The sequence below is a fragment of the Salvelinus namaycush genome, chromosome 14 (assembly GCF_016432855.1).
Source record: "Salvelinus namaycush isolate Seneca chromosome 14, SaNama_1.0, whole genome shotgun sequence".
NCBI lineage: Eukaryota > Metazoa > Chordata > Actinopteri > Salmoniformes > Salmonidae > Salvelinus > Salvelinus namaycush.
This window is the reverse complement of record NC_052320.1, coordinates 40,840,248-40,984,426: the sequence shown is the minus strand read 5'-3', so window position 1 is coordinate 40,984,426 and position 144,179 is coordinate 40,840,248. Positions and strand designations below refer to the sequence as shown.

At 42.8% G+C, this 144,179-nt stretch overlaps 1 protein-coding gene across 1 annotated transcript; it reads left to right on the top strand.

Annotated features, from left to right (window-relative positions):
* The first annotated feature begins 34,468 nt into the window (after positions 1-34,468).
* Positions 34,469-114,521, top strand: LOC120059519 (membrane-associated guanylate kinase, WW and PDZ domain-containing protein 1-like). Its single transcript, XM_039008642.1, has 21 exons — positions 34,469-34,582; positions 35,577-35,786; positions 36,991-37,213; positions 38,074-38,156; positions 39,838-39,876; positions 41,403-41,460; positions 41,912-42,021; positions 51,843-51,965; positions 54,608-54,793; positions 55,060-55,686; positions 72,351-72,385; positions 82,289-82,553; positions 94,980-95,071; positions 96,136-96,331; positions 96,572-96,874; positions 104,760-104,927; positions 106,575-106,662; positions 106,809-106,872; positions 107,480-107,623; positions 107,789-107,927; positions 110,078-114,521. The coding sequence occupies exons 1-21, from the start codon at positions 34,516-34,518 to the stop codon at positions 111,157-111,159; spliced, it is 4,302 nt and encodes a 1,433-aa protein (XP_038864570.1). The 5' UTR covers positions 34,469-34,515; the 3' UTR covers positions 111,160-114,521.
* Positions 114,522-144,179: the final 29,658 nt, after the last annotated feature.

Sequence of the window (144,179 nt, the reverse complement as noted above, 5' to 3'; positions counted from 1 at the left end):
CTAGGTAACCCTTGCTGCTATAAGCCTCCACGATCCAGTGAGAGAGACGCTGTTTAGAGAGCGCCCTGCCGCGAGCTGGATTAGCAAAACAGGCAAAAAGTTGGTCACATAACTGGATATCCCGGGTCTGTTTAATGTATGTGTGTAAAGCTCGCACCAGACACACGGCATGTAACCCGTTCAATTTCCTGGACCTCACTATTTTTAAGGTGGCAGTGATATGCTTGAAACTACTATTTTTTCGCAAACCTTTCAGTAAGAACACAGTTCTAAGGTATATTAGAAATCATCCTAAACCTTTCAAATGCAATATTCCTACTGGTCAATTCCTTAGAGTAAGGCGAAACTGCAGCAAATCAAATGATTTTGAGACTAAAGCTGAAATCTGAGTGTCTGTTTGGCCATGCGCTAAAATAGAACTTGGTTCTATTTGTGACTCTTGACGTGCTGCAAATTCCACCTCTCCCATCCCCTCATTGGTTTTTAGGAGCATATACCCACGTGGGTGATTGAAAGATGAACTGAGGTCCACACTCCATTCCAGTCCTTAGTGGTAATGCACCTTAAAGTTGGTTGCCAACCACCATATAAAGTCCAAAGAAGAAGAAGAAGCCTGAAGGAGAAGAGATTACAAATAACGAACTCGGTTTACCCTTTTATCTGTGGATTAATTGTCGGAGTAGAGGACCGTGTGCATTTGAGGTAAAATAACAACACAATGTTTATATCCCAGGACAAATTAGCTAGCAACAGCAAGCTAGCTAGCTAAATTGCCATACATTTTTTTATATTTTTTGACCTGTCCCCAAATGAATAAGGTTGGTTCAGAGTTCGTTTTGATATTTCAACCTGCGTGTCCTTATCACTTCTGGTGTGGGTAGACAAAATCAACATGCGCTCGGACGTACGGGCATGAGCGGTCTGGTCAGCATGTAACCCTCCCCTGATCACAGGCAGTCGGTGGCACCTTAATTGGGGAGGATGGGCTTGTGGTAATGGCTGGAGCGGAATCAGTGGAATGGTATTAAATACATCAAACACATGGTTTCCATGTGTTCGATGCCATTCCATTCGCTCTGTTCCAGACATTATTATGAGCTATCCTCCCCTCAGCAGCCTCCATTGCCTGATATGCTTTAGGAGGGGTTGCAACATCATGCACAGTGTACTCCCGAATATTGCACCTGGTTCCCCTTATGGTTTCTACGGCTGCGGTCATTGTACACATTTTTCCAACTCAAGTGACACAAAAGTATTCTATCACCCATGTTTGGGTAAAGAATACCAGATAAAAAAACATGATGAATTGTAGTACAACACGTTGTTGACATGCTCAAATGCCCTTGTGGGCTTCTTTACATTGGTCAGAGGAAACGCTCACTCAAATTAAGAACAGCCGAACACAAAAAACCTAACACGAAAAACCTATCCGCACCAAAAATATGTACAGTGGCTTGCAAAATTATTCACCCCCTTGGCATTTTTCCTATTTCTTGCCTTAAAACCTGGAATTCCCCCCCCAAAATTTGGGGGGTTGTATCATTTGTTTTACACAACATGCCTACCACTTTGAAGATGCAAAATATTTCTGGGGGTGAAACAAACAAGAAATAAGACAAAAAAGCAGAAAACTTGAGTGTACATCCACCCAAAGTCAATACTTTGTAGAGCCACCTTTAGCAGCAATTATAGCTGCAAGTCTCTTGGCGTATGTCTCTATAAGCCTGGCACATCTAGCCACTGGGACTTCATTCTTCAGTGCAAAACTGCTCCAGCTCCTTCAAGTTGGATGGGTTCCACTGGTGTACAGCAATCTTTAAGTCATACCACAGATTCTCAATTGGATTGAGGTCTGGGCTTTGACTAGGCCATTCCAAGACATTTAAATGTTTCCCCTTAAACCACTGGAGTGTTGCTTTGGCAGTATGCTTAGGGTCATTGTCCTGATGGAAGGTGAACCTCTGTCCCAGTCTCAAATCTCTGGAAGACTGAAACAGGTTTCCCTCAATAATTTCCCTGTATAAGGCGCAATCCATCATTCCTTTCATTCTGACCAGTTTCTTAGTCCCTGCCGATGAAAAACATCCCCAGAGCATGATGCTACCACCAGCATCCTTTCACTGTCGGGATGGTGTTCTCGAGGTGATGAGAGGTGTTGGTTTGCGCCAGACAGCGTTTTCCTTGATGGCCAAAAAGCAACATTTTAGTCTTATCTGACCAGAGTACCTTCTTCCATATGTTTGGGGAGTCTCCCACATGCATTTTGGCGAACAACAAACGTGTTTGCTTATTTTTTTCTTTAACCTCTAACACCATCCAAACCCGGATCCGGGAGCACCCCCATCAGTAGAAAAGCTACTAGCATAGCCTAGCATAGCGTCACAAGTAAATACTAGCATCTAAATATCATTAAATCACAAGTCCAAGACACCAGATGAAAGATACACTTCTTGTGAATCCAGCCACCATTTCTGATTTTTAAAATGTTTTACAGGGAAGACACAATATGTAAATCTATTAGCTAACCACGTTAGCAAAAGACACCGTTTTTCTTACTCCACCATTTTTTCACTCCATCAGTAGCTATCACCAATTCGACCAAATAAAGATATAAATAGCCACTAACCAAGAAAAAACTTCATCAGATGACAGTCTGATAACATATTTATTGTATAGCATATGTTTTGTTAGAAAAATGTGCATATTTCAGGTATAAATCATAGTTTACCATTGCAGCCACCATCACAACTCGACTAGAATAACTACAGAGAGCAACGTGTATTACCTAATTACTCATCATAAAACATTTCTTAAAAATACACAGCGTACAGCAATTGAAAGACACAGATCTTGTGAATCCAGACAATATTTCAGATTTTCTAAGTGTTTTACAGCGAAAACACAATATATCGTTATATTAGCATACCACATGTGCAAACATCACCCCAGCATTGATTCAAGGCAAAAAGAGCGATAACGTTATCACCACCAAAATATATTAATTTTTTCACTAACCTTCTCAGAATTCTTCAGATGACAGTCCTGTAACATCATATTACACAATACATATAGAGTTTGTTCGAAAATGTGCATATTTAGCGGCACAAATCGTGCTTATACAATGAAAATAGTGTCCAACTACTCAAGCAATCTGTCCGGCGCCATCTTGGAAAGACACCTATTTTTATCGAAAACTATTCATAAACTTGACTAAAAAAATACAGGTTGGACAGCAATTGAAAGACAAATTAGTTCTTAATGCAATCGCTGAATTACATTTTTAAAATTAACCTTACTGCGCAATACAGGGTGCGCTAAAGCGAAGCTACCCAAAAATTAATGGCGGCTTATGCATTTAACATTTTTCAACAGAACAACGATTTATCAGCATAAATAGTTCTTACTTTTAGAAGAACTCCCATCAGAATCTTGGGAAAGGTGTCCTTTGTCCAGAACCATCGTCTTTTGGTCGAAAGATGTCCTCTTGTCCTGTCGAAATGGCCACTAACGTTCGGCATGTACCGGAAAAGTGTCCAACTCTTGAAAGTGCGTCACAAAGAAATGCCAGAAAATCGCAATAAACTGCTATAAACTGCTATAAGTCGGTTTAAATTAACTACCTTATGATGTCTTTAACAACTATAACGAATAAAAACATGACCGGAGATATAGAACTGGCTAAACCAAAGCTTGGAAGGAGGCCAGTCCGACGTCCATTGTGCGTCAGGCGCACGGTTGAAAAGAAAGGTACTTCCGCTCCAGGATCTTATATAAGGTCCCAGATTGCGCAATCGACTCCATTTAAATTGTCACCACTTACTGACATCTAGAGGAAGGCGTATGCAGTGTTTGTAGCCCCACAGCGTTCACAGGGACTTATAAACTGACCTGGGAACAGGGACCACGATTTCAGAAATCTCACTCCCTGGCAGGAAAAGTGCTGCAGAATGAGTTCTGTTTCACTCAGAGACATAATTCAAACGGTTTTAGAAACTAGAGAGTGTTTTCTATCCAATAGTAATAATAATATGCATATTGTACGAGCAAGAATTGAGTACGAGGCAGTTTAATTTGGGGACCAATTTTTCCAAGATCGAAATAGCACCCCCCATAGGCTCAATAAGTTTTTAAGCAATGGCTTTTTTTCTGGCCAGTCTTCAGTAAAGCCTAGCTCTGTGGAGTGTATGGCTTAAAGTAGTTCTATGGACAGCTACTCCAATCTCCGCTGTGGAGCTTTTCAGCTCCTTCAGGGTTTTCTTTGGTCTCTTTGTTGCCTCTCTGATTAATGCCCTCCTTGCCTGGTCCGTGAGTGTTGGTGGGCGGCCCTCTCTGGCAGGTTTATTGTGGTGCCATATTCTTTCCATTTTTTAATAATGGATTTAATGGTGCTCCGGGGATGTTCAAAGTTTTGGTTATTTTCTTAAAGTCCAACCCTGATCTGTACTTCTCCACAACTTTGTCCCTGACCTGTCCCTGACCTTTTTGGAGAGCTTGGACCTTGGTCTTCATGGTACCGCTTGCTTGGTGGTGGCCCTTGCTTAGTGGTGTTGCAGACACTGGGGTCTTTCAGAACAGGTGTATATATACTGAGATCATGTGACAGATCATGTGACACCTAGATTGCATACAGGTGATTATTTTTTTCATTTCACTTCACCAATGTTGACTATTTTGTGTATGTCCATTACATGGAATCCAAATAAAAATCAATTTAAATTACAGGTGGTAATGAAACCAAATAGGAAAAACACCAAGAGGGATGAATACTTTTGCAAGGCACTGTACTATTGCAATTTCACGGCATTACGTGAATGCCAATCAGGGCTCAGCCTCTACCTTGAAATTCTTTCCTCTAGAACTGGCAATATAGTGAGGAAATTGCTAGAGACAGGCACTTTGGATCGACTGCTTAGATCGCTTGAGCCAAAAGGGTCTGAATGAATATTGAGTGATGATCATGCTCTTGCTTGAATAACCTGTGTAGTTGCTACTACCAGTGTTGTAGTACTCGGCCTCTGAGTGTCTCGGCCTTGTGTTGTAATACATTTGTACCTGTTCTTGACTCGGTCTCTGACAGTGAGGACAAGTAATTTATTCCCTAGACCAGCCGAGACAAGCTGAGTAAAAAAATTATAATTACCAGCTTTCATTCAGTCAGCGCAGAAAACCGCTTCCCCAGGCCAAATACACTGCTCAAAAAAATAAAGGGAACACTTAAACAACACAATGTAACTCCAAGTCAATCACACTTCTGTGAAATCAAACTGTCCACTTAGGAAGCAACACTGATTGACAATAAATTTCACATGCTGTTGTGCAAATGGAATAGACAACAGGTGGAAATTATAGGCAATTAGCAAGACACCCCCAATAAAGGAGTGGTTCTGCAGGTGGTGACCACAGACCACTTCTCAGTTCCTATGCTTCCTGGCTGATGTTTTGGTCACTTTTGAATGCTGGCGGTGCTTTCACTCTAGTGTTAGCATGAGATGGAGTCTACAACCCACACAAGTGGCTCAGGTAGTGCAGCTCATCCAGGATGGCACATCAATGCAAGCTGTGGCAAGAAGGCTTGCTGTGTCTGTCAGTGTAGTGTCCAGAGCATGGAGGCGCTACCAGGAGACAGGCCAGTACATCAGGAGACGTGGAGGAGGCTGTAGGAGGGCAACAACCCAGCAGCAGGACCGCTACCTCCGCCTTTGAGCAGGAGGAGCACTGCCGGAGCCCTGCAAAATGACCTCCAGCAGGCCACAAATGTGCATGTGTCTGCTCAAACGGTCAGAAACAGACTCCATGAGGGTGGTATGAGGGCCCGACGTCCACAGGTGGGGGTTGTGCTTACAGCCCAACACCGTGCAGGACGTTTGGCATTTGCCAGAGAACACCAAGATTGGCAAATTCGCCACTGGCGCCCTGTGCTCTTCACAGATGAAAGCAGGTTCACACTGAGCACGTGACAGACGTGACAGAGTCTGGAGACGCCGTGGAGAACGTTCTGCTGCCTGCAACATCCTCCAGCATGACCGGTTTGGTGGTGGGTCAGTCATGGTGTGGGGTGGCATTTCTTTGGGGGGCCGCACAGCCCTCCATGTGCTCGCCAGAGGTAGCCTGACTGCCATTAGGTACCGAGATGAGATCCTCAGACCCCTTGTGAGACCATATGCTGGTGCGGTTGGCCCTGGGTTCCTCCTAATGCAAGACAATGCTAGACCTCATGTGGCTGGAGTGTGTCAGCAGTTCCTGCAAGAGGAAGGCATTGATGCTATGGACTGGCCCGCCCGTTCCCCAGACCTGAATCCAATTGAGCACATCTGGGACATCATGTCTCGCTCCATCCACCAACGCCACGTTGCACCACAGACTGTCCAGGAGTTGGCGGATGCTTTAGTCCAGGTCTGGGAGGAGATGCCTCAGGAGACCATCCGCCACCTCATCAGGAGCATGCCCAGGCGTTGTAGGGAGGTCATACAGGCACGTGGAGGCCACACACACTACTGAGCCTCATTTTGACTTGTTTTAAGGACATTACATCAAAGTTGGATCAGCCTGTAGTGTGGTTTTCCACTTTAATTATGAGTGTGACTCCAAATCCAGACCTCCATGGGTTGATAAATTTGATTTCCATTGATAATTTTTGTGTGATTTTGTTGTCAGCACATTCAACTATTTAAAGAAAAAAGTATTTAATAAGAATATTTCATTCATTCAGATCTAGGATGTGTTATTTTAGTGTTCCCTTTATTTTTTGGAGCAGTGTATATTCACTTATTTCTTGAAACATTAATAAAGTATCTTAACAGTCTTTATTTCTATGATAGATAGACATGTTTGTGCAGTGGCGAACCTATAGGCCTTCAGTGTGTGACAGGTTCATGATTCTGAAAGAACAGCAACCGTATTACCAGTGCACTCATATCGGAGAGTGCACTTTTTGTATAACACAAAGGGCCAGTGGTGGTTTATATGCAGTTATACGCCGGATACCCACTTTATTTTTCAGTGGGCACTGCGTATGCTCACTTTTTAAATCCTACGGATGATTATCATAGTAGAGTAGTGGAGGTAAACGTTTGATCAATTATGCAGTACAATAGAGAAATCATGCACCAAGTATACTCACATGCGTGCCCCACACAGCCTAGTTTCAGCGGAATATAATCTGCAGGCAGAAAAAGTGTGCAGCTCTCAACTGGTTTTGTCATGGCGTAGCTCACAGATGAATGACATCAGTAGCCGATAGGGTAATTCTAACTAAGCCAACAATGGGTATGCAAACCAGGCATTTAAAAAGTTTAGTCCTAAGTGTTGATTAGTAGGCTATTTGTGATGTGCAATTGTCATCATGCGCTGTGCTTGGTTGAGACAAGCATGCATTGGCAGGCAAACTGCAGAAGGACGAGGAGGCTACAATTCCCCACCGTTTCTCAGTGGAATTTTGACGGCCAAATAACTGAAAAAGTTTGAGAGGGTTTTTCTAATATTCCTTTGTTAGAATTTAGCTCATCTTGCTCTGGCAAGCATTAGTTGTTGATGTTGTTGTTGTTGATGTGCAAAACTGAGGGAGAGAGAGACTACCTTTTCATGGTTGTTTGATCAACAGGACTGTAAAGTTCCCAAATGTAAGAGGACTCCCGTGGTGTTTACATATTTGCAGAAATCTATTCAGGGGTATTTTGTGGCTTTTGGTGAATGTGTTTTAATGATCTAAAGTTGCATAGTTGTAACTGCCTATAAACACATAGTTCAGTTCAAAGTTAAAGATGGCAGGCCTGTGTGGCAAATGGCCTGTTTGTACGAAGGAATACTGTAGCTCTGATTGGCTATAGAGCACCGGTCTGTGTATACTGGTCGTGGACAAGACAGATATTTTTATTCGGTTTTATTTACTGCAGTGTCTATTAATTGTCCATACGCAAAGACACTTTCCGCCTCTATATTGCTATAGAATTTTCACAAATTCACGTTAGTATACGTAAATACCAAACATTAAAAGAATTTATGAAAATGTAAGAATTACCATATGTAAGTAGTCGCTTGTCAGAAAATGTTTAAAAAGTGTGATTCTTCCTGAGGGTGTATATGAACAGATATTAATACGATTTCATCTTGCTAAAATGCTGTCAGTTCCTGTCACGACTTCTGCCGAAGTCGGCTCCTCTCCTTGTTCGGGCGGCGATCGACGTCGCCGGCTTTCTAGCCATCGCCGCTCCATTTTTCATATATCCATTTGTCTTGTCTTGTTTCCATACACACCTGGTTTTCATTTCCCAATCAAGCTACTTGTATTTAACCCTCTGTTTCCCAGCATGTTTTGTGTGTAATTGTTTTTATGTTATGTGGTGTTAGTTTAGGCGCTTTACTTTTATGTTCCGGTTCATTGAGCGTGTTTGTTTTATGTATGCTCTCATGTTTGGAACTAGAATAAAAGTGCCCCTGTTTATTATACTCTGCTCTCCTGCACCTGACTTCACCTCCAATACACCTATTGACAGTTCCACTTTAAATGCAACAATGTTTCACACACAAGTTTTTTTCAAATAGTTGGCTAACAGCAGCAATTGCGCTGCTCACCAGATGATGATGATTTGAAACGTAGCTTCTTGTTGAAAGCTATTCTTGAAAAGAGAGAAGCTAACAAATTAGCAAAAACATCCTCTTTGATAACACCTGCTGCAGCCTCTGCAAACTAGCTGGCAACAAACGCTACCTTCCTCTTCAGTGTTAACCCTTTCCTTTCCAACAAAAACTGAAAAAATGTAATCAGAACATCATTGACAATAATTATATAATTATCATTATTATCATAATTTTATAACTCATAAACTCTTCCCTGACGGCATAGAAGTCACATTGTTCCCCACTGTAAAAATAATAATAATAATAGAGTGGCTGTATTTCACTATTTTGAATGTCTAAAGAATCCAAATGTTCTTCTGAAATATGAACGCAGAAATACTGGACATTTTGAACTCTTATTATGATGGTGATTTAACAAAATTTCAATCATGGTCTTGAATTGGACTAGCATTTTTCTGGTTTCGGTCTTAACTTGGTCTCGCCCCCCTCCAGTCTTGGTCTCGATATGGACTCAATTTGCTACGGTCTTGGTCTTGAATCAGTCTCGCTTTTGGTGGTCTTGAACACAACACTGGCTACTACTGACAGTATTGATATTATTGACATGTTTGATTGACATGATGAGTGGGACACTCCCCTGCGAGGGTATATAGTTGCCACCCATATTTTATCCTACTCAAGGCTATGATGAAGGCGATTCATGCCAAAACGTGAGCCGATTGTTTACTTGCCCCATCAATAAATCTATCAGATTTATGCAGTAACAGAGTGCTTCTTTTTCTTCATTCTCCCAGATAGTCACCAGGTGAAGTATCCTGGGGTAAGAAATGTTTTTGTGATTTCAAGCACCGGATTACCCCTTTTCTGTTTAAGCTGGGCTGAAGCGCATTTGGGTATACCTTCTTGGCATGTAACCTCTGTTGCTCTTCAGAAGTAAAATGAGGATGTGGAAAGGGAAATAAAAACTTGTAGGACATAGCCATGACTTTCAGGGCGAAGGCCGCATTTGGAATCAACTTCACCTTAGAGTTGCCCGGGTCGAACTGAGTACAGGAAAGCTGTGCGGATAACGCATGGAGGTCTTCCACACATTTAGCCGACGCCAAGCCATGAGCAGGGATGTTTTGTAGGAGAAGATTTTCAGATCCATCGACTCCAGAGGCTCAAACTGGGCCACACACAGTGCCTCCAAAACCAGTGCCAAGTCTCATTTGGGCGCGATAGGTTTAGAGACCGGTCTGAGACAACTTACACCTTTCAAGAACCGCACCAGCCTCCGTTGAGGTTCCGTCAATTCCCACATGACACACTGAGACAGTGGCCATGTACACTTATAAAGTGGAGAATACTTGAAAAGCTCCTGTAGGAACATAAGGATGATCCTCACAGAGCACTGAAAAGGAAGATGACCCGGGGCAGGCATTCCTCTCCCCTTACTCGCACCACAGAGTTGATGAGTACCCGGAGAGATTTCGACTGGTTCCCCCACAGCAAAATGGCATGAAAAGGGGTGTGAGTAAGGGGAGAGGAAAAGTTCTCTGTATGGTCCACCAGAGTACTCGCTCCTACCGGTGAGCTTGGTCTTTTAGTGGAGACGAAGTGACCAGTAGTCCCGCAATACAGGCAACTCTTAGTGTGAAGCCTGTATAGCCATTCAGCTGGAGACAGCCTAGCTCTACCTAGTTGCATCAGCTCGGGAAGTGGTGAATCAACCGACTTCAGAGACTCTCTGGGGAACTTGGGTAGCCTCGGGTTCTCTCGGCAACGGAGCTGTCAGGGACTTCCGAGATGCCTCGGAGGCGAGGTGGAATCCTTGGGAGGACGAATGAAATCGAATCTCCTCTCCTTCCTTCATTCCCATAGTCGCCCATCGATCCGAATGGTCAAGGCGATGAGCGAGTCAAGATCCGTCTGTTCCTAGGCTGCAAGCTCATCCTTTACTTCCTCTGAGACTCCGTGCAGGAACATGTCGAACAGCGCTTCCAGGTTCCAGGCACTCTCAGCTGCCAAGGTGCGGAAATCCACCGCATAGTCTGCCGCACTGCGCGAGTCTTGCCGAAGCTGGAGTAACTTCCAGGCAGCCTCTCTCCCGGACAATGGAGCATCAAAAGCGTTCTTTACCTCCGTCACAAACTCCTCCAGACTGAAGCATATGTCCGACTGTTGTTCCCATACTGCCGTAGCCCAGGCGAGATCCCTCCCAGACATCAGCGTGATGAGATACGCTATCTTAGAGCGGTCCGAGGGGAAGGAGGAGTTAATGAGTTCCGAGAGCCAATCTGTTATCCAACAATTAGTTTAATAGCCCGGCTACTGTAGGTGTGAAAATCCCCCCAACTTAAGTACTCTAAAGTTTTACACAGTATCTGTTTATCAACATCTTTATGCTTCCGTTAATGAAATAACGATAAAAAATACTTTCAAAATGCAGATGTTTATTTCAACTACTGTACAGTACATATCAGCTACATTTTAGTTGCACTTCCCCCCAGCTCACAGCATCATATTTTCCTAACGGAATTTCTAAACTCTATCTAAATTTCTTTAAATCAATCCCATATACCTTGTTCTTACAAAAAAAGGTTTTAAATTCTCGAGTACAGCCAATATTAAAAACTGTCAAATGCTTATCAAAGATGCCCTCTGGTGGTCAAACTAGCACTAACTAGCATTAATGGCAACAATGGCTGACAATTAAATAACGTGTCATAGAATTCTGCAGCAGCCCGCAAGGTGTGATGCAGTATGACACAACTTTTAAAGGTAGAACAACTCTATGTATGTATGTATGGAGCATAATGTATTTACACTTTTATTCACATGTTTTCAAGTACTGGTGACAAATAGTGTCTTCCGATTATTGCATAGATTGTAATGGACACCTATGATGTGGGTAAAATACTTTTTTGAAGGTTGTACTGATTATAATGAGCTAATGCTAAGCTATGTGTATTCGTGGCGCCATGTTTGTTGACATTATACTAATCATTCTGGGTGTCACGTAAACATCTGTCAGACCAAATATGTTATAATGAGGTTAATTATAAATAGTAATTGCTATTAGCTAATTCATATTGCAGTTTCTGTCAGCCGAAAGTTATAAAAATATGACCGCTTGTGTTAGGTCAATTACTCAGTTAGCGCTAGGACAAATATAGCCTAGATTTTCCGGTTTGGATGATTGTGTTATGCTGTAGCTACTTCTGTGTATGTCTGAACATTGTATCCAAAAATAAACTGGTCACATTCTGGACATAACTTTGTAAGGACAGTGTTTGTGCAAAATGTTTCTGTGAAAAAACAGTGTGGCCAACTCAAATGCTGATTGTTGCGTCAATTGAAACTGGACGTTCCAAATAAGCGTTCTAATCACACCAGTTTGAGTATATGCTGCAGGGACCACTGTAGAATGATCACACCCATTTGTTGGTACGTGTAAAAACATAAAAAATGTGCTGGGGTCACTCATGTTAAACAGGTTTTAGTGTCCCAATAGTATGTCCCTATAGAATGGCAATAAATTTAAATAATGGTAGCTAATAAACATCAATTGTATATTCCAGGGTCAGCTATTTGTTCCATGTTCTTTTTCTTTATAAAGATGCACTCCAGCAATTTTTTAAAAACTTTTCCTGTTGAAAAACAATGTCTTCTGTATAAATACAGTAATATACACTCACCCCCCAATTGTGCCATGTCATGAGGACACCTGGACCACCTATTGAGATATGGCTTTTGTTAAGTAAATCAGGTGTTAAATGAGGTGAAAAGGAGACTGGAGTGCGACTTTAACCTGTCTACTGCACTAGCATCTATTCTGTCTTTGCTGCAGTGATGCTCAGTAATTTACATAGAAAATATCCACTGTTTTATGCTGCTAATGTTCTCCTCAGGTCAGTTGTACTAAGCTGATAAATATATCTGGTACAAGACACATACAATCTCCCCCCACGCATACACACTCCAAACCAGCAGGGGTTAAGAGTGGCAGATGGTTGGCTGGGTGTGTGTGTGTATGTATGTGTGTGTTTGCGCGCGTGTGTGTGTGTATCAGACAATGAGTGGAAGCTCCCCAGACTATAAACAGGAAGAAGTCGATTCAAGGTATCAGATGTCACCAGACATAGAGTAAATATTTCACCTGTCTTTGTCTCTTGGTGTGTGAGTGTCTGCCTACATTCTACATGTTGCAACTGCTATACATTCTGAGGGAAATATATTGTCTGTGAGTGCTTGATTATGGAGAACCAATGCTGCTGCCGTTGTGGTGTACAATCAAAGCAAATCAGGGGTTATTTTCTGATTTTAAAAACAAGCTATTAATTAAATCTGGATAATCATGTAACTAGGATGAGCAATATCCAGTTCTTAATCATTTAAAACATGTAAATACACAGTATAGACTGTATAGAAATACACATAGACCCTTCAAAAAATACCAAAGACACTAGAAGGTCACTGTATGGAAAGTTGTGCCAAGTTAGCATTTCCTCAGCTCCTGGTAACCAGCTCTACAGGTCACAGCAGGCCTATGGGAGGGAGATCACTGTGTGAAAGGAACTTGAGGTGCTTCTACATACTTTGGGGAAATGTAAGATACTTGCTTCCATACTCTAAGAATACATCCATTTGATTGGTTTGCAAGGTAAGCGCCACACACAGCAGGTGTCTTCATTGCCTCTTCTGTTGAAGGCAGAGTTCTTGAGGTGTTTTGGGGTTCAAATCATATCCAACTTTATTAGTCACATGCGCCGAATACAACAGGTGTAGGTAGACCTTACCGTGAAATGCTGACTTACTTAACCAACAATGCAGTTTCAAGAAAGAGTTAAGACATATTTACCCAATAAACTAGATTAACAAATTATAAAAAAGTAACAATAAACTAACAATAACGAGGCTATATACAGGGGGTACGGGTACTGGTACCAAGTCAATGTGCCGGGATACAAGTTTGTCGAGGTAATTTGTACATGTAGGTAGGGGTAAAGTGACTACGTAGAGATAATAAACAGCGAGTAGCAGCAGTGTAAAAATAAATGGGGGGGTCAATGTAAATAGTCCGGGTGGCCATTTTGATTAATTGTTCAGCAGTCTTATGGCTTGGGGGTTGAAGCTGTTAAGGACCCTTTTGGTCCTAGACTTGGCGCTCCGGTACCGCTTGCTGTGCGATAGCAGAGAGAACAGTCTATGACTTGGGTGACTGGAGTCTTTGACAATTTTCCGGGCTTTCCGTTGACACCGCCAAGTATATAGGTCCTGGATGGCAGGAAGCTTGGTCCCAGTGATGTACTGGGCTGTACTCACTACACTCTGTAGTGCCTTACAGTCAGATGCAGAGCAATTGACAGACCAGGTGGTGATGCAACCGGTCAGGATGATCTCGATGGTGCAGCTGTATAACTTTTTTGAGGATCTGGGGACCCATGATAAATCTTTTCAGTCTCCTGAGGGGGAAAAGGTTGTCGTGCCCTCTTCATGACTGTCTTGGTATGTTTGGACCATCATAGTTCATTGGTGATGTGGACACCAAGGAACTTGAAACTCTCGACCCGCTCCACTACAGCCCCGTCGATGTTAATGGGGGCCTGTTCGGCCTGCCTTTTCCTGTAGTCCATGATCAGCTCCTTTGTCTTGCTCACATTGAGGGAGAGGTTGTTGTCCCGGCACCACACTGCCAGGTCTCTGACCTCCTCCCTATAGGATGTCTCATCGTTGTCGGTAATCAGACCTACCACTGTTGTGTCTTCAGCAAACTTAATGATGATGTTGGAAACGTGTTTGGCCTTGAAGTCGTGGGTGAACAGGGAGTACAGGAGGAGACTAATCACACACCCCTGAGGGGCCCCAGTGTTGAGGATCAGCATGGCAGACGTGTTGTTGCCGACCCTTACCACCTGGGGGCAGCCCGTCAGGAAGTCAATGATCCAGTTGCAGAGGGAGGTGTTTAGTCCCAGGGTCCTTAGCTTAGTGGGGAGCTTTGAGGACACTATGGTGTTGAACTCTGAGCTGTAGTCAATGAACAGCATTCTCATATGTATGTATGTATGTATGTATGTATGTATGTATGTATGTATGTATGTATGTATGTATGTATGTATGTATGTATGTATGTATGTATGTATGTATGTATGTATGTATGTATGTATGTATGTATGTAGAAGAATGACAGTCAGCGAGGTGATGGTTTAAGGCGGCTTCAAGCTCTATTCTGTTGATCTACGTGCATGTGTGCACGTGGGTGGAGTCATTTTTTGGGAGGGGCAGCGGACTCCTTTCATTGCATTCCACCCAGAGAGGAAGTCCGCCTTGTGTAGTGTATATCCACTAGGAGGCTTGTGGAGTCAGAGTAGCTTACCAAGCAAAAGGGACCGAGGCACTCTTTTTGACTCTAGTTAGTGACGACGTTTGAACCTCTAGATCTGGTGTTATATGCCTGTTTACAAATGCAAGCTAGATGTCAGGCTAGTCTGGTATTCTATGTTTTACGACACTACTTTTTAGCCACAGAACAAGCATGTCTCTTTTTTAATTGCAATCGATAGAGCTCGAACATTCAGAGCTTGAACTGCTATTACTACTTAGGAGGAGAAGAAAGAAAGACTGAGAAAATGGCGAGTTTGTTCATAGAACACTACAAGAGGGGAAGATGGAGAACACTTGGGTCTTGCCCAACCTATGCGAAGCATTGACGAGGAAAGACATTTGGAACAGTTTTGAATGTCGGTTGCCAGAATTGACGACTTGCTTCAGCGGCTTGCCCCTCACATCTCGCACAAGACAACTCACAGCTTGCCTGTAAGTGCTGCAGAAAGGCTGTCTGTGACCCTTCGGTTTTTGGCGAGGAGCAGCACACGTCAAAGTATCAGCGAGTTATAAGGTAGTAATCTCAAGAGTTTCGGCCATCGACACGGAAGTTTATCTGGCATGTCCTGAAGAGGATGTTATTGCTTAGCCCTCCGTGGCACAATGGGCAGACATTGCCAGAGATTTTGGGGATTGTTGGAATAATCCGTTTTGTTTAGGAGCTGTCGACGGAAAACATGTTCGCATCCGAGCTCCGGCAAACTCAGGAAGTGATTACTACAACGAAAAGTTTTTTTTTTCTCAATGGTCCTGATTAGAGTCTGCAATGCAAGGTACTGCTTCACCAAGATCGACGTAGGGCTCATATGGTCGGGAGATGCAGGAATCTTCTCACAAAGAATGTTCGGCTCCTAACTTATTGCAGGCCAGCTGCCGCTACCAAGACCAGAGTGCTTGCCGGGGACCCAAACACAATGAGAATGGCTGTCCAGCTGTAGACAATAAGGCCCTTGAGACATTAACCTCATCTACAGTGCCTTGCAAAAGTATTCATCCCCCTTGGCGTTTTTCCTATTTTGTTGCAATACAACCTGTAATTTAAATTGATTTTTATTTGGATTTCATGTAATGGACATACACAAAATAGTCCAAATTGGTGAAGTGAAGTGAAAAAATTACTTGTTTAATTAAAAAATGTCTAAAATAAAAACGGAAAAGTGGTGTGTGCATATGTATTCACCCCCTTTGCTATGAAGCCCTTAAATAAGATCTGGATTACCTTCAGAAGTCACATAATTAGTCAAATAAAGTCCATCTGTGTGCAATCTAAGTGTCACATGATCTGTCACATGATCTCACCTGTTCTCACCTGTACACCTGTTCTGAAAGGCCCCAGAGTCTGCAACACCACTAAGCAAGGGGCATCACAAAGCAAGCGGCACCATGTTGACCAAAGTGCTCTCCAAACAGGTCAGGGACAAAGTTGTGGAGAAGTACAGATCAGGGTTGGGTTAAAAAAAATATCCGAAACTTTGAACATCCCACGGATCACCATTAAATCCATTATTAAAAAATGGAAAGAAAATGGCACCACAACAAACCTGCCAAGAGAGGGCCGCCCACCAACACTCAGGAAAGGAAGGCATTAATCAGAGAGGCAACAAAGAGACCAAAGATAACCCTGAAGGAGCTGCAAAGCTCCACAGCGGAGATTGGAGTACCTGTCCATAGGACCACTTTAAGCTGTAAACTCCACAGAGCTGGGCTTTACGGAAGAGTGGGCAGAAAAATATGCGAAAACGTTTGGTGTTCGCCAAAAGGCATGTGGGAGACTGCCAAACATTTGGAAGAAGGTACTCTGGTCAGATGAGACAAATTGAGCTTTTTGGCCATCAAGGAAAACGCTATGTCTGGCGCAAACCCAACACCTCTCATCACCTCGAACACCATCCCCACAGTGAAGCATGGTGGTGGCAGCATCATGCTGTGGGGATGTTTTCCATCGGGAGGGACTAAGAAACTGGTCAGAATTGAAGGAATGATGGATGGCTCTAAATACAGGGAAATTCTTGAGGGAGACCTGTTTCAGTCTTCCAGAAATTTGAGACTGGGATGGAGGTTCACCTTCCAGCAGGAAAATGAGCCTAAGCATACTGCTAAAGCAACACTCGAGTGGTTTAAGGGGAAACATTTATATGTCTTGGAATGGCCTAGTCAAAGCCCAGACCTCAATCCAATTGAGAATCTGTGGTATGCCTTAAAGATATAAATAGCCACTAACCAAGAAACAAATTCATCAGATGACAGTCTGATAACATATTTATTGTATAGCATATGTTTTGTTAGAAAAATGTGCATATTTCAGGTATAAATCATAGTTTACATTGCAGCTACAGTCAGAAATTGCACCGAAAGCAGACAGAAAAATTACAGACACCAACGCCAAATAACTAAATACTCATCATAAAACATTTCTGAAAAATACATAGTGTACAGCAATTGAAAGACAGGCATCTTGTGATTCCAGACAATATTTCCGATTTATCAAGTTTTTTTCAGCGAAAACAAAATGTAGCGTTATATTAGCTTAGCACAATAGCCAGAAACACTTGGGCGCCGGCGACTACGGCAGATATATGAAATAACATCATAAAATGGGTCTTACTTTTGCTGATCTTTCATCAGAATGTTGGACAAGGTGTCCTTTGTCCAGAACAGTCGTTGTTTGGATTCAGAACGGACACTTTCCCTCTTCATTTAGCAAGCGCGCTAGCCGGGTGCCACGACACTCTCCATGTCAACAAACGGAAGAGAACGGAACACAGCAAAACTCCCGAAAAAATTTCAATAATCTGATGAAACCATATTGAAAAAACATACTTTACGATGATATGGTGACATGTATCAAATAAAAGCCGGAGATTGTAGTCGCCTATAACGGAAGCTAAACAAAAGGCAATCACACTGTCCAGCTCGCGCTATTCAGAGTACCGAAAATGGTGGACACGAGATTCCAAGATGATGTGTTCCAACTCAGATCGAGATAATCACCTCATTTCTTCTCTCACAGCCTCTTGACAACCAGAGGAAGGTGTATGACGTGTATGTATACTAATAGGTCTTGTGCCCATTTATAGGAATGAAGAAGAACAGAGCATCGATTTCAGACGTTCCACTTCCTGGTCAGGAAAAGTGCTGCAGAATGAGTTCTGTTTCACTCAGAGAAATAATTCAAACGGTTTTAGAAACTAGAGAGTGTTTTCTATCCAATAGTAATAATAATATGCATATTGTACGAGCAAGAATTGAGTACGAGGCCGTTTGAAATGGGCACATTTTATCAGGCTACTCAATACTGCCCCTTGCAGCCCAAACAGGTTTTAAGGGAATGCTACTCTCTAACTCTTAATGCCAAAACATTCTAAATAGGTTCACAGGAGGTTTTTGCTAACATACATAGAATGTTCCCCTAACTAACTGAAAACTGGACACTCAAACATCAGGGGAAGTTTACGTTTAACATTACAAAAAACGTTCTCTCTCTCCCTAGAATTTTTAGCTGGGCTACTTCTCAGAATACCAAAGTGTTGTGGTCTGTGATTGTTTCCAGACCTGGGTTCAAATACTATTTCAAATATCTCAACTACTATCACATACATTCAAAGTACGTCATCAGATATATTTCTATTTCACAAGACAAGTAGTTTAATATTTTAACGTATTTGGAAATATACTTGGAAAGTATTTGATAATACTTCAATACACTAACTCAAATACACTACCATGCATTTAACCCAGGTATTCAAAAATAGTATTTTTTAATTCTTCTTATTTCACCTTTATTTAACCAGGTAGGCTAGTTGAGAACAAGTTCTCATTTACAACTGCGACCTGGCCAAGATAAAGCAAAGCAGTGCGACACAAACAACAACATAGAGTTACACATGGAATAAACAAACATACAGTCAATAATACAATAGAAAAAGTCTATATACAACGTGTGCAAATGAGGTAGGATAAGGGAGGTAAGGCAATAAATAGGCCATAGTGGCAAAATAATTACAATATAGCAATTAAACACTGGAGTGATAGATGTGCAGAAGATGAGTGTGCAAAGGAACAAAATTAATAAAATCAATAACCGTATGGGGATGAGGTAGTTGGATGGGCTATTTACAGATTAGCTATGTACAGGTGCCGTGATCTGTGAGCTGCTCTGACAGCTGGTGCTTAAAGCAGCTGGTGCTAAAGCTAGTGAGGGAGATATGAGTCTCCAGCTTCAGTGATTTTTGCAGTTCGTTCCAGTCATTGGCAGCAGAGAACTGGAAGGAAAGGCGGCCGAAGAGGAATCGGTTTTGGGGTGACCAGTGAAATATACCTGCTGGAGCATGTGCTATGGGTGGGTGTTGCGATGGTGACCAGTGAGCTGAGATAAGTCGGGGCTTTACCTAGCAAAGACTTATAGATGACCTGGAGCCAGTGGGTTTGGCGACGAATATGAAGCGAGGGCCAGCCAACGAGAGCATACAGGTCATAGTGGTGGGTAGTATCTGGGGCTTTGGTGACAAAACGGATGGCACTGTGATAGACTGCATCCAATTTGCTGAGTAGAGTATTGGAGGCTATTTTGTAAATGACATCGCCAAAGTCAAGGATCGGTAGGATAGTCAGTTTTACGAGGGTATGTTTGGCAGCATGAGTGAAGGATGCTTTGTTGCGAAATAGGAAGCTGATTCTAGATTTAAGTTTGGATTGGAGATGCTTAAAACTTCTTCTGGCTGCAAGCCCGACGTCGGTACACTTATGACAACAGCCACTTCAAGTGCAGGGCGCGAAATTCAAAATATATATTTTTTAAATATTTAACTTTCACACATTAACAAGTCCAATACAGCATATGAAAGGTACACATCTTGTGAATCCAGCCAACATGTCCGATTTTTAAAAAGTTTTACAGCGAAAACAGCACGTATATTTATGTTAGCTCACCACCAAATACAAAAAAGGACAGACATTTTTCACAGCACAGGTAGCATGCACAAAGCCAACCTAACTAACCAAGAACCAACCAAACTAACCAACAAACAACTTCATCAGATGACAGTCTTATAACATGTTATTCAATAAATCTATGTTTTGTTCGAAAAATGTGCATATTTCAGGTATAAATCATAGTTTACATTGCAGCTACAATCAGAAATTGCACCGAAAGCAGACAGAATAATTACAGACACCAACGCCAAATACCTAAATACTCATCATAAAACATTTCTGAAAAATACATAGTGTACAGCAAATGAAAGACAGGCATCTTGTGATTCCAGACAATATTTCCGATTTATTAAGTGTTTTACAGCGAAAACACAATATAGCGTTATATTAGCTTACCACAATAGCCAAAAACACAAGCAATTTCCCAGTAGCAAAAGTTAGCGATCGTAACAAACAAGCAAAAGATATATAATTTTTGACTAACCTTGATTTTCTTCATCAGATGACAGTCCTATAACATCAGGTTATACATACACTTATGTTTTGTTCGAAAATGTGCATATTTAGAGCTGAAATCAATGGTTATACATTGTGCTAACTTAGCTACTTTTTCCCACTACGTCCGGATTTTTTTCTGACACTTTTTCTGACACACATATTCTGACCAAATAGCTATTCATAAACATAACTAAAAAATACATGTTGTATAGGAAATGATAGATCCATTAGTTCTTAATGCAATCGCAGTGTTAGAATTCTAAAAAATAACTTCATTACGACATCCAGCTTCGGTATAGCTAGAGTACCCAAAAGTTGGGCGCCGACGACTACTTCACATGTACGACAGATATATGAAATAGCATCATAAAATGTTTCTTACTTTTGCTGATCTTTCATCAGAATGTTGGACAAGGGGTCCTTTGTCAAGAACAATCGTTGTTTGGATTTAGAACGGCCACTTTCCCTCTCGATTTAGCAAGCACACTAGCCAAGTGGCACGAATCTCTCCATCGTCAACAAAGTCAGAGAACGGAACACGGCAAAACTCCCGAAAAAAATTCAATAATCTGATTAAACTATATTGAAAAAACATACTTTACGATGATATGGTCAAATGTATCAAATAAAATCAAAGCCGGAGATAGTAGTCGCCTATAACGGCAGCTAAACAGAAGGCAAATCCAGGTCCCTCTTCGCGCTCTCCAGAAAACCGGAAATGGTGGACACGTCATACAAAGAGCTTGTATTCCACTTCAGACCAAGATAAACACTCAATTTCTTCTCTCACCGCCTCTTGACATCCAGGGGAAGGTCTATGAAGTGCATGTATACTAATACGTATCATGCCCATTTATAGGCAGGACCTAGAAGAGAGCCTCGATTTCAGACTTTCCACTTCCTGGTCAGGAAGTTTGTGCCAAATGAGTTCTGTTTGACTCACAGATATAATTCAAACGGTTTTAGAAACTAGAGAGTGTTTTCTATCCAATAGTAATAATAATATGCATATTGTACGAGCAAGAATTGAGTACGAGGCCGTTTGAAATGGGCACCTTTTATCAGAGCTACTCAATACTGCCCCTGCAGCCAGAAGAAGTTAATGTGAGTCTGGAAGGAGAGTTTACAGTCTAACCAGACACCTAGGTATTTGTAGTTGTCCACATATTCTAAGTCAGAACCGTCCAGAGTAGTGATGCTGGACAGGCGGGCAGGTGTGGGCAGCGATCGGTTGAAGAGCATACATTTAGTTTTACTTGCATTTAAGAGCAGTTGGAGGCCACGGAAAGAGAGTTGTATGGCATTGAAGCTCGTCTGGAGGTTAGTTAACACAGTGTCCAAAGAAGGGCCAGAAGTATACAGAATGGTGTCGTCTGCGTAGAGGTGGATCAGAGAATCACCAGCAGCAAGAGTGACATCATTGATGTATACAGAGAAAAGAGTCGACCCGAGGATTGAACCTTGTGGCACCCCCATAGAGACTGCCAGAGGTTCCAGACAACAGGCCCTCCTATTTAACACACTGAACTCTGTCTGAGAAGTATTTGGTGAACCAGGCGTGGCAGTCATTTGAGAAACCAAGCCTGTTGAGTCTGCCGATGAGAATGTGGTGATTGACAGAGTCGAAAGCCTTGGCCAGGTCGATGAAGACAGCTGCACAGTATTGTCTCTTATCGATGGCGGTTATGATATCGTTTAAGACCTTGAGCGTGGTTGAGGTGCACCCATGACCCGCTCGAAAACCAGACTGCATAGTCTAGAAGGTACGGTGGGATTCGAAATGGTCAGTAATCTGTTTAACTTGGCTCTTGAAGACCTTAGAAAGGCAGGGTAGGATGGATATAGGTCTGTAGCAGTTTGGGTCTAGAGTGTCTCCCCCTTTGAAGAGGGGGATGACCGCGGCAGCTTTCCAATCTTGGGGGATCTCAGACGATACGAAAGAGAGGTTGAACAGGCTAGTAATAGGGGTTGCAACAATTTCGGCGGATAATTTTAGAAAGAGAGGGTCCAGATTGTCTAGCCCGGCTGATTTGTAGTGGTCCAGATTGTGCAGTTCTTTCAGAACATCAGCTATCTGGATTTGGGTGAAGGAGAAATGGGGAGGCTTGGGCAAGTTGTTGTGGGGGGCGCAGGGCTATTGACCAGGGTAGGAGTAGCCAGGTGGAAAGCATGGCCAGCTGTAGAAAAATGCTTATTTAAATTCTCAATTATTGAAGATTTATCGGTAGTGACAGTGTTTCCTAGCCTCAGTGCAGTGGGCAGCTGGGAGGAAGTGCTCTTATTTGAAATACTCTCAAATACAGTTTGGTAGATTATTTGGTAGACTATTGGTAAAAGTACTTTTATTTTTGGGCTGAGTAGTTGGAAACACTCAAATACAGAGAAAAATACATTTTAAATACCAGACACCCAAATACATGTATTTGAACCCAGTTCTGATTGTTTCACACAAGATGTGTTGTTGCTCCAAATGGGTTCAACCTCTACACATTTTCTTTTTGTTACTTGTTTGTTTCCCCCTTTTGTTGCTCAGAGTTGTCAGATGGATTGGCAGCACCTTCCCACTCTGCAGGCAATTGAGTACATTGAGTACACCTGTTTCTAGTTTAATTGCATCCCCTTCTATATGTAAGCCATACCTAGGCACCTCAATCCAGCCATGGCTACAATAGAGGAGAGCGGAGAATGACATACTGTATGTAAAATGGGGATTCAAAATCGTGCCTTGATATTAAAATAGATTATTATGAAAAGCTGTTTTCGACCCCACTGTCTCCCTAGTGTCTATGTAGTGTCTGGTATACGTAGGTTCAGTGTGCTGTTCCCCTTTCTCTGAGATAAGGGGCCTCATATTAGTCTTATCAGTGTGGTGTCCTGGCAGGGCTGTTGTTTTCCATGCTGCCCCCTCACCGGGAGATGCTGCTGCTGTCTCTGGTCCACACCGTATGATGCTCCACACTGATCTGGAGTTCCACCAGGCACTCGCTGTGTTTCTCTGTGAGTCCAAAACCTGCCAATAGTCTACCCACTGCATTATATGGGCATTAGGCATGATGTCTGATCACTTACAGGGGAACAATGTCAAATTTAGGAAAGTGCCTAAACATCTCTGACTTAAGATAAGATATATTTGATAAATCCACCCGAGATGGAAATGTGTCTTCTACTTTTATCCAACCACTCCGATATACATACAAACAAACACACTGAAGGCTGGGTCACAGGTTCACCATTTTACCTTTACTGAGATCTCAGCCAAGCAAGCAGAGCTTTCTGCGTGTGCAACACACCTCATGAACACAGCGTTGTCACTGACACAATGCTGTCACCAGCAGTTTGCAAAATATATCAGACTTTACCACATCACCCTACGCAACACACCTTTTCCTATAGGCCTATTGTCAGAAGCCATTTCTTTATTTCAATTACTTTCTCTGTAGCATTAACCAATCAGAAAGGTCCTATGCGTGACATAACAAGACACATAACTTCAGTGCTCGAGAAATACTGAAGCAAACATTTCACACACCTTTTAGATAAGAAAATACCTGCATACCTTTCTGTCATGTCAACCAGCCATCCAAATCAAATAATTCCATGTGTCCGCTTGGCTTTTGTCTTTCACTCACGTAGCATATTATGAGGTATAAAATTTGATTTGATTTGATTTGGTAGCTAATCTATCCCAGCTTCTGGAAGGAAACACTTGAGTAAATGAGGGATGCAAAGTATATTGAAAGTAGGTGACAGTGTTGTCGATGACAGTGTTGTATTTCCCTCTTCCTTGGCAGAGATCTCAGAAAAGGTGAAATTGTGAACCCTTGACCCAAATGTTTTACATAAAATGTATATTTCGTATCTCACAATTGTTTGGGCTTCCCAAATGTAGTATGTTCGCTGAACGTATTGTCTCCCCAGTAGATTCGCTGTTTTCTATTTAGCGCTGCAGTGCGCTAGCAAACGACATTCTGCAAACCATATGTTTCTTAGAGCTTGGTGAGTGTGGTTGTCCTATGGTTATTTTGCATACAACCTTCCCACAACTTTGGAACGTTCTCAGCACATTTAAGGAACTTGACTAAAACACTTTATTTCCTTGGTATTTCATTACAGAACGTTTCCTAAAAGTTTGAACATGGATACATATAATGACATTTTTGGTAATGTTCCAGGAACGTTCTCCAACTGGTTTGACATTGGGAATGTTCTCAGAAAGTTCAGAGAATGTTAAGAAACAACATCCTTCTGTGGGAATTTCAGCGCTTCGGCATAACGTCTTCTGTGGGTTTCCTCGTGGTTCTACTTGAAGTCATGTTCTCAGAACATTACGAGGAAAACATTAACAATGGTCAAAGAACTTTCTTAGAATGTTATTTCAAAACATGTACATTCTGTTCTCAGCGTCAACAAAACTCTCTATCTTCTATTTTGTTAAGTGTGTTCAGGCGTGTTGGCCGCACCAACTAGTAGCTCACACCTGATCTGTTTGAAAAGACAAAAATGAACAGCTTTGTATGAGTAAAAAAACAAACATGGCGTGCTATCTCCATCCTGGTGGCACAGTGGACTAATTTCATGGATAGGTTCGTATCTCACTGACGCTGTGGAATGTGAAATGCGTTTGTATGATTACTGTCTAAGCAAGTTCATTTCCATGTGTCCTATTCGTGCTTAGAGTTCCAAACAGTTAACCAAAACTAAGCGAGCGGTGTTATTAAAAGTATTCAAAAACCTCCAAATAACCTTTCACATTTAGTTGAATGCATTCACAACATTTAGAATGTTCTCAGAAAAGTATTTAACTACCTTTAAATAACCTATAATGTCTGTTCTCAGAACGTTAATTAAACCTCCCAGGAATACTTTCAGGGAACCATAGTAAAACGTTCTCAGAACCCCCCTGCAACCTAAACAGAACAGGCAACATTTTTACTTCTGTTCTCAGAACGTTTAAAAAACGTTTGGTTTTACTGGTCAGGAAATGTATTGGGCGTCGTTCCCAGAACCAATGGCAAACCGAACACTTACTTACATTTACTTTCCAACAACTTCCAAAGAACTGAATGTGATAGCTGGGTTGTGGCGTAGCACTCGCTCTAGCTATACCTCGCTCTCCCCCTAAAGTTAGAGAGGTACGCACTTTGACAGACAGGCCAACACCATGTCAGAGAACTTTAGGCACTTATAGACAAATTTCGAAAATGTCCAAATGTCTGTCGAAATCACTAAGTATTGTAGACATTATTATTCACAACCTTTATATAACCAGGGGATCCCATTGAGTGAAAATATCAAGGGGGACTGATGCCAGTGACGACTTGTGATGACCATTCACTGAGATCAGCACCATTGCTCTTGCTTTAGCTGTTGATTGGTTAAGGAACCGGGTCTCAGCCCAGAGAGCTGCCCAGTGTTTGGAGGCAGGATGTGGGTCAGAGGAGACACTCTACAGGCCACTTCTTTTTATGAACTGCCAGCAAGGAGAGGAACTAGCTCTTGCTATAAGCTATTTAAAGTGCACACGTTTTATATGGCATGTTTGTATTTTATATGGGTTGTGTGTGCATGTGTATGTGTGTGTATGTGCCTATGTGCGTGTCTGTGTGACTAACTGACTGAGTGACTAAATGAGTGTTTACAGCACACTTAAATTCTATACCTGATGACAGACGTTGGACAACCAATTGTTTTGCCTTGAGACCTAGCTAAAGTGTAATGTTATGTACACAGAGCGGAGAAAGAGAGAGCTTTCGATGACGCCGCAGTTCAGTGGCGGGTTGTGGAAACGATGTTTGAACAATGTTGACGACATGACAGACTCACAGACAGGCTTGCCTAAGCCTCCTCATCCTTTTAGCAGGGCTTCCATCAATACTTCACAGCTCACACACAACACACACACACAGACAGTCGAATACAAAGAAGTGACAGGGAGTGTAAAAGAGAAAGAGGGAAGATAGATCCTTAACAAGATGCACCCAATGATAGTGAAGACCTGATCCTACAGGGAAACTGCACAAACAGACAGGGATTGAGATAGAGTGTACTAAGCAAGCCAGGGGTTCTATGTATGTATTGGACTGTGCGTGCGTTTGTGCAGTTTGGCATTGTGCTTGTTTGTTTGTTAGACAATGAGAGGAGCAGTGGGGGAGAGGGAGAAAGTTTTTGTACTGGAGAGATAAACACCCATTAGGTGATTGTTTTTCCTGTCGCTCTGGGACTCTGGTTGTCACGTCTCTCTCTTTCTTTCTCCCTCTCTTTCCCTCTCTCGCGCTCTCATTCAATTCAATGGGCTTTATTGGCATAGGAAACATGTTTACATTGCACATTAAGTGGAATAGATAATAAACAAAAGTGAAATAAACAATCAGAGATTAACAGTTAGCATTACACTCACAAAAGTTTCAAAAGAATACTGTAGATACATTTCAATGTTATATTATGGCTATGTACGGTGTTGTAACAATGTGCAAATTGTTGAACTACAAAAGGGAAAATAAATAGACAGATAAATCTAGTTTTTAATTGCAATGACGTTTGTGCTTTACTGGTTGACCTTTTCTTGTAGCAACAGGTAACAAATCTTGCTATGATGGCACACTGGTATTTCACTTAATAGATATGGGAGGTTATTTGTTGGAAAATTTTATTTATTTCAAATTCTTTGTGGGTCGGTATAATCTGATGGAAATATGTGTCTCTAATATAGTCATATATTAGGTTAGGATGTGCACCTCAGTTTCCACCTCATTTTGTGGGCTCTCGAGAGCCAGGTCTGCTTACAGTGGCCTCTCTCAATAGCAAGGCTATGCTCACTGAGTCTATACATAGTCAAAGCTTCCCTTCATTTTGGGTCAGTCACAGTGGTCAGGTATTCTGCCACTGTGCCTCCAGTTCACTTGTTTTTTGGGGGTTATTTCCTTCCAATGTGTCAAGTAATTATGGGAATTTGATCATTAGCAGGGATCATCCTAAGTCTGCTCTGCATGAATTATTTGTTGTTTTTTATTCTCTCTCTCAAATGGCTTCATTGGCATGGAAAGTGTTACCACATACATTGCCAAGCAAACATATAGACACATATCAAATCAATGATGATGCAGATAAATAATAATATTCAATGAGTAGTAACAATTAACTTGACAATACAGTAAGAAATGAATGAGGACAATAATGAAATAGTGAGAAAGACACATGTAACAATGTTAGTGCTCTGGTTGGTCGCTCCACTGGCTGTCCCTACTGGTGTGGCAGGAAGCTACATATTTTGCAGCTAATATGGCACAAAGGTTTTTTTCTCCCAATAGATATTGGATTTTCTCCTATTCTGCTTTGCTAAAAAAAAATGTATTTGTTTTCAATTTTGTGAAATAAAATTGCCATAAGTCTGTATAGTTCTCGCAGGGTAGGAGAAAATGCAGATCTGTCTCGATCTGACTCTGGGGGCAGAGTGAGCACAACATATCCTCTTCTGGGTAGCCAGATTTGTCTGTGACGGCCAGTCTCTCTCTCTCGCTCTGTCTCAAGCACTCTCTCTCTCTTCCTTTCTCTCCCTCATCATTTCTCTTTTTCTGCTCCCCCTAACTCTTTTCCCACCGCCACATTCTACCATTTGGCTGCAGCCCCCCAACGACAGCCCCCTCCCTTCACCCCCCCCTCCCCATGGTGGAGTGGACTACAGCTGCTGATTGATGTTGAGGCTGCGAGGGGCGGGGGATTGATGCTGATTGGGCAATCCGTGCTCTATTTCCCAACCTTCCCCAGTAGCAGGAGAACGTCAGCCGCGTGCCGGGCACCTCGTCACAACTAGTGGCATATTTTTCCTTCGCTAGCGCGCCACGTAACATAGAGGGACGGATGGAGAGAGAGCGAAGGAAGCAGATAGGAAGAGAGAGAGAGGGGGGTAGAGATAGGGAGATAGGCTGAAATTCACTTGAGTGAGATAGCGATTAAAGAGAATAAGGAGACAAACATTCCACACATCCTCCCTACGTGTTCATGTATCTGTTGTCTAGCAAAGCTGGAGCTGGCCATGCTTCTGAAATACCATCGTCGTGAAAGTGAAACAGTTCCTGCCTTACATTTGAAATATAGCCTAATCATAAAACGAACCCTTACTCATAGCCCTAGCCCTAACCCTAGATCCTAACCCTAAACTTAATTATAACCCTAACACTAAACCCCCTAGAAATAGCATTTGACCTTGTAGGGACTAAACAAACAAAAATCCAGTTGGTCCCCCCCCAAAAAGTGTTTAGTTAGAGAGAGACAGACAGACAGACAGACAGACAGACAGACAGACAGACAGACAGACAGACAGACAGACAGACAGACAGACAGACAGACAGACAGACAGACAGACAGACAGACAGACAGACAGACAGACAGACAGACAGACAGACACTCAGTATCACAACAGTGGGAGGGAGTAGAGAGAAGACAATAGAGAGAGGGGTCATTGAGTTCCTCTCTTTACAGAGACAGAGATGACAGGAGCCGTCACACACCTGGCAGATGGCTGACTGAAGTCGTAACCCATCTGTGAGTAGGAAAGTCAGGAAACACACACGCACACATTGCCAGGAAGGCATGCACGCACACACAGCTTGGTAAGTGCTCAAAGTTGCCGTCCAGAACCAGAGCTGTTTCTCTGACACAAACATTCAAGCACTCTGTTTGAACTCAAAGCATTTGATCACTCAGGGAACAACCTGTGTCTAAACATCTCAAAATAACTACTGTTCATCGTGGCACAGAGACTTAAGATTTATTGTCTTTTCTCTTTTCCATTTTAAATGACAGAGACAATGAATTACAGCAGCAGCGGTTTCATACTAAGGCCATCTCCCTATCAAAGAGCCATACAATACCCTATGAGGAATCACCTAATTGGCAACTATATTGGGATTATACTGTACTTCGGCCGCTCTGTGTGTGTCACAGGGACCTGAGTTGAAGAAAATAAAGTGTGCTCGGAGTTTGAGTCATCGTCGTTGCCATACAAAGTGTGTCCCTTGATGATCTATGAGTCTGTGGCAACTTGTGTTCTGATCTAATGAATGGCTCTGCTGTCGAGGGAGTGGATGAGCTGTTCTCTCTCTGGGAGTATTCTTCACACTGGGGGGCATTTGATGCCGTTGTGCAATAATTCTAAAGCAGCTCCACCAACTTGGATTGAGATTGCTGGGTTTGAGAGAGTTGCAAGTTACTTTCCAAGCCAATGTTTTGAAATTAAACTCCTCCCCAGTCTGAGTTGCTCTAAATATCAACTTCAGGAAATAGTAGGACACAACCCTCTCTCTTTTTAAGGCAGTCAAATGTCTTTGTTATTTATTTTTTAGAAAGGCTCAAAATGCTTAGCCATCACTGTCATCTTAAAACCATGTTGAACACTGTTCGAAATAGGAATTCGAGGTTTCTTTCGTATTCAAACCCGAATGTCAGTTGAGCTCTCAGCAGCTCTGGACATGTGAGATACATGACATAATGGATTCTCAATGCAGGCAGGCAGGCAGCAGGCAGACAAAAGGCTCAGTGAAGACAGGCTTGGCCTCATTACAATCTGTGTCCCTCTTCTCCATTCTACAGGAACAATGACTGGGCCTAACTCAGGCTGATGAACTTCCAAAACCACTCAGCATCAATGGTATGATTCTTTGTCTCGTCGTGAGAAGCCCCAGTTTCTTGTATGAATGGAAAAAATAGAACACAAGTAATCATAACTGTTTCAGCAACGAAAGACCTTGGGAACTGTACTAATCGGGAATAACTATACTACTGGTCTTCTGTTCCTAAATACAGTAAGAGAAAGTAGGATCGAGTAAATGGTCTCTCATTACTGTTTTCAGCCTCACCTCTTATAGTAATAGGCCGTAATTCAAATCCATACCATTTAGTTTTGGTGGTAAATAATCCCTTGAACTGTTGGTACTACAGTAACTACTGAGTGTAATTATGACTGACCCCTGAGGTGTGAGAGGGAAATATACCCAGGCAAAACACATGCACCAGAACAGAAAACACACACATTCAGTAGAACTAGACTGCTACAGCCTCTGTGCAACATTCAGTTTCAGACCTGTTGCTAAGGACAACCAGAGATGAGGTTTACATGTTGCGCTTCCTGTGTGCAAGAAAATACGAAAGATTAAATATTTATCAGAATATAAACGGCAGTGTGTGTGTGTGTACAGAATTAGAGCTTGATGATATACATGAATATTGTTGCTAGAATTGAATAGAATACTGTAATAATTGAATAGAATGTCCTTGTATAATTGTGGCCTACTGTATGTCATGTTTAGGAACTGAGTAACTCAGTGATTAATGAATGACTTACCTTAGACACATACTTTACAGCGCAGTGTATTAGCACATCATAGCGCCTGGCAGTGTCACACTGTCTGACTTTGACTTTGTGTTGACATGAGGAGTAGCCTACCTGTTAGTATCGCTGTCCTGTTTACAGTAGCGTCAACACAGGAGACATAACCTCTCTCCCCAGGGAAGACCTACTACCAACAGCACCACACCAAGTATACATTTTACCAGTCAGAGCATGGGAGTCATTACGCTAGCATATGAAATACAGAAGCTAAAAGACACACCTCAATGCACTGCACAGTGAATTGAGCCCGGTGTAGAAAGCATTAGAAAGGGACCACCATCAGAAAATGGTCATGATAGCCTACAATAGGACTGTGCCTTTGCTTAGAATATTATTAGGGTTAGGGTTTAAGGTTAGGTTACAAACCACAGGAAGATGCTCCTTCCATGACATAGACTGACCAGGTGAATCCAGGTGAAAGCTCTGATCCCTTATTGATATCACTTGTTAAATTCACTTCAATCAGTGTAGATGAAGGAAAGGAGATAGGTTAAAACCTCTCTAGGGTATGTGGGATGGTAGCGTCTCACCTCGTCAACAGCCAGTGAAACTGCAGGGCGCCAAATTCAAAACAACAGAAATCCCGTAATTAAAATTCCTCAAACATACAAGTATTTTACACCATTTTAAAGATACACTTGTTGTAAATCCAGCCACAGTGTCCGATTTCAAAAAGGCTTTACGACGAAAGCACACCAAACGATTATGTTAGGTCAGAGCCAAGTCACAGAAAAACACAGCCATTTTTCCAGCCAAAGAGAGGAGTCACAAAAAGCAGAAATGGAGATAAAATCACTAACCTGTGATGATCTTCATCAGATGACACTCATAGGACTTCATGTTACACAATACATGTATGTTTTGTTCGGTAAAGTTCATATTAATTTCCCAAAATTTTAGTTTACATTGGCGCATTATGTTCAGTAGTTCCAAAACATCCGGGGATTTTGCAGAGAGCCACATCAATTTACAGAAATACTCATAATAAACATTTCTAAAAGATACAACTCTTATGCATGGAATTTTAGATCCACTTCTCCTTAATGCAACCGCTGTGTCAGATTTTTTTTAAACTTTACGGAAAAAGCACACCATGCAATAATCTGAGTACAGCGCTCAGAGACGAACACAACCCAAAGGTATATCCGCCATGTTGTGTAGTCAACAGAAGTCAGAAATAGCATTATAGCATATTAGCATCACTTACCTTTGATGATCTTCATCAGAATGCACTCCCAGGAATCCCAGTTTCACAATAAATGTTTGTTTTGTTCGATGAAGTCCATTATTTATGTCCAAATACCTCCTTTTTGTTTGCGCGTTTAGCCCAGTAATCAAAATTCATGACGCGCGATCACTAGGTGCAAACAAAAAGTCAAAAAGTTCCGTTACAGTCTGTAGAAACATGTCAAACGATGTATAGAATCAATCTTTAGGATGTTTTTAACATAAATCTTCAATAATGTTCCAACCGGAGAATTCCTTTGTCTTCAGAAATGCAATGGAACGCAAGCTAACTCTCTCACGTGAACGCGCATGGTCAGCTCGTGGCTCACTGGCAGACCTCTGACTCATTCCCCTCTCATTTTCCCCCACTTCACAGTAGAAACCTCAATATCTCCCAATTTCCACTGTATCTTGGATAAGCAGTGTTGAAAAACTACAAACTTCAGATTTCCCACTTCCTGGTTGGATTTTTTCTCAGGTTTTTGCCTGCCATATGAGTTATGTTATACTCACAGAAATCATTCAAACAGTTTTATAAACTTCCGGGTGTTTTCTATCCAAACCTACTAATAATATGCATATCCTAGCATTAGGGCCTGAGTAGCAGGCAGTTTACTGTGGGCACGCTTTTCATCCGGACGTGAAAATACTGCCCCCTACCCCAAAGAAGTTAAAGAAGGATTTTTAATCCTTGAGACAATTGAGACATGGATTGTGTATTTGTGCCATTCAGAGGGTTAAATCGAAATACAAAATATTTAAGTTCCTTTGAACGAGGTAGTGTTACTATTTTATTATTCTCGATGGTGCAGCTGTAGAACTTTTTGAGCATCCGAGGGCACATGCCAAATCTTTTCAGCTTCCTGAGGGGGAAGAGGCGCTGCTGTGCACTCTTCACGACTATACGGGTGTGTGTGTGGACCATGTTAAGTCTTTAGTGATGTGGACGCCAAGGAACTTGAAGTTCATTTTGACATTAGCCAACATTTTAACTGAAAATGTGGCCAGATGGTTGATATTGAGAAGGGTGCTAACTTTAAAGGTGCAGGCCAGAAGGAGAAAATGAATCGACCAGATGTCGTAGAAAGTCATCTCCTCTGAATAGCCCACACATGGTGAATTAGGTAGGCCTTTATACTACAGATGAACTTTGGAGACAAATATGGGCCTTTTCGTGGTTCAGTTAGACCATGCAGAAAAATCTTTTTAAATAAAACTATCACAGAGGGTTTTTTGAGCCGTACTGTATGATCACAATGCCAGAAGGGAAATAAAATACCCAGACGATAGTGTCAGTTCCTCTGTGTTGATAAAGATGACCCTTCTTTTATCTCCAGTGTGCGTTTAAAGCCTGTGATATGCCACCACTACTAGATTGAGATAGGGGTGTGTGTGAGACTTTCTTCATTTCCTGTTTCCTCGCATCATGTCCATGTCCACCCTCTCTGTTCACTGCAGTCTCAAAGGAAGCGGTGACCGAAATCGCACCCTGTCAGATTCAGCCAGACACGGTCCTGGACGTTCTGCCACCCTCCTCCTGTACTCCCGCAAAACTAGAATAGTCCCAGTAAGCAAAATTATGTTGAAAAGATTTATAAAATACATATTTTCCAGACGGTGAAATTCGTTTATTTTATGTTCTGAATGAAAGGTGAAAATACATATTTTTCTCATGTATATGTATAATATGTCTTTATCCGGACATTGAAAATACGTTTTTTCCGGATGTTGAAAATACATATTTTCTGGACTTTGAAATCAGGTTCCTTTTCGGGTTAAGAATTAAATTTGAAAATACGTAATTTATAGATGTCTATGTTTTGACCAAATCAAGGCTGGTTCAGACCGGACCAAATCTGAACCAAACATAGACGTCTATGATTGCTTCAGATTTGGTCCAACAGCACCAAGATGCGCTGGGAATGGACAAGCAAAATGTTTTACGCCCCTGACTTTGACAAAGTGGGCACTGCTTATCTCAGGGCGGCATCAGCGCTCACCTATAAAGCCCAAATGACTGCCACTGGTTGAGATACATTTTTTAGTTTTTTTAGGGAAGAATTATGTGTTGTTGGAGGTGCGTCTTGGTCAACTAAGCTCGGAAAATGCCGCCTTCGCCAATCTGCCGCCATAAGCGGCTGCCTAATCCTGCCTAATGGGTGAGCCGGCCTGCATTCAGCTCCCACACTTCCTATTTGTGGGGACCTGTTCTTCTGAGTGGTTCTCTCTCAGTCCTATGATTAATGGACCTAGCTGTGTTTGAATACTTCCTATATATTACTTGCTCCTTCCTCATTCTCATATCTTGGTTTCTGCCCACAGTGAGGCAATAACGTTTGTGTTTGTTAATGGAGCCGTATGTTTTGGCAAATGTAATTGCCATTGAGTTAACCACCAACCAAACTGCTCCCTCGTTTTCGGTCAAGCTGGTTGGTCGTAATGCTGATTAATAACCTTGGTTTCCTCTTTCCACAGGTACGACACGCCCCCCTCGAGACGGTGAGGTCCCTGGGCTTGATTACAACTTTATGTCCATAGAGGACTTCCTAAATCTTGAGCAGTGCGGAGCACTATTGGAAATAGGGACGTATGAAGGTGAGGATGGTGATGTTGGTTATGGTGGTGGTTGTGATGATGATGTTGGTTATGGTGGTGGTGGTGATGATGATGGTAGACTGTAGGAGTGGAGAATATGATCTTTCACTAGTTCACCAGATTCTCCTCACCTAGATTAGTACAGTGCACCGCAGTGATAAGTCTTCTGTCCTGACAGAAACTACAATCCACCTGTTGGTTGTGGGTGGTGTGTGTGTAACAGCGTTAATCTGCTTGGCACCTGTACTACTGTGTGTTTGACACCTTTCTCTCTGCCCCGCAGACAATGTCAAATACCTGTCCACAGGAGCCTATTGCCTTCCAAATACAAATATGAAGCAGACCTACTGTACAGTGTGTCAGTGACATGACATGCAGTGGCATTGAGATAGAGTTCCATTCTCATATCCAAAATTGTCACTTTGCCAGAGAATTGTGGATAGTTAAAATTATTTCAGGATATACAGCTTATCAGTTGTAGATGATGACATACAAATTGTATTCTGTTATGAACATGTGTTGCTATCTCTTTGATTGCATTGTGGGAAATAAATCTTAGTCACAGATCTGGCACTGACCAATGTAAGCCAGTCATTTGAATGTATACTTTAACGAGGTAAAGATTCTCTTCCCTTCTGAGCCGGTCCATTGTATTATCTGTGTATGCTCCCTGCTCCCAGACAATACAGCTCTCCCCTCTCAGTCTATAACACCATTGGCTAGGGGGAAAAGCCTGCTTTTCCAGCAGCTGCTTATTTCCACAATTTCAGGATACATTGTGCTCTGGCATTGTCTCTTTTTCCCCTGCGTAAGATTTTGAGATTGTATAGATCTCCTTCCTGCTATCTCTGTCCTCTGTCTCTCTTTCCCTTCCTTTTTTTCTCCTCTGGATCTTTTTCTTGCCCCCCTCTTTATCTCTGTTCCTCTCCCTCCCCTCCCTCTCTCTTCCTCCCTCCTCTCTCTCAGGCATGCTAATGTCCCTCTTGTTGCCTAGGTAACTATTATGGGACCCCCAAGCCGCCGAGGCAGCCCGTGGTTGGGACAGTGATTTTCAGAGATGCTGTGCTCCTCAACGGCCCCCCAGGCTCCCAGCAGTCCACTCCCAAGCACACCAAGTCCTACAATGACATGCAAAACGCCCGAGTAGTGCCTGCTGACTACGAGGATGACGACCAGGCCACGGAAATGAACAACAGTTTTACAGGTGAGTCATCGTACATGCAGTCAGACAGTGAGATACAGACTAACACTACCAAGCCAGGCTGGTGTTCACTGTGGTGTGTGTGTGTGTGTTTGTGCATGTGTGTTTCTATGTGTGCTAGTATGTCTACACGTGCGAAAGAGCATGTGAGAGAGTGTGCCTGTGTTTGTGCTTTCCTCTGCTCTGTATTGCTGGGTGTCTGGAGGTTGCATCATGCCTTTGTGATGCTGATTTCTCTTTGTTGAGAGTCTTAACACTGCCATCTGCCTGTGAGGAGGGGAGAAACACAGTACAAGCAGAATTCATAGGGCCTCGATCTCCTCCGTCACTCAATTTCTCTTTCTCACTCCCTCTCTTCTTTCTCTCTCTCTATTCTACTCCTTCTTCTCTCTTCCACTCATTTGTGTCTTCGTCTAATGCACTAATCTATCTGTTAATGGAGTGTTAATATTTCCCACCTATTTAAGGTGATGACTATAACACTTTGTGTTCTTTTTTAGGCCAAATTTCTGATGTCTAACTAAGTTTGAAATATTGCTTATCAGAACCTGTGTTAATGTGTTAGCCCAGAAAGAAAGCTAGCTGATGGCCACGGATGAGTGTTTTTCTCTCTGTCGCTCTCTGTCCGTCTCCCTCTCTTTGAAGTCTGTTCCATCCTGGAGAGTGTGTGAGACATTCAGTCAGTTCCTAGATGGAGGGGCTTTTTCCTGGTCGGGTGGGCGGACGGTATGAATCTATGGCCCTCTCTGTGTGTCCTGCCATCCTGGAAGTGTGGTGAATTAGCGTTTGATCACCCCTTAACGGCTCACGGATGTGAGGGAGGAGCGAGGGAGGAGCGAGGGAGGCCAGGGAGGGAAGGGGGGAACTAGGAGTTGGGGTTTAGAGAAATGGAAGCTGACCGCGTTTGCGTTATAGTCATTGGGCCCCATTCCTTTTGGACCAGCAGGCAGGGGGTTTACAGAAAGAGGGCGATAGGGAGGGAGAGAAAGAAGGTAAAGAGGGAAAGATGTTTTGTAGTATGCATTGATATAATGCAGACAGTAGTCTTCGCATAAAGTGTCTTATCATTCCACCCGTAGATTCACACATTCCGATTGCTGCATGAAACATAAACCTCCCCTCTCTGTTTTTTTTCTCGTGTTGTGCTCCTTTACATACCCAGGATCCTTAGTGCGTAGTCTCTTCCCCTCTCCCTTGTTGTGCACAGGTAACCCTAGCGACCAGGACGAGAGCCGCGGCGGCGTTCTCCGGCCATATCCCGCGCGTGAGAACGCTCCGTCCTATGGTCTGAACAACGTGGCCGCCTCCACCTCGGACAACGGGCAGCAGACGCACGCCCAGCCCCAAGCCTCTCCTGAAGACCCCCTGGGACCCCTGCCAGACAACTGGGAGATGGCCTACACCGAGAATGGAGAAGTCTACTTTATAGAGTATTTATAATATATCTTATACCCTACACCCCACCCACCCTTAGCCTATACAGAAAGTGTACTTTACAAAGTGTGTATTATATACCCTATACACTTCGTCCTACAACCCACAATAGCTTGCATCATAGTGTACATATTCACCCAATACCCTATGTACAGTAACTACCCTGCTGACACCAAGAACAGAGAGGTCTACTTCATGGACTAAATACCCAAACAGTACTCTATACTGTTTACTCCTTATACTATGTATACTACTATACTATTACAAGCCTCTCTGTCCTGTATCCCAGTACTCTCCCTCCTCCTCTCCCCCAGACAGACCTGTCATTGCTCAGTTCTCTCCAGGCCGTTAATCCTCCATAGACTGATCTCCTTAGAGATCACAGGCAGGTCAGATCACGTGACCACTGCCATGCAGCCCGGCCCTCTGTCCTCAGACCAACACACAGAGCTGGGGCTGCCTGCCTGACTAGCTGGGAAATGGCTGGGTGCATTCATCACCTGCATGTTGGTCTGCTTTTATTATTGGACTAGCAAAGTCGAGAGAATTGAAAGGAGAGCTTGTGTGGTGATGTTGAGGCACCAGCCGCCTATTCTAGACGATACGTCAACACGAACAGGTCTCCTTCCGACCCTCTTCTCTGTGTTTCTCAATGGGGGAGAAGTCTGTTTTATTGTCGAACTGATCTCTCTTTGATTTCACTTGCTTGTTTTAGCGACAAACCTATAGACATTAACCCCTCACATCCATGTGCTGATGAGATCATTGGGCTTTTGTTTGCTTTTTTGTGCTCATCCCCTTGACTTCAGAGCCGGTCTTTAACAGCTCTGTGTGTGTGTTGTTGTTGTTTCCTCAGCCACAACACAAAGACCACATCGTGGATCGACCCCCGCTGTCTTGAGAAGCCTCCGAAACCTCTGGAAGAGTGTGAGGATGATGGTAAGCCAGGCCCTGTGTGTGTGTGTGTGTGTGTGTGTGTGTGTGTGTGTGTGTGTGTGTGTGTGTGTGTGTGTGTGTGTGTGTGTGTGTGTGTGTGTGTGTGTGTGTGTGTGTGTGTGTGTGTGTGTGTGTCTGCGTGAGTGCGCTGCGGCTGTGTTTCACTCATTTCTGTGCTGTATTGTTTACCACCTAATCTTGCACCTTGTTGATGCTATCAGTAGATGGTGCTACTGAACTCTTAGTCACAGATATAAATATGATTTATTGTTTTTCTATAGATAGAAATAGTAGTGGCGTCTTTTTGTAGGCACCAAAACTCCGTCGTGGCTCTTTGGACAAAGCTTATGGGTTCATAACATTTAACCGTGAATGTATGGAGAAAAGGCCCTCTTTTTTTCCTTTTTGTTGGCACTACTGTTGGCTCCCCCAAATGGGGATTTGTGCTCTCTGATTGGCTCAAAGTCAAGTTGTTGGCCACTGGCAAGCATTACGATTCTATAAGTAGAAAGAGCAGGTTCGTTGCTACCGGGTCGGCACGCAGCAGGTACCACTTTTGTTCTAGCAAGTATTGACATATAATTCAATCACAATGGATTCGTTTCCATAATCAGCTGCCTGTGTTAGCTGCAAAGTTAGTGCACTGTTCTTAGCTAGCTAGCTATGTAGCACTGGCTAGTGAATATGCTAACGTAATCTAGCTAGCTAAACATATGGCTATGGGCTGGAACTGGCATTATGGGATTAAGGAGAGTGAATTAAATTGTTTCTACGTCATCTTGCTAGTTAGTTATCTAGCTGTGGCCATCTGGCTAGTATCATCAAGGGCTTTCTACAAAAAAATGACATTAGCACAGCTAGCTAGCTAGCTAACATTGGAATCTAGACCGTAAACTAAGCAACACACACATACAAACAACGCTACTGCCACCTCCTGGTTTGGAGTATTTTGACAAGGCTGAGTGGTTGGCAACTATAAGGCCATTGCATGTGTGAACACAAAAGAGATTGACTGCCGACACTCTGTTCAGAGACGCTAAGTACTGTCGACAGGCAAAAGTTTGACAATCCTACCGGTGTGTCTGGCTGAACAATCCAGAGGTAAACTCATTTTTGTTTTTTAGGTCCCGACCCCTTTCAGAGAGGTAGTCAAATTTGGGTGGGACAAATGCAATTGGCCAATAAAGTGATTTGAATCTCTAAAGTGGCGAGCAGTTTTCACTGGTCCTGTCATTACTTTGAGATTGGCTTTCCATCTAACGAATTGTCTAATAGCTTGTTTAAAGATTTGTTTGTTACGCCACTGTTAAATTGTAGTTAAACAAATATCCTATGTAACAATGTGACATACATTTTGTTTAAGAACAAACAAGTAATGATAAGATGTTGGTGTGTGAATCTTGAGAACACAGAAATTGGTACTCAAATTCAGAAAAACCAATATCAGAAATCGCACCACCATGCGGCTATTTTGCTGTCGTCTATCATATCTTAGTTTCAATATGACATTGATTTGATGGACTATGGCACATACATTTTTTTGTAAATGCTAATTTGTGACTTAAAGATCTCTATTTCTCTACCTACTTGTCTTTCTCTGTAATATTACTTTACTCCCTCTCTTTATTTCCCTTTCTTTGTCATTCCATCCCGTTCTTTGTCATTCCATGTCATCACCTTGGAGAAGAAGGGGTACATACTGAGGAACCAGACAATGAACTAGGTATGCACCTTTATTTGCTCTCTTTCTCTCTCTCTCGTTGTTTATGTCATTGCATTTGCTATTGGCTGTATATTGGTGTCTCAATCTGTCTTTTTGTATACTATATACTACTAATCATTTTAGATTTTCACAATCATCTTAGATTTTAGCTCAAATGTGATGTACTGCTTGCTTCGAACTACTGAGTGAGTGGCAGGAGTGATTTCCTTTAACGCAACAGAACACATTAGGAATGTGTTTGGTTGGACATCTCAGGTTCAGCACCACAGACTGGAAAATAGCGCTGCTGATTCACAGGCCACTTTGTAGACTATTTGGCAGAAACAGACATGCTCTTGAAAGGGAATGAAATCTCTGACTCTTTCAGGGCTCTGAGTGTCGGGCCTATGGGCTCCTATTATTTCTGGTACATCAGAAGCAGGAAGTCTGATTATCGATTGTGAACTCCAGCGCGCTCCAAAAGTGTTTATGGGAGTTGGCAGCATCCCACGCTAATGTCTTTGTACGAAATCAAACACAGTGTGGAGGAAAAGGAGATGCTATCGCTTTAATAGGAGTGTGTTAGTTTTAAGAAGACTTACAGCTTGTTTTACTTTTACTGTTGAAAAGCGACATCCCAAGTGTAAATACAGTAAAGTACACACACTAAAGGGTAAAACAATACTTTTTTTTAGACACAACTGTAAACTTCAAGGAGTAGGTCATTCAAGGAGTTGGTCTGATGGGGGATTCGTGATGTCATTGGCCTCCCTATTGCTCTAGGAACAATAGAGGATCAATAGAGAACAAAAGAGGAACCCCCCCCTTCTTGTGCCATGTCATGAGGATACCTGGACTGGCTGGGCAACCTATTGAGATGTGCCTTTTGTTAAGTAAATCAGATGATACATGAGCTAAAAAAGGAGACTGGAGTAGGCCCTCTCTGTCTAACTTGTGTGAGACATGCAATTGTGTACGTCTATCAACTGTTTGTAGCAGTTGACTCAATGTATAGGAAACAACCTGGTTCTGTTCTAAAGACAGACATATACATGACCCATCTGGAGCCATTGTGAGTGGGCTGGACCTGAACGTATGAATAGTACATCTAGAAGGAGGCAACAGTCAATCTCTGCAGTCTGTAATTTAGTTCAGAGACTCCCCTGACAGCTGGCTGTGTCTATAGCCTGTGTGTGCCTTGCTCAATGAGGTAGAGTGAGTCGTTTTGACTCGATTATTAAATGCCTGCACCGTGGCCCACTGATGATGCAGAGAAAAATGAAAGAGTGTGAATAATAAAGCGAAGAGTCAGGTAAACATACAGTATATTCACCTGAGAGACCTTGAATAAGAATAACAGGACAGCGTCACCCTCGAAGAACTTCCTGAATGAGAACACTACCCCGTATAAATACTCAACTGACCACTGGGCTCATTTGAGAATCATCACAGCACACTACTCTATTCTGACCTCTCTTACAACACCAGCATCTGTAGTGAATGTGTCATTACAGTGATGTAACATGGCTGTTCCTTCTCTGTTTCAGAACTGCCTGCAGGATGGGAGAAGATAGATGACCCAGTGTATGGGGTGTACTACGTAGAGTAAGTTGAACACCTCACTGACACCTGACGGTTCATAGCTATCTCTTTTCACATTCCTCTCATTTATCCCACAATAATGAATAAGACTGAATACATTTGATTGTTATGCATCAGCATTTTCATATAGTTTACTGTAAACTGCGTCATTTCAGCTGAACTAGCGTTTTTCTCTCCGATTTGACCACACATTCTGACTTTCAATGGCTAGCTGTCAGACCTTTTCTAAATTCAATGTATTATAATGGGTTTGAATCTATGTAGATTTAACTGAAACTGGACTCCATTTTGTGTGGCCAGTGTGTAGTACTATGCGGTTATCACTGAGGTGGAGGGATTTAAGCCAGAGGATGTCAAACACTGTGTACCGCCATTTATCATGGTGACAATGAATCTCTTTCTTTCTCTCTCTCTCTCTCTGTCTCACTCTCTCTCTTCTCCCCCCTCCCACCAGTCACATCAACAGGAAGACCCAGTATGAGAACCCCATAGTGGAGGCTAGGCGCAGGATGCAGCTGGAGCAGCAGCAGCCGCAGCCTCCTGAAGGTGAGCGGTACATTCGAGGTTCGTTTCCTGCCCTGGCAAGGCACCATTTCTTTCTTTCTTTCTTCATGTCTCACTGTCTCGTCGTGTCTGTGTTTCGTCACGTCTTGTCGCATGTCTTGTCCTGCAGGGTTGGGGTCTATTCCATTTGAATTCAATCATTCAATCCCAGTTCATATTGGAAAGTTTCCATTAAAAATGCGTGTAAAATTTCAGTTCCTCAGAATTGGAATTTCAATGAATTCTCCAGGATTTGAAGTGGAACTGACCCCATCCCTGTTGTCCTGTCCATGTTGTCCTGTCCAGTCTGTGTTTGGGTACTTATTAGTTTGTTTAAAGATCATTAAAGCATCATTATCATCCTTTCAAGGCATGTACTGTAGCATTTGTTTATTTGTCATCAGAGGCTTGGAGCTGTCGATGCTGCCATCTACTGTATGTGCAAACTGCTGCTGATATCATGCTTATCCCTAACCCTAACTGCTGCTGATATCATGCTTAACCCTAACCTAACTGCTGCTGATATCATGCTTAACTACAGTCCCCCCATCCCGGATCCGGGATCATCCTCATCAAAAAAGCTGACTAGCATAGCCTAGCCTAGCGCCACAGGGATATCATATAATATAATTTCATGAAATCACAAGTACAATACAGCAAATGAAAGATAAACATCTTGTGAATCCAGCCAACATTTCCGATTTTTTTAAATGTTTTACAGCGAAAACACAATATATATTTATGTTAGCTCACCACAATAGCCAAACACACAACGCCATGTTTTCACCGCAAACATAGCTTTCACAAAACCCACAAATAGAGATAAAATTAATCACTAACCTTTGAACAACTTCATCAGATGACAGTCTTATAACATCATGTTATACAATACATTTATGTTTTGTTCGAAAATTTGCATATTTATAGGTATACATCGTAGTTTTACATTGCAGCCACCGTCACAAATAGCACCAAAACAGCCAGAATAATTACAGAGAGCAACGTGAAATACCAAAATACTCATCATAAAACATTTATGAAAAATACATGTTGTACAGCAAATGAAAGATAAACATCTTGTGAATCCAGCCAATATTTCCGATTTTTTTAAGTGTTTTACAGCGAAAACACAATATATATTTATGTTAGCTCACCACAATATCCAAAAACACAACGCCATTTTTCCACCGCAAAGGTAGCTTTCACAAAACCCACAAATAGAGATAAAATTAATCACTAACCTTTGAACAACTTCATCAGATGACAGTCTTATAACATCATGTTATACAATACATTTATGTGTTGTTCGAAAATGTGCATATTTATAGCTACAAATCCTGGTTTTACATTGTGAATACGGCGCCATAATGCACCAAATTGTCCGGAGAAATTTTGGACAGTCACATAATCTAACCAAAAAACTCATCATAAACTTTACTAAAAAATACATGTTGTACAGCAAATGAAAGATACACTGGTTCTTAATGCAACCGCTGTGTTAGATTTAAAAAAAATAACTTTAGTACAAAGTACAGCATGCAATATTCTGAGACAGCGCCCAGCTATTCTCCGCCATGTTGGAGCCAACATATTCCACAAAAATACGAAATAACATCATAAATATTCTCTTACCTTTGATGATCTTCCATCAGAATGTAGTGCAAGGAGTCCTATTTCCACAATAAATCGTTGTTTTGTTTTAGAATGTCCATTTCTTCTGTCGAATTAGCAACTTTGGCTAGCATTGTGGCGCGCACATGTCCATCAACTCTTGGCGCATGGAACGAAAAATTCCAAAAGTCACAATAAACGTCGAATAAACTGGTCAAACTCGGTTGAAAATCCATCTTTATGATATTTTTCTCATATGTATCCAATAAATTCCAAGACGGAGCATTTCGTCGTGTATACCTAACGCATTTCAGAAGACAATGTGGGGTTCCCTGGTGCGCGGCTAAATACTGCCAATAGGGCGGACCTGTCACTCCAAAAGCTCTCAATCGGTCTCACATCAAGCTAGACACCCCATTCAACATTCTACTGCCTGTTGACATCTAGTGGAAGGCGTATGAAGTGCATACAGATCCATAAATATAAGGCAATTGAATAAGCAAGGCCTGACACAGAGCCCAATTTTCAGAATTTTCACTTCCTGTTTGGAAGTTTGCTGCCAAATGAGTTCTGTTTTACTCACAGATATAATTCAAACAGTTTTAGAAACTTCAGAGTGTTTTCTATCCAATAGTAATAATAATATGCATATTGTATGATCTAGAACAGAGTACGAGGCCGTTTAATTTGGGCACGATTTTTTCCCAAAGTGAAAACAGCGCCCCCTATTTCCAAGAGGTTAACTTCTACTTCCTCAGAAACCCGGGTCCGGGAGCACCCCCCACCACCCCCACCAGTAAAAAAGCTGACTAGCATAGCTAGCATAGCGTCACAAGTAAATACTAGCATCTAAATATCATTAAATCACAAGTCCAAGACACCAGATGAAAGATACACTTCTTGTGAATCCAGCAATCATTTCTGATTTTTAAAATGTTTTACAGGGAAGACACAATATGTAAATCTATTAGCTAACCACGTTAGCAAAAGACACCATTTTTCTTAGTCCACCATTTTTTCTCTCCACCAGTAGCTATCACCAATTTGACCAAATAAAGATATTGATAGCCACTAACCAAGAAAAAACTTCATCAGATGACAGTCTGATAACATATTTATTGTAAAGCATAGGTTTTGTTAGAAAAATGTGCATATTTCAGGTATAAATCATAGTTTACAATTGCACCCACCATCACAACTCGACTAGAATAAATACAGAGAGCAACGTGTATTACCTAATTACTAATCATAAAACATTTCTTAAAAATACACAGCGTACAGTAATTGAAAGACACAGATCCTGTGAATCCAGACAATATTTCAGATTTTCTAAGTGTTTTACAGCGAAAACACAATAAATCGTTATATTAGCATACCACATGTGCAAACATTACCCCAGCATTGATTCAAGGCAAAAAGAGCGATAGCGTTATCACCTCCAAAATATATTAATTTTTTCACTAACCTTCTCAGAATTCTTCCGATGACACTCCTGTAACATCATATTACAACATACATATAGAGTTTGTTCGAAAATGTGCATATTTAGCCACAAAAATCGTGGTTATACAATGAGAATAGTAGCCAAACTGGCCAGAAAATGTCGGGCGCCATCTTGGAGAGTGATCTAGTCTAATCAATAAATAATCATAAACTTGACTAAAAAATACAGGGTGGACAGCAATTGAAAGACAAATTAGTTCTTAATGCAATCGCTGAATTACATTTTTTAAATTATCCTTACTGTGCAATACAGGGTGCGCCAAAGCGAAGCTACCCAAAAAAAATGGCGGCATATGCGTTTAACATTTTTCAACAGAACAACGATTTATCATCATAAATAGTTCTTACTATTAGCTGAGCTTCCATCAGAATCTTGGGCAATGTATCCTTTCTCCGGTCTAATCGTCTTTTGGTCGAAAGATGTCCTCTTGTCCTGTCGAAATGGCCACTAACGTTCGGCATGTACTGGAAAAGTGTCCAACTCTTGAAAGTGCGTCACAAAGAAATGCCATAAAATCGCAATAAACGGATATAAATTGCTATAAATCGGTTTAAATTAACTACCTTATGATGTCTTTAACACCTATAACGAGTAAAAACATGACCGGAGATATATTACTGGCTAAACCAAAGCTTGGAAGGAGGCCAGTCCGACGTCCATCGTGCGTCAAGCGCAGGGCAGAAAAGAAAGGTACTTCCGCATCTTGGTCTTATATAAAGTCCCAGATTGCGCAATCGACCCCATTCAAATTGTCACCACTTACTGACATCTAGAGGAAGGCGTAGGCAGTGTTTGTAGCCCCACAGCATTCACAGGGACTTATAAACTGACCTGGGAACAGAGGCCAAGATTTCTGAAATCTCACTCCCTGGCAGGAAAAGTGCTGTAGAATGAGTTCTGTTTCACTCAGAGACATAATTCCAACGGTTTTAGAAACTAGAGAGTGTTTTCTATCCAATAATAATAATAATATGCATATTGTACGAGCAAGAATTGAGTACTAGGCAGTTTAATTTGGAAAGGTCAAGAAAAAAATAGTGCTAACAGCTCCCCCTATTGACAAAAGGTTAACCCTAACCTAACTGCTGCTGATATCATGCTTAACCCTAACCTAACTGCTGCTGATATCATGCTTATCCCTAACTGCTGCTGATATCATGCTTAACCCTAACTGCTGCTGATATCATGCTTAACCCTAACCTAACTGCTGCTGATATCATGCTTAACCCTAACCTAACTGCTGCTGATATCATGCTTAACCCTAACCCTAACTGCTGCTGATATCATGCTTATCCCTAACCTAACTGCTGCTGATATCATGCTTAACTCTAACCCTAACTGCTGCTGATATCATGCTTAACTCTAACCCTAACTGCTGCTGATATCATGCTTAACTCTAACCCTAACTGCTGCTGATATCATGCTTAACCCTAACTGCTGCTGATATCATGCTTATCCCTAACCCTAACTGCTGCTGATATCATGCTTAACCCCAACCCTAACTGCTGCTGATATCATGCTTATCCCTAACTGCTGCTGATATCACGCTTATCCCTAACCTAACTGCTGCTGATATCATGCTTATCCCTAACCTAACTGCTTCTAATATCATGCTTATCCCTAACCTAACTGCTGCTGATATCATGCTTAACCCTAACTGCTGCTGATATCATGCTTATCCCTAACCCTAACTGCTGCTGATATCATGCTTATCCCTAACTGCTGCTGATATCATGCTTATCCCTAACCCTAACTGCTGCTGATATCATGCTTATCCCTAACCTAACTGCTGCTGATATCATGCTTATCCTAACCTAACTGCTGCTGATATCATGCTTATCCCTAACTACTGCTTATATCATGCTTATCCCTAACCCTAACTGCTGCTGATATTATGCTTATCCCTAACCTAACTGCTGCTGATATCATGCTTAACTCTAACTGCTGCTGATATTATGCTTATCCCTAACCCTAACTTCTGCTGATATCATGCTTAACCCTAACCCTAACTGCTGCTGATATCATGCTTAACCCTAACCCTAACTGCTGCTGATATCATGTTTAACTCTAACCCTAACTGCTGCTGATATCATGCTTAACCCTAACCCTAACTGCTGCTGATATCATGCTTAACCCTAACTGGTGCTGATATCATGCTTAACCCTAACCCTAACTGCTGCTGATATCATGCTTAACCCTAATTGCTGCTGATATCATGCTTAACTCTAACCCTAACTGCTGCTGATATCATGCTTATCCCTAACTGCTGCTGATATCATGCTTATCCCTAACTGCTGCTGATATCATGCGTATCCCTAACCCTAACTGCTGCTGATATCATGCTTAACTCTAACCATAACTGCTGCTGATATCATGTTTAACCCTAACTGCTGCTGATATCATGCTTATCCCTAACCCTAACTGCTGCTGATATCATGCTTATCCCTAACTGCTGCTGATATCATGCTTATCCCTAACTGCTGCTGATATCATGCTTATCCCTAACTGCTGCTGATATCATGCTTATCCCTAACTGCTGCTGATATCATGCTTATCCCTAACCCTAACTGCTGCTGATATCATACTTATCCCTAACCCTAACTGCTGCTGATATCATGCTTAACTCTAACCCTAACTGCTGCTGATATCATGCTTATCCGTAACTGCTGCTGATATCATGCGTATCCCTAACTGCTGCTGATATCATGCTTATCCCTAACCCTAACTGCTGCTGATATCATGCTTAACTCTAACCCTAACTGCTGCTGATATCATGCTTATCCCTAACCCTAACTGCTGCTGATATCATGCTTATCCCTAACTGCTGCTGATATGATGCTTATCCCTAACTGCTGCTGATATCATGCTTATCCCTAACTGCTGCTGATATCATGCTTATCCCTAACCCTAACTGCTGCTGATATCATGTTTAACTCTAACTGCTGCTGATATCATGTTTAACCCTAACTGCTGCTGATATCATGCTTATCCCTAACTGCTGCTGATATCATGCTTATCCCTAACTGCTGCTGATATCATGCTTATCCCTAACCCTAACTGCTGCTGATATCATGTTTAACTCTAACTGCTGCTGATATCATGTTTAACCCTAACTGCTGCTGATATCATGTTTAACTCTAACTGCTGCTGATATCATGTTTAACTCTAACTGCTGCTGATATCATGCTTATCCCTAACTGCTGCTGATATCATGCTTAACCCTAACCCTAACTGCTGCTGATATCATGCTTATCCCTAACTGCTGCTGATATCATGCTTAACCCTAACCCTAACTGCTGCTGATATCATGCTTAACCCTAACTGCTGCTGATATCATGTTTAACCCTAACTGCTGCTGATATCATGTTTAACTCTAACTGCTGCTGATATCATGTTTAACCCTAACTGCTGCTGATATCATGCTTAACCCTAACTGCTGCTGATATCATGCTTATCCCTAACTGCTGCTGATATCATGCTTATCCCTAACTGCTGCTGAAATCATGCTTATCCCTAACTGCTGCTGATATCATGCTTAACTCTAACCCTAACTGCTGCTGATATCATGCTTATCCCTAACTGCTGCTGATATCATGCTTAACTCTATCTCTAACTGCTGCTGATATCATGCTTAACTCTAACCCTAACTGCTGCTGATATCATGCTTAACCCTAACTGCTGCTGTTATCATGCTTAACTCTATCTCTAACTGCTGCTGATATCATGCTTATCCCTAACCCTAACTGCTGCTGATATCATGCTTATCCCTAACTGCTGCTGATATCATGCTTATCCCTAACTGCTGCTGATATCATGCTTATCCCTAACTGCTGCTGATATCATGCTTATCCCTAACTGCTGCTGATATCATGCTTATCCCTAACCCTAACTGCTGCTGATATCATGCTTATCCCTAACCCTAACTGCTGCTGATATCATGCTTAACTCTAACCCTAACTGCTGCTGATATCATGCTTATCCGTAACTGCTGCTGATATCATGCGTATCCCTAACTGCTGCTGATATCATGCTTATCCCTAACCCTAACTGCTGCTGATATCATGCTTAACTCTAACCCTAACTGCTGCTGATATCATGCTTATCCCTAACCCTAACTGCTGCTGATATCATGCTTAACTCTAACTCTAACTGCTGCTGATATCATCCTTAACTCTAACTCTAACTGCTGCTGATATCATCCTTAACTCTAACCCTAACTGCTGCTGATATCATGCTTAACTCTAACCCTAACTGCTGCTGATATCATGCTTAACCCTAACCCTAACTGCTGCTGATATCATCCTTAACTCTAACTCTAACTGCTGCTGATATCATCCTTAACTCTAACTCTAACTGCTGCTGATATCATCCTTAACTCTAACTCTAACTGCTGCTGATATCATGCTTAACTCTAACTCTAACTGCTGCTGATATCATCCTTAACTCTAACTCTAACTGCTGCTGATATCATCCTTAACTCTAACTCTAACTGCTGCTGATATCATGCTTAACTCTAACTGCTGCTGATATCATGCTTAACTCTAACCCTAACTGCTGCTGATATCATCCTTAACTCTAACTCTAACTGCTGCTGATATCATCCTTAACTCTAACTCTAACTGCTGCTGATATCATGCTTAACCCTAACCCTAACTGCTGCTGATATCATCCTTAACTCTAACTCTAACTGCTGCTGATATCATCCTTAACTCTAACTCTAACTGCTGCTGATATCATCCTTAACTCTAACCCTAACTGCTGCTGATATCATGCTTAACCCTAACCCTAACTGCTGCTGATATCATCCTTAACTCTAACTCTAACTGCTGCTGATATCATCCTTAACTCTAACTCTAACTGCTGCTGATATCATCCTTAACTCTAACCCTAACTGCTGCTGATATCATGCTTAACCCTAACCCTAACTGCTGCTGATATCATCCTTAACTCTAACTCTAACTGCTGCTGATATCATCCTTAACTCTAACTCTAACTGCTGCTGATATCATGCTTAACTCTAACCCTAACTGCTGCTGATATCATCCTTAACTCTAACTCTAACTGCTGCTGATATCATCCTTAACTCTAACTCTAACTGCTGCTGATATCATCCTTAACTCTAACTCTAACTGCTGCTGATATCATCCTTAACTCTAACCCTAACTGCTGCTGATATCATGCTTAACCCTAACCCTAACTGCTGCTGATATCATCCTTAACTCTAACTCTAACTGCTGCTGATATCATCCTTAACCCTAACCCTAACTGCTGCTGATATCATCCTTAACTCTAACTCTAACTGCTGCTGATATCATCCTTAACTCTAACCCTAACTGCTGCTGATATCATGCTTAACCCTAACCTAACTGCTGCTGATATCATGTTTAACTCTAACTCTAACTGCTGCTGATATCATCCTTAACTCTAACCCTAACTGCTGCTGATATCATGTTTAACTCTAACTCTAACTGCTGCTGATATCATCCTTAACTCTAACCCTAACTGCTGCTGATATCATGCTTAACTCTAACTCTAACTGCTGCTGATATCATCCTTAACTCTAACCCTAACTGCTGCTGATATCATGCTTAACCCTAACCCTAACTGCTGCTGATATCATCCTTAACTCTAACCCTAACTGCTGCTGATATCATGCTTAACTCTAACCCTAACTGCTGCTGATATCATGCTTAACCCTAACTGCTGCTGATATCATGCTTATCCCTAACCCTAACTGCTGCTGATATCATGCTTAACTCTAACTCTAACTGCTGCTGATATCATCCTTAACTCTAACTGCTGCTGATATCATGCTTAACTCTAACCCTAACTGCTGCTGATATCATGCTTAACTCTAACTCTAACTGCTGCTGATATCATCCTTAACTCTAACCCCAACTGCTGCTGATATCATGCTTAACCCTAACTGCTGCTGATATCATGCTTATCCCTAACCCTAACTGCTGCTGATATCATGCTTAACTCTAACCCTAACTGCTGCTGATATCATGCTTAACTCTAACCCTAACTGCTGCTGATATCATGCTTAACCCTAACCCTAACTGCTGCTGATATCATGCTTAACCCTAACCTAACTGCTGCTGATATCATGCTTAACTCTAACCCTAACTGCTGCTGATATCATGCTTAACCCTAACTGCTGCTGATATCATGCTTATCCCTAACTCTAACTGCTGCTGATATCATGCTTAACCCTAACCCTAACTGCTGCTGATATCATGCTTAACCCTAACCTAACTGCTGCTGATATCATCCTTAACTCTAACCCTAACTGCTGCTGATATCATGCTTATCCCTAACTGCTGCTGAAATCATGCTTGCTAAGTGTTGGGACCACTGAGACACAATGTTATGATGAAATGGCATGTAATGTTAAAACATCTTACAAATAAATGTCTCTCTCATTGTATAATTTACTAGGTTAGAATAAACGTCTACTTGCCAGTTCTTATGAATCATTTGTTAGTCTGTCAAGGTATTTGGGGAATTTGATGATTTTGGATGTATATTGTATATGTACTAACTGTGTAGAGCAAGTTTGAGTGAGCAAATGCATGAATGTGATGCTTATGTGTGTGTGTGTGTACCTATGTTTGTGTTTTATGTATCGTGCGTGTGCGTCTGCGTGCGTGTGTGTTCTTGCATGCATCTGTGTGTGTGTGTGTGTGTGCGATTTCACAGTCCCTCTGTGTCTCTCTCTGTACAGAGTGGATAGAGGAGCACTCCTCAGCTGGTGCTCCCCTGGCCAACTATGCCAATAACCACCTAGAGACGTACCGCGACCCGCAGGTCCCGCCCCCGCTGCCCCCTGCTCCGGGAGGGGCCAAACGTGAGTGGGGTTACACCTAAAGGATTCTACCTGGATCCAAAAAGGGTTCTTCAAAGGGTTCTCCTATGGGGACAGCCGAAGAACCCTTTTAGGTTCTAGATATCACCTTTTTTTCTAAGAGTGTAGCAATGAGTAAGTGGAGCAGACACGGTGTGCTCGCGCTGTAAGGAGACATCGGCTGCGCTGATAGACAGACTTGATCATCTCTCCATCAGTAGACAATGTGAGACACATTTGATAGAAGTACCGAAAGTAACAGTTCTAGTATCGAAAAAGTAACACATTTTCAGTATACCGTGCAACACACACGTTCAATACCAGGATCTGTCTACAACAGACGTCTGACTCGCAATCATACAGTATATACCCTTAATGTACACTTCCAGTGCCCACACATGCATGACCAGGCACAGACCAGGCGACCCTCATGATCAAGGGTTACCATATAATGTCATTAACCTGTCTATCAGCCCACACGTTCTGTAAAGCTCTGTCACGTTCGTCATAATGAATGGACCAAGGCGCAGCGTGCGTAGAGTTCCACATATTTTAATAAATCGAAACTCACCAAACAAAACAAACAAGCACAAACGAAACGTGACATTCTGGGCTGCCCGCAGGCAGCTACACAAACACAAGATCCCACAAACACAATGGGGAAAATGGCTACCTAAATATGATCCCCAATCAGAGACATCGATAAACAGCTGCCTCTGATTGGGAACCATATCAGGCCGACATAGAATTATAATTCCCCTAGATAACCCACCCTAGTCATTGTCACGCCCCAACCACCATAGAGAATAAACAGCTCTCTATGGTCAGGGCGTGACAAGCTCTATGTATTTCAACTAGCTATGACTCATTCATCATTGATGGATCACTAGGAAATGTATATTAAGCATTCTCTCCTGGCAACCACTTTACTATTTTCACTGATTAAAGAAATGGTGATCAATTTAATAAATACAGTATATGGATGCTAAGGTTGGTGGATAGACAGACAGACATACAGTGCCTTCAGAAAGTGTTCAAACCCCTTGACTTTTCCCACATTTTGTTGTGTTATAGCCTGAATTTAAAAAAGTTTACATTTTGATTTTTGGTCACTGGCCTAGACACAATAATGTCAAAGTGAAACTGAAACAAGTGAAACAAATTAATTAAAAAATATATATCTAAAATGTCTTGAGTCAATAAGTATTTAACCCCTTTCTTATGTCAAGCCTAAATACGTTCAGGAGTAAAAAATGTGCTTAACAAGCCACATAATAAGTTGCATGGACTCACTCTGTGTGCAATAATAGGGTTTAACATGATTTTTTGAATGACTATCTCATCTCTGTACCCCACACATAACATTATCTGCAAGATCCCTCAGTCGAGCAGTGAATTTCTAACACAGATTCAATCACAAAGACCAGGGAGGTTTTCCAATGCCTCACAAAGAAGAGAACCTATTGCTAGATGGGTAAAAATACAAAACGCAGACAGTAAATATCCCTTTGAGCATGGTGAAGTTATTAATTTGGCTATGGATGGTGTATCAATACTCCCAGTCACTACAAAAATACAGGCAACATTCCTAACTCGATTGCCGAGGAGGAAGGGAATCACTCAAGGATTTCACCATGAGGCAAAGTGTGACCTTTATAACAGTTACATAGTTTAATGGCTGTGATAGGAGAAAACAGAGAATGGATCAACAACATTGTAGTTACGACACAATACTAATGAAAACAAGGAAGCCTGTACAGAATACAAATATTCCAAAACATGCATCCTGTTTGCATCAAGGCACTAAAGTAATACTGCAAAAAATGTGGCAAAGCAAATTACTTTTTGTCCTGAATACAAAGTGTTATGTTTGGGGCAAATTCAATGCAACACAAAACTGAGTACCACTCTCCATATTTTCTGAATCATGTTATGTGTATGCTTGTAATGGTTAAGGAATGGGGTAGTTTTGAAGATAAAAATAAATGGAATAGAGCTAAGCACAGGCACAATCTTAAAGGAAAACCTTTCCACCAGACACTGGGAGATTAATTCACCTTTCAGCAGGACAACAACCTAAAACACAAGGCCAAATATACACTGGAGTTTTTTACCAAGAAGATAGTGAATGTTCCTGAATTGCCGAGTTACAGTTTTGACTTAAATTTACTTGAAATCTATGGCAAGACCTGAAAATGGTTGTGATCAACAATCAATTTGACAAAGCTTGAAGAATCTTGATAACAATAATGGGAAAATGTTGCGCAATCTAGGTGTGGAAAGCTCTTACATACTCACTCAGAAAGACTCACAGTTGTAATCACTGCCAAAGGTGCTTCTACAAAGTATTGACTCAGGGGTGTGAATACTTGCGTATTTAATTTTCATAAAATTTGTCATGGGGTATTGTGTGTGTAGATGGGTGAGGAAAAACACTTCTTTTTTTTAACCATTTTGAATTCATGCTGTAACACAACAAAATGTGGAATAAGTCAATGGGTATAAATGTTTTCTGAAGGCATAGGTAGACAAATAATGTGAAGTAATATATGACTAACTGACCCATACAGGCAGACAGTCAGGCAGACAGTCAGACAGAGATATTTAGATGTTCCAAATAATGTTCCTTTCCCTGTGTTCTCTAGGAGGGAAGCCATTCTTCACACGGAACCCAGCGGAGTTGAAGGGAACTTTCATCAACACCAAACTGAAGAAGAGCCGCCGCGGATTCGGCTTCACCGTAGTTGGGGGCGACGAGCCGGATGAGTTCCTGCAGATCAAGAGTTTAGTCCTGGACGGTCCTGCTGCTGTGGATGGGAAGATGGAGACAGGTGCAGTACACCGCTTCAGCCCACCGAGGGCACTGTTTTGCACCATTTATACAGAAAGCATTTGCCCCATTCCTATGGGGGTTGAAGTGATTGTGTAAGCTAAGAGTTAAACATATAGGGGCCATACAGTATGTCACGATACTTGCACCCTACATAGTACATTACTTGTAATACTTACTGTGCTACTAACTGTGTTACTGTGTGCTTGTAATCCTGTTACTGTATTACTAACTGTCCTCTCCGTCTCCCTCCGTCCCCTCCTGTAGGTGACGTGATAGTGAGTGTGAACGACACCATCGTTCTGGGCTACACCCACGCCCAGGTGGTGAAGATTTTCCAGTCCATCCCGATCGGCTCCATGGTGGACCTTGCCCTGTGCCGCGGCTACCCCCTGCCCTTTGACCCTGACGACCCCAACACCAGCCTGGTGACCTCCGTGGCCATCCTGGACAAGGAGCCCATCATCGTCAATGGCCAGGAGAGCCACAACTCTCCGTCCAGCCACGGCAGTCAGACCAGAGGGCCTGTTAACGGGATGAGGGAGCCGCGGGCCCACAGTCCCTCAGCAGAGGTGGTGTCCAACGGCTCTCACGGCTACTCCTCCAGCGACGTGGTCACCCTGGCATCATCCATCGCTGGGCAGCCAGAGCTGATCACAGTGCACATGGAGAAAGGCGATAAGGGCTTTGGATTCACCATCGCTGACAGCCTGACGGGAGGGGGTCAGAGGGTGAAGCAGATCGTGGATTACCCCCGCTGCAGGGGCCTGAAGGAGTCAGACATTCTGATGGAGGTGAACAAGAGGAATGTCCAGAACATGAGCCACAACCAGGTGGTGGACCTGCTCAGCAAGTGTCCCAGAGGGAGCGAGGTCACCATGCTGGTGCAGAGAGGTACGTAGTCCACTGATCATGGACAGGAGGGAGGCAAAGGAGAAAAGGGGTGGAGAGATGGGATCAAGATGTGTTTGGTCATCCTGATATGTCAACCGCCCAGAAGGGAGGGGGAAGGATGGCTGTGTGTCACCAGAAAAGGCATAGTGTCTGGCTAGCAGCATGAATAGCTAAGATGAAGGGAAAGAGTGAGTAAGTGGATGAATGAAGGAGGGAGTGGGTGTAACTTTGAGAAGGAGTGTGAGCTGAAGAGTAGGTGATCAGATGCGTGAGGGCAGGATTGGGTGGTAGGGTGGAGAGCAGGGGCAGGATGGAGGAAGAGACAGAGAAGATGAGAGCGTTAGGTCAGGGTCTCTTATCTGTCATGAATATGGATGGGAAGTGACTCCGCTGAGACGCCGCTAGTCTCCGTGTGTTCTTTCAGGTCCTCCTGCCTTTCTCTCTCTCGTCTTTTTCTGTTTCACTTATTATTTTTCACTGGTCTCTAGCTCTCAAACTTTTTTTTCTCTCACTTTATCCTTCACATATTCTTTCTCACTTTGTATCTCCTTCTTACGCAATCTTTCTCACCCTCTGTCTTCATCTCTGGCTCTGTGTTTGCGTTGCTTCGGGAATTATTGGGTGTGTTAATGGTGAGAGGGCTCAGTCAAAGACGCTGTCTTACTCTGATGAAAGTGTCTTGTTTTTCAATTACCATGGGAGAGAGAGAAAGAAAGTGGAAAAGAGATAAAGAGTGGAACACAGGGTAAGGTGGGGTGAAAGGAGAGGAAGGGATAGGTAAAGCGATACATAGAAGAGAGAACAGCCATTGATTCTGATTAGAGGAATAAGTGAATGGGAGGCAGAGCTAGTCGAGGCCATTAGCAGCAGAAGAGCTGTTTTCACACATCATTAATGTCTATGATTGACCTTCCTCTGTCACTACAACCCAGAACATCTTTCCAACATGAATAACCACTGGAGATTAAACATAATAGGCCTGATCAAAAACCTTGGTAGAGGAATGAAGTTGAACCTATAGGTGCATGTATACAGTCGTGGGCAAAAGTTTTGAGAATGACACAAATATTAATTTTCACAAAGTTTGATGCATCAGTGTCTTTAGATATTTTTGTCAGATTTTACCATGGAATACTGAAGTATAATTACAAGCATTTCATACATGTCAAAGGCTTTTATTGACAATTACATGAAGTTGATGCAAAGAGTCAATATTTGCAGTGTTGACCCTTCATTTTCAAGACCTCTGCAATCCGCCCTGGCATGCTGTCAATTAACTTCTGGGCCACATCCTGACTGATGGCAGCCCATTCTTGCATAATCAATGCTTGGAGTTTGTCAGAATTTGTGGGTTTTTGTTTGTCCACCCGCCTCTTGAGGACTGACCACAAGTTCTCAATGGGATTAAGGTCTGGGGGGTTTCCTGGCCATGGACCCAAAATATCGAAATTTTGTTCCCCAAGCCACTTAGTTATCACTTTTTCCTTATGGAAAGGTGCTCATCATGCTGGAAAGGGCATTGTTCATCACCAAACTGTTCCTGAACGGTTGGGAGAAGTTTCTCTCGGGGATGTGTTGGTACCATTCTTTATTCATGGCTGTGTTCTTAGGCAAAATTGTGAGTGAGCCCACTCCCTTGGCTGAGAAGCCACCCCACACATGAATGGTCTCAGGATGCTTTACTGTTGGCATGACACAAGACTGATGGTAGCGCTCACCTTGTCTTCTCCGGATAAGCTATTTTCCGGATGCCCCAAACAATCGAAAAGGGGATTCATCAGAGAAAATTACTTTACCCCAGTCCTCAGCAGTCCAATCCCTATACCTTTTTCAGAATATCAGTCTCCCTGATGTTTTTCCTGGAGAGAAGTGGCTTCTTTGCTGCTCTTCTTGACATCAGGCCATCCTCCAAAGGTCTTCGCTTCACTGTGCGTGCAGATGCACTCACACCTGCCTGCTGCCATTCCTGAGCAAGCTCTGTACTGGTGGTGCCCCGATCCCGCAGCTGAATCAACTTTAGGAGACGGTCCTGGCGCTTGCTGGACTTTCTTGGGCGCCCTGAAGCCTTCTTCACAACAATTGAACCGCTCTCCTTGAAGTTCTTGATGATCTGATAAATGGTTGATTTAGGTGCAATCTTACTGGCAGCAATATCCTTGCCTGTGAAGCCCTTTTTGTGCAAAGCAATGATGACGGAACGTGTTTCCTTGCAGGTAACCATGATTGACAGAGGAAGAACAATGATTCCAAGCACCACCCTCCTTTTGAAGCTTCCAGTCTGTTATTCGAACTCAATCAGCATGACAGAGTGATCTCCAGCCTTGTCCTCGTCAACACTCACACCTGTGTTAACGAGAGAATCACTGACGATGAGGTCAGCTGGTCCTTTTGTGGCAGGGCTGAAATGCAGTGGAAATGTTTTTTGGGGATTCAGTTAATTTGCATGGCAAAGAGGGACTTTGCAATTAATTGCAATTCATCTGAGCACTCTTCATAACATTCTGGAGCACATGCAAATTGCCATCATACAACTGAGGCCGCAGACTTTGTGAAAATTAATATTTGTGTCATTCTCAAAGTGTTTGGCCACGACTGTACTCTAAAACCTTACTCAACATTTGTTACGTTTTTTTGCGAGGCAAGAGAAAGAGACAAACTGTTAATAGCAACCACCATCCATACAGTTTGTAAAAATAAGTTTATGTGGGTTCAGCCCCCGTAGTCGGTGAAATTGCTAACCCTGCCCTAGATCCCTATTAGCTGAGGGTGGAGATATGCAGGCGGCATCAATTATGGTTTCTAATGAGTTGACCTTGTGTGCCTGGGCTGAAATGACAGTGCTGTATTGTGTTAAATGTCTGCTTCATTATTGGCCTCTCCCTTAGCGTAGAAGGCAGGTGACCGTTACACTAGACCCAGGTCAGGTCCTTGGTCAGTGTCCTGCTGATGAGGTACTGAGAAACGGTGGGCTTGTGTTAACTTTGTTATGGAGGATTGGATTGTCTTTGAGGCTATGAGCAGGTCAGCAGAGCAGCAGATTGATGATGTCGGTGAGGAGGGAGCTGCAGCTGTCTGGCTGGCTGTCAGAGGAGGAGGATGCAGTGACCTTTCTGGTGATTAGGATTCATAATGCCTCATAAACCACAACAAACAACCTTTAGAGGACCAGAGGATGGGAGGAGGGGGAAGGAGGAGGATAGGGTTGTCAGGAAAGAGAATAAGAGGGAGGAGTCAAAGATGGGGAATGTCCAAGGTGTATGTGTTTAGAGAGGAGAGTGAAGAGGAAAGGAGGTAGAGGAGGTGGATAAGGTGATGAGAGAAAGGGAGGAGGAGGAGACTCAACAAGGCTCAATGGCAGGGTCCAAAATCTGGCTTGCTTACTCAGGGTTCAAGACTAACTTTTTCCGCTGGTGGCACTGATGCTTCCAACTTTTTCACTTGATGGCACCAGCAAATTATTTGGTCACACAATGTGTCAGAACCAGGCTAATAATGACTAGCCATATTTAAAATTAGCATGGCTTTGCTGGGCTTGACATTCAGGTAAATTTGCCAGTGGCACACCGGGCCATTGCCAACTGAAAGATACTGGCCTGGATAAAAAGAATACTGTACTGGGGAAGTGAATTATGTTATCTTTAATTTGCGGGCTGAGCAAGTAGCCTATAGCCTATAACGACCTACCCTTCATACACAAATAATTACATTTGAACTTGACAATATCATATTTACATTGATTGTTTGGAGGAAAATTTTTAACCTTTGCACAATCATAAAAAAGGTGTTATTGTTAGCAATAGTCACTAAAGTTGTATAAAATCTGTTTTATCTTTTGGTAAATTTTTCCCGGTTTCTGAGTTTTCCTAATTTGTTTAGGTTTTCACTATCAAAATTACACTTTATTTTATAGAATGGTTTTTAAAAATCTGATGTTTTAAGTCCACAACAATGCTTAAAAACCACATCAGGAGACCACTTGATGTCGGGGAACAATAAAAATTGGAGGGTGTAGTTGCCCTTTAACTCAATTGCATACCTAGCAAGAGACCGTTGTGTTTGGGTAGCAGTGTTTTTGTACTGTACAATGTACAGTGTAGGCTACATGTGATAGCAGAGTTTGCTAAACAATGCCCCTTGACACAAATCATCATGATATCATTCTGCCACGTAGGCCTATTTTTTAATCAACATTTAATTGGGAAGTTTTTTGGGGGGAAAGCCTTAGAAAACAGCACAGTAAAGTTAAAAATAATCCTAGAGTGCCAGCTAAAGACTTACAGAAATCTCTGGAACATGTTAACATCTCTGATGAGTCTACGATACGTAAAACACTAAACATTGCTGAAGTTTGCAAAAGTGAACCTGGATGTTCCACAGCGCTACTGGCAAAATATTCTGTGGACAGATGAAACTACAGTTGAGTTGTTTGGAAGGAACACACAACACTGTGTGGAGAAAAAAAGGCACAGCACACCAACATCAAAACCTCATCCCAACTGTAAAGTATGGTGGAGGAAGCATAAGGTGCCCACAGTTAACTGCCTGATACTCAGGCCCTAATGCTAGGATATGCATATTATTATTATATTTGGATAGAAAACACTCTGAAGTTTCTAAAACTGTTTGAATGATGTCTGTGAGTATAACAGAACTCATATGGCAGGCAAAAACCTGAGAAAAAATCCAACCAGGAAGTGGGAAATCTGAGATTTGTAGTTTTTCAACTCATCTCCTATCGAATATACAGTGGGATATTGCACTTCCTAAAGCTTCCACTAGATGTCAACAGTCTTTAGAACCTTGTTTGATGCGTCTACTGTGAAGGAGGGGGAATAAGGGCTCTTTGAGTTAGGGGTCTGGCAGAGTGCCATGAGCTGACTATGCGCGTTCACGTGAGAGTTAGCTTTGCGTTCCATTGCATTTCTGAAGACAAAGGAATTCTCCGGTTGAAACATTATTGAAGATTTATGATAAAAACATCCTAAAGATTGATTCTATACATCATTTGACATGTTTCTACGGACTGTAATGGAACTTTTGGACAATTTGGGACGGCCCAGTAGGAGGATCCGAACTTGAAAGCCGCCGCAGCCCAAGTGATAGCGGTGGATGGACAGCTACTTCCGGGGGTGAGTGACTGGCGATACCCCCATTTCCAAATCAAGAATAACCTTTTTTATCAGGTGTCACACCAACAGGGGGAACTTCAAGAGGTATTATTGCTGCCCCGACGGTACGTGGGAACCGTTCATCAGCTGGCCCACACCCACCTGTTTGAGGCGCACCTGGGATTGGAGAAGACCCAGGAACGGATCGCCGCCCGGTTCCACTGGCCCGTGATGAGGAGGACTGTGGAAGACTACTGTCGCAGCTGCCCGGAGTGTCAACTCACGGCCCCGAAAGCCCACTTCCGAAGCCCATTGGTCCCCCTACCGATCATCGGGGTGCCCTTTGAAGGCATCGCCATGGACATAGTGGGACCCCTGGTAAAAACAGCCCGAGGACACCGGTACATCCTGGTGATAGTAGATTATGAAACCCGGTATCCCGAGGCCATTCCACAACGGGCGGCTGTATCCAAGGGAATTGCCCGGGAGCTGTTCCACCTCTTTAGCCGGGTGGGCATCCCGAACGAGATCTTGACCGACCAAGGTACGGTGTTTATGAAAGTTGTGTGCCCTCCTGCAGATCAAGCAGATCCAGACCTCCATTTTTCACCCGCAGACGGATGGGCTCGTCGAGCGCTTTAGTAAAACGCTCAAACAGATGCTGCGGAAGGTCATCGAGCAGGACGGGAAGAACTGGGACCAGCTACTACCCCACCTAATGTTCTCAATCCGAGAAGTACCCCAATCCTCCACTGGGCTTTCCCCGTTCAAACTCCTCTACGGGAGGCCACGCGGCCTACTGGACCTCGCAAAGGAGGTGTGGGAAGCCCAACCGACCCGATTACGCAGCGTGGTAGAGCACATAAAGGCGATAAGGGAGCGGATGACAGACATATGGAGAAGGCCCAACGCGCCCAAGCCCAGGTCTACAATCGGGGAGCCCAGCCCCCAGAATTCCAGGTGAGAGACAGGGTGCTGGTCTTAATCCCCACGGCCGAAAGTAAGTTCCTGGCAACATGGCACGGACCATAGGAGGTGGTCGAGAAGATGGGACCTGTCAATTACCGCGTACGGCAACCGGGGAGACAGAAACCTCAGAAGTGGCACGAGAGGACAGTCTTGGCCGTGTACATCACTGGGAACGAACTCCCTGCCATTCAGGACCTCTGTACCAGGCGGTGTCAGAGAAAGGCTCTAAAAATTGTCAAAGACTCCAGCCACCCAAGTCATAGACTGTTCTCTCTGCTACTGCCCAGCAAGCGGTACCGGAGTGCCACGTCTGTGACCAAAAGGCACCTGAACAGCTTCTACCCCCAAGCCCAATCAAAAGGCCTCCCGGACAATTTACATTGACCCCCTATATTATTTATTTGTTTATTTATTTATCTTAATTGTTTTTGCACTGACTCCCTTGCAATGGCTATATGCACACTCACTAAAATCTACCCAATGTCACGATCGTTATATGGTGGAAGAGAGGAGGACCAAGGCGCAGCGTGATAACAATACATCTTCTTTTAATTAAACGAAACGAAGAACACTATACAAACTAACAAAACAAACGAACGAACGTGACGCTATATACAAATAGTGCTGACACAAACACTACAACATAGACAATCACCCACGAACTACCTAATGAATATGGCTGCCTAAATATGGTTCCCAATCAGAGACAACGATAGACAGCTGTCTCTAATTGAGAACCAATCTAGGCAACCATAGACATACATACACCTAGACTAGACACTGCCCCATAAACATACAAAACCCCTAGACAATACAAAACACATACATCCCCCATGTCACACCCTGACCTAACTAAAATAATAAAGAAAACAAAGATAACTAAGGCCAGGGCGTGACACCCAAACACTCACATTTATTAGAGTGACACTCCAACACAAGTCGGAAGTTTACATACACCTAGGTTGGAGGCATTAAAACTTGTTTTTCAACCACTCCACAAATTTCTTGTTAAGAAACTATAGTTTTGGCAAGTCGGTTAGGACATCTACTTTGTGCATGACACAAGTCATTTTTCCAACAACTGTTAACAGACAGATTATTTCACTTAGAGTTGTCACGCCCTGACCATAGAGAGCCTTTTATTCTCTATGTTGGTTAGGTCAGGGTGTGACTAGGGTGGGTTATCTAGGTTGTTTTATGTCTATGTTGGCCTGGTATGGTTCCCAATCAGAGGCAGCTGTTTATCGTTGTCTCTGATTGGGGATCAAATATAGGCATCCATTTCCCCACAGTTTTTTTGTGGGATCGTGTTTTGAGTCAGTGCATGTGGCACCTCAGTACTGCAGGGTCGATGTTGGTTTCTTGTTTTGTTTTTAAGTTTCACAAAATAAAAGATGTGGAACTCAGAGCACACTGCGCCTTGGTCCATTTATTCTACAGACGATCATAACAAGAATTCACTGCATCACAATTCCAGTGGGTCAGAAGTTTACATTCACTAAGTTGACTGTGACTTTAAACAGCTTGGAAAATTCCAGGAAATTATGTAAAGAGTTTAGAAGCTTCTGATAGGCTAATTGACATCATTTGAGTCAATTGGAGGTGTACCTGTGGATGTATTGCAAGGCCTACCTTCAAACTCAGTACCTCTTTGCTTGACATCATGGGAAAATCAAAAGAAATCAGCCAATATCTCAGAAAAAAAATTGTAGACCTCCACAATTCTGGTTCATCCTTGGGAGCAATTTCCAAACGCCTTAAGGTATCAAGTTCATCTGTACAAACAATAGTACGCAAGTATAAACACCATGGGACCACGCAGCCGTCATACCGCTCAGGAAGGAGACGTGTTCTGTCTCCTAGAGATGAATGTACTTTAGTGCGAAAGTGAAAATCAATCCCAGAACAACAGCAAAGGACCTTGTGAAGATGCTGGAGGAAACAGGTACAAAAGTAACAATATCCACAGTAAAACGAGTCCTATATCGACATAACCTGAGAGGCCGCTCAGCAAGAAAGAAGCCACTGCTCCAAAACCGCCATAAAAATTCCAGACTATGGTTTGCAACTGCACATGGGGACAAAGATCGTACTTTTTGGAGAAATTTCTTCTGGTCTGAAAAAAATTTAACTGTTTGGCCAAAATGACCATTATGTTTGGAGGAAAAAGGGGGACGCTTGCAAGCCGAAGAACACCATCCCAACCGTGAATCACGGGGGTGGCAGCATCATGTTGTGGGAGTGCTTTGCTGCAGGAGGGACTTGTTCACTTCACAAAATAGATGGCATCATGAGGTAGGAAAATTATGTGGATATATTGAAGCAACATCTCAAGACATCAGTCAGGAAGTTAAAGCTTGGTCGCAAATGGGTCTTCCAAATGGACAATGACCCCAAGCATACTTCCAAAGTTGTGGCAAAATGGCTTAAGGACAACAAAGTCAAGGTATTGGAGTGGCCATCACAAAGCCCTGACCACAATCCTATAGAAAATTTGTGGGCAGAACTGAAAAAGTGTGTGCAAGCAAGGAGGCCTACAAACCTGACTCAGTTACACCAGCTCTGTCAGGAGGAATAGGCCAAAATTAACCCAACTTATTGTGGGAAGCTTGTGGAAGGCTACCCGAAATGTTTGACCCAAGTTAAACAATTTAAAGGCAATGCTACCAAATACTAATTGAGTGTATGTAAACTTCTGACCCACTGGGAATATGATGAAAGAAATAAAAGCTGAAATAAATAATTCTCTCTACTATTATTCTGACATTTCATATTATTAAAATAAAGTGGTGATCCTAACTGACCTAAGAAAGGGAAGTTTTACTATGATTACATGTCAGGAATTGTAAAAAAACAGATTTTGAATGTATTTGGCTAACGTGTATGTAAACTTCCGACTTCAACTGTACGGTCATACAGACAAAACACACACACACACACACAAATGAATATTCACACCACAATCACACATAGACACATTTTCACACTTCACATGTGCTGCTGCTACTCTGTTTATTATATATCCTGATTGCCTAGTCACTTTTACCCCTGCACATTGACTCGGTACTGGTACTGCTTGTGTATACCCTCGTTCTTGTTTTTATTGTGTTGCTATTTCCTTTTTTATTGATTAACTATTTTCTTACTTTTTAACTCTGCATTGTTGGGAATGGGCTGCAAAGTCTACACATGTTGTATTCGGCACATGTGACCAATACAATTAGATGTGATTTGATCTGAGTCATCAATCTGTTCTGAGAGTGAGTGAGATGACTGAAAGCACAATGTCACAAGAAACATACAAGAGATGTGCATCATGGCGTCAAATCAATACCTTCGCAACCAGCAGTTGTGAAGGTATGCAGGCAACAGCCATACATCCAGCATCCTCTATCACTTGGTCTCATTTGAGTGAAGACTCTGGTTTGGATACTGAATGTCTCTATTAAAACGACTGCTAAGATAGCTGTCTTACCTTGTCAAAAAGAGCTGTTAGCATTATTAGAGATGTGCCATGTCATGGTCATCCCTAAACATTGCCAGAGAACTGTTTTTGATAATACAACACCTCAGCATTATTAGAGATGTGCCATGATGTCATAGTCATCCATAAACATTGCCAGAGAACTGTTTATGATGATACAACACTTCAGCATTATTAGAGATGTGTCATGTGATAGTCATCTCTAAACATTCCCAGAAAACTGTTTATGATGATACAACACCTCAGCATTATTAGAGATGTGCCATGATTTCATAGTCATCCCTAAACATTGCCAGAAATCTATTTATGATGATACAACACTTCAGCATTATTAGAGATGTGCCATGATGTCATAGTCATCCCTAAACATTGCCAGAAATCTGTTTTATGTGTTTATGATGATACAAAATTTCAGCATTATTAGAAATGTGCCATGATGTCATAGTCATCCATAAACATTGCCAGAGAACTGTTTATGATGATACAAAACTTCAGCATTATTAGAGATGTGCCATGATGTCATAGTCATCCCTAAACATTGCCAGAAATCTGTTTTATGTGTTTATGATGATACAAAATTTCAGCATTATTAGAGACTTGTCATGTGATAGTCATCCCTAAACATTGTCAGAAAACTGTTTATGATGATACAAAACTTCAGCATTATTAGAGATGTGTCATGTGATAGTCATCCCTAACCATTCCCAGAAAACTGTTTATGATGATACAACACTTCAGCATTATTAGAGATGTGCCATGATGTCATAGTCATCCCTAAACATTGCCAGAAATCTGTTTTATGTGTTTATGATGATACAAAACTTCAGCATTATTATAGATGTGTCATGTGATAGTCATCCCTAACCATTCCCAGAAAACTGTTTATGATGATACAACACTTCAGCATTATTAGAGATGTGCCATGATGTCATAGTCATCCCTAAACATTGCCAGAAATCTGTTTTATGTGTTTATGATGATACAAAACTTCAGCATTATTATAGATGTGTCATGTGATAGTCATCCCTAACCATTCCCAGAAAACTGTTTATGATGATACAACACTTCAGCATTATTAGAGATGTGCCATGATGTCATAGTCATCCCTAAACATTGTCAGAAATCTGTTTTATGTGTTTATGATGATACAACACTTCAGTATTATTAGAGATGTGCCATGATGTCATAGTCATCCATAAACATTATCAGAAAACTGTTTATGATGATACAACACCTCAGCATTATTAGAGATGTGCCATGCCATAATCATCTCTAAAAATTGCCAGAAATGTTTTTATGATGATACAGCAGTTCAGCATTATTAGAGATGTGTCATGTCATAGTCATCCCCAAACATTCACAGAAAACTGTTTATGATGATAAACAGTTGTGTCATGATGTCATACTCATCCCTAAACATTGCCAGAAAACTGTTTATGACGATACAACACTTCAGCATTATTAGAGATGTGCCATGATGTCATAGTCATCCCTAAACATTCCCAGAAACTGTTTATGATGATAAACAGTTGTGTCATGATGTCAGTCATCCCTAAACATTGCCAGAGAACTGTTTATGATGATACAACACCTCAGCATTATTAGAGATGTGCCATGATGTCATAGTCATCCCTAAACATTCCCAGAGAACTGTTTATGATGATACAACACCTCAGCATTATTAGAGATGTGCCATGATGTCATAGTCATCCCTAAACATTGCCAGAGAACTGTTTATGATGATACAACACTTCAGCATTATTAGAGATGTGCCATGATGTCATAGTCATCCCTAAACATTGCCAGAGAACTGTTTATGATGATACAACACCTCAGCATTATTAGAGATGTGCCATGATGTCATAGTCATCCCTAAACATTGCCAGAAAAGTGTTTATGATGAAACAACAGTTCATCATTTATCCTTATTGCCCCAGCGGGACAGGAGTTTTGTGCAAAATAGAGTCTGTTAAATGTAAAATGTGTTTGTTTATGGAGGAGAAAAGCTTACGTAGACACTTCGAGAATGGTTTATCCGTAAGGGGTTCTGTTTTGCTGGCTACGCAGTAACAAATTTAAATTAATGCGAATTGTCTAGCTGTAAAATGTGTTTTGTCAATACATCAATACGTGCCACAATAGAATGTATCTGAGTTTAATTGAATGTTGGCTTGGATGTAGGACATCCCAATGAATGGGCCTCCTAATTTTCTATGACAAAGCCAAAGAATAATATCACGAGAGGGAGAACGTTTTAGATAAACATACATCCTCTCATCCTCTCCCACCCTTACCTCTCCTCCTTTCCTCCATCAAACCCTTCTACCCACAATATTTCTCGTCCCCCTCCCCTACTCTCTCCTGGAGAGGTAAGTCGTACATATCCTCCATCTTGCCTTTGTTGCCATGACAATGCTTCGCAGCACCTCAGGAGGAACTGTCCACCGGGTGATGATGGATCACAAGATCACTGTACTGACAGGCAGGGAGGGAGAGAGAGGAGATAAATGGGTAGAAGAAAAGAGATGAGGGCTAAATCAAGAAAATAGGAAGAGATGGCGAGGTGTATAGAAAGAGAACGTGGGGATGTACTGTATAAAGGAAGGAAGAGTGGCAAAGAGACTGAAGTAGGGACTAAAATTGTAAAGAGAAGTTTAGCCAAACAAAAGAGGACAGTTGAGAATGGCCATTCATTCCCTTATTCATTCCCACTGCTGAGAACATAGCCAAGGCTGCAGCCTGATCCGAGCATAGAAACAGCAAGCCATTTACTAACTGCTATTGTTCCACTCTGAAAGAATACATGTCATGTACCCACACGCATATACACCCCCCCACACACACACTCAAAAGTTGACTCTCACATCCCCACTTACACACGCATAATCAAACACACATTTTTGCAAATCTTAAACCAATGCTGACATAGTACATATATGATTTTGAAATCATCAATTCCATTACATCTGTGTTTGACATGAAAAGAGGAAGAGGGTTTCTGCACACACAGACAGACACACACACACACAGTTTGTTACAGACGGCCAGGACATATTTTCAAGGCCTGATGAAATATAGAACCACCCCCCAATCCTAAACACTGTAACACACACACATACAAACTCACACACACACACACACACACACACACACACACACACACACGCACAAACCCATCAACATATGCACGTGTTGTCATATGTCAATATGCATACATTCTCACACATATGGATGCATGCACACACACGCCCACACACACACACACACACACTTTCTCCCCATAATCTTGCCATTTAATAGCTGTTTCTATCCAGTCTGCTGGCTGGGTCTGACACTTGAAACAGACCCAAGTAGTCCCTCTCTGAGCTTTTACATACTTGGGTCTGTTTCACAGGCTACACTGCTCTTTCACTCCAACGCGGTTTTTACTTCCCTTCACAGTATAATAACAATGACCAGGCCCTCTTAGTCATTCAGGCAGCATGGTCTGCTTAGTATTCATAAGACTGGGCCTTTTAAGCCTGTGTTGCATCCATAGTGATCAGTCCAGAGGCCTTTAAAAGGAGCAACGGGCCAACGGATTCATGGTTCCGTTTTAGAGTTTTGGAATTGCCCCTGTATCATATGTATGTGTGTTTTTCACACGTTGCTGTGTGTGTGAGTGTGTCACACATGCACTGTATGCATGTGCATCTATACATGTGTGAATGGCCATGCGTGAAAGCAGCAATGTGCGTTTCCCTCCTTCAATATGTGACAATCAATCTCCTATCGTTCCTTGTGTATGAATGGATTGCAACATAACCTGGGCATTCATCCCGATTTAACACACAGTGGCAGCAAGGACAGAACGGAGATAGGTGTACATCAATATCACAGTGCTGGAACTACTGTAACACAGTGAGGCGCTGAACGACGCTTTGCTTTAACATGCATTAGTACAACATGTAAATGTGCTGCTTTAGCTGATACAAGCTGGCTGACTGCAGAGCAGGGGTCAAGTCCATTTCAATTCATTTCAATGTCATAGTGGGGATTCAATTCACATTGAGAAATGCACCAGGTGATTTACTATTTGTTTGTTTTTCAATTTGATGTGTACGTAAAGTGTAATGCTAGCTTGGCCCCAGATCTGTATGTACTTCAGCTGCAGATATATATATTTGAGTGGCGTTAAGTAACCCAGCTAGAACGTAACAGCCACACCACTAATACACCTGATCTTAATGAGTGCTTGTTTCCTTTGAAATGGGGTCTGTTTGAATACACTAGCTTTGTATGCATGAAAATACATTGCATGCTAGCTCCATCCAGGTGGTGCAGTGGACTAGTTCCATGGACAGAGAACAGAAGATTATAGGTTTGAATCTCACTAGATATGATGATTCAATATTTTTTTATACCTTTATTTAACTAGGCAAGTCAGTTAAGAACAAATTCTCATTTTCAATGACAGCCAGTGGGTTGACTGCCTTGTTCAGGGGCAGAACGACAGATTTGTACCTTGTCAGCTCAGGAATTTGAACTTGCAACCTTTCGGTTACTAGCCCAACGCTCTAACCACTATGCTACCCTGCCACCCTCAATTTCCCTAAGGAAATTAATTCCTATCTGTGCTTGGAGTAAAAAAAATGTTTTACCAAAAAATAACCTAGCAGTGTTATTGAAACATTCAGTAAAAGTTTTAAGGAAGTTATACAAACCAAATTATAATAAGTGTACTACATTACGTATTGGACCACAAAAAAAAAAACTTTTACATTACCATGTAGTTTACCAATAAAATGGTCTGATGGTGACGTGGACATACTCGGTATACATATCCCGAAATAAATAAATGATCTCCAATAAATTCTGATAGAAAGTTAGCAAAATAGATAAGCTCTTGCTACCATGGAAAGGAAAATACATGTCTATTTGTGGAAAAATCACCTTGATTAACTCTTTAGTCATATACCAGTTTATCTATTTGCTGATGGTCTTGCCTACACCTATCTTACAGTTATTTAAATTATATTAGAAAAAAATATTACATTTTATTTGGAATGGCAAGCCAGACAAAATTAAACTGGCATATTTATATAATGTATATGAATTCGGAGGGCAGAAATCATTACATATTAAAGCATTAGACCTCTCACTAAAGCCTTCAGTTGCACAAAAGTTATACTTAAATCGTAACTAGTTCTCTTTCAAATTAATAAGAATGTCTCACCCCATATTCAAGAATGGCCATTTTCCCTTTATTCAGATTACAACATCGCACTTTCAGTTAATATCTCAAATATCGCTCTTTTTAAAATAAGCCATAGAAAGTTGGTTGCCATTTCAATTTAATCCACCAGAAAAAAAAAGAACAAATAATACAACAAATATTGTGGTTAAACTCAAATATACTATTAGATTTAAAAATACAACTTTTTTAATTTTGTATTTTTCTTAAATAGGTATAATCTTTGTAAATGATATCATAAATAGGACTGGTGGAGTTATGTCAAACATGCAGCTACGTTGGCGGAATGTTGCATGGATGTTTGCACTGTTTCCCAAATGTTCCATTGATGTTTGCATTGTGTGTTTCTTTGTGCTGGGTCGCGGGGATAGTGACAGCCTGAGGGTATGTATGCATCGGCCACACGTGAAACTTAAATCAGTTTAAGATTAAAGTGTAGGAGTGGCTTCATCTAAGGTGGATGAGATGTAGGGAGGGACGCCGAGCTCAGGTACTATAGATGAAGATGCCTCAGGGATCAAATACTCATAAGGGGGTATTAATAATACCTTCTATAGAAGGTACAGATGCAGTATGCTGCCTTACTGTTAATAAACCGAAAGTGCTGCTGTTGTTTGATAACTACCTTCTAGAGGTGTCAAGCTCTTCCACAGGTTGAACGCATTGTCAAACACCCTCATTACAGTTTCCTATCTCGTTAATATACCGTTTTTTTTCTCTCCAAATGGTAAAAACATTGTCTGTTGAATTGATACAAAGACAAAAAAAGGGAGTGAGGGAGAATAGAGAGCTTATCGGTCTCTGTGTTGCTCTGGCAGTACTTGTCATGGATTCCGTACCAGTTGTTTGAAACAGGTTAATGATTTTATCAGTTGATTTGACAACATCATTTTCTGTTTCACAGAAATGCTGGATTAATAGATATCGTATGTGTGGGAGGTTTGAAATAAGATGTTAACTTTAAATGTAAATTATTATTATTGTTATTATTCATCCCATTACTTCTTGCATGTCTTGTATTGTGTGGTATCCCTAGACAATTGACTCCCTGTGTGAATATTTCATTAGGAGAGAAGGAGAGTCGGAGGAGAGGTAAGAGAGAGGTGGTGGGGGGGGGCAGCAAGCAAACCACACCATGCAAGGAAAAGGAGGAGGAAGGCATAGGGAAACAAAATCTGCTTTTCAATGTGCGAGTGTTGAGCAGAGGAGCTGCTGCCTGCTGTAGATTAACACACAGAGAGACGTTCAGAAGATGCTCTCAGTGAGAGGGGAGCTGACGCTGGGCTTTCATATCATGCTCAAGCTCCTGGACTCCTTCTCTGCCGGTAATAGTTGAAATTCTGCCTGCAGAGCGCTCTGTCTTGCCGACCCGCCGAGGTTGAGCCGATTGGCCACCCAGTTGCGCTTGCTATTGTTTGGTGGTTTAATCGCTCTGTGGCTCAGTGTTCTCTCTCTCTCTCTCTCTCTGTGGATCGGTGGATGGGAGCAACCCTCTGCAGCTGTAGCATCAGTCAGTGAGCCTCACTAATGCAGATAGATCAATAGCTCTTGTCCTAATAGCAGGCGAGAGAGAGAGAAGGCGGGTCAGAGAGAACAGAGCAGAGATCGCTGTGGCTAACGCTCAATGTAGCGCACTGGCACTTGTAGAAAGAGGGAATGACTGAGAAGAAGAGCGAGTGAGAGCCGGACTAGCTCTACTTTTCTCCGCAGCAGGACCCGTCGTCCATCACTCAATCCTTGCGTCCCTCCGTCCGTCCGTCCTTCCTGGGAAGTGGTTGTTTTTGCTCTGGGTGGGGTGGGGGAGCTGGGGGAGTTACAAAGTAACACTGGTCATTGATACTCTCTCTGTCTCTCTGCCGCTGCTTTGCAGGAGTGGTGCCGGCCAAGAGGAGCCCCAAGCTGGTGGTGAGTACACCACAACTCTCTTCTCCTTCATCTCCTCCCGTCTGCATTTGTTTGTGTTATTCCCCCCTGCATGCCCACTTCCTACTGGATGGATGTGGGGGCTATTTAAAGAACAAAAGATATGGAGATAAGGAAGACAGGATCTTTCCTTTTTCCGTCTTTCTTTCTCTCCCTACCCCCTTCCTTCCCTCCGTCTCTCCCATGCTGTCATACTTTGAGTGATTTAAGGGTAGCCTGGGTGCCCTGATTGAGTCATTGTAATGGTGGCCAGCTGGTAGGGAGGGCACAGGGTCACCGATGAGGGAAAAGGAGGATGAGGGGAGAGAACCACAGATGAGAGGAGAGAGGGATGGGAGGGATGAAAGAGGAGAGAGGGGCTGTCTTATAGCAGTGGCTCATGTGAGCTCACAGAAACTAGTTGAAATGCACAGAGCCAAGGCTGAGGGGAAAAGAGATGAGCAATACAAAAGGTATCGATAGAGTGAAGAGGAGAGATGAACAAATGATGATGGAATAAGGGAGAGAACTGAAGGGAATGTTGGAGCCATTCTATGGGACTGACTCACATGCTTGATCCCACAGCTACAATAGACAGAGAGGAAGAGAGACAGACTAGCTACCTCAGAACTGGAGCGGTGGGATGGTCTCTCCAGGGACAATCACTTTATTCTGAGGTTCAAAGAGCCATCGCCTCCTCATCTTTACGACTCATCTTAACCTGATGAGAAATCAATACTGGCTGTTAGGAGACTCCATCACCGCTGTAAATGACACACCCATAGCATCCCCTGGAGCCTCGTCCAGAGGGTAGAGTTGCCCCCCAAAAAACTGATCTGAGGTCAGTTTTGTGTTCTGCCCACCTATGCTCCTGAGACCGAGCAATTCATTTTTGTCCATTCGTTTTTTGGTCCGTATCTCTAAGGCCATACATGCCAGTGTGTTAGGATGTCCTGTTGTACCTTTGAGCGGACATTTTGGTATTTTCAATGATATCATATGTGTGGGAGTGTTACCTTGTTATTTCTTTCTTTCTGGTTCTTAAAAATGTCCGCCATCACAATTAGTACATTTTGTGGTAAGTGTGTGTAATTGTGTAATTTATCATTTTTTGTGAGTTTGATATTCAAAATGTTTCTAATAGATACATTTCTCACATTTGCCAAACAACAAAAGACCTGGAAAATGATAAACATTTCCCTCAATGTTGCACTAATGCATTTCCACTAAATACATATGTGCAGCAGCAGATTGGCCCAAAAAATTAAATAGTACATTATCCAAACAGGTTGTCAGATGGAAGCCTATAACCTAGAGTATTTACTTCACACAAAGTTGTCATAAATTCAAAGCACATACGTAATTGACACTGACAGCCTGCACAGGAGACCTGAATGCAGTTTAGAGCTCTCATCAGAACTGAAAATTCGATCCCGGTCTGTCCCAATCCCAGTGGGCTGAACCCCGTACCCAGGCCTGGTCCGACATCACAGAAATGAAATTAGCCCGAACCCGAAAAAAAGCCAGATTTCTAGAAACGGTAGTATGTTGATTTAAACCGGTGTTGAGAATAACAAGGTGAAGGCGGGGCAGCAGCGAAGTGAGGATATGAAGAAACAACCATTGGACCTAGGAAAAGCACATGGAGGAAAACTCACCTTAGTTATGATCAACTGAATGACGAAAATATTGGAATAAGGTAGGCTAATGCAATTGAAGGCATGTATCAAATTATTGCTTATACTGAAACTCCCAAAGTCAAATACAACCATTACAGTATACGGATTTCATGAAATCGTCGTGTGGTCACCTAGATGATCATTTTAGCACTGTTTTGATCGCGCTGCTTTGAGCCAAGTGTGGGATGACTCGTCTAGATAAATCACTGAATCTTCGTTTGGATATTTGGTAACAATCAGGCTAGGAAATGTTAGCTAAGTTGAGGTGAATGCTAATGATTATCTTTATTCTTGTTTGCTCATATATTAGCTGATCAGAACATTTTGCTAGCACATTATACAAGTGGATTTTTCTCATCAATCACATAGCAGCCTGGCCTACTCCCGACCAAAAGCATGTGACTTGGTGATAATCAATCAATGTGATTTTGTTTCACAGAATCTCTGTCTGTACATTTGGTCATTTGATCTATGGCTGGACAAGTGGAAGTGGTAGCTCATTCATTAATTTGCTCATCTATCACCGATTAGAAACATTTATCATGCAATAATGTAGCTGAAATCAAGTGTATTGTGTATTGACTCACGTAGTGTAGCCTTACTGTATATTACCTTATGTTGAGCCTCGGCTATTTTCCTGCATTCCCAGTCCCACTGAAACCCAAAATCGTGACTCCTGTCTTGTGTGGAAATTCCTAACTTTATTCTGTAATCCAAAGGTTGCATTATCAAAGCACGTCTCACCTATGCATGTCAAAATACCGTTAGAACATTTCCCCCCGCTTCTCTGCACTGTCTCATAGTGTAGAAGGGCGCCGGAGGGGATGGCTGATGTTTTACGTGCTCCTAACCAACGGCTATTTTGTTCGTTTTTTTGCATTGTTTGTAATTTATTTTTTAAACTTATTTTGTACATAATGTTGCTGCTACCGTCTCTTATGATCTAAAATAACTTCTGGACATCAGAACAGCGATTGCTCACTTTGAACTGGAAGAATAGTCATGAATTCCCCCGGTACTGCGGCTCATTCCGTTCACTAGCTCCGGAGGTCTACGTCACCGGCCTTCTAGGAGTCACTGAACTGGTTCACCACCAACCCCGAACTGTCTTGTCTCATTACGCACACTTGATTTCCCCCCCGCGCCTGTCTTCTATCATTATGACGTGACAAGAATAATTTTTCTTTAACGAGTCTGACGGGGAGGATATACTGCAGGAACGGGCCCAAATCCCTGGCATTTGCGTTAAGTAAAGATGGAGAAAAAGGGGGCGGAGGGTTGGGCTGACTTCTGAGAATTTGTAGGCAAGTGAGTAAACTCCCACTGCCATCCGTTCTATTGGCCGACGTGCAATCATTGGAAAATTAAATGGATGACCTACGATCAAGATAAAACTACCAACGGGACATTAAAAACTGTAATATCTTATGTTTCACCGAGTTGTGGCTGAACGACGACATGGATAATATAGAGATGGCGGGATTTTCCATGCACCGGCAGAACAGAGAAGCTACGTCTGGTATGATGAGGGGTGGGGGTGTGTCTATTCGTCAGTAAGAGCTGGTGCGCAATGTCTAATATTAAAGTAGTCTCGAGGTATTGCTCGCCTGAAGTAGAGTACCTTATGATAAGCTGTAGACCACACTAGCTACCAAAAGAGTTCACATCTATTTTATTCAGAGCCGTCTATTTACCATGACAAACCGATGCCGGCACTAACACTGCACTCAACCAGCTGTATAAGGTCATAAGCAAACAAGAAAATTCTCATCCAGAAGGGACGCTCCTAGTGGCCGGGGACTTTAATGCAGGCAAACTTAAATCCATATTACCTAATTTCTACCAGCATGTCAAATATGCAACCAACTCTAGACCACCTTTACTCCACACACAGAGATGCATACAAAGCTCTCCCTGCCCTCCATTTGGCAAATCGGACCATAATTCTATCCTCCTGATTTCTGCTTACAAGCTAAAATTAAAGCAGGAAGTACCAGTGACTCGCTCAATACGGAGAGGTCAGAAGATGCGGATGCTACGCTGCAGGACTGTTTTGCTAGCACAGACTGGATTTTGTTCCAGGATTCATCAAATGGCATTGAGGAGAATACCACCTCAGTCAACGGCTTCATCAATATGTGCATTGATGATGTCGTCTCAACAGTGACCGTACATACATATCCCAACCAGAAGTCATGGATTACAGGCAACATCCGCATCGAGCTAATGACTAGAGCTGCCGCTTTCAAAGATCGTGACACTAATCCGGACGATTATAAGAAATCCTGCTATGCTCTCAGACGAACCATCAAAAAGGCAAAGCGTCAATACAGGATTAAGATTGAATCCTACTACACTGGCTCTGACGCTCGTCGGATGTGGCAGAGCTTGAAAACTATTACAGACTACAAAGGGAAACCCAACCACGAGCTGCCCAGTGACGCGAGCCTGCCAGACAAGCTAAATGCCTTTTATGCTTGCTTCGAGGCAAGCAACACTGAAGCATGCATGAGAGCACCAGCTGTTCTGGACGACTGTGTGATAACTCTCTCGGTAGCCGATGTGAGCAAGACCTTTAAACAGGTCAACATTCATAAAGCTGCGGGGCCAGATGGATTACCAGGATGTGTACTCAAATCATTTGTGAACCAACTGGCAAGTCTCTTCACTGACATGTTCAACCTATCCCTGACCGAGTCTGTAATACCTACATGTTTAAAGCAGACCAACCATAGTTCCTGTGCCCAAGGAAGCAAAGGTAACCTGCCTTAATGATTACCGCCCCGTAGCACACGTCGGTAGCAATGAAGAGCTTTGAAAGGCTGGTCATGGCTCACATCAACAGCATCCTTCTGGATACCCTAGACCCGCCCCAACAGATCCACAGATAATGCAATATTAATTACACTCCACACTGCCCTTTCCTACTTGGACAAAAGGAACACCTACAGTGGGGAGAACAAGTATTTGGTACACTGCCGATTTTGCAGGTTTTCCTACTTACAAAGCATGTAGAGGTCTGTAATTTTTATCATAGGTACACTTCAACTGTGAGAGACGGAATCTAAATTCCGGAATTCTTACTGGTTGGTAGGTGATCAAATACTTGTCATGCAATAAAATGCAAATTAATTACTTAAAAATCATACAATGTGATTTTCTGGATTTTTGTTTTAGATTCCGTCTCTCACAGTTGAAGTGTACCTATGATAAAAATTACAGACCTCTACATGCTTTGTAAGTAGGAAAACCTGCAAAATCGGCAGTGTATCAAATACTTGTTCTCCCAACTGTATGTGAGAATGCTGTTCATTGACTACAGCTCAGCGTTCAACACCATAATGGCACAGAGCTCATCACTAAGCTAAGGACCCTGGGACTAAATACCTCACTCTGCAACTGGATCCTGGACTTCCTGACAGGCCGTCCCCGGGTGGTAAGGGTAGGCAACAACACGTCTGCTACAATGATCCTCAACATGGGGCCCATCAGGGGTGTGTGCTTTTTCCCTTCTTGTACTCCCTGTTCTCCCACGACTCCAACATAATCATTATGTTTTCTGACAACACAACAGCCTGATCACCGACAACAATGAGACAGCCTATAGGAAGGAGGTTAGAGACCCGGCAGTGTGGTGCCAGGGCAAAAATCTCTCCCTCAATGTGAGCAAGACAAAGGAGCTGATCGTGGACTACAGGAAAAGGCGGGCTGAACAGGCCCCATTAACATCGACAGGGCTGTAGTGGAGCGGATCGAGAGTTAAGTTCCTTGGTGTCCACATCACCAACAAACTATAATGTTCCAAACACACCAAGACAGTGGTGAAGAAGGCATGGCAACACCTTTTCCCCCTCAAGAGACTGAAAAGATTTGGCATGGGTCCCCAGATCCTCAAAAAGTTCTACAGCTGCACCATCGAGAGCATCTTGACCGGTTGTGTCACCACCTGGTATGGTAACTGCTCAGGATCTGACCGTAAGGCGCTACAGAGTGTACTGTGTATGGCCCAGTACATCACTGGGGCCAAGCTTCCTGCCAGTACCTATATAGTAGGACCTATATAGTAGACTGTGTCAGAGGAAAGCCCAAAAAAGTCACTCAAGTCATAGACTGTTTTCTCTGCTACCGCACGGCAAGCGGTACCGGTGTGCCAAGTGTAGGACCAAAAGGCCCCTTAACAGCTTCTACCCCTAAGCTGAACAATTAATCAAAACTATTTACATCTATGCATAGTCACTTTACAGATTACCTCGACTAACCTCTGCCCCCGCACATTAACTCTGTACCGGTTACCCCATGTATATAGACTCGTTATTGTTATTTTATTTTTAATTATTTTGGTACTTTAGTTTATTTAGTAAATATTTTCTCAGCTCTTTCTTAAACTGCACTGTTAAAACCTCTCTGGGATAGGCCAATAAGCCAGGAAAATTCAAAAACAAACTTTCATTAAATCACACATGTAAGATACCAAATTAAAGCTACACTCGTTGTGAATCCAGCCAACAAGTCATATTTCAAAAAGGCTTTTCGGGCAAAAGCATAAGATGCTATTATCTGATGATAGCACAACAGTAAACAAAGAGAGTGTAGCATATTTCAACACTGCAGGCGCAACACAAAACGCAGAAATAAAATATAAATCATGCCTGGCACTCCAATATGTCCCATAAACATCACAAATGGTCCTTTTGTTCAATTAATTCCGTCAATATATGTCCAAAATGTCAATTTATTTGGCGCGTTTGATCCAGAAAAAAACAGCTTCCAATTTGCGCAACGTCACTACAAAATATCTCAAAAATTACCTCTAATCTTTGCCAAAACATTTCAAAATACTTTTTTATTTATTTTTATTTTTATAAATTTTTATCCCATTTTCTTCCCAATTTTCGTGGTATCCAATCGCTAGTAATTACTATCTTGTCTCATCGCTACAACTCCCGTACGGGTTCGGGAGAGACGAAGGTCGAAAGCCATGCGTCCTCCGAAGCACAACCCAACCAAGCCGCACTGCTTCTTAACACAGCGCGCCTCCAACCCGGAAGCCAGCCGCACCAATGTGTCGGAGGAAACACCGTGTACCTGGCCCCCTTGGTTAGCGCGCACTGCGCCCGGCCCGCCACAGGAGTCGCTGGAGCGCGATGAGACAAGGATATCCCTACCGGCCAAACCCTCCCTAACCCGGACGACGCTATGCCAATTGTGCGTCGCCCCACGGACCTCCCGGTCGCGGCCGGCTGCGACAGAGCCTGGGCGCGAACCCAGAGACTTTGGTGGCGCAGTTAGCACTGCGATGCAGTGCCCTAGACCACTGCGCCACCCGGGAGGCTTTTCAAACTACTTTTGTAATACAACTGAAGGTATTTGTAAAAGTTAATAATCGATCAAATTGAAGACGGGTCTATCTGTTTTCAATACAGGAGGACAAAAAACTAACGATACATTTCTAGTCTTGCGCAACTCTCAAACAGTACACATAACGTTACACTGATTCCAGATGGCCGTTCTTCTTCATTGCACAAAGGAATAACCTCAACCTATTTCCAAAGACTGGTGACATCCAGTGGAAGCGGTAGGAACTGCAAACAGGTTGATTTAGAAATCTAGTATCCCAATGAAAACTCATTGAACAGACGGTGACCTCAAAAAAAAAAAATCTGAATGGTTAATCCTCTGGGTTTTGCCTGCCACATAAGTTCTGTGATACTCACAGACATGATTCAAACAGTTTTAGAAACTTCAGAGTGTTTTCTATCCAAATCTACTAATAATATGCATATCTTATATTCTGGGAATGAGTAGAAGGAAGTTGAAATTGGGCACGCTATTTATCTGTATAATCATCAACTCGATTTAGCCAAATATTCTGTCATTCGTCATTGGAGGTTGTCTAGCAAGCTTAACAACTTTGGTCATTAGACTTTTTTTTGACTGCCTTACAACGTTTGTATGATTCGACAATGCTGGCCTACTCGGGGTGTGCTCTGTGTGTCTTGAGCGTGCTCTGTGTCGGAGTGGCATATCAAGATGCTGATTTAACAACATGATCATTACACAGGTACACCTTGTGCTGGGGACAATAAAAGGCCACTGTTAAATGAGCAGTTTTGTCACACAACATAATGCCACAGACGTCTCAAGTTTTAAGGGAATGTGCAATTGGCATGCTGACTTCAGTAATGTCCCTCGGAGCTGTTGCCAGAGAATTGAACATTACTTTCTCTACCATAAGCCGTTTCCAACAGACTTTTAGAGAATTTTGCAGTACTGTATGTCCAACCGGCCTCCCAACTGCAGACCACGTGTATGGCGTCGTGTGGGCAAGGGGTTTGCTGATGTCACGTTGTGAATAGAGTTCCCCATGGTGGGGTTATGGTATGGGCAGGCAACGAACACAATTGCATTTTATCGATGACAATTTGAATGCACAGAAATACTTTGACGAGATCCTGAGGACCATTGTGAGACCCAGTTTTTTTTTTAAAGAGATCTGTGACCAACAGATGCATATTTGTATTCCCAGTCATGTGAAATCCATAGATTAGGGCCACATTTATTTATTTAAATTGACTGATTTCCTCATATGAACTGTAACTCAGTAAAACCTTTGAAATTGTTGCATGTAGCATTTATATTTTTGTTCAGTTTAGACTGTAAATATCCATTTCATTTGCTGTGAAATGTATAAATAGTGGCACAGCCAAAACGTCACCACAATCTTATTTTGGGGAACCCTGAGTGACCAAACTTGGTGTTAAATGCATTGAATTGGCATTTCCAATTTTTGCGTATTTCCCGGGACTCTCGGGATAAATATGAATTATTCCTGGCATTAAAACTTAGTAGATTTCCGGGAAAATATATGAATCCCTATTTCCTTCTACCAAGTGTGTTTTTATTATGACGATTCATCAACCCTTAGGTCTTCATAGGGTGCCTATAGGCAAGATCAGTGCTTAAGGGCAACTTCTACCCAGAGCCACCCATAAAGTATGTACTGTATACTACAGGAATACATGTATACTACAGCAGGGATAATACTTTACATACGTACTTCCTGTTAACAGGAAGCAGGAATATTCGGGATTAGAGATTAACAGGGATATGGCATCAGTCATAGCAGGGGCGTCGCCGATTTGAGGTGGGGGAGGGGCGGGGCGCTGTAGGGGTCACGAGGGACCAATGGTGACCCTGGTTGGCTGTCACTGTTGATTAGTTTTTCTCAGAGGAAAGCAGGCTTTTCCCCCTCTGTGTTATATCATTGAAATGTCAGGCTGGATGCAACTCTGTGTCAGCCTCGAAGAGCTGTTCTGCCTCTGGTGCTGGGCTTTAAATATGTGTTCAGAGTACACTGCCATATGTGAGAGGGACCCAACTGTCTTGGTGTATTTGCAACTCTCTCTTGATCAAAATGAAGTGTTGGCTTGTAAGTGTGTTTTTGTTTCTACTAACAAGATTATTTTGAAATGTGTTCACTTTTCTTTTCATGATTTTGTGTTCGTTTTAATATTTGATTAACCATAAGAAAAATCATTGAACCGTAAAACGTCGTAATTGAAATAGACACAACTTGATGACATGATTTCCTTGAACTAATCCACAGTCCATTTTGATTAGCTTCTTCAAATGTCCCTTTGTTTTAACCAGGCTTAGTGGTCATGTATTCAGTCATTTTGTATTGGACTGAATATATGAATTTGAAATCAAAGAAAGTATCGAACAATAAATGTGTTTACACGTAGAACGTAGTGCGTGTATGAATAAAGAGCATGGGTGAAGAAGGCATTGTGGTGCTCATTTGAATTTCGGCTTCAGACCAATGCCTACTTCATACTTAAAACATATTTTTCTGTGTGTGGGTGTCATAGAAACCATCTCTCCCCCAACACCATTAGACTACAGCTCTAACTGACAGTCACACTCAATTCACTTGGTGTTTCTATGATGTTGACCTTGGATTATTGTTACCTTCTTCCCGCTCTCTACTACCTTCCCTTCTTACTGATCTCTCTCTCTCTCTCTCTCTCTCTCTCTCTCTCTCTCTCTCTCTCTCTCTCTCTCTCTCTCCCCCCATATTTCTTATTCGTCTCTCTCCTTCTTCCCCTCTTAACCCTCCCTTTCTCACTATCACCTCACCTTCTCCTCTCGTCTTATCTCTCTCCCCCGTGTTGCACCCTCTCCCCCCCCTCCCTCCTCTCTCTCCCTCCCCATTCTTTCCATTCAGCAGCAGCTTGAGAGGAAGGACAGTCAGAGCAGCTCCCAGCACAGTGTGTGTAGCCATCGCAGCACCCACACAGACTCCCCCAGCCACCCCCCCTCCAACATGCCCAGTGAGGCCATGGCCCCACCTCCGGCCGCACCCACTCAGCCGCTGCCTGGCTTGCCTCCGTTGCCCACCCAGGACCCTGGAGATGGCACCATAACCCTCCAGAAGAAGCCAGACCCCTTCAAGATCTGGGCCCAGTCCAGGAGCATGTATGAGAGCAGACGTGAGTAGACTCAAAATCAAATACTTCATTGTGGTTTATGATGACAACTGATAAAGGTAGGTTCAATAATGCTGCCCAAAAAATATTACATATAATATACGTTTTTAGATACAGGTACAAACGTTGAGACATTAGTCAATGAGCCATGTATTTGATCATCCTGTCTGTTGTTTGGTGGGAAGAGAGAAACTTTTCACATTTTTCTGTTTGGAATATACTAGAGAGCGTATCCATTTCTTGAAAGTGTGTGGGTGTTGCATTGAATCCTGGAGGAGAAGCATTGTTGAGTACTTTGTAGGAACAGCTCAGTGTGTTTGTGTGTGTGTGTGTGGTATGACTCAAACCTGACTCTATGACAAAAGGTGTCTCAGAGAGCTTAGTCTCCTTGAAAAACAGACATGTTTCCTGCTCTGTGGTACTATCGACATATCCTGCAACATGAAGCACCTGCATTTCCAAACACTGTGTAGGTGTGTGTATACTGCCTTGCCACCGGAAGAAGGGGTTAAAAATGAAGGATCACATACATCCTACCTTGCTGACGGCTCAGAATTCAAGTATGGTATATCCAACGTTGACCCAAGCTTACGTCATGAGCTATTTCTGTGTTGCTTGTGCAGGAGTACAGGAACACAACAGCAGGTTGACTGTGGTTAGTGGATAAGCAGAACCATTTGCTAAAAATAATGTGAATGTTTCGGTCAATAGATGTTCTCATCAGCAGAAAACAAGTCTATTGACCCAAACGTTCATTTGATAGTACGCCACATACAATCGTTTTTTTTCTCTAAGCATCGGGTAGCGATAGAATGTACACCCATTCTGAATTCTAAAAGCAGAACGTCTCTTCTTAAAGCCCCCATATCCTTTAATCACAGCTCAGGTCTTCTATTATTCATGTGATGGAGGGAACCACCCCACTTATTTACTATACTCACTACAAGAGTCTCTTGAGAGCAATGGTTTGTTCTCCAAACAATGGGTCATTCATTCCCATCTCGGGGCAATACAATGACTCCTCGAGAAATGTTATTCTACATTAAAGAGTAATTTACATTGCAACATATACGTTAAGGCTGACTGGGGGACAAGCAAACAGAACTTACTTTAATAGGAATGTAATGTTGCTTTTCTCGATTGCCATTTGCAATTCATAAGCGGCAGGCCGTTGCCTGTCTGATGTCAACAACGTTGTGTTTACCTGTATGGTGTATTGAAAACGCACCCATCAGAAGAATATGCACATTACGTGCAGCTTGTGTGTTTGTGCGTTCGTGTGTGCGTGTGTGTCAATGGTAGCCTTTTGGGCTGAAGAGTGTATGCATCCAGGGTTGGGTAGGTCACTTTCTAAATGTAATCCGTCACAGTTACTAGTTACCTGTCCAAAATTGTAATCAGTAACGTAACTTTTTGGTTACCCAAACTCAGTAACATAATCTGATTACTTTTGAATTACTTTCCCCTTTTAAGAGGCATTAGAAGAAGATCAAGAGGATCCATGAAATACATTTGGCGTGTCATCACAGTGGTCTCTGGCTTATGGTCAGACTCGCTCAGGTGGAACAATCTTAAATGTGTACCTTTTTTCAATGCTGAATTGAATGTCATTGAGAAACTGGAAAGGTGTCAATGTATTTTTTTCCCACAAACATCCTTTTTCAAAACTACAAACGTCATCTAAGACGTAAACTGGTTTCCCAAAAGTATCTGTAATCTGATTTTAAAAAACAACAAAAAATTCTGATAACGTAACTGATTACATTAGTCCCCCCCCCAAATCAGATTACATGATTACACTGACTATACTGATGGATGTAATCTGTTACTCCCCAACCATAGATGAATGTAAATGACTAGTGCTAGATGCCAGCCAGCCTCAGCCTGGTCGTATGTGTCTGTTAGCAGGCGCCTGCGGTGTTGCAGTTCTGGTTAATCAGTGTGTAAAGTAGAGCCAGTAGAATCTAGGTCTGCTGCTGCTGATTAAATATTAACTGGGCCCGGTGAGGGCTGCTTTAAGCTCCGCCTGATTGGTATATATCTGTTTGATAACTCCTCAAGGAGCCGCAGCCCTCTGCTGTGGAGCTGATCCTACTGTTTGAGTGGGCTGGATTATTAGAACGGGTCGGAGAGTGGGAGGATGAGAGGAACACGCAGACGCATCTCTCTTTTTCATGTAGTAGATTGTGGACAGATATCATCATTATGGTGATCTGTGGTGTTTGTGGTGCCAGGAGATGGCTAGGACAGAGACAGAGATAGAGATGAGACCATGCTTGGGACCCTCCTGCAGAGAACATTTTGTGTGTGTGTGTGTAAGTGAGAGCTCTGATCGCTGTGCTAGGGACAGGGATCAGTGGAGGGCTAATGACTTATCCAACACAGACACACACACAGACCTAGAGCTGAGGGCTAATGGAGACTGTGTGGCAGACAGAAGGCGGATCAGGAGAAATGGCCCGTGCCCTGTGTTCAGACATGCCCTGTGGGTGAACAGACTGACACCAAATCGCCTGTGTCCTCACTAGGGCTGTGGAAGTCATGACATTTTATCAGCCAGTTATTGTCATGCAAAAGCCTGCTGGTCTCACGGTAATTGACCGTTGATTAACATAGACACATTTTGCATTTCCAGGCCTCCACACATACAAGCAGTTGATGATCCTCTTTGGAACACCTACATTTAAAAATGTCTAATAAATCAATGTAATACACACCATAACAATACATCCATTGTTTATTTTAGGCAAGTCTAAAGAAACATTATGAGAAAATGTATTTCAGAAGAACAGAATATGAGTTGGACTACTGTATGTTATCTGGCTATGCACTATGCCATTGACCTTTCCATTATGGCTGACAAGCTATGCTTATAAGTCCCGTGCCATTATTTTATTATAAATGATTTTATACTAAGAAGAATATAATTGAAGTTAGCTGAATAAAATATAAATAAAATTCCCATTACGGAGCAAGTGCGCACATGAAATGGCTATGTTGAGTGTAAAAGTGTCACGATCGTCGTATGAGTGAGACCAAGGCGCAGCGTGGTATGCGTACATTCTCTTTTAATGAATGAACACTTAACAAAAACAACAAAATCAACGGACGAAACGTGAAGCTATACAAATAGTGCAGACAGGAAACTAAACATAGACAAGATCCCACAAACACAAAAGGGAAATGGCTGCCTAAATATGATCCCCAATCAGAGACAACGATAAACAGCTGCCTCTGATTGGAAACCATATCAGGCCACCATAGACATACAAATTCACCTAGATAACCCACCCAAGGCACCATCACGCCCCAACCAACACAGAGAAAAACAGCTTACTATGGTCAGGGCGTGACAGTACCCCCCCAAAGGTATCGGACTCCGACCGCAAAACCTGACTCAATAGGGGAGGGTCCGAGTGGGCATCTAGGATGGATGACGCAGGGCGTCGGGGGCGGCTCCGGTGCGGTGCGCATCGCCGGAAACTCCGGACCGTGGGTCGTCGCCGGAGGCACTGGAACGTGGATCGTCGCCGGAGGCTCCGGACCGTGGATCGTCGCCGGAGGAGCCGGACCATAGATCGTCGCAGGAGGCTCTGGACTGAGAACCCCTGCTGAAGGCTCCGGACCGCCGACCGTCGCTGGAGGCTCCGGACCGCCGACCGTCGCTGGAGGCTCCGGACCGTAGACCGTCGCTGGAGGTTCCGGACCGTGGACTGTCTCAGGAGGTTGTGGACCGTCGTTGGAGGTTCCGGACCGTGGACCGTCGCTGGAGGAACCGGACCGTAGATCGTCGCAGAGGGCTCAGGACTGAGAACCCCTACTGAAGGCTCTGGACCGCTGACCGTCGCTGGGGCCTCCGGACCGTCGCTGGAGGCTCCGGACTGGAGGCTCCGGTCTCAGGAGGTTCCGGACCGCGGACCGTCTCAGGAGGTTCCGGACCACGGACCGTCTCAGGAGGTTCCGGACCGCGGACCGTCTCAGGAGGTTCCGGACCGCGGACTGTCTCAGGAGGCACCGGACCGTTGCCTCCAGCAACGGTCGGCGGTCCAGAGCCTTCAGTAGGGGTTCTCAGTCCAGAGCCCCCTGCGACCATCTACGGTCCGGATCCTCCGGCAACAATCCACGGTCCGGAGCCTCCGGCTTCGGTAGATTGGTCGTAGATCGTAGGCCAGGTTGTCCAGCATGGGTCTCTGGTCCTCTGAAGACTGTCTAGTGGTGAACTGGAGCGTGGTAGAATGGATACTCTGTCCGTCCTCTCCTAGCCCACGTTTACAGCTGCGGTTGCTAACGCAACGGCTAGGAGGTATCACTTCTTTAGTGAATAAGAGTTCAAAGTTCATACCAAGTTGCCATGCTTTTAACTTCTTTGGGCTGCAAGCCCGAAGCCGGGCACAATATGACAACAGCCACTTCAAGTGCAGGGCGCGAAATTCAAAATATATTTTTTTGAAATATTTAACTTTCACACATTAACAAGTCCAATCCAGCATATGAAAGATAAACATCTTGTGAATCCAGCCAACATGTCCGATTTTTAAAATGTTTTACAGCGAAAACACCACGTATATTTATGTTAGCTCACCACCAAATACAAAAAAGGACAGACATTTTTCACAGCACAGGTAGCATGCACAAAACCAACCTAACTAACCAAGAACCAACCAAACTAACCAAGAAACAACTTCATCAGATGACAGTCTTATAACATGTTATTCAATAAATCTATGTTTTGTTCGAAAAATGTGCATATTTGAGCTATAAATCAGTTTTACATTGCAGCTACCATCACAGCTACCGTCAGAAATAGCACCGAAGCAGCCAGAGTAATTACAGACACCAACGTCAAATACCTAAATACTCATCATAAAACATTTCTGAAAAATACATGGTGTACAGCAAATGAAAGACAGGCAGGCATCTTGTGATTCCAGCCAATATTTCCGATTTCTTAAGTGTTTTACAGCGAAAACACAATATAGCATTATATTAGCTTACCACAATAGCCAGAAACACAAGCCATTCCCCATTAGCAAAAGTTAGCGATCGTAACAAACCAGTAAAAGATATATCATTTTTGACTAACCTTGATAAGCTTCATCAGATGACAGTCCTATAACATTAGGTTATACATACACTTATGTTTTGTTCGGAAATGTGCATATTTAGAGCTGAAATCAGTGGTTATACATTGTGCTAACGTAGCATCTTTTTCCCACAACGTCCGGATATTTTTCTGACACTCACATATTCTGACCAAATAACTATTCATAAACATAACTAAAAAATACATGTTGTATAGGAAACGATAGATACACTAGTTCTTAATATAATCGCCATGTTAGAATTCTAAAAATAACTTCATTACGACATCCAGCTTAGTTATAGCGAGAGAGTGCCCAAAATCTGGGCACAAACTACTAGTACAACATGTTCGACAGATATATGAAATAGCATCATAAAATGGGTCCTACTTTTGATGATCTTCGATCAGAATGTTGTACAAGGGGTCCTTTGTCCAGAACAATCGTTGTTTGGATTTAGAATGTCCTCTTCTCCAGTCAATTAGCACGGAAAGCTAGCAAAGTGGCGCGAAGCTCTCCTTCCTGAACATACGCAGACAAAGCAACACGCCTAACGTCCCGAAAAAACTTCAATAATCTAATAAAACTATATTGAAAAAACATACTTTACGATGATATTGTCACATGTATCAAATAAAATCAAAGCCGGAGATATTAGTCGTCTATAACGACAGCTTTTCAGAAGGCAATACCAGGTCCCTTCTCGCGCGCTCCAGAAAACAGGAAACTGGTGACACGTCATACAAAGAGCTTTTATTCGACCCCAGATCAAGTTATACACTCCATTTCTTCTCTCACTGCCTGTCGACATCTAGTGGAAGACGTATGAAGTGCATGTATACTAATAAATATCAAGGACATTTATAGGCAGGCCCTAGAACAGAGCATCGATTTCAGATTTTCCACTTCCTGTCAGGAAGTTTGCTGCAAAATGAGTTCTGTTTTACTCACAGATATAATTCAAACGGTTTTAGAAACTAGAGAGTGTTTTCTATCCAATAGTAATAATAATATGCATATTGTACGAGCAAGAATTGAGTACGAGGCCGTTTGAAATGGGCACCTTTTATCCAGGCTACTCAATACTGCCCCTGCAGCCCAAAGAGGTTAAGCTCATGCTATATTCTGGCTGGTATAGTCAAAATTCATCCTTCGGCGTGTAGGTCGTCACCTCCACGTTGAAATTCGATGCTAATTTCGTTAGGTTCTTGTCGTTCAACCAGAGCTCACGCTGAGGTTGGCTTCGTTCTGTAGGTGATCTTTGTCCTTCCAACGCGGGGACCGCAAATCCTCACGTCCTTGGAACAGCTTATTATCTGAGCCCTTTTAACGTAGGACTGTCGCCCTAACGTCCTCGGAACAGAAAGTTACATTTTCGTCAAGGGCTTTATATAGGAGGGGAGAGAAGGGCGTGTTTCATAGTTTATAACCAATGTCTGTTCACATGGGCAGGGCCACTGAGTTGAGCATAGTTCACTCATGAAAACCCAATTCTCTCATTTGGAAGCTAAAATTACATTTCACCTTTTCACAAATAGTTTCATATTTAAACATTTAAATTGCACAACAATTCCATTTGAATCTGATAACTAGAATGTGTAGACCTTCCAAGATACAGTTTATGTCATCCATCAGTAATAAAGTCTCAGAAGCCAACTGATCTGGTAGAGTAGAGAGAGGAAAAAGGGGAAATATATTGATGGGGGTCATAAACCTCCCCCACTCAGGCCAACGTCATGACAACCTACTCATTCAAGGGTTGTTCTTTATTTTTACTAATTTCTACATTGTAGAATAATAGTGAAGACATCAAAAGTATGAAATAGCACATATGGAATCATGTAGTATCCCAAAAAGTGTGCAAAGCTGTCATCAAGGCAAGGGTGGCTATTTGAAGAATCTCAAATATAAAATCTATTTTGATTTGTTTAACACTGTTTTGGTTACTACATGATTCCATATGTGCTATTTCATACTTTTGATGTCTTCACTATTATTCAACAATGTAGAAAAAAGTAAAAAATAAAGAAAAACCCTTGAATGAGTAGGTGTTCTAAAACTTTGGACCGGTAGTGTATATACAGTGCACATTCAGAAAGTATTCAAACCCCTTGACTTTTTCCACATTGTGTTACGTTACAGCCTTATTCTAAAATGGATTGAAAAGTTTATTTCCCTCATCAATCTGCACACAATACCCCATAATGACAAAGGAAGAACATGTTTTAGATTTTTTTTTCAAATATTAAAACAATTAAAAATATATATTTCACATTTACATAAGTATTCAGACCCTTTACTCAGTACTTTGTTGAAGCATCTTCGGCAGCGATTACAGCCTTGAGTCTTCTTGGGTATGACACTACAAGCTTGTCACCTGTATTTGGGGAGTTTCTCCCATTCTTCTCTGCAGATCCTCTCAAGCTCTGTCAGGTTGGATAGGGAGCGTCGCTGCACAGCTAATTTCAGGTCTCTCCAGAGATGTTCAATCAGGTTCAAGTCCGAGCTCTGGCTGGGCCACTCAAGGACATTCAGAGACTTGTCCCCAAGCCACTCCTGCGTTGTCTTGGCTGTGTGCTTAGGGTCGTTGTCCTGTTGGAAGGTGAACCTTCACCCCAGTCTGAGGTCCTGAGCACTCTGGAGCAGGTTTTCATCAAGGATATCGCTGTACTTTGCTCCGTTCATCTTTCCCTTGATCCTGACTGGTCTCCCAGTCCCTGCCGCTGAAAAACATCTCCACAGTATGATGCTGCCACCACCATGCTTCACCGTAGGGATGGTGACATGTTTCCTCCAGACGTGACATTTGGCATTCAGGCCAAAGAGTTCAATCTTTCTTTCATCAGACCAAAGAATCTTGTTTCTCGTAGTCTGAGAGTCCTTTAGGTGCCTTTAGGCAAACTCCAAGTGGGCTGTCATGTGCCTTTTACTGAGGAGTGGCTTCCGTCTGGCCTCTCTACCATAAAGGTCTGATTGGTGGAGTGTTGCAGAGATGGTTGTCCTTCTGGAATGTTCTCCCAACTCCACAGAGGAACTCTGGAGCTCTGTCAGAGTGAACATCGGGTTCTTGGTCACCTCCCTGACCAAGGCCCTTCTCCCCGATTGCTCAATTTGCCGGGGCGGCCAGCTCCAGTTAGTCTTGGTGGTTCCAAACTTCTTCCATTTAAGGATGATGGAGGCCACTGTGTTCTTGTGAAACTTCAATGCTGCAGAAATGTTTTGGTACCCTTCCCCAGATCTGTGCCTCGACACAATCCTGTCTACGAGTTCTACAGATCATTCCTTCAACCTCATGGCTTGGTTTTTGCTCTGACATGCACTGTCAACTGTGGGAACCTATATAGACAGGTGTGTGCCTTTCCAAATCATGTCCAATCAATTGAATTTAGCACAGGTGGACTCCAATCAAGTTGTGGAAACATGTCAATGATGATCAATGGAAACAGGATGCACCTGAGCTCAGTTTCGAGTCTCATAGCAAAGGGTTTGAATACGAAGGTATTTCTGTTTTTTTTATACATTTGCAAAAATGTCTAAAAACCTGTTTTCACTTTGTCCTTGTTGTGTGTAGATTGATGAGGATTTTTTATGTATTTAATACATTTTAGAATAAGGCTGTAAAGTATCAAAATGTGGAAAGAGTGAAGCGATCTGAATACTTTCTGAATGCACTCTACGCTGCATGGTGCGACTATAGATTATTGATGATTTGAGAAAGTCACAAAGAAAGCTTGTGCTCTGTTCCTTGCCTCTGGCTGCACAGCTGTTCTTTCGTCAAGTGATCATATTTTCACCCATCAGACTATTCTCAATTTAATCTAGTCTTTACTAACATGTCAAATTAGTTTCTATTTCTGTCACGCCCTGGCCTTAGTTATCTTTGTTTTTCTTTATTATTTTAGTTAGGTCAGGGTGTGACATGGGGGATGTTTGTGTGTTTTTGTCTCGTCTAGGGTGTTTGTATTGTCTAGGGGGTGTTTGTAGAGTTCATGGGGTTGTGTTCAGTGTAGGTGTTTATGTAAGTCTATGGTTGCCTAGATTGGTTCTCAATTAGAGACAGCTGTCTATCGTTGTCTCTGATTGGGAGCCATATTTAGGCAGCCATAGTCATTAGGTAGGTTGTGGGTAATTGTCTATGTGTAAGTTGCCAGTGTCTGCACTTATTGTTTTGTATAGCTTCACGGTCGTTGTTTTGTTAGTTTGTAAAAGTGTTTGTTTCGTCTTCATTAAAAAGGAAGATGTATTTATATCACGCTGCGCCTTGGTCCTCTCTTTCACCCGAAGACGATCGTGACAATTTCGAATTGAACATTTATCAAATGTGCAGGGTCAGGGGAAAAAAGACATGCCATCTGTATGCACTGGAATAGCGAATGGAGGCGGCGTGCTTTGTGTGCTTAATATGAGCAGCTGAGAAATAAATACAACACTTATTTCAGTCCATGCATCAACCACTGTTTGAGGAGCATGCTCTCGCTGCCCGACAGGTGATATTCTGCCCAAACTCTGTATACCATTGGCTCTCCAACCTTGTTCCTGCAGCTACCCAGTGCTTAATTTGGGAAACCAAGTGAAATATGTTCGGGAACACCGCAACAAAACATATTTCAACTAAACTGTTGACAGCCCGTCTGCGTGCTCGAGAAAGGAACAAAGGAGAGAGAGGACGAGATGGAAATGGATGGTGGTGTCGTGTCTTTGGCTATGCCGGATTAAGTGATATGACATGCTATTCTATAAAATAATTTCTCTGTAATTAATATGACCTGATTTCAGCTAATCAGGTAGTTAATTAACTAGAAAATCGGGGCACCACGAAATAATTTTTATAGAGCTGTTATCTTCCGAATAAACTCTTAAAGACCTGGTAATCTTCTACATCAATAGCAGTCAATATTTAATCGTGCCTTGTTTAGTCTCATCTGAAAGTTGTAAATTCTTGGTCATCTTTCACGAACCCTGGCTAACAAGTTGAATCAGCAATACAAAATTGGGTTTAATTATTTATTTACTATATACCTAACTAATCACACAGAATTACATATACACAGAATTAATCATACATTGATTACAAATGATGTCATAAAGGAAAACGTCCCTAGCGGACGGAACAGATATGATGGCTGGTTACACAAAGAGAGGGGGTTGGGTTTGAATGAAAGAGCGGGAAGACTGAGGAACAAAGGGAGAAGCTATGTCTCTATCAGGCCGTAGGCAGCTATGCTATCGTAAATACAGTATCTTATGCATTCTAAATAACCGGCCATTTGAAAAAAGAAAATGCAATAAATATTTACTTTGAGCTGCGCTTCGGTAGGTTGGTCGTAGATGCTGGCCGTGTTGCCCAACAGAGATTTTCCTTGTCCTCTGAAGAATGTCTTTGGTGGTAAACTGGATACTTGCTAGTATCGTGTTTGTTAGAACAGCTCCTTTGTCCGTCCTTTCCTAGCCCACGTTTACAGCTGCTGTTGCTAACTCAACGGCTAGGATGTCTCACTTCTTTAGTGAATAAGAGTTCAAAGTTCATACCAATCGCAACCAAAGCTCACGCTGAGGTTGGCTTAGTTCTGTAGTTGACATGTTAGTCATTTTAACATATGGACCGTCGTCCAATCGTCCTCGGAACAGAAAGGTACATTTTTGTCAAGGGCTTTATATAGGTAGGGAGAGAAGGGAGAGTTTCATAGTTTATAACCAATGTCTCTTCACATGGGCAGGGCCACTGAGTGAGCAGAGCTTTAACCTTATGAAAACCCAATTCTCTCATTTGGAAGCTAAAATTACATTTAATCTAATTAATTTAAACATTTAAATTGCACAACAATTCCATGTGAATAATGTGTAGACTTTCCAAGATACAGTTTGTCATCCTATCATTTGTAAGAATGTCTTAGACGCCAACTGATCTGGCATCATTTTCATTAAGTACCAACGCATATTTTCAACTGGTTGGATTACCAAAATATGGTTCCTTTCCCCCCACCTTTTGATGTTCCCAGACTCTATATGTTTATCAAAGGCTTTTCAAGAGTCCTTCTGTAGAGTCAAGAGAGAGGAAAGGGAGAAGGGTATTTATGGGGGTCATAAACTTCCCCCACTCAGGCCAACGTCATGACAGTGGTGAGATATTCTGTATAGCTAAAGGTAATGTGTCAGCCAATTAATTATGAAAATATAAAATTACCTATTACTAGGCTATTCTAAATCAAATACAAATTCTGTAATTGTAGGCTAGCTGTAAGCCACCCTGCACAATCAATGAAACAACAGCATCGCCTAGGGCTATACATTCTCTCCCACTCATGGATAGAGATTTTGGAACATAGCATAAGGTAACCAGTCCATCCAGTATGCATAATAATACAGTCTAGACTCAAAGGCTAAAATCAGTTTTGTTTTATGTTTTTCTGCCATGCGTAATGTGCGGTAGGACATGTATTGTGTCATGGCAAAATCATAATTTTAATTCAGTTTTATTGGCTTGGGCTCATAAGCCTATGCATAAGCTCTAATATGTGTATGGGTGATTTGAATGAATCGTCAACTTAGAAAGCGCTGTCCATTTCGTTGTGTTAGGCTTTGAAACAACGTACACAACCATGTTTTACACAGTTTCAACCTGCTGTTGAACTTCTTTCTTCACATTGATCATCACAGTGAGTTGAGTTTTAAAAGTATGATAGACCTACTGTTTTGATGATAAGTGTTTGAGGTGATTTTTGATTGCATTTGCATTGTTGTCAGAGTGGTTCGAGGGACAATAGAGCCCTGAGTACCAGGCCATTAGGACCTGATGGTAGTTCACAAGTTGGGTACTACCAAAGCATGTCCAGGGTTCATAAAGGAGATTACCATGACTCAACGGTCACATGGAATTTTACTGCGGTAGTGACTCATGACTGCCGGTGTGGCTATAATATGGTCACGGCAACAGCTGTAGTCCTCACACAGCCTGCCACAGCCGCAGAGGGCTTACAAGCGCGTGTGTGTGTGGCGTGTGTTTGTGTGTTCCAAAGAGAGAGACGGGGAAAGAGAAAAAGAGGCAGAGAGAGTATAAGTGTTCATTAAAACAGGTCACATTCACATAGAAAGCAAGTGCATCCGGGCATTTATTCTTCCTGTCCTGTGGGATCCAACCTTACACCTGAGAGAAGGAACCTAATATGCCCGGTGATGCCGAGGAGAGCAGAGAGGAGGGCGTGTTCATACCAGATTGTTTAACAACAAGATCGTACCTAACTGAATGTGTATTGATTAATGCAACAGTCATGCCGCAGAGTTACATTTCTGGGTGTCAGGTCTGCTCCCTGTTTCACCTCCACTGAGCTCTTGTTGCTGTGTGTTTCAGAGCCAGATTGCCAGGAGCAGGAGATTTTCCTGTGGCGGAAGGATACAGGATTTGGGTTCCGCATCCTTGGAGGAAATGAGCCCGGGGAGCCGGTGAGTATCTCTCCACCATTCCTCCACCATGTCCCTTCTCTGTCACTGTTTAGTTTAGATGTGCCAAGGAAAAGCAAAGGGATTCTAAGGGGACATATCCATATTGAATCACTCCCCTTGCGACACACCGTTCACTTATACACGACTGATGATTAAACATTCCCCACGCCTGGTAATTACATCACGTGTTAAACACTAAACAGAGTTCTGAATGCGTGTTAACGAATGCGTGTTAAAAGGGCAGCCATAGTACTGAACCCTCAATGGTCAATTACAGCTTCATCACGGTATGTTTCCTGTCAGAGTCCCTGCCTTAGGGCTTTCTTTGTTATTAAGCTTCAAACACACACACACACGTTCACAACACTCATTCTCTGTAAGATCACACTCACACTGTGACGCTCAACCAACTGCCAAGAGCTGGCAGGCTCTTCGTCTTCTTTCTCTCTTCCATCGGCATCACTTGTTCTTCCCCCAGTCTCTACCTTTAACACGGAGCAGTAGAAATGTACAGTCTGCTGTCTGTCTGACTGTGAGAGATGACTGGTGCTGTCTGTTAGATGGGCTAGGTCTGCATGCTGGTCTCAGGAGGTTCATTTAGACGGCTTATTTGTGGAAGCAAGGGTCTTACCCAGAAGCCTTTGGTTCTGTGCCATGTGTTTCAAAGGGGGCATGAAGAGAGAAAAAGAAAAGTAGAGAAAGGCAGCGAAAGAGAGAGAATGAAGAGAAAGAGCGAGAGATGAGAGTGAGAAATAGAGACGCTGTAGGCAGCAAGCCTACCACAGAGGAATTAGCAGTTGTTATTTGTGCCAAGGATGCTCCGCGGTACACCCTGTACTAAATGTCCTACAGACACGCACACACACTCCCCTCCGCCACACAGTAAGACCAGCCCTATCCATTCTACAGCCTCAAAAGACTACAATGCGCTCTGGCTTAGCTTCAGTTACTACTAACATGGAACCTGTCATGGAACATAAAAAAGGGTTTTATTTAACTGTGGTGTACTGAACTTGAACTACAAGTGAATTACAGGGCTAATGTATTTGTAATACGTTTTGTAGATCTACATTGGGCACATAGTGAAGTACGGTGCAGCAGATGAGGACGGACGCCTGCGTTCGGGGGACGAGCTCATCTGTGTGGACGGCACGGCGGTGGTGGGGAAGTCTCACCAGCTGGTGGTGCAGCTGATGCAGCAGGCCGCCAAGCAGGGCCACGTCAACCTCACCGTCCGACGCAAGAGCTCTGGATACGGAGGTGAGGACAGGTCACAGAGACTACACAGGCATATGCACACTCACCCACACACTCAACAACAGTGGCTGCCTACACTACCCACACAAGCCTGGGTTCTGGCTGAGACCTAGTGCTTAGCGGCTCATTTAACTATTACTAGCCCATGCCAAATGTTTGAATGTTGTTTGTATGTTTGCTGAACACCTTTTTTGTATTGCCTGTCCTCCTTCATCCCCCCTCCTTCCCCCATCTCTTCCTCAGTTTCGAAAGGGGAGGGTGACGTGCCCCCGTCCCCTGCCTCGTCCCACCACAGCAGCACCCAGGCCCCCTCCCTGACGGAGGGCAAGCGGACCCCCCAGGGCAGCCAGAACTCCCTCAACACGGTCAGCTCCGGCAGTGGCTCCACCAGTGGCATCGGCAGTGGGGGAGGAGGTGGCTCTGGCAGTGCTGTGGTCACCGCAGCCCTGCAGCCCTATGACGTGGAGATCCAACGTGGAGAGAACGAGGGCTTCGGATTCGTCATTGTGTCATCTGTCTCTAGGCCTGATGCTGGAACTACGTTCGGTGAGTGGGGTAGGCAATACTACGCTGGTCTGGGTTATGGTTAGCTGGGCTTTGCTACTACCAGAGTGGGCTATGATGGGTTAAGTTGCAATTTTCTGTTTTCAGGTTGGTCTGAGAACCAGTTTTCATTTGCTATGGGTTGAACTGGGTTAAATTTGGGAATAATCTGGTAAAATATCCTGTAATCTGAGCAAAACCTGATTCTTCTGCTTGACTTTACTGTGGTTATTAATCTACAGTATTAACAATCTTTTCTGAAAACCAACCCTTTCAGGGTTAACTTCTTATGGCTGCAGGGGCAGTATTGAGTAACTTGGATAAAGGTGCCCATTTCAAACGGCCTCGTACTCAATTCTTGCTCGTACAATATGCATATTATTATTACTATTGGATAGAAAACACTCTCTAGTTTCTAAAACCGTTTGAATTATATCTGTGAGTAAAACAGAACTCATTTTGCAGCAAACTTCCTGACAGGAAGTGGAAAATCTGAAATCGATGCTCTGTTCTAGGGCCTGCCTATAAATGTGCTTGATATTTATTAGTATACATGCACTTCATACGCCTTCCACTAGATGTCAACAGGCAGTGAGAGAAGAAATGGAGTGTATAACATGATCTGAGGTTGAATAAAAGCTCTTGGCATGACGTGACCCCAATTTCCTGTTTTCTGGAACGCGCGAGAAGTGACCTGGTATTGCCTTCTGTAAAGCTGTCGTTATAGACGACTAATATCTCCGGCTTTGATTTTATTTGATACATGTGACAATATCATCGTAAAGTACGTTTTTTCAATATAGTTTTATTAGATTATTGAAGTTTTTTCGGGACGTTAGGCGTGTTGCTTTGTCTGCGTATGTTCAGGAAGGAGAGCTTCGCGCCACTTTGCTAGCTTTCCGTGCTAATTGACTGGAGAAGAGGACATTCTAAATCCAAACAACGATTGTTCTGGACAAAGGACCCCTTGTACAACATTCTGATGGAAGATCATCAAAAGTAGGACCCATTTTATGATGCTATTTCATATATCTGTCGAACATGTGAACTAGTAGTTTGCGCCCAGAATTTGGTCACGCTCTCGCCATAACGTAAACTGCATGTCGTAATTAAGTTATTTTTAGAATTCTAACACGGCGATTGCATTAAGAACTAGTGTATCTATCATTTCCTATACAACATGTATTTTTTAGTAATGTTTATGAATAGTTATTTGGTCAGAATATGTGAGTGTCAGAAAAATATCCGGACGTTGTGGGAAAAAGATGCTACGTTAGCACAATGTATAACCACTGATTTCAGCTCTAAATATGCACATTTTCGAACAAAACATAAGTGTATGTATAACCTGATGTTATAGGACTGTCATCTGATGAAGCTTATCAAGGTTAGTCAAAAATTATATATCTTTTGCTGGTTTGTTACGATCGCTAACTTTTGCTGCTGGTAAATGGCTTGTGTTTCTGGCTATTGTGGTAAGCTAATATAATGCTATATTGTGTTTTCGCTGTAAAACACTTAAGAAATCGGAAATATTGGCTGGAATCACAAGATGCCTGCCTGTCTTTCATTTGCTGTACACCATGTATTTTTCAGAAATGTTTTATGATGAGTATTTAGGTATTTGACGTTGGTGTCTGTAATTACTCTGGCTGCTTCGGTGCTATTTCTGACGGTAGCTGTGATGGTAGCTGCGATGGTAGCTGCAATGTAAAACTGATTTATAGCTCAAATATGCACATTTTTCGAACAAAACATAGATTTATTGAATAACATGTTATAAGACTGTCATCTGATGAAGTTGTTTCTTGGTTAGTTTGGTTGGTTCTTGGTTAGTTAGGTTGGTTTTGTGCATGCTACCTGTGCTGTGAAAAATGTCTGTCCTTTTTTGTATTTGGTGGTGAGCTAACATAAATATAGGTGGTGTTTTCGCTGTAAAACATTTAAAAAATCGGACATGTTGGCTGGATTCACAAGATGTTTATCTTTCATATGCTGGATTGGACTTGTTAATGTGTGAAAGTTAAATATTTCAAAAAAATATATTTTGAATTTCGCGCCCTGCACTTGAAGTGGCTGTTGTCATATTGTGCCCGGCTTCGGGCTTGCAGCCCAAAGAAGTTTTAACTTACGCATGAAAAGCATGTATTATTAAACAGCCTCTTGAAAAGATCCGAGGTGATTGAGTCGTAGCTAAGCCTAATAACTACAGAACACTCCCCCTGATGTTATCCAGACAGTCCATTTCCTTGTGTTATCAAAAGTCCCTCTCAAAGTTTACAAAGTGAGACAGGGAAATAGTGATGCCCCAGTGCGTGACACAACCTGAGTCTGCCAAGCAGCACACTAGTAAACACACAACCCTAACAGTGCATCAACACCGCCTGCCACTCAGCAACACAATTGATGTCATTTCTTGGGGTTGGAATTACAATATTTTTGACAGTCACTCCTCATTGTATCCTCATTCCCACCTTCTTTATGAATAGCAGGGGAGTAATTTCAGATGGGAGTGGACTTAATGGTACAGCTCGAGGTCACAAACTCCATAACCATGAGCTTAGGGAAACAGAAATCTCTTTATGTGCCCAGGTGCATTCACCGCCGGGGATAACTGGCTGGCTGATGCTTTATCAAAAACACTATCAACACCGATTCAGAGGCAGACTTAATACATGGCCGGTTCTGGCTGATTCACTCAGCATGTCATTTAAGTTCCACTCAGCACATTCTATAGCTACTGTTTATGTATGAAGGCGAAATTGTCGCCATTTAAGGTCACTCAGCCGTCAAAGAGGGATGTTAAGCCAATGTGAGTAAGACCTTTAAACAGGTTAACATTCACAAGGCCGCAGGGCCAGACGGATTACCAGGACGTGTACTCAGAGCATGCGTTGACCATCTGGCAAGTGTCTTCACTGACATTTTCAACCTCTCCCTGACCCAGTCTAATACCACGTTTCAAGCAGACTACCATAGTCCCTGTGCCCAAGAACGCCAAGGTAACCTGCCTAAATGACTTTGGGTCCGTAGCAGTCACATGTGTAGTCATGAAATGCTTTGAAAGGCTGGTCATGGCTCACATCCCAGAAATCCTGGACCCACTCCAATTTGCATACTGCCCCAACAGATCCACAGATGACGCAATCTATATTGCACTCCACACTGCCCTTTCCCACCTGGACAAGAGGAACACCTTTATGAGAATGCTGTTCATTGACTACAGCTCAGCATTCAACAGCATAGTGCTCTCCAAACTCATCATTTAGCTAAGTACCCTGGGACTAAACACCTCCCTCTGGCTCCGGGACTTCCTGACGGGCTGCCCCCAGGTGGTGAGGGTAGGCACATCCGCCGCGCTGACCAACAACACTGGGGGCTGTCAGGGGTGTGTGCTTAGTCCCCTCCTGTACTCCCTGTTCACCCATGACTGCAGGGCCACGCACTGGACTCTAACCCCACACTCACACATACTACACTGACACATGCACACACACGCATATTGATGCCCCACACACACACACACAAAAACACACACACACACACACATACAATCACATTCCTTCACATACGCTGCTGCTACTCTCTGTTTATTACCTATGCATTGTCACTTTACCCCTACTTACATGTACAGTACCAGTCAAAAATCTGGACACACCTACTCATTCAAGGGTTTTTCTTAATTTTTACTATATTATACATTGTAGAACAATAGTGAAGACATCAACACTATGAAATAGTGAGGACCGTCACAGGAAAGGAAGACCTAGAGTTACCTCTGCGGCAGAGGATAAGTTCATTACAGTTACCAGCCTCAGAAATTGCAGCCCCAAATAAATGCTTCACAGAGTTCAAGTAACAGACACATCTCAACATCAACTGTTCAAAGGAGACTGCGTTAATCAGGCCTTCATGGTCGAATTGCTGCAAGGAAACCACTACTAAAGGATACCAATAAGAAGAAGAGACTTGCTTGGGCCAAGACACACGACCAATAGACATTAGACCGGTGAAAATCTGTCCTTTGTTGTGAGATGTTTGGTTCTAACCGCCGTGTCTTTGTGAGACGCAGAGTAGGTGAATGGTTTATCTTCGCATATGTGGTTCCCACCGTGAAGCATGGAGGAGGAGGTGTGATGGTGTGGGGGGGGGGCTTTGCTGGTGACCCTGTCAGTGACTTATTTAGAATTCAAGGCACACTTAACCAGCATGGCTACAACAGCATTCTGTAGCGATACGCCATCCTTTCTGGTTTGCGCTTAGTGGGACTATCATTTAAATTTTCAACAGGACAATGACCCAAAACACACAGGCTGTGTAAGGGCTATTTGACCAAGAAGGAGAGTGATGTAGAAATCACTCCTCCCACTGATTTCCCTCATTCAAATCTTTGCTGGCTTGAGTTTAAATATCCACAAAGGCATGCATTAAAGCTGGAATCCATAGCGGTGAAGCTGGTGGTTTGAGATGAGTTGGCTCGCGAAGTAAAGTAAAAGCAGCCAACAAGTGCTCAGCGTATGTGGGAACTCCTTCAAGACTGTTGGAAAAGCATTCCAGGTTAAGCTGGTTGAGAGAAGGCTGAGTGTGCAAAGCTGTCATCTTTGAATCTCAAATATAAAATATATTTGTTTAACACTTTTTTGGTTACTACATGATTCCACTATGTGTTATTTCATATTTTTGTGATAGTGATGTATTCACTATTATTCTACAATGTCGAAAATAATAAAAATAAAGAAAAACCTTTGAATGAGTAGATGTCCAAACCTTTGACTGGTACTGTATATATTACTTCAATTCCCTCGATTAACCCGTTACACATTGACTCGGAACCGGTACCCCTTGTATCTAGCCTCGTTATTTTTATTTTATTGTGTTACTATTTGTCCTTTAGTTTATTTACTTTTTTAAAACTCTGTGTTGTTGGTTAAGGACTCGTAAGTAAGCATTTCACGCTAAGTTTTACATCTATTTTGTTTGGCCATGTGAAAAGTACAATTTGATTTGATTTGATTTAAATATCCTCCTCTGAACAAATTTAGTATTAAGTTCCCTCTGATGAGTTTGAAGTACCAATATTGCTCCAAGGTCTCCTTACACAGCCTGCCTGATGACCAGGAAGATGTAGCATGGTGTAAAACATGCAATATGGCCTGGTTACAATCAAATTAATGTTTTGTTAGCTACTGTGCAGTGCAATGGACCCAGTTCGATTGATCCTGTGGGCTATAGTTGAGGCCCCATAGAATAGAAAGTAGAAGTAGAGGTTGTTTACGTATCATTTATACAAGCAGGAGATATCCCACTGAGACTTGATGTCTTTCTTTATGAGCGACTGTCTGCAGCTGGATCCTCAGACTCAGTGACACTTCTGTCTCTGTTTGCGTCTCAAATTATACCATATATTCTCCATGTAGTGCACTACTTCTGACCAGACGTCAGAATTATACCATATATTCTCCATGTAGTGCACTGCTTCTGACCAGACCAGAGCCCGATGTGGGAATCATTTGAGAGTTTCTTCCCGTCTCATTGTGGGGATGGGATGAATTAATGTGCTGATGGGGATGTTTCTCTACCAGATCTCCCCCTCCGCTAGTGGAGGTCCAACATAGAGAGAGACATGAGAGGGAATATGGAAGGAGGGAAATAGTGCACGTCCATCCGTTTGTGATCAATCTATGGAGTCTTCTTTTGCCTGAGAGGGCCATAGATGTTTGGGTATTGTGACGAACAAAGAGCTTTGCACTGGCACTTTACCTCTCCCATACATCATACTATGCAAACCCCTTTTCTCCCTCCAGCTCATCCCACCATTGCGAGCTGCTGTGCGTGCGCTGGTGTTGTGATCAGCAGATTGGGTATTAAATCCTGGGTATTTGTCACACCCAGTAATGTCCCATATCTCATTATTTGGATAGAGTGGCAGGACACAAGGGCAGTTTTTAATCAAGAAGAAGGAAGGGGAGCTTGAAGCACAAGGTGATGTGATAAATATGGATGTGGGAGGGAGGGAGGGAGGGAGGGAGGGAGGGAGGGAGGGAGGGAGGGAGGGAGGGAGGGAGGGAGGGAGGGAGGGAGGGAGGGAGGGAGGGAAAGGGAAGGAGAGGAGAGCGAAAGCTCCCTAGAGTCAGTTCAGAGCTGCTCTGTAAACAAGATGTGCTGTATTGAACGCTGTCACTCAGCTTGTACAGCTTGCATTGCTTTGCTTGCGTAGCACGCAGTATGCAAACAGTCCCATGCGACGCTAGCATGTCTCTGTCTGTAGCCTCTCTGATAGTGTGCATTCTCTCTTGACATAAGTGAGGAGCCTGAGATTTCTGAGTATCACTCTTTAGGAATACATCTCATTCTCTGAGCCGCTCAAAGGGTCAGAAACCAAATGACACGTCCAGCATCGAACCACTCCGCTGTGGCACAGGGTGCATCCTCCCCAGTGATCCCTGGTGCTGAGGGGAAGGGGAAGACAGTCGTAAGGCCGTGTCAAGGTCATCGATAGCCTGCCGAGCAGGGGCCACAAAGGGCCCTGACCAGTTCCGTAAATCCCATTGATTAACGCATCAGGGGAGCAGAGGAAGACAGCAGAGACAAAAACAGAGACCATGAATTCCTTAATGACCACACAATACGAGTCTGTCCACCACTAGGGATGTAAGCTGTGTTCCGGATGCATACTCCGAGATTGCACCATGTTTCCAGTGCCACGGTTGGCTGGTTCTTGGGTCGTCCTCTCTGGGTGAATGGCCTATGGTGATTTGGATGATTAAAAACCACTTTGGGCTAGACGTTCCGCTAGCGACCCACCTCGACAACATCCGGTGAAATTGCAGAGCACGAAATTCAAAATACAAAAATTGTAATACTAAACATTCATGAAAATACAAGTGTCATACATCATTTAACTTCATGTTAATTCAGCCGCTTTGTCAGATTTCAAAAAGGCTTTACGGCGAAGGCATACCATGCAATTATCTGAGGACAATTATCTGAGGACAGCGCCCAGCGTACAAAAGCATTAAAAACATTTTCCAAACCAGCAGAGGTGTCACAAAAGTCAGAAATAGCGATAAAATAAATCCCTTTGAAGATCTTCCTCTGTTTGCAATCCCAAGGGTCCCAGCTACACAACAAATGGTTGTTTTGTTCAATAAAGTCCTTTATATCCCAAAAAAGTCAGTTTAGTTGGCGCGCTTGATTCAGTAATCCACCTGTTCCACTCGTTCAAAATGCATACAAAGGAATCCCAAAAGTAAATAAACGATAAAATTTAAGACGGAGAATAGCGTGTTCAATACCGGAGATAAGTAACGAAGTGCGCGCCCTCATCCACACGCGCCACAACACTACAGTCAAAATGAGAGCCACCTTGAAAAACTACAAATTCTAGCTCATTTTTCAAAAAACAAGCCTGAAACCCTTTCTAAAGACTGTTGACATCTAGTGGAAGCCATAGGAACTACAATCTGCGAGGATTTCCTTTGATTTTCCCATAGACAGGCATTTCAATGGGTGGTCACCTCAACAACAAAAACAATTCTGGATGGATTCTGCTCGGCTTTTCGCCTGCCATATCAGTTCTGTTATACTCACAGACAATTCATCAACAGTTTTAGAAACTTCAGAGTGTTTTCTATCCAATACTACCAATTATATGCATATCCCAGCTTCTGGGCCTGAGTAACAGGCAGTTTACTTTGGGCATGTCAGTCATCCGAACTTCCGAATACTGCCCCCTATCCCTAAGAAGTTTTTAACCCTTTGCCTTCTTTTCTCTCTTTTTTCCTTCTCTTTCTTTTCTCATAATCAAATTACGTAATCAATAACCAAATCACACACACACTACACATCAAAGCTGGAAATGCATGTGTGGCCATGCCCCACAAAATAGGGCGCATCATCGAGGGGAGCCCTGCGGACCGCTGTGGGAAGCTGAAGGTGGGCGATCGCATCTTGTCCGTCAACGGCTGCTCCATTACCAACAAGTCCCACTCGGACATCGTCAACCTGATCAAGGAGGCCGGGAACACAGTCTCTCTGAGGATCATTCCTGGTGATGGTAAGACTTTGTGGCTTTCTGTTTTATAATGCAGTAGGGAGGTGACTTATTCATAGCTCTAGCGGGAGTCAATTGGCATCACTGCCCTGCGCTGGCAGAAGCACTTTCTATCAACCTGGGGAGCTATCTAGCGCTATGAGAGGCCATGCTCCCTGCCCTGGCTTCAAACTTGGAGAGGGTTGGGACTGTGAATGAGTAGGGAGGGGATGCCACTAGATATGCATCTCTAGTCAGTTATACCTTTCCCCCCTTTTATGGTCAAGGTTAGAATTTGGGGAGGGCAAGCTGATAAGTATGTGTGTGTTGATTGTAGTACAGTGTATGATAGGCAGACTGATAATGTCATTTGGATGTGCTGCAGTCTCCCAGTTTGGTAATAGCTGCCATTTTGAAACGACGAGATTATCAACTCAGTGAACCGTGTTTTCTGTGTAATCACTGCTTCCTGTCAGTGTTCATCTCCTCAGTCTGGATGGAACAAGGTGGCAGGAAATGCATGCGTAATACTGGTTATGGCAGGAACAGGCTGTGACAGGAAATTGGCTCTATCCCCATGAGTAGGAATGTGTTGAGTTGTGCCATGTCCCAGAACAACAGTACAGCCAGCCCCTAGAATGGCCTGTCATTGGCTGAGAGACTTGTGGACCAATGAGAGGTGTGTGTGTGTGTGTGTGTGTGTGTGTGTGTGTGTGTGTGTGTGTGTGTGTGTGTGTGTGTGTGTGTGTGCTAGGTTGCTGCTCTGCCTCTAAAGGGCTCTCCAGAAAAGCTGGTAAAATGTAGCTTCATTAAGATGAGAGGAGAGCCAGGAGCACACACACACACGAAGGAGGAGACAATGCAAAACCAGTCATTCAACAAAGCATGGCAGTTTGTTTTAACGACCACAACGATAGCATCTATTTATAACCTACTGTTTTCTCTAATGGTAGAACAACTCTAGATAGAACCCATGCAGCCACAACCTTCCCCAACTAGACTGTAATTTTGTGTGGAGATGTTTATTGTTGAGCCGTTCAGGTTGTGTCCCCCAGACAGCTTTGTGATCATGGGGGAAGGCAGGCAGTGCTGTCAGGGTAGCGAGGGAGAGAGGGATGAATGAATCAGGCTGGAGCTCTTGCTAACTTCAGGCAGAACCCCATTCCATCTATAAGTAACCAATGTCTAGGATGACTAATGTGGACTGCCGTGTTGTGGCTTGTGGTGCAGCACAATTATATTTGCAAGAAAGGAAGGACAATTACCCCTGGAATTTAAAGAAAAACAAAACGACGGAAGCAGAGAGGCTTGATTTGATTTGATGTTCCTGTGTAGAGTGGAACTGGTGTTGTCTGTGTCTGTGAGCAAAATGGTAGATGACAACATTGTAGGCAATTAGCATCAGGTTGAACAGAGCAGCCTTGAGGTAAGACTGTGTTTTCTGGAGAGCAAAACTCTTGTATGGAAATGTGTTGTCAAAGACGGCAATCCTGACCAAGACCCAGTTACGGCTCGAAACACATTGTTTAGCAGAAGAGCGATTTTAGAGCATCTAACAGCAGACTCATTTGTTTTTTCTCTAAGATAGAAGCCATCTTACCAGAATCCATGTATTACTTCTAGATTAGAGGTTATGACCCCTACCCACAATCCTCTACTGTGTTTCTACAGAGTCCTCCAACGCATCTCTGTTGACCAACGCTGAGAAGATTGCCACCATCACCACCACACACACACCCCAAACTGCCACGGAGCCCCGGTTAGTTTCCATGAAAATCTCAATCAATAAACAGGCATTTGATTAAATAAAATGTATAATATGATCAATTGCATGAAAGATGACTTCTATATGAATAGGATTTATTTTCATATCTATGTGTTCATACGAATGATTACATTTTCCAGGAACAACTCAAAGTCGAAACAGGCTCCTCCTCCACCTCCTCCAACACAAGTTCAGGACTCACAGGTACTGTAAAGACAGACATGTTCTATTGGTCTGTTTCAATCAATCACCAAAGAAGGAAGCAATCAGTAAATCATTACTTTACAAGAACACACAGTGCAGCTTCAATCTGAGATCAAGATTTTCATTCAAAGCAATCAATCAATGAATCAGTTAATCAATAAAAGAGGGCGGAAGAGTGACAGTGCCACAGCCAAACTTTTGATGAGTGCAGTGAGCCTGTGTCCAGCCATTGCAGTGCCCTTTCTTTGTGCTCTGCACAGGAAGCAATAATTATTCATTGGTTCCAGGGTATTGTACCTCCAGTTTTGTGTGGTCCTTTGTAGCTCTGTTGGTAGAGCATGGCGCTTATAATGCCAGGGTTGTGGTTTCAATTCCTGGGACCAGCGATATGTAAAAATGGATGCACGCATGACTGTAAGTTGCTTTGGATAAAAGTGTCTGCTAAATGGCTTATATTATTATGTGAGTTTTTGCTGGATGTGACTTGATTAGTCCTGAATTTAGTACTCACTTCATGACACCTCTGTTGGCCCATGAGTTGTGGGCATTTGCACATCTTGCTTTGTAAATATGTACTTTTCTTTCCTTCTGTCTCTCGCTCTCTCAGGACGCCGAGTTCTACTCTGTGGATCTGGAGCGGGACAGTAAAGGCTTTGGGTTCAGCCTGAGAGGAGGACGGGAGTACAACATGGACCTATATGTGTTGAGGCTGGCTGAGGATGGGGCGGCTGTCAGGAACGGCAAGATGGGGGTATGCTCAGTGAAAAAAATCATATCAACAATTGGAGGCCTGTCACTCTGTTGCACTTGGATTATAATATTTCTGTCAAATAGACAGTTCAGCTCGCCTGGGATCAATTATCTGGTTCTCTCAATAAATCTCCTCCCTCCTCTCTCTCTCTCTCTGCACACAAAGGTGGGAGATGAGATCCTGGAGATCAACGGCGAGAGCACAAAGAACATGAAGCACGCACGGGCCATCGAGCTGATCAAGAATGGTGGCCGGAGGGCACACCTGCTCCTCAAGAGGGGCGATGGATCTGTGCCTGAATATGGTGGGTGGAGATGTGATGTGATACAGGTTCCCTCCATACTATGACTAACACTACTGACTCTGACTACTAACTAACACGAAAGGCCCCCACACACAGAACGGACACTGTAGTCTGCAGTTTCTTGTTGCTGTGATCAAATCAAATTGTATTTGTCACACGCGCCGAATACAACATTACCGTGAAACACTTACTTACAAACCCTTAACCAACAATGCAGTTCAAGAAACAGAGTTAAGAAAATATTTACTAAATAAACTGAAAAAAAATAAATGTAATCAAAAAATAACAAGATATTTACATAACAATAACGAGGTTATATACAAGGGGTACCGGTACCGAGTCAATGTGTGGGGGTACAGGTTAGTCGATGACAATGCATAGATGGAAATAGTTTGGGTGGCCATTTGATTAATTGTTCAGCTTGGGGGTAGAAGCTGTTAAGGAGCCTTTTGGTCCTAGACATGGCGCTCCGGTATCGCTTGCCATGTCGTAGGAGAGAGAACAGTCTATGACTTGGGTGACAGGAGTCTTTTACAATTCTTTGGGCCTTCGTCTGACACCGCCAAGTATATAGTTCCTGGATGTCAGGAAGCTTGGCCCCAGTGATGTACTGGGCAGTATGCATTACCCTCTGTAGCGCCTTACGGTCAGATGCAGAGCAGTTGCCAGACCAGGTGGTGATGCAACCGGTCAGGATGCTCTCGATGGGGCAGCTGTAGAACTTTTTGAGTATCTCGGGACCCATGCCTCTCCTGAGGGGGAAAATGTGTTGTTGTGCCCTCTTCACAACTGTCTTGGTGTGTTTGGACCAGGATAGTTCACTGGTGATGTGGATACCAAGGAACATGAAACTCTCAACCTTTATTGGCCATAGTATGTAATGTTCCTCTTCCTGTATAAATCAAGTCTTGTTATTGTCCAAATACTGTATGTTCTGCTCACTCTAATCTGGGATTGTTTCTCCTTATTTCTGCCGAGAAGGTCAAAGGATTCCACTCAGCCGTCAATTTTATAGGTTTTCCTTTTCTGTCCCTGACAGGAAAACTTGTCTACTGAACCAACTACATTTATCTTTCTTATCTCCATTGAGGATCTAAGCCCTCTGTTTTCTCTATTTTTGTTTATTTTTTTTCTGTCTCTTTCCTCCCCACTTCTTTTCTCTGGGTTCTTCCTCCTCCCTCCAGCGATGATGGCTCCTCATCTCGCTGTTGGTACTATGAGAAATGACAAGATGGGAGAGCCCTGTTTCTACCTAATGGGCCAAAATCAGACCACGGTTTGTAGCCAAGTCTGTTCCAACCCGCCCTCCTAACTGTTTACCCTCCACCCCAACATCTCTCACCTACTTAACCCATCTCCCCCTACCATTTCCCCCCCCTCTCCCACTACCTGCACCTCCCTGGGTATGTGTTTGGTGCTGTGTGGCCCGGCTCACTCCTCAACCTGCACTGTGCGTTCATGACCCATGTGAACCCATTCACACTGAATGCACTGCTTCTCCTCCTCCCGCCTCTGGAACGATTCATGTCACTGCTCGCCTCCTGCTGCTACCATAACAACCACTGATTGGGCAGAGTCATGGGCAGAATGCGCTCCAGTTTTTTTTGTTTTCTCCTCTCTCAGGCTCTTTGTTTTTCTGCAGTTCCCATTCCCAAACGATGATAATCGACTTGTTTGTCATTTTTATTCTAACGTCATAGCTGCTTGTTGTGTCATTGATAACACCAACCCTCCACTTGCAATGTTTGGCACTTGTTGTGTTGCTGCCACCTACATGTACCAACCCAATGCTCTCTTTGAAAATACACTGTAGCAATTGTTTACTTTGATGTCATTTAGTTTGAGGATCAAAGTAAGTCATTTGTGTACAGATTTGAATATTTAATATCACCCTTTTTCCCCAGTATATTTATTGTCCCAATTTGCAAACAAGTCACTGTTTATGGAAGTGCATGGCAGTACATGGTTTCCATAAAAATGGCTGTATTACAAGCTATAATAAATACAAGCTATATCTGTATTGCTTGTATCTGTATTGATACAAGCAATTTGTGGGAATTGTCTTAGCTACCAAGCTTATATTATTTAGTTAGTTGAAACTCCATCCAGTCTGAGAATGTCTCTCATGTTCTTCCTTTGTTTTCATACAGACTCCAGCCATGACGGGCACTCTCCCACACCCAGGGCACAAAACTCTCCGGAAGTGAGAACCCTGCCACCAAACAGCCGATATCACCCCTCATCGGAGTCAAGTTATCCACCAGACCTTCACAAACCATCACGCCACAAGGATGCTGCGCAGGGCCGAGACAGGGACAGGGTGGAGCACCAGGGCCGGCACTTTAACCCCCACCACCATCACACCTGGAACAACAACCACAGCCATACCACCCCCAGCCAACACTACCCTGAAAACAGCGGCGGCAACAATAAGAAGAGCCGGGGCCGCAAAGTCAACAAGTCAGAGTCAGAGAGCGGCATCTCAAAACTCTTAAAGACTCTGCGTAAGGACAGCTCTGGGAAGAAGGCTGCAGCTGCAGCGGCAGCTACAGAACGAGAGCGGGAGCTCTCCGCTAGTAGCAGTACTCTAGACCCGAGGTACAGTCGACCACGCCGCGGCTCCCTCGACCGTTCGCCCACCCGTAAACATAACGCCTCCCCTGACCGACGGCGGGCCAAGTCCATGGACCGCAGGGCAGAGCGAGCACACCGAGACCGCACACCCGAGAAGGAGAACGAGGACGGAGGTTTCCTCAGTCATGCGGCTACTCCTGAACAACCACTCTACGACCGCAGGCTTGTGAGCGAGCCACAGACCCCGGGCCGGGCCTACTTAGAGGCCACCACCCCAGAGCGCCTGAACAAAAGGGCTTCCTCCCTGTCTCTTTCCAGGGGGTGGACTCCTGAAAGAGGCAGCCTGAAGAACGGCAACCTTCGGAGGGACTCGCCGGTTGAGACGAGGGAGGAGAGGTATGTGATGAACGGAACGCCAGAGAGACGGTACAGGTCAGAGAGAGATTCGTCTCCAGACAGCAGCTACAGCAGGGAGGAGCGGAACTACTACAGTACACTAAAGAACAATGCCTCCACTCACAACCACGCAGGCTACAACAATGCAGGACACTGCAACAACGCAGCAGGACACAACAACGCAGTAGGTCGCGCCCAGAACCAGTTCCCCGAGCCTATGAGAAGGCTTTACAAAGAGAGCCCCAAGGACCTCAGCATCTGAGTGGACAGAGCCTGGACCCTGGCCTATCACCCCCCAACCTGTGTAGGCTACAGTACATACACTGGACTTGGACTTCTGAAGAGATTAACTCGTGATTTATCCAATCGCCTGGTTGATTGATTCATTGATTTGACTACTTGTGATCCGGGACAGAGATTCATACCACAGCAGGAGTACAATCTTTTTTTTTGTTCGTACTGTATGTTTTGTTTCTGTTCTCATTATTTTGAGCATAACTGCAGTTGTTAATACTGTAGTGAAGGTATGTGTATGTGCCTATCACATCACAAATGGCGATTTACCTTTTTTGGGGCATCTCTGTTTGAAACCTCAGAAGGAACACATACAGTCGCTAGTGAAAGTCTACACACCCCTTGCACAGTCTTCACATTTTGCTGCCTTAAAATGTAATCAAAACATTTATTAAATTGGATTGGTAGAACAATTATCTACAAAACCTACTCCACATTTTCAAAGTGAAAGAAAGATTATAGAACACCCCCCCCAAAAAAAAATATTGATTGCATGACTCTTAGCGCAACGTATAGCTATTGTTTTTGTCAAAATTGCTCAAGCTCAGTAAATGTGGTCGGGAATCATTGAAGGCCAGCAATATTTCAGCCTTGTCTCGGATTTTCAAGCAAATTTAAGTCAGGACTGAGACTGGACAACTCACACTTTACACCTCTTCGAAAGCCCTCCTGGCGCGTCTTTGGTATTAAAATGTGTGTAAATGTCCCGGTGACAAATACAACTCTGTCCCAGGGTTAGGTTTTCCAAAAACTACGGCAGGTTTTTACCTGGGCTTTGCTCCTTTCATGTTTTTTTTTACCCTGACAAACTCCCCAATCCCTGCCGGTGACAAGCCTACCCATAACATGATGTGCCAACACAATACTTGAAAATACAGAGAGTTTTTCTCTGTGTTGCATTAGATTTAATTCAAACCAGCAGTTTTTATTTAGTCCAAAAAGTTAATGTATTTGCTATTTTGTCTTGCAGTATTATTTAACAGCCTTGTTGCAAACATAATTGATGATTTGGCGTGGATGTTTTAACACAGGTTTCCTTCTTTTCACTTCATCATACAGGCCACTAATGTGGAGTGAATGCAATGTTGTAGATCCTCTGTATTTTCAAGTATTGTGGTGGCAGCATCATGTAATGGGTATGCTTGTCACCGACAGCAAATGGGTTTGTCAGGATAAAAAATAAATATATGAAAGGAGCAAAGCGCAGGTCAAAAGTCTGAGAAAAGTCCACCGTAGTCTTCTGAAAACCTAGAGTTAATTAATGCTAGACACACCAGAATGGCTTTCCAAGAGGTGTTGAGTGATCCAGTCTTAGTCCTGACTTAAATATTCTTTAAAATCACAGACAAAGTTTGAATATTGCTTTCCAGCAATGATTCCCAGCCAAATGTACTGAGCTTGAGCAATTTTGACAAAAACAATGGAGCTATGTTGCCCTAAGAGTTGGTAAAATCTTATTCAAAATTATTCCGTTTTTATGTTCTAATAATATTTATTTCACTTAAAAAATGTTTAGTAGGTTGTGTAGATCTATAGAAAAGAAAATCTAATGTAATCCCTATTTAAACACAAATGTTAAGTTAGCAAAATGTGAAGACTGCCAGGGGTGTGTAGACTTTCACTAGCGACTGTATGTGTTCCCTCTGAGGCTTCAAACATACTCCTTACTGTGGTAACTGGTTCTTCATGGTGGGCTTGTTTTTAATATGTTTTTGATGTCATTTTCCACCTCAGAATTGCTTTATAAAGCAAACTATAGCACAAGATGTTGGTAGTAGTGACATTTTATGGACAACTGCAGTCTACTAAGTGAATATCATACAGAGAAAAGGCAAACTCACATTTTTATAACCAATAGTAGTTTTAGAAATAATATATTTGAAATCATCCTTTTTGCATTTGTCTAGCTATTTATTTTCAATTGGCACATACCACAACGAAGCTTGGTAAAAGCTTAAAGGACCAAGTTATATGCCCCATAACCTGAAAATAAGAATAATTGTTATCCCTGCTGGATTTGCTGTAGAATCGCCCAAGAGGGAAACTAACATCCATCTCCTCTTCTCTCAGTCAGACGTGTCTGAGTAGACTGCCTGTGGTGGAAATAAAATGAAACAAAGTTTTGTATTCCTATTCAGAGGAAAGTAGAAGCAACATGTTAACTGACTGGAGCCTGTAACACGAAGCCTGCTTCACAGTTATACGCAACATGGAGAGGTTGACGAAGAGAGGTCAAGTCAAATGGTTTGAAAGTAACCACAGTCCTAGAATGAATTGATCCTATATATCGATGTAGACGTGAGGAAAGCTAAACCACCACATCTGATTGGCTTGAAGATTCAATAGAAAATATTGATCAACGGCCCACTGATCCCATACAGGTGATATGGGAGTAATTCCTTTCTTCCTCTCCCTGTCCAAGGAAATGAGGTGATGATGTAATTATGTAAGGGAAGTTGTTGTGATGCTAACATATGGAAAGTTCCGGAACGGAAGTATCTGCCATGCTGAGCCATGCTTTCACACCACTGTATGACTGCTGCTTTAACCGTGTTTTTCAGAATATTCTCTGTTTTATGTTTCACAAAATATCTAAAATGATATAGGAAAAACTACAACCAATGCATTCTGTTATCACAGTTTTTTCCATGGTACTGTAAAAAAAATTGCAAAGAAGAGCAACAAAAATTTGACATTTAAAGAAGAATATAACCTGCCGGCCACCATCTGTACAGAATTTTACAATGTAACTAATAGGAACCTGTCAAGGAATAAATTGCTGCCTTTTTCTTGTACAAAAGAGAAATTTATGAGAAACCTCTGCAGTGAGGAATGTGATATTGTGTTTATATTTCTGAAATGGACCTGATGATTCATGGGAAATATGTTAATGTACTCTGAATCAGGTATGTAAAGACATTCTAAAAATGGATGACTGTATTTGGTCAATTAGAAGCTGTTTGTTGGTTTGAATATCTCTTGATGGTTAGCCTGCCTTTGTATTATAAAGCACTTGTATGCAGTCTGTGTTCTTTAAGCATTATTTCTTGCAATGTGCTCCAGACATAATGCTATATCTGTGTTGATAAAAGCAGTACATGCATATGGGCCAATCTTTTTTATAAAACACTATGCATATATAAATACTACATTGTTCATAGCTTTATTTGACCCATGAAGCTATACATAACATTAGTTTAAGTACAAGTAGATGTGGACTTATCCAGTAAAGCTTCTTTCCTTGAGAGGGATCACAATGTATATGTAGCTATCAAAAGAAGTCTGTGAATGCTATTTTTATTATCAAATAAAGTTTTCCATACAAATTCAAAATAATTTGTTTCTACAGTGGCTTGCAATTATATTCCCAGGAGATTCCTATTGACATGATCTACATTTTAGATTCCCTTTGGAGTGCAGCATTTACAGATTGATTTATTATTCACCAAGGTAAACACAGCGCTTTAGTAACAGAATATCTGCAAAAAATACATAAAGTGTCTATCTGACATTTCAGATTTGTCTGACTAGCAGAGGTTCCGGTAGATGAAATAGGAATAACTGTATATTAATTCACATCAATATCTTCTTGTTACCCGTTGACAGAATAATTCAGTATGTACATCACGGAAGTGACATGAATCTACTTGTTAATAATGGAAAAGGTACTGGGGTGGAATGTCAGGAAACTGCTACTACATTAGCACATACTGTATGGATATCCACAGCTGTTAATTAACAAGCAACCCTAAGGCAGTCTTTCAGCTACAGTATGCTACTGTGTCATCCTTTGGTGTTTTTTTTCTTTCATTGCATATATCGAAAAGCATAGCAACATCTATTACTTTAAACTTGAGAGGGGTCTTCTTCTTATCATACAAGCCATATCAGAAACCTAGCCTACACTGGGGACAAATTCAGGTATGTAATGATAGCACAACAGTCTACTCTTTACGCTGTGTCTGTTTATTCCCCATATAGAGCAGTACTTGTCTCTGATCAAAAGTGGTAGTGCACTATTATGTAGAATAAATAGGGTGTCCGGATTACGGGCGGGTTTGGCCGGGCGGGGGCTTTACTTGGCTCATTGTGCTCTAGTGATTCCTTGTGGCGGGCCGGGCGCCTGCAGGCTGACTTCGGTCGCCAGTTGAAAGGTGTTTCCTCCAACACGTTGATGAAGCTGTCTTCTGGGTTAAGCGGGAAGATGTTATGAAGCACGGTTTGGCGGGTCACGTTTCGGAGGACGCATGACTCGCCCTTCGCCTCTCCCGAGCCCGTTGGGGAGTTGCAGCGATGAGACAAGGTAGTAAATGTAACAGTATATCACGAAATTGGGGAGAAACAGGGGGTAAAATAAAAAATAAAAAAAAAGAGTTAAAAAAATATGAAAATAATAGGGTCGCTACTTAGCATGTAAATGAACTTTGAATAGACATGCAGGCATTTTAAAATTACTCCATAGTGATCCGTACCATAGCTAATGAAGGGGAAAACCTTCAAGATATGTGGAAGCACGCACAGAACTGAGCCTTCACAGCATACTGCATGACTCACTCATAGCTTAAACTGCTGATTCATGAATGTGTGTTTTCTACCATCTCGATGAAAAAAGCATTTTGGATCAAATAAAATGGTATTCATCACGTACGGAGTTTACAGCAGGTATAAAAGACGCAGAGAAATGCTTGTGTGCTAGCTCCCACAACACTGCAGTACAAATATGTGAATTAAAGCAGATGTGAACAAGTTCTTTGCACGTTTCTCACTCACCAAGCAAAGCCACTTCAACATGTGTTACCACACCAGGGAGGTACCTATATGAACTACATGTAGTTCATCTAGTATAATTACATACTAATTACATTTTGCAGTAGCTTGGTGGTAGTTCCTAATTCTCACTTTTTTGTGCTTTATAGGTTTAGGGCTCTATTCAATCAGATCGACTGTAGCCGACATCCGCATAGCGGTTGTTTTGGCAGTGTCAGAGGTAGAATTGCGTTAGAGCTGTCAAATTCATAAGCCACCCCTGGAACTGCGTTTGAGCTGTCAAATCCACAAGCCACTCCTGGCATTATCGCTGAAGTGGACATTGCCATTGGCTGCAGAAATCCCATGCAGTTCAAACACAGGAATGTGAGATGTAATCTACACCTCGATTAGGCTTGATAGAAATCCTCGTTATTTAATTGAATGACTTTCAATTTCAGCACAATTATTATATAGCCAGGACTTTTATGGAACTGAACTTCTAATGATGGTCTGGCTTCCTGACAATGATCAAGAGCAGCTGCTCGCCATTTTGACAGCTCTACCGGCTATCACCGGTTAACGCTTAATCTGATTTAATCTAGGCCTAAATTACACTTTCTGGTAACTTTCTGACTCCAGAGGGATCTGTTCTTGCAGTTTGTAGTCAATGACATTTCAGATGTAGATAAGATCCTTTTCCACTAAGTAGTTTGGATGTAGTGAAACACTTTTTGAAAGTGACTTCAGTTAAGTAAACTATACTTTTCTTAAGGGTAGCTTTGGTATAGCTTCAATGTTCTATTGTGAAGGTAGCTTGGCATGTTTTCAGAGTAGCTTCCCCAACGCTGTTCATTTGTTTGTTTACAGTACGTCACGTTCCTGTTAGAGCAAGCAGTACGTTTCTGAATTGATGAAAGCAAAGACTTCCATACAGTATGCATTGGAAATCATGAGAGGTAATGATCCTACAACTCCCTGCCTGTCTTTCACCACAGACCTTAATCTGGTCTGTGGCCAGTGATTGATTTGCTGTTGTTTTCCACAGCCTCTCTCTGCTGGAGCTGGATTGGAGCATGTTCCTTGGCGAGGGAGCATATCTGTATTCAACTAGAGATCCGATGGTATGACGGTTGCTATGGCTACGCTACGAAGGTCACTATGAGAGAGTTCTCGAGGTGTTTGTTTTGCTCCAGTCTGACAGATATTTCTGCACAACTGAGGTGAAGGAATCTCACGTCACTCCCTGAGTTGCTATCATTTATCACAGACAGACAGACACAGCTTATAGCACAGACTTTACACAGATTGAAAAAGGTCGCAAAACTCATATTTCATCAATGATGAAACTGATTCAAGAAGTCTCAAGGTTTTGCTCGCCTGAGGTAGAGCACCTTATGATAAACTGTAGACCACACTATCTGGAAGAGAGTTCTCATCTATATTATTTGTAGCCGTCTATTTACCACCACAGAACAATGCTGGCACTAAGAACGCACTCAAACAACTGTATAAGGCCATAAGCAAACAAGAAAATGCTCATCCGGAAGCGGCGCTCCTAGTGGCCGGGGACTTTAATGCAGACAAATTTAAATCAGTTTTACCAAATTTTTACCAGCATGTCACATGTGTAAGCAAAGGAAAAAAACTCTAGACCACCTTTACTCTTCACACAGAGATGCATACAAAGCTCTCCCCTTCCCTCCATTTGGCAATTCTGACCATAAAAATATCCTCCTGATTCCTGCTTAGAAGCAAAAACTAATGCAGGAAGCACCTATGACTTGCTCAATATGGAAGTGTTCAGATTACGAGGATGCTACGCTACAGGACTTTTTTGCTAGCACAGACTGGAATATGTTCCGGGATTCATCCAAAGGCATTGAGGAGTATACCACCTCAGTCATCGGCTTCATCAATAAGTGCATCGACGACATCATCCCCACAGTGACCGTACGTACATATCCCAACCAGAAGCAATGGATTACAGGCAACTCCGCATCGAGCTAAAGGCTAGGGCTGCCGCTTTCAAGGAACGGGGCACAAATGAGGACGCTTATAAGAAATCCCGCTACGCCCTCAGACGAACCACCAAACAAGCCAAGTGTCAATACAGGATTAACCTTTACTGCTCAGGCGTTCCGCCAGCGGAACTCCTCCCACATTCCACTGAAAAGGCAGAGCGCGAAATTCTAAAGATATTTTTTAGAAATATTTAACTTTCACACATTAACAAGTCCAATACAGCAAATGAAAGGTACACATCTTGTGAATCCAGCCAATATGTCCGATTTTTAAAATGTTTTACAGCGAAAACAGCACGTATATTTATGTTAGCTCACCACCAAATACAAAAAAGGACAGACATTTTTCACAGCACAGGTAGCATGCACAAAGCCAACCTAACTAACCAAGAACCAACCAAACTAACCAACAAACAACTTCATCAGATGACAGTCTTATAACATGTTATTCAATAAATCTATGTTTTGTTCGAAAAATGTGCATATTTCAGGTATAAATCATAGTTTACATTGCAGCTACAATCAGAAATTGCACCGAAAGCAGACAGAATAATTACAGACACCAACGCCAAATACCTAAATACTCATCATAAAACATTTCTGAAAAATACATAGTGTACAGCAAATGAAAGACAGGCATCTTGTGATTCCAGCCAATATTTCCGATTTATTAAGTGTTTTACAGCGAAAACACAATATAGCGTTATATTAGCTTACCACAATAGCCAGAAACACAAGCCATTTCCCAGCAGCAAAAGTTAGCGATCGTAACAAACCAGTAAAAGATATATAATTTTTGACTAACCTTGATATTCTTCATCAGATGACAGTCCTATAACATCAGGTTATACATACACTTATGTTTTGTTCGACAATGTGCATATTTAGAGCTGAAATCAGTGGTTATACATTGTGCTAACGTAGCTACTTTTTCCCACAACGTCCGGATTTTTTTCTGACACTTTTTCTGACACACATATTCTGACCAAATAGCTATTCATAAACATAACTAAAAAATACATGTTGTATAGGAAATGATAAATCCACTAGTTCTTAATGCAATCGCCGTGTTAGAATTCTAAAAATAACTTCATTACGACATACAGCTTCGGTATAGCTAGAGAGTACCCAAAAGCTGGGCGCCAACGACTAGTTCACATGTACGACAGATATATGAAATAGCATCATAAAATGTTTCCTACTTTTGCTGATCTTTCATCAGAATGTTGGACAAGGGGTCCTTTGTCGGGAACAATCGTTGTTTGGATTTAGAACGGCCTCTTTCCCTCTTGATTTAGCAAGCACACTAGCCAAGTGGCACGAATCTCTCCATGTCAACAAACGGAAGAGAACGGAACACGGCAAAACTCCCGAAAAAATTTCATTAATCTGATTAAACTATATTGAAAAAACATACTTTACGATGATATGGTCACATGTATCAAATAAAATCAAAGCCGGAGATAGTAGTCGCCTATAGTTAATGATCTTAAAAAGGAGAACATCATTCTGAGAGAAGCCTTACTTGACATACAGACTAGATGCATGAGAGAGAGAATCTGGTACTTAAAGGTATCCAAGAGAAAGAAGGAGAAGTTCCTGAATGTGTAGTTAGAGAGTTCCTCCTTACAGCGCTTCAGATTCCATGCGAAGCTAATGACAAAATCCAACTCGAACATGTACACCGCTTCGGACAGAGAGGGCAGAGGTATGAACGCCCAATCGTTGCCAAATTTGCTTTCTTTAAAGATAAAATAATTTTTAAAAGCCGGGGTAAAAGTCTTGCTGGCATGAAAATTGGCATGAATGACCAGTTCCCGGAGGAAATTGCAGAACGACATAAAATTCCGTATCCAATTTTCAAGGAAAATAGATTGAAAGGGAAACCAGTAGCTCTCGTCGTTAAACTGTATATTGATAACCAGTTGTTCAGAGTCACAAAGACTACTCCATGGCTATTTTTTTTAAATTATCAAGTTCTCATAGAGGAGGCAAATAAGGAAACACACAATTCTAGCCCGGTTATGGATTGTAATAATACAACAAAAAATATATCTTCAAATATAACTAATTGGAACACAAAAGCAGTAATTCAACATGGTGGAGATAAAAACTCAGTAAACAGAAGGCACAGGATCAATGGCGTGGTGTGTTTTTGGCGTTGAGTGATAAAGGAAAAGGTTGCAAATCCCAGAACCAATGTATTGCTGTGAGCAGGGGTTGTGAGAGAGCTTTCCATGTTGTTCAGATGAAGGATATACATTTTATAATGAATTTTACATCTTATTTATCTATTTATTGTCCTATCATGGTGGAACAGCATTTTAAAATAAATGATTCATATCATTTATTTATTGTCCTATCATGGGGAACAAAATGTTTTAAATAAATTATACATCTAATTTATTTATTTTTGATCCTATATTGATGGAATGGTCCACAACCCTATACCGTAGACACCCACCAGAATGACCCAGATACTAAGGAGAAGTCCCTAACTGTTTTATGGGCCTGCTGTAAGCGGCCAAAATGCGGTCAGAGACCTAGAGCAGCACCGCCCCATCAAGATTCTGAGCCTGCTTGGCAGGGTTGGTCCTGCAAAGCCAAAGCCCCCTAAAGGGAGAGCATAATATACAAGGAAATTCTCAAAGCTGCTAATGAGAACCTTGAGGACCTTGTACCTAGCCGGTGGGAATTCCAGTGGTGTGGCCCCACACAGGCAGTGGCAGTGCTGGCAACACTAGCTGCAGTAACCCATGGGGAGGGGTTCACACTCAGACATTCAGAGAGGGGGCATATTATTGTGGCCCTGGTGGCATTTAAAAAAAAGGTATAATTTTTGTAACCTATATCATAAATAGGACTGGTGGAGATATGTCACACATGCAGCTAACACAGACATGTGGAAATGTCTGCTCTACCCACAATTACAAGTAACTAATTGCAGCTTTACCACAAAAATGGAAGAGGGAAGTGGAAGGGGAGAAAAGTAAGGAACTTGTCTGTCGGCCCTGCATTAAAATATAAAATAAAAATACATAACAGTTTATTTTAAGGACCAAAGAATTGACAGCTGTGCCATATAAATTGCAAAATAGACGGGAAGAGATTTTCAATGAACCGATTCCATGGCACATGGTTTATGAATTGACACGCAAAACGATGTCGGATTCAAAACGTATAATTTTTGTATTTAAAGTATTATACAAAATTCTTGCAACAAATAGAATGTTATACACATGGGGGACACAATCTACCCAGCTCTGCAGATACTGGCCGATTTGAAAAGTCATAGTCAATCGATCAATAATATAATAATTATTTTAGCAACAATTTTTATCTTTAATTTGTAATCTGAAGAAACTATGAGAATAGAAAGGTTCAGTACTTTTGTGAATCATCACAGCACAGTTGAAAAATATATGGCAAATAGGAATCCAATATGGATGGGGTTTAGAGATAGATGGGAGGTGTTGAATGGAGCTGAAGGTAGGAGTAATAACAACAAGATAACAAATTTAAAACATACGGGGTCTGTAAAATGTATACAGGTTCAGAAATGTTGTGAAAGAGCAAAGTTACAAATATATGGCAAATAGAAATCAAACTGGATGGACATAAGAAACAGAGGTAGGCCAGGACAAAAAACAAACAAAATATAACTATTGTAACATAGATTGTGTCTGTAAAATGTATATAGTATGTATAAGCTTGAAGTAGAAGCCTAAGTGTTATTGTTTATTAGTTTACTCCAATTGGGGGAGGGGTGGTAGGGTTTGTGGGATATAAAAGGAAGGTATATTCTAAAAAGATGTGTATGTGTAAATATGTATATACATATATATATATTTGGGCATGTGTATATACACTACCGTTCAAAAGTTTGGGGTCACTTAGAAATGTCCTTGTTTTTGAAAGAAAAGCACATCTTTTGTTTATTAAAATAACATCAAATTGATCAGAAATAGAGTGTAGACATTGTTAATGTTGTAAATGACTGTTGTAGCTGGAAACGGCAGATTTTTAATGGAATCTCTACATAGGCATACAGAGGCCCATTATCAGCAACCATCACTCCTGTGTTCCAATGGCAATTTGTGTTAGCTAATCCAAGTTTATCATTTTAAAAGGCTAATAGATCATTAGAAAACCCTTTTGCGATTGTGTTAGCACAGCTGAAAACTGTTGTTGCTGATTAAAGAAGCAATAGAACTGGCCTTCTTTAGACGGGTTGAGTATCTGGAGCATCAGCATTTAATGGGTACGATTACAGGCTCAAAATGGCCAGAAAAAAAGACCTTTGTTATGAAACTCGTTAGTCTATTCTTGTTCTGAGAAATCAAGGCTATTCCATGAGAGAAATTGCCAAGAAACTGAAGAACGCTGTGTACTACTCCCTTCACAGAACAGAGCAAACTGGCTCTAACCAGAATAGAAAGAGGAGTGGGAGGCCCCGGTGCACAACTGAGCAAAATGACAAGTACATTAGAGTGTCTAGTTTGAGAAACAGATGCCTCACAAGCCCTCAACTGGCAGCTTCCTTAAATAGTTCCAGCAAAACACCAGTCTCAACGTCAACAGTGAAGAGGCGACTCCGGGATGCTGGCCTTCTGGGCAGAGTTGCAAAGAAAAAGCCAGAAATAGATAATTTAATTTAGAAAGTGTGCCCTCCTCAAAGTAACAAAGAAGAATTTACACCTAGTCAGGTTGGGGATTCAAACCAGTGCCCTTTCAATAACTGGCCCAATGCTCTTAACCACTAGACTACCTGCTGCCCAGGTACCTCTATCTCAGCCTGAAGTCACAGTTCCCCAACCTGCCATCATAGTGCCTGAGCCCCGGCCAGTCCGTACCCCTACCAGGCCTCAGCCCGGCCAGTCTGTACTCATAGCAGGCCTGAGCACCTGCATGACTTTCACACTGAGTTCCACACCCAGGTTCCTGTGACGGGGAGGGAAAGAAATGTTATGTCCGTACATGAAAACATATGTCAGTAACGTGAAACATTGTTACATTGTTGGACCCTGGGGCATGTTTACGACCCCCACGTACTGTATTGTTCAGTTGACGTTATGATTAAAAGGGGCGGCAGGTAGCCTAGTGGTTAGACTGCTGGGCCAGTAACCAAAAGCTTGCTCGATCAAATCCCTGAGCTGACAAGATAAAAAATCTGTCTTCCTGCCCCTGAGCAAGGCAGTTAACTCACTGTTACCTGGGTACCATGTATGTTGATTACGGCAGCCCCCATCACCTCTCTGATTCCGAGGGGTTGGGTAAAATACAGAAGACACATTTCAGTTTGAATGCATTCAGTTGTATAACTGACTAGGTATCCCCCTTTCCCCTACTTCAGAATCTGCTCCTCCTTAACCTAGACCACAAAAACCTCACAAGAATTCAATATGTCAATATGTGTAGGTAAAGTGTGCTCTCTAGTGGAGAGTAATCAACATGACCAGATTTCTCTGTGAGATGGTGGTGCTCAGCATCAATATGGAATAGAGGGGGCAGTAGTGAGACGGAGCTGTGGCAAAAAGGCAAATCTCAGCAGGCAGCCGCACTTCAGAAATAGGCTTTAATGTACAATACCATTGTGTAGAGCGTGTCATTGGATATCAATCACCAAATGACCTTTCCACTATGCGATATGTGCAGAATATTAAATGATCCATTGACTGTCTTGGTAATTAGTTCATCAGGAGTCTCTCCCTGGAAGAATAGCCTAGATGTTTCTTGTTGAACGCTGTTGAACGCCGGTTTATTGTTTTTGTAAAGCTGACAGTGTTTTTATATACTTGTATTTTATTTTGGATCCAGCGACTCTGCTGGGTTTAGTTGCTGTGAGCGCTGCTTGTCTGTCCCGGGATCCCTCCAGATTCCGCAGAGGGGGAGAGACACAGAAGCCCAGCTTACACATCTGGCTAAAAGAGTATTGCAGCTCTGCTGGAGATAACTTTGACACCTTCTGGAAACAGAAGATATTCTACAGGAATGACGGAGTCCATCCAAATCATCTTGGCTCCTGGACTCTGTCCATGTATTTCAAGGCTGCGTTGAAACAATGACTTATCAATGACCCAAGACCAGCTCAGCTAATCCCTACCATTAAGACAATGAGTCGTCATAATGCGGCATTAAATGTACATTATCCTAGTTGGCAGATTCAATGTAAGTAACTTAATTTACGTCCCCCTAATTTCCCTGAATACCTTTGCTAATCTTACAGCTATTGTATGCAGTAATCATGAGCCTGTGAACCAGTTACACTATTAGCACTGAGGCGGTGTGCCCTAGTAGGAAGACCACTCTGTGCAGCTCACCCTGCAATATCAAGTCTATTTCTGATAAGCTTCCCAGTAAAGCATTAAAAACAATCAAGCAACCCAGAAAAGTGCTAAAATAGCCCATAACAACATATGCAGCCTGAGAAACAAGGTCCATGAAGTCAATAACTTGCTTGTAACATATGACATTCATATTCTGACTATCTCTGAAACTCACTTCGATAATATCTTTGATGATACAGTGGTAGCAATATATGGTTATAACATCTACCGAAAATAAAGAAATGCCAACGGAGGCGGTGTTGCGGTTTATATAAAGAACCACATTCCTGTAAAGTTTAGAGAAGATCTAGTGTTAAATACTGTTGAAGTAATATGGCTACAGGTTCATCTGCCTCACCTAAAGCTCATTCTTGTGGGAAGCTGCTATAGACCACCAAGTGCTAACAGTCAGTATCTGGATAATTTGTGTGAAATGCTTGATAATGTATGTGATATCAACAGAGAAGTATATTTTCTGGGTGACTTAAATGTTGACTGTTTCTCATCAAGCTGCCCTCTATAGAAAAAACCTCAAACTGTAACCAGTGCTTGCAACCTGGTTCAAGTTGTCACTCAACCTACCAGGGTATTTACAAACAGCACTGGAATGAAATCATCAACATACATTGATCACATCTTTACTAATGCTGCAGAAATGTGCTTTTAAGCACATCCAAATCCATTAGGATGTAGTGATCACAATATACAGTTTATAATAGGTCATGCAAGAAGTTTTGCAGTGATTCATATGCTGATGATGTAAATAATATTTGCTGGTCTGTGGTGTGTAATGAGGAGCAACCAGATGCTGCACTTGACACATGTATGAAATTGCTTATTCCAGTTACTAATAAGTACACACCTATTAAGAAAATTACTGTAAAAACGTACAATTTTAAATTTGTATGGTTGAGAAGGATGAGGCAAAAGGTATGGCAAATAAATCTGGCAGCCCAACTGATTGGCAAATGTACTTAAAATTAAGAAATCATGTGACTAAGCCAAATAAAAAGCAAAATAAACTTTACTATGAAACAAAGATAAATTATGTAAAGAATGAAAGCTTTGGAGCACCTTAAATTACATTCTGGAGGAAAAAGCCAGCTCAGCTCCATCATTCATTGAATCAGATGGCTCATTTATCGCAAAACCCACTGATATTACCAGCTACTTAAATTATTTTTTCATTGGCAAGGTAAACGTACTTCGGGATGACATGCCAGCAACAAACCCTGACACTACACATCCAAGTATATCTGACCAAATGATGAAAGACAAGAATTGTACTTTATATTCCGTGAAGTCAGTCTGGAAGAGGTGAAAAAATTATTGTTGTCTATCAACAATGACAAGCCACCGGGGTCTGACAATCTGGATGGAAAATTACTGAGGATAATAGCAGATGATATTGCCACTCCTATTTGCCACATCTACAATTTAAGCCTACAAGAAAGTGTGTGCCCTCATGCCTGGAGAGAAGCTAAAGTCATTCCGCTACCAAAGAATAGTAAAGTTCCCCTTACTGGCTCAAATAGCTGACCAATCATTGAAAGGGAAGGACACTTACACAAGAGACTGATGATTGGCTGAGAGAAATTGATGATACAATTATTGTGGGGGCTGTCTTGTTAGACTTCAGTGCAGCTTTTGACATTATCGATCATAGCCTGCTGCTGGAAAAGCGTATGTGTTATGGCTTTACACCCACTGCTATAACATGGAGAAAGACTTGTCTAACAGAACACAGAGTGTGTTCTTTAATGGAAGCCTCTCAAACATATTCCAGGTAGAATCAGGAATTCCCCAGGGTAGCTGTTTAGGCCCCTTGCATTTTTCAATCTTTACTAACGACATGCCACTGGCTTTGAGTAAGGCCAGTGTATCTATGTATGTGGATAACTCAACACTATACACGTCAGTTACTACAGCGACTGAAATGACTGCAATACTTAATAAAGAGCTGCAGTTAGTTTCGGAATGGGTAGCAAGGAATAAGTTAGTCCTAAATGTTTCCAAAACTAAAAGCCTTGTATTTGGGACAAATCATTCACTAAACTCTAAACCTCAACTATATCTCGTAATGAATAACGTGGAAATTGAGCAAGTTGAGGTGACTAAACTGCTTGGAGTAACCCTGGATTGTAAACTTACATTGTCAAAACGTATTGATACAACAGTAGCTAAGATGGGGAGAAGTCTGTCCATAATAAAGCACTGCTCTGCCTTCTTAACATCACTATCAACAAGGCAGGTCCTACAGGCCCTGGTTTTGTCGCGTCTAGACTACTGTTCAGTCGTGTGGTCAGGTGCCACAAAGAGGGACTTTTTGTAGTTGGCTCAGAATAGGGCAGCACGGCTGGCCCTTAAAAGTGCTAACATTAATGACATGCATATCAATCTCTCATGACTCAAAGTGGAAGAGAGATTGCTTGTTATGTGACAGGTGTTGACAAGCTGAAGGTACCGAGCTGTCTGTTTAAAATACTAGCACACAGCATTGTATACCAATGCATACATTTCCACACCAATGGTTAATGTTTTGATTAGGGGAGGAATGCAGAGAAGGAAAGATAGAGGAAGAAGGGGTGACGAATATAATCGTTCCGCTACAGAAATCTACAACCCTCGCCTTGTACTGTAAAAATATCAGATTTTCAACATTTTGATGCTATGTTTACATTATTTACGAATATAAAATTCACTCATTAGCCAATTTATTAGGTACACCATCCTGTTCACAAAAAGGATCGCACCCACAGACAGTGAGTCACGTGGCCGTGGCTTGCTATATAGAGCAGGAAGACAGGCATCAAGGCATTCAGTTACTGTTCGACAACTTTGAACTTGGTATGATCGTCGGTGCCAGGCACGCCAGACCCAGTATCTCAGAAATGGCCACCTTCCTGGGCTTTTCACGCAAAACAGTGTCTAGGGTTACCGAGAATGGAGCAACAAACAAAAAACATCCAGTCAGCGGCAGTCCTGTAGGCGAAAACAGCACGTTGATAAGAGAGGTCAAAATAAAATGGCAAGAATCGTGTAAGCTAACAGGCGGGCCACAAACAAACAAATAATGGCGCAGTACAACTATTATGTTTAGAATGGCATCTCGGAATGCACAACTCGTTGATCCTTGTCACGGATAAGCTATTGCAGCAGACGACCACACCGGGTTCCACTACTGTCAGCTAAAAACAAGAAAAAGCGGCTCCAGTTGGCACGCAATCACCTACTCTGGACAAGTGAGGAGCGGCAAAACATCGCCTGGTCTGACGAATGCTGTTGCGTCATGCTGATGGAAGGATTTGGCATAAGCAACATGAATCCATGGACCCATCCTGCCTGATGTCAAAGGTAAAGGCTGGTGGCAGTGGTGTCCTGGTGTGGGGAATGTTTTCCTGGCACACTGGTGTGGGGAATTCCTGGCACACTTTAGGTCCCTTGAAACCAATTGAGCAACGAACATTTCCTACACCTTGTAGAATCCATGGCCCGCAGAATTCAGGCTGTTCTGGACACAAAGGGAGGTCTGACCCGGTACTACAGAGTGCCTACAAAGCTCATCACTAAGCTAAGTACCCTGGGACTAAACACCTCCCTCTGCAACTGGATCCTGTACTTCCTGACGTGCCTAGTCCCGTCCTGTACTCCCTGTTCACTCACGACTGCGTGGCCAAGCACGACTCCAAGACCATCATTAAGTTTGCTGATGACACACCAGTGTTAGGCCTGATCACCGACAACTAGGGAGGAGGTCAGACAACTGGCAGTGTGGTGCCAGGACAACAACCTCTCCCTCAACGTGAGCAAGACAAATGAGATGATCTTGGACTACAGGAAAAGTAGGGCCGAACAGGCCACCATTCACATTGACAGGGCTGTAGTGGAGCGGGTTGAGAGTTTCAAGTACCTTGGTGTCCACATCACCAACAAACCTACATGGTCCAAACACACCAAGACATTCATGAAGCGGACACGACAAAACCTTTTCCCCCTCGGGATATTGAAAAGATTTGACGTGGGTCCTCAGATCCTCAAATAGTTCTACAGCTGCACCATCGAGAGCATCCTGACTGGTTGCATCACCGCCTGGAATGGAAACTGCTCAGCATCCGACCGTAATGCGCTACAGAGGGTAGTGCGTACGGCCCAGTACATCACTGGGGCCAAGCTTCCTGCCATCCAGGACCTATATACTAAGCAGTGTCAGAGGAAGGTCCAAAAGGCTCCTTAACAGTTTCTACCCCCAAGCCATAAGACTGCTGAACAATTAATCAAATTGCCACCAGGACTATTTACATTTACACCCCCCTTTGATTTTACACTGCTGCTACTCGCTATTTATTATCTATGCATAGTCACTTTACTCCTAACTACATGTAAAAATGACCTTGAGAAATCTGCACCGCACATTAACCTGTTACCGGTACCCCCTGTATATAGCCTCGTTATTGTTAAGCTGGTTCCTCACCCATTCTGGGTTTCCACTAGTTTTAACAGCCACAAAGTCAAAATTACTATATCGTAAAAATGAATGAAAACAAAAATGTAATTTAAGGTTAGGGTATATTAAGGTTAGCAGTGTGGTTAAGGTTAGGGTTAAGGTTAGGCTTAGGTTCAAAATCACATTTTAAGAAGAACATTTGTAGAAATAGACAGGGTTTATTATATGGTAACTGGCCGTCCAGGCAGAGTTGCAAAGAAAAATCCATATCTCAGACTGGCCAATAAAAATAAAGAAATTAAGATGGGCAAAAGAAAATGGACAAAGGAACTCTGCCTAGAAGGTCGCCTCTTCACTGTTGGTATTGAGACTGGTGTTTTGCGGGGACTATTTAATGAAGCTGCCAGTTGAGGACTTGTGAGGTGTCTGTTTCTCAAACTAGACACTCTAATGTACTTGTCCTCTTGCTCAGTTTTGCACCGGGGCCTCCCACTCCTCTTTCTAGTCTGGTTAGAGCCAGTTTGTGCTGTTCTGTTTGATGTTATTTTAATGGACAAAACATGTGTGTTTCTTTCAAAAACAAAGACATTTCTTAGTTACCCCAAACTTTTTAACGGGAGTGTATATACAGTGCATTCGGAAAGTATTCATACCCCTTGACTTATTCCACATTTTGTTGTATTACAGCATGAATTGAAAATAGATTAAATTTAAAATCTACACATTATGTGATGGGGTGTATAGACATTATGGACAGTATGTGGATAGACTATGTAGTATATCTGAAGAATATGTAGGATAGACTAGTATATGTACAGCAATAGTTGAATAGGATGGCCTTGACTAGAATACAGTCTATATATATAAAATGGTAAAACAGTATATAAACATTGTTAAAGTGCCCAGTGTTCCATTATTAAAGTCACCAGTGTTCCATGTCTATGTACATAGGGCAGCAGCCTCTAAGGTGCAGGGTTGAGTAACCATGTGGTAGCCGGCTAGTGACAGTGACTAAGTTCAGAGCAGCATACTGGGTTGAGGCCGACTAGTGATGGATATTTAACAGTCTGATGGCCTTGAGATAGAAGCTGTTTTTCAGTTTCTCGGTCCCAGCTTTGATGGAGCTGTACTGACCTTGCCTTCTGGATGATAGCGGGGTGAACAGGCCGTGGCTCGGGTGGCTGAGGTTCTTGATGATCTTCTTGGTGTGACACCGGGTGTTGTACATGTCCTGGAGGGCAGGCAGTGTGCCCCCGGTGATACGTTGGGCAGACCGCACCACCTGCTGGAGACCCCTACGGATGCGGACGGTGCAGTTGCCGTATCAGGCGGTGATACAGCCCGACAGGATGCTCTAAATGGTGCGTCTATAAAAGTTTGTGAAGGTCTTAGGGGCCAAGCCAAATTTCTTCAGCACACACTCAGTGTGTGTGGACCATTTCAGACTGTCAGTGATGTGTACGCCAGTGAACTTGAAGCTTTTCACCTTCTCCACTGTGTAGACATCTGTAGTATATAGAGTAGACTACAGATGCTTTGAGATATCTCAGCATGCTCTTTTTCATGTGTGTGTAGGCTGTGTGTGTAGGCTGTGTGTGTAGGCTGTGTGTAGGCTGTGTGTGGGCTGTGTGTAGGCTGTGTGTAGGCTGTGTGTGTAGGCTGTGTGTGTAGGCTGTGTGTAGGCTGTGTGTGGGCTGCGTGTGGGCTGTGTGTGGGCTGTGTGTAGGCTGTGTGTAGGCTGTGTGTGTAGGCTGTGTGTAGGCTGTGTGTGGGCTGCGTGTGGGCTGCGTGTGGGCTGTGTGTGGGCTGTGTGTAGGCTGTGTGTAGGCTGTGTGTGTAGGCTGTGTGTAGGCTGTGTGTGTAGGCTGTGTGTAAGCTGTGTGTAGGCTGAGTTTAGCCTGTGTGTGTAGGCTGTGTGTAGGCTGTGTGTGTAAGCTGTGTGTAAGCTGTGTGTAAGCTGTGTGTATGCTGAGTTTAGGCTGTGTGTGTGTAGGCTGAGTGTATGCTGTGTGTGCAGGCTGTGTGTAGACTGTGTGGCTATGTTGTAATGTGGTCATGCTGTAGTAAGCTTAAGCTGGATTGAATAAGGGCCTAAGTGAGGAGGGTCCTGGGAACTGGGCTCACAGCAGTGGAAATAGTGGCCACACACAAACACCCACACACACACACAATCAGAAGTGCATATCACACACTTGCATGCACACACACACACACTTTTTGGGGGCCATTAATTTTGTTAACCAGCAGCTGAGTGCAGCAAACCCTCAGAGAGACCTGCTGTATGAATAGGCCTTTAAACCAGGTATTTTGTATGTAGAGGCTGCTTTAATAGAACAGAGCAGCATGACATGGTGGCCTTGTCCTACAAAAGCCCCACAGTCTACCACTTCACTGGCTTGGAGCTGCTGGCCTCAATAGACTGAAGGCTATGGCCATATGGAAACAATGTCTGTTGATCTGTATAAAATAAGAGTCCTTATAATTGTCATTCATGATTCAGTGACTCAATGGATTGTCAGGGTTCAACGTCTCCTCTGCAACTGTATCAAAATCTGTATTTGCTTTGCCTATGTGATGGGAAAAGATAACCTATTGTTCCATCACATAGGTACAGTTCTTTGACAAGCAGTTGTCGCTGATGTTCACTTCATGAGGCATTTATGATGATCTCATATCTCATCAGGTTTGATCCCTTCCGCTCTTGAGTATTTATAACTGTATTCATAACTTGTTAACTGGTTTACTTGCCGGAAACTGATTTTGTGACAGACCAAGCAACAGGGAGCAATTGAAAACTTTGTGTACTCTTGACTTATCTTGTCTTTATGACAATATCTCATGAATACTGTGATATTGTGTCCATGCCTTTAATATAAATGCAATTCTGCTAGTTAGAAAATGACATCTCCACCATCTTTGTCTGGAGAAAATTTGATTTTTCGTCTGAGCCTCAATCACACTTTTGATATGTTTTTCTCTTGAGGACCGTCTTCGATTGAATTCAAACCATTGATTACCCTTTTGAGAGGGCACCATGAATACCGTCTTGAAAAGTTTTTTTTAGACTAAACCAAGGGCCATAACTCTGCTCAATGGGGATCGTCAGTCATCAGTCCAGGGCATAAGAGACACACTGTCCTCTCCCTGAATGGTGATTCACTGGCGTCACTCTGGGCTTTAGTGCTCTGACTCTGACTGGCTCGGTGTGGCAATGTAGCTGTGTGCAGTGAAAGGGAAAGAACAGTGGGCCTGCTGAGGGTGGAGATCACTGGATATTAAGGTCAATCCACCTCAGTTGTTGATGGTGAACAGGAGAAGGAGGATAAGTAATAAAGAGGAAAAAAGTTGATAAGGAAGGAAGATGTTTTGCAATGGCACAATGTATCAACGTGTATTTTTGCGCTAAACATAAGATAACAATGATGTATTAAGATCAGTGCATCGGACAGTGAACTGTGACCGATACATGTGATGGAAAAGTCGTCCACTTATGCATGCCTGTGTGTTCTAAAATGTAGGGTCATCCTGGTCCATAACAGGCGCTTATCATGGCTCCCGAGTTCGGCGGCGGTCTAAGGCACTACATCTCAGTGCAAGAGGTATTACTACGGCCCCTGGTTTGAATCCAGGCTGTATCACATCCGGCTGTGATTGGGAGTTCCATAGGGTGGCACGCAATTGGCCCAGCTTCTTCCAGTTTTGGCCGGGGTAGGCTGCCATTGTAAATAAGAATTTGTTCTTAACTGACTTGCCTAGTTAAATAAAGGTTAAAACCTGTTTGGGCTGCAGGGGCAGTATTGAGTAGCCAGATAAAAGGTGCCCATTTCAAATGGCCTCGTACTCAATTCTTGCTCGTACAATATGCATATTATTATTACTATTGGATAGAAAACACTCTCTAGTTTCTAAAACCGTTTGAATTATATCTGTGAGTCAAACAGAACTCATTTGGCACAAACTTCCTGACCAGGAAGTGGAAAGTCTGAAATCGAGGCTCTGTTCTACTTCCTGCCTATAAATGGGCATGATACGTATTAGTATACATGCACTTCATAGACCTTCCCCTGGATGTCAAGAGGCGGTGAGAGAAGAAATTGAGTGGTTATCTTGATCTGAAGTGGAATACAAGCTCTTTGTATGACGTGTCCCCCATTTCCTGTTTTCTGGAGAGCGCGAGGAGGTACCTGGATTTGCCTTCTGTTTAGCTGCCGTTATAGGCGGCTACTATCTCCGGCTTTGATTTTATTTGATACATGTGACCATATCATCGTAAAGTATGTTTTTTCAATATAATTTAATCAGATTATTGAAATTTTTTCGGGAGTTTTGCCGTGTTCCGTTCTCTGACTTTGTTGACGATGGAGAGATTCGCGCCACTTGGCTAGTGTGCTTGCTAATTCAAGAGGGAAAGTGGCCGTTCTAAATCCAAACAACGATTGTTCCCGACAAAGGACCCCTTGTCCAACATTCTGATGAAAGATCAGCAAAAGTAAGAAACATTTTATGATGCTATTTCATATATCTGTCGTACATGTGAACTAGTCGTCGGCGCCCAACTTTTGGGTACTCTAGCTATACCGAAGCTGGATGTCGTAATGAAGTTATTTTTTAGAATTCTAACACTGCGATTTCATTAAGAACTAATGGATCTATCATTTCCTATACAACATGTATTTTTTAGTTATGTTTATGAATAGCTATTTGGTCAGAATATGTGTGTCAGAAAAAGTGTCAGAAAAATATCCGGACGTTGTGGAAAAAGTAGCTACGATAGCACAATGTATAACCACTGATTTCAGCTTTAATATGCACATTTTCGAACAAAACATAAGTGTATGTATAACCTGATGTTATAGGACTGTCATCTGATGAAGAATATCAAGGTTAGTCAAAAATTATATATCTTTTACTGGTTTGTTACGATCGCTAACTTTTACTGCTGGGAAATGGCTTGTGTTTCTGGCTATTGTGGTAAGCTAATATAACGCTATATTGTGTTTTCGCTGTAAAACACTTAATAAATCGGAAATATTGGCTGGAATCACAAGATGCCTGTCTTTCATTTGCTGTACACTATGTATTTTTCAGAAATGTTTTATGATGAGTAATTAGGTATTTGACGTTGGTGTCTGTAATTATTATGGCTGCTTTCGGTGCAATTTCTGATTGTAGCTGGAATGTAAACTATGATTTATACCTGAAATATGCACATTTTTCGAACAAAACATAGATTTATTGTATAACATGTTATAAGACTGTCATCTGATGAAGTTGTTTCTTGGTTAGTTTGGTTGGTTATTGGTTAGTTAGGTTGGCTTTGTGCATGCTACCTGTGCTGTGAAAAATGTCTGTCCTTTTTTGTATTTGGTGGTGAGCTAACATAAATATACGTGCTGTTTTCGCTGTAAAACATTTTTTAAATCGGACATGTTGGCTGGATTCACAAGATGTGTACCTTTCATTTGCTGTATTGGACTTGTTAATGTGTGAAAGTTAAATATTAAAAAAAAATATCTTTTGAATTTCGCGCCCTGCACTTGAGCTGGCTGTTGTCATATTGTGGGCGGCCTCGGGCTGCAGCCATAAGAAGTTAAATACATTAAAGTAAGCTGTTACTGTAATGCATTATTGGTTCCTTTTATGGAACCGTACTTTCATGGATCATGCTGAATGTTGTAAAACCTACCTGATCTTTGGACGATATGTATATTTTTTTCCCTTCATACAGAACTGCTATGCTGGCAGACAGTTCGCCTCATTTGCATATCGGGATGAATATGTGCCAGAGGACAGATCAGTGGGCAAGGTGTGATGCTCTCTCAGCCTGCCCACAAGAACTCTCTCACTGAGTGGACGCTAACGAGGAAGGAACACTGTGACAAGTACATAGAACATATGGCACATTCCAGAACACAGGCTGCCACATCTCTGTATGTCACACTGTCGGACATATACAAGCCTAGATTGAGCTACATGAACACTGGTATAGTTTTTGTGATAGACCGTCTGTAGATGAAACTAGTACAAGTCAAGACATGGGTTTAGCCTCCATCCCCCATCCTAAACATACCCCTGGAGGCCCCGCCCAATCCCCAACCTCAGTCAACACAGGATCCCGAGTGGTGCAGCGGTCTAAAGCACTGCATCTCAGTGATAGGGTCACTACAGACCTGGTTCAGTTCCAGGCTGTATCACAACCGGCCTGATTGGGTGTCCCATAGGGTGGCGCACAATTGGCCCAGCATCGTCCCTGTTAGGGTTTGGCCGGGGTAGGCTGTCATTGTAAATAAGAATTTGTTCTTAACTGACTTGCCTAGTTAAATGAAGGCTATATAAAAAAAACATAAACATTTAAAATAACAACAAACCAACACCACAAATAAAAAGTTTAAATAAAAGATTGATTACCAACATAGCATCATCAAGAAAGCAATTTTATCCCACATGTACACCCTCTCCAGCAGTTCAGCGATGTATGAGGCAGCTACTGTCCAGATTTCCAGAGTAGTAGACTCTTAGAAAAAGTGTTCCAAAATAGTTATTTGCGGAGGGATAGGGTTCTACTAAGAACTGTTTTGATCAGAGCAACCCTTTTTGGAAGATAATGGTAAGGCAAAGGGTTCTACCTAGAACCTTTAACATCCTAAGAACTGTTTTTGGATTAAAGGGTACTTTGATGATTCTTTGGAAGGCAAGAAGGGTTATAAATAGAATAATTCTATAATATTTCCCAGCATGCTCTATTGCAGGGAGATTTTACGAATATTTTGTTTTACTGTAATATCTGTGTTTGTGCATGTACATTGATTGGTTGATAAATATTATGCTACACAAATATAAATAACATACAGATTTCTAAACTAATCCAATTTGTTAGATTTATTGAACCAGTTACTGAGATGGTTGTTACAATTTATATGATTGAAGAAGTCTCAGAATTCAAAACTTCCTTACCCTGGCTGTTTTTCTGAATGCAGGTTGCGGGTGATTAACAATTCCACATGTTGGATATCCTAACTCAGGCAGGGTTCCAATAGGAATTACACATCACTTTGCAAGCCAGAATAAAGTGACTTGTAGGCCTGATGTGGCCTGTAAATCAGGAGTTAGGGTTTAACTAAGCCCTCAAAGAAAGACCTTATGATATATTTAATGTATTGTCATAAATAATACAATTTTAAAGGCTATGAAATACTGGTGGAAACGTTCATAAAGGGTTCTAGGAAGAACCCTCCAAAGATAAAAGGGTTCTTGGTAGAACCCTTTCATATAAAGTTCTAGGAATAACCTTTAAATAAAAAATGGTTATTGGAAGAACTCTTCATAGAGGGTTCTAGGCAGAACACTTCATAGAGGGTTCTAGGTTGAACCATATACAGGGGCTTCTTTGAAGAACCATACATAGAGGGTTCTAGATAGAACCCTCTGCAACCCAAAAAGGGTTCCCCTATGGGGACAAACAGAAGAACCCTGTATGGTTCTACTTAGCACCTTTTTCTTCTAAGAGTGTGTGCATGTATCTAAGTTAGAATTTGACTAAACCAATTACAAAGTAGGGTAAAAGCTGCATTCATTTTGTAGTCTGGAGATCCAGCTCTCATATTCCTGCAGTGAGATCACTAGAAGATCGCTGCCAACAGAGAGAGCTGTTGTCATGCAATATAAAATGGAGCTTAGTCCTCCCTCTCACACACACATAACCGCACACAAATGCACACACACGTAGCATTTGGTTATTCAAATTATTAAATGTTTGCTTAAGATGTTTATAATTTAACCCAAGTTCCCGTCTTGAAGCTAAATCAGCTGAAGGTGCCCTTGTTCTCTAAGCTTTGCATTGGCAGGGATGCTTTGCATGGAACACTATCCCAATACATGCTGATATATTCGAGTCCCTGAGTCGACAACGTGAAAAATCTTCACCTCTCTTTGTTGTGGAACTGCCAAGCACTGGATACTTTCTTAGGGCTGTTCTGTTGGTGAGGGCTAAGGCTGCAGTCCTAAGTGCAGTCCCAGTAGTTTTAGGTGAATGGTCACAGTGGAATGTGGAAATATTAAGCAAGAAAAGGTATTTTGATAGTATCAGGTCATAGCCTGGTATGAGTCACCTGGTGAGGGTCATGACTCTTTGTGGCCCTTGTCTGGTGTTCTCACGAGACACTGTGCATCAGGAATAGCAATCAAAATCCTATTCAGACAACTGCAGGTTTAAAAAGCATTGTGATCCTAGGTGTTGTTATCGTTCCATTTACTCTAGTCGTCCTATGATTCAGATAGAGATCAGAGTTCAAACTGCACTAGCGTCTCTCTTTTCTGCGTTGTTAATGCCGTTGGAGATGGAGTGTTTCTCAGATTGGCTTCTAGCATATGAATCACACTGATGAAATAGAGGGGGAAAAGCGAATTGTGTGTTACATTTGGTGGTGGTAGTGTTGTGTGTGCGCATGTGCGTTTGCGGCTCTGTGTGTGTACAATATGTAGGTATAGTATGCAAATGTGAATTTGTGTATGATTTGGATTTCAAGACAGAGTTTTCTGTCCTCCTGAGAATAAGAATGGCACCACAGCCACTTTCCACTGAGTATAGCAGACCCAATTATGGTGTGAGAAACATGCACAGGATATTAACTGTTAGAAGCTGGACTGGAGCCAATTTCCCCTGACTAGATAGGACCAGGGAGAAATGTACTGACCCTGATGTCTCTCCTAATTGCTTTCTTGTAATATCTCTCGCTTCCGCTCTCATTCTTTCTCACCCTCTGTTTGTTTGAGTGTCTGTACTGTTCTGCAACCTACCTCCTTGGCTTGGTGGTGTTGCTGGGTTGTTCGAGGTCATTGAAAATATTGCACACTTCACTTATCACACTGACGTTTATCCTTCAATTCGGGAACGACAATCAAACGTTCTATTTTTTTTCAATCAGAGTAGAAATAATATAATTGGTTGCACCTTTGTGATTGCCTCTCCACTTAATTTTTCCTCCATGTTTGATTTTGGAGCCGTTCCAGCAGTCAGTCACCTTGGCTGGGATTTATTCTCTTCTCAATTGACCGGTTCCCATTTAGTCATGTGTTTTGTCCCTGAGGACTGTGTAGAACAATGTCCACGGTAGGTCATGGACACGCACATACACACGCACATTATTCAGACCAAATGATATGTAACTATCAAAGGTCGTCATAAGTGAATGTTCTGCTTCCTGGCACCCCACTAGCAGTCCCTTTTCTTCTGCTCAGTTACTGTGTTGAATGAGTCAAATTTAGCCGTGGGCTGTGCTTACGTCTTCAGAGTGATGTTGGGGTTTTGGAGCGACGGAGCAGACCCAGATGCTGGGCTGGTTAGACCCCTTGCTGTGAACCCAAATGTCAGCCCGTCACACAGACAGACGCACACACACACACACGTGCGCGCACACACCACAAGCCGCCCTCCCACGAGCTCATCTGCACTCTCTCACTTAATGACAGCATCAAAGCAACACAGGGCGATTGCACGCCAGCGGGAGTGGAAAATATTTGGGTATCTCCGATTTCTCTGGCAATTCTCACAACATCGTGGTACCATTATACTCCTTATAGTGTGCTCTAACAAATGGAGCATGTCTAGATTCTGAAATACACATTTTCACATTCATTTATTCAACATAAAAAATTATAATATGGATATCTCAAAACTACCCTTTTTGAATTTTGTTCATTTTAAGACATATTGTTTGGAACAATATACTCTACAAGTACATCACATTTCCAGAGTGGACTCTGCTAATTCTGAAGTTCTGATACATTTTATGAGCAACACCAACACAGTGAATAGTACATGGATTCAAAGGGAACTCCCTTTGCTGGTGATTTGCTGAATGTGTAATCCTAAAGGAAAGCTGTGATTGGTTAATGATCTATAACGTCAATGTCTATGTATAGAATGGGTCATATCATTAAAAGTACTAGAGAGCCCTCTCAGGAAATGTTATGTGTTTGAAGGATACATGGTTCCAAACAATGTTAAAAATGAGCCATATCAAAAAGTGTCACGATCGTCTATGGGTGAGAGAGAGGACCAAGGCGCAGCGTGTGCAAAATACATTCTCTTTTATTGAGAGAAGGGAAAACACGAAACGAACACTGAATACAAACTAAACAAAACAACAAACGACCGTGAAGCTAAATGACGTAAGTGCACAGACAAGCAACAAACGTTCAACATAGACAATTACCCACAAAACCCAAATGCCTATGGCTGCCTTAAATATGGCTCTCAATCAGAGACAATAAACCACAGCTGCCTCTAATTGAGAACCAATCTAGGCAGCCATAGACATACAAACACCTAGACAAGACACTGACCCATTAAACGTACAAACCCCTAGACAAACCAAAACACATACATTCCCCATGTCACACCCTGACCTAACTAAAATAATGAAAACAAAGATAACTAAGGCCAGGGTGTGACAGTACCCCCCCACAAAGGTGCGGACTCCGACCGCACAACCTGACATTGAAGGGGAGGGTCCGGGGTGGGCCTTAATATGGCGGCGGCTCGGGTGCGGGACGTGGCCCCCACTCCACCATTGTCAATACCCGCTTTGGTGGCGCCTCTGGAGCGGCGACCCTTGTAGCAAGTCCCGGACTGAAGACCATCTCAGAGGGCGCCACCGGACGGATGGGTAGCTCCGGACTGAGGGGTAGCTCCGGACTGAGGGGTAGCTCCGGACTGAGGGGTAGCTCCGGACTGAGGGACGGCAGCTCCGGACTGAGGGACGGCAGCTCCGGACTGAGGGACGGCAGCTCCGGACTGAAGGACGGCAGCTCCGGACTGAGGGACGGCAGCTCCGGACTGAGGGACTGCAGCTCCGGACTGAGGGACTGCAGCTCTTGGCTGGCTGACGGATCTGGCTGCTCATGGCTGGCTGACGGATCTGGCTGCTCATGGCTGGCTGACGGATCTGGCTGCTCATGGCTGGCTGACGGATCTGGCTGCTCATGGCTGGCTGACGGATCTGGCTGCTCATGGCTGGCTGACGGATCTGGCTGCTCATGGCTGGCTGGCGGATCTGGCTGCTCATGGCTGACTGGCGGATCTGGCTGCTCATGGCTGACTGGTGGCTCTGGCAGATCCTGGCTGACTGGCGGATCTGGCTGCTCATGGCTGACTGGCGGCTCTGGCAGATCCTGGCTGACTGGCGGCTCTGGCAGATCCTGGCTGACTGGCGGCTCTGGCAGATCCTGGCTGACTGGCGGCTCTGGCAGGTCCTGGCTGACTGGCGGCTCTGGCAGATCCTGGCTGACTGGCGGCTCTGGCAGATCCTGGCTGACTGGCGGCTCTGGCAGATCCTGGCTGGTTGGCGGCTCTGGCGGATCCTGGCTGGTTGGCGGCTCTGGCGGATCCTGGCTGGTTGGCGGCTCTGGCGGATCCTGGCTGACTGGCGGCTCTAGCAGCTCCTGGCTGACGGACGGCTCTGACGGCTCGGGACAGACGGGCGGCTCTAATGGCTCGGGGCAGACGGATGGCTCAGATGGCGCTGGGCAGACGGATGGCTCAGATGGCGCTGGGCAGACGGATGGCTCAGATGGCGCTGGGCAGACGGATGGCTCAGATGGCGCTGGGCAGACGGATGGCTCAGATGGCGCTGGGCAGACGGATGGCTCAGATGGCGCTGGGCAGACGGATGGCTCAGATGGCGCTGGGCAGACGGATGGCTCAGATGGCGCTGGGCAGATGGATGGCTCAGATGGGGCTGGGCAGACGGGCAGTTCAGGTGCCGCTGGGCAGACGGCAGACTCTGGCCGGCTGAGGCGCACTGTAGGCCTGGTGCGTGGCGCCGGAAATGGTGGTACCGGGCTGGGGACACGCACCTGAAGGCTAGTGCGGGGAGAAGGAACAGGGCATACTGGACCCTGGAGACGCACATTTGGCCTAGTGCGTGGTGCCGGCACTGGTGGTACCGGGCTGGGGTCACGCATCTCAGGGCTAGTGCGGGGAGCAGCAACAGGACGCACAGGACTCTGGGGACACACAGGAGGCTTGGTGCGTGGTGTAGGCACTGGTGGTAATGGGCTGGAGACACGCACCATAGGGCTAGTGCGTGGAGGAGGAACAGGGCTCTGGAGACGCACAGGAAGCCTGGTGCGTGGTGTAGGCACTGGTGGTACTGGGCTGGGGCGGGGAGGTGGCGCCGGAAATACCGGACCGTGCAGGCGTACTGGCTCCCTTGAGCACTGAGCCTGTCCAACCTTACCTGGTTGTATGCTCCCCGTCGCCCGACCAGTGCAGGGAGGTGGAATAACCCGCACCGGGCTATGTAGGCGAACCGGGGACACCATGCGTAAGGCTGGTGCCATGTAAGCCGGCCCGAGGAGACGCACTGGAGACCAGACGCGTTGAGCCGGCTTCATGGCACCTGGCTCAATACTCAATCTAGCCCAGCCGATACGAGGAGCTGGTATGTACCGCACCAGGCTATGCACACGTACAGGAGACACCATGCGCTCTACTGCGTAACACGGTGTCTGCCCGTACTCTCGCTCTCCACGGTAAGTACAGGGAGTAGGCGCAGGTCTCCTACCTGACTTCGCCACACTCCCTTTTAGCCCCCCCCCAAGAAATGTTTGGGTTGTACTCGCGGGCTTCCAGCCTTGCTTCCGTGCTGCCTCCTCATATCGCCTCCTCTCGGCTTTAGCTGCCTCCAGCTCTTCACGAGGGAGGCGATATTCTCCCGGTTGTGCCCAAGGTCCCTTTCCATCCAATATCTCCTCCCATGTCCATGAATCCTTTGTGTATTGCTCCTGTTGCTGCTTTACACGCCGCTTGGTCCGATTCTGGTGGGTAATTCTGTCACGATCGTCTATGGGTGAGAGAGAGGACCAAGGCGCAGCGTGTGCAAAATACATTCTCTTTTATTGAGAGAAGGGAAAACACGAAACGAACACTGAATACAAACTAAACAAAACAACAAACGACCGTGAAGCTAAATGACGTAAGTGCACAGACAAGCAACAAACGTTCAACATAGACAATTACCCACAAAACCCAAATGCCTATGGCTGCCTTAAATATGGCTCTCAATCAGAGACAATAAACCACAGCTGCCTCTAATTGAGAACCAATCTAGGCAGCCATAGACATACAAACACCTAGACAAGACACTGACCCATTAAACGTACAAACCTCTAGACAAACCAAAACACATACATTCCCCATGTCACACCCTGACCTAACTAAAATAATGAAAACAAAGATAACTAAGGCCAGGGTGTGACAAAAAGGGTAGTTTTAAAATATTCATATTAATAGTTTTAATGTTGAATAAATTAATGTGTGAAAATGTGTATTTCAGAATCTAGACAAACTCCATAGGTTAGAGCACACTATAAGGAGTATAATGACACCAATATGTTGTCTGTATCCTGTACGGTGCAGAGATCATAAGGTCTTAGAGGACGCCTAAAATGACCACTTTCATCAGGATTTTCCCCCAAAAATAGTTTGTAATACAAATGCAAAAAGCATTTCAAACATCCTTCCTCCCAATGAAGTCTGTATAGGGCTCTCAACGGTTATTTCGCTGTATACACTGTATATAACTGTATATAACGGAGCTTCCGTTATTGCGTAGACTGTGTAGTGCCCTTATGTGAGAATTGATAGAACAATCTGAGAAAAATATTTTCTGCTCCCGCTGGCGTGGAATAGCCCCACATATTCGTCATCCCACTCTAATCTATTCATATGCTAAGCAGATGCCCAGATTTGGGTCCTGTTTGCTGGCGTATGTCAGCCAGTTGTCAGCCAGTTAGCCACTACCCAAGTCCTTCCTTACCCTCTGACAGTTTCTTCTTCGTATTGTGAGGCTTGGCTGAGTCTCTCTCTTCTACCCTGGGGTGGCAGGTAGCCTAGCGGTTAGAGCGTTGGGTAAATAACCGAAAGATTGCGAGTTTGAATCCCCGAGCCGCCGATGTGTCTTTGAACAGAACTGTGTGTGAATTAGGGCAAGTAAAAGCACCCACTTTATTATGTGTCTCCCTGTTACTCGGTATGAACAGTTACAGTTTAGTCAGTCACACAGAGAGGAAACAGGAAGACTCAGATGACTTTACCTCACCTTGAAAATAAACAAGGGCCACCTGTGAGAGTAAATGGCATTCCTGTTATTTTTAAGTATGTACACTGCACGTATATTCTTTCCAAGATTTTTGGGGTCACATTAAATATTTGAATATAAAATAAATAACATAATTATTTACATTTTATAGCAAAGTGGTAACTATCCCAACATTGGGATAGGATCTTGAAGAACTCATACACCGGGGGAAGACTCATTAAAGCTACAAAAGTGTCCGTTTTCAACCTTAACATGTGATAACAATACAACAGAACAGATGAACCTGAATGACATTTACTCTCACGGGTGTCCAACAAGAACTACCTGAAAGCCACGCCCCTACTAAGCCATGCATCCAGTCTTCTAATTTAATTCGCTGGGTCATAGCTCAATAACCCAGCATCAATAACCCAGCATCAACAACCCAACCTTGCTCTTTTTAGAAGAAAACAACCCAACTAAGTGAAACAATGCCTGTAACTCAGCAGTTTGGTCATCCAAACAATCCAACATTTTTAAAATGTAACTGTGCAAATCAATGTTTATTTAAAGTGAACCAATGCATGTAATGCAGATTCAATGATCTATTAAGTGGTTAGTCCCTGCTTGAGACACCCATACACAAATATGTAAATACATATGACTATAAGTTGCTTTGGATAAAAGTGTCTGCTAAATGGCATATACTGTAGTACATCCTGACAGTTGATTTCACCCAGTCTCTTGAATTCATCTAGTGTGAGACCCCTACATCACTTTGACATAGAGCTAGAGACCACTCAAACTCCAAATGCCAACCATAATCACTGCAGCAAAATGTTATAATCAGTTAAATGGTTGAGCCATTAATAGACCACAGTATGTATAGTTTATCTATAGATCACTCTCCCAACTGTATCTCTTTGTGTTGAGGCCTTGCTGTGCTCCTACTGTGAGCAGATGGGGGAACTTGTCTCTCCTCTCTTTGTGGGACACGTTGAAGTCTGTGTGTCTCTGTGTTAATTCATGCATGTCGGTGGCGAGGGCTAGGGAAACACCACACCTCACACGCTGGCTGGCTCCCCTATTTTAATTCTAGGTCCCAATGTTCAGAGCAAATGTGTGTCATCTCAGGCAGTGGCAAAATGACTCGTTTTTAAAACTGCAACATTTCCTCTACATCCCATGGCAAAATGTGTAGAAAAGCAGGACGTTGAATTTAAAAGTATCCACTGCGAGGCAGGGGAGGGAGGAGGGGAGCCAACCAAATCTCGCTTAGGGCCCCGAAAAGGCTAGAGGTGCGTCTGTGTGCTTATGTTACAATATTATAGTTGATGCTTATTGTGTGACCTTATGATTTTAGGACT

What these genes read in the sequence shown, in the direction of transcription:
- LOC120059519 (XM_039008642.1), top strand. Translation starts at nt 34,516, where the DNA reads ATGTCCATAGAGGACTTCCTAAATCTTGAGCAGTGCGGAGCACTATTG. An exon ending in CACCATGCTGGTGCAGAGAG is followed by an intron (nt 55,687 to 72,350) that starts GTACGTAGTCCA and finishes GCTGCTTTGCAG; the next exon opens with GAGTGGTGCCGGCCAAGAGG. An exon ending in TGATGCTGGAACTACGTTCG is followed by an intron (nt 96,875 to 104,759) that starts GTGAGTGGGGTA and finishes CCCACAAAATAG; the next exon opens with GGCGCATCATCGAGGGGAGC.